We start from the raw sequence: 134,516 nt of genomic DNA on the forward strand, positions 1-134,516 counted from the left end.
TCTTCTGTAATAATATTTGAGTAATCTATTTCCGTTAGTTTGTTTCAGGCTGTTTTGTGGCATAACCTATGGTTGAAGGTCATTGTCAGAATATCGTTGCTTTGTGTGACACATGTATGGCAAAATAATATTATATTGATGTTTTAGAGTTGTACTTACTTGCTATAATATAGCAGTAATGACCAAGAGAACAAAATACTAAACAAAAATCAAAACGAGCTGTGTTTGGGCTGGCAGGTCCTCTATCTGCACACAAACTTCCACTAGAATGTTGATGTGTTAAGAAATTGTTGGAAATACTAATGTGAGGTTGGAATATTTGCAGATGTGAATGACATTGTGAAGAAAGCTATTTTAAATGTTTCTACACTATGGGCTAGGCTAGAGTGACTGGAGATCGGTTGACTAAAGTTAAAATAAAGTTACCTAAAGTTAAAGTTTTGTTTAGTTGTATGAATTTGTGCAGATTCAAGCGATAGACCGAACCAGTAACCCAGTTTGAACTTACAGAGCAGGACTATGGTATTTAGACAAATTTGAAGTAGATTGGGATTTGTAAACTAGTGGCCTTGTCAACAATATGCTTTGAATGTGGCGGCTCCTGTAAACACAACAGGAGACACTATTGTCCCATATATCCCTGATACAACGTAATGTGCTACAGTTGTTTTATGGCAAAAATTTTCTGCGATTGACACCGACATTTTGACCTTTAGGCTAGGGTTAAAACTTGCACGGAGGTAGCAGGGTTAAAACTTGCACGGAGGTAGCAGGTTACAACGCAAGAGGTGGTTACATGAGACAGCGACGTAGCAGCAGAAGGATTACGTTTACATGTAGAATCATATCAAATTACATAGTGAATCAATTCAAAGAGCAAATAACCTAACGGAATACCTAGATAAGAATCGCAGAGAGCGCTGGGAGGAAACTGCCCAAAGCATCGATTTTACTCATTCCAGTTGTTTGGCATGGAAGAAATTCAACCGTCTTTCTGGACGCACCTATGCTCCCAAGCGGTGTCCTGTCTCAGCAAACGCCATCGAGACACAAGTGCTTCGTAATGGAAGATGTAAACAGATTGACGCAACATCGTCCAGAACAGTCAATCGTGAGATCAAGCAGCTTTGGGCGGCACACAACTCTGATATTGGGCGGCACACAACTCTACACATATCACGGAGCTGTGTAATGCAATAAAATTCATCAAAACTGGTAAATCTCAGGGACCGGATAAGATAACCCCTGAGTTTCTCAAGCATTGCCCTACCAATCTATTAGAATGGCTAGCTAAGTTCTATACAGCTTCCTTTCAGCGATTGAAACTCCCTAAAATGTGGCGTAAAGCTTTAGTGATGGCTATTCTCAAACCAAAAAAGCCTGCCGATGACACCGAAAACTATAGACCAATATCTCTCCTTTGTGTTCCATTTAAACTTCTAGAACGACTGCTTCTTTCACGTCTTGAACCTATCATTGAACCTCAACTACTGAAGGAGCAAGTTGGTTCTCGTCATGGACAATCTACTGTTGATCAAGTTGTGAAACTGACTGACGACATTGAAGATGCTTTCGAACATCGAGAGAAAGCTGGCCTGGTACTGGTTGACCTAACTGCAGCCTATGATACGACATGGCATCGTGGTCTGACTCTCAAGCTTTTTCGTTTTATCCCTAGCCGCCACACGATTCGATTCATTTGGAGATGATCTCTACAGTAATAGACGCTTTACACTTTATAACTTACCAGCGATGGACAAAGTAGTCGACCTCGCTCTTTGAAAAACGGCGTGCCCCAAGGATCAAGCTTGGCACCACTGCTATTCAATATCTACATCAGCGACCTACCCTGCACCAAGTCAAAGCAATATGGTTATGCCGACGATTTAGCCCTACTAGCCATTAATAGAATCTGGTGCAATTAGGTAGAGCACTCACTGGAGTCAGATATGAAAAGAATTTCGGAATACTTGAATACGTGGAGACTGCAACTCATTGCTACAAAAACTACCGTCAGTACTTTTCATCTCAATAATCACCAAGTAAACAAGCAATGGGAGGTCGAAGTCAATAGTTGTCAGTTACCGTTCAAGAGTCAACCAACTTATCTCGGGGTGAAACTGGATAGGCAACTGACTTACAAGCAGCACATCCAAGGCTTGCGTGCAAAAGTAACTGCACGCAATGGACTTTTGAGGTGCTTGGCCGGAACTATACATGGGGGGGCAAAACCATCTACCTTTCGCATAAGTGGCCTGGCGCTCGCCTACAGTGCCGCGAAACACGCAGCTCCGGCGTGGTGTCGCAGCAAGGCATACCAAAAAATTAGACGCTTGCCTGAACGAGACAATACGCATTGTTATTGGATGCTTAAAACCAACACCACAGCAATACCTACCAGTGCTGTCAGGTATCCTACCCGATAATGTACGCAGAGAAACGCTGGTGTCTTCATCAGTAAATAAAGCCTTTGCTGATCCGAATCACATACTACACGATCGCGTATCCACTCTCAATGTCCCAATCATACAACGCTTACTATCTCGGCGCTCTTTTGCAAGGCATGCTGCAAAACTCCAGCTCGCTAATTTCAGCACGTCAGATGCCTGGTTCGAGGAATTGAGCACTGCACCAAAAATAAAATCCCGCTTTGTTCTATTTGATATCTCTCCTGTCTCTTCACTTCCATTTGGTTCTGAGCTTCAGATACGGGAGTGGGTGACACTGAACCGATTGAGAACGAGAGTTGGCCGCTTCAATGCTTGCTTGACACGCTGGGGCATGAGGGACTCTGCTGCGTATCAGTGCAGTGCGACGGAGCAAACAGCCAACCACATCATCTTTGGGTGTCCCATCTATTCCCCTTCCAATGGAATAACAGTCATCCGCACACTTGACTATGTGACGAAAATTTTGGTCCAAGTCCTTCCTTTCGGCTGACCACAAACTTTCTGCTTCGTACGAACGACGACGACGAGCAAAGATGTAGGTTGGTTCCTTTGTCTTTGTGCTTGTTACGTCATTACCGAACAATGCTGAATCATCAAATTGTTACGCATCGCAGTACATAAACTGCGATGCATCAGAAAATCCACTTGGTCGTTTTAGGTAGCTTCATGTAACTTTTTATTTGTAATAGACGAGTAATAAAAATCACACGTAAGGTTGACTACAGGAACAATACAATTGTCAGGAAGTTTCAGCCGAAAAGCGCAACATTTGACTGAATGCCTGCCAGCTGTTAAAAAATGGAAATGCATCAAATAAGCCACTTGGTCGTTTTAGTCATAGTGTTAAACTCAGTTAAAGTAACAATTTTTATATGTACAAAGCACAAGCAACATATAAAAAGCGTTTCCATTTCAAAAGCTACAAATTAAAACAGATAGGTTTATTTCTAACCAGCAGCGGATCTAGGGGACTACTTGGTCACATGTCATCCTCCCTAAAAAAAACGAAAAAAATAAGCAAATTTTATCCGTTTTTGCAAATTTAATCGGCGGCAAAGATATCATAGATAGGCTTACGTGTGTTCTCAGAAGTGGACAACTGGACATGCTATAGCGAAAGGAAAGGATTTTTTTACTCTCAAACAGCCTTTCAAAATTTTACTGAAAATACCATACCCGTATTTTAAAACATACACCTTTACTAAAAAAAGTTATTTAAATTCTTTTGTGGTGATGTTAAAGTGGTTTGAAACTTAGTTTTAATTCTAAACCAAAAATTGGTTAGGGAGCATGGCTAATAGACGTAAACTAGGTGGTGCCTATTGAGTCCAGTGGCAGCTGGTGAGTCCTAGAAATGGGGGTGCTGCGGACGGACGAAGCCCGACCGCGTGTCCGCCGAAGGCGAATACAACAGCGGGGAGTCTCCCTCAAAAAAATTACATTTGATTTGGTGCATTCTGAGCGTATTTTAGCTCTAAATTGTGATAAAAGTTTAGGTAAAACTTGGCTTATTTAACAGTTTTGCAAATGTGTAAGAATTTGAAGGGGGCGATTAGCAAACATAAGCGAATACACGTTCTAAATGATACAAGAGAAAATACATTTTTTTTATTACGTAGCCTACTCGCCAAAAAATTCTTCAGTCACTTTACATTTTGGCAGAGGTGGGCAGTAACTAGTTACAAAAGTAACTAGTTACTGTAACTAGTTACTTTTTGAGTAACTGTAACGGTAACTTCGTTACTATTTTCCAAAAGTAACGAAACGCGGTAACTAGTTCCTATTTTAGCACTTTTTCAACAGTTACAGTTACAAGTTACTTTTGTATTGAAATTTATGTTTCTAATTGCCGTCCATTACTCTGCACATGTTTGTGTCATGCTTTATGCGTGTTTGCTGCGCGTTGCTCAATAATGCATTCTTCTCGCAGCTGTATCGGAGCAGCACTGTTCATGCGCGGCGCTCTTGTTTTGTGATCTTATGGAGCAGAATTGCCATATTGGCAAATTCATCGCCAAAATCCAGAAATCTGGCGATTTTTTAAGACGTTTGGCTTCATATTTATGGTTTGGCGATTTGGCTTTTTTTTAGCGCTTTTTGAGAACTGATTTGGTTAAATTAATTGCTTTTGGTGATTGATCAGTATGTGACTTTCTATGCAATGTTTACCAAAAGTGTTTGGCGACACTTGATAGCTCAGTTCATGCTTGTCGTATAGCTGCCAGAGGTGTACAGGAGTCGTATTTTTGGAGTATTTAGGACCCGGAGTCTCGGTGTTACGTTCACTGTTCGCAACCTTATTACATCATTGTTTTCTCGATTCAAAATTGGAAGTCGATGTCTAAGTAACTTCGAGTCATAGCAGAGAAAACAAATTATTTCCTTTGTTTCGAGCATTTAAAGAGAATATAGTTTCGGGAGAGAGTTTTTTTTTTTGTACCAATATATTTAAACTTTTTGAAAGCAACTATAACTAACTGACTATAAGCATCAAGAAACACGCAACGATTATAAGCAATAGTGTGGAAAACAGACAGACGGAAAACAAACTACATTAGGAAAAGGCAACTGCGTAACTAGAAAAGAATTTGCACCACGGGGTGCGTGATACATCTAATAAATGTTGAGGAGAATGGATGCGCCTCCCGCAAATAATTGTTTGTTTAAATTTGGATTACAGGGTTTATGTTGAGATTTATGAGTAACTGAAAGTAACTAGTAACTGTAACTAGTAACTGTAACTAGTAACTGTAACTAGTAACTGTAACTAGTAACTGTAACTAGTAACTGTAACTAGTAACTGTAACTAGTAACTGTAACTAGTAACTGTAACTAGTAACTGTAACTAGTAACTGTAACTAGTAACTGTAACTAGTAACTGTAACTAGTAACTGTAACTAGTAACTGTAACTAGTAACTGTAACTAGTAACTGTAACTAGTAACTGTAACTAGTAACTGTAACTAGTAACTGTAACTAGTAACTGTAACTAGTAACTGTAACTAGTAACTGTAACTAGTAACTGTAACTAGTAACTGTAACTAGTAACTGTAACTAGTAACTGTAACTAGTAACTGTAACTAGTAACTGTAACTAGTAACTGTAACTAGTAACTGTAACTAGTAACTGTAACTAGTAACTGTAACTAGTAACTGTAACTAGTAACTGTAACTAGTAACTGTAACTAGTAACTGTAACTAGTAACTGTAACTAGTAACTGTAACTAGTAACTGTAACTAGTAACTGTAACTAGTAACTGTAACTAGTAACTGTAACTAGTAACTGTAACTAGTAACTGTAACTAGTAACTGTAACTAGTAACTGTAACTAGTAACTGTAACTAGTAACTGTAACTAGTAACTGTAACTAGTAACTGTAACTAGTAACTGTAACTAGTAACTGTAACTAGTAACTGTAACTAGTAACTGTAACTAGTAACTGTAACTAGTAACTGTAACTAGTAACTGTAACTAGTAACTGTAACTAGTAACTGTAACTAGTAACTGTAACTAGTAACTGTAACTAGTAACTGTAACTAGTAACTGTAACTAGTAACTGTAACTAGTAACTGTAACTAGTAACTGTAACTAGTAACTGTAACTAGTAACTGTAACTAGTAACTGTAACTAGTAACTGTAACTAGTAACTGTAACTAGTAACTGTAACTAGTAACTGTAACTAGTAACTGTAACTAGTAACTGTAACTAGTAACTGTAACTAGTAACTGTAACTAGTAACTGTAACTAGTAACTGTAACTAGTAACTGTAACTAGTAACTGTAACTAGTAACTGTAACTAGTAACTGTAACTAGTAACTGTAACTAGTAACTGTAACTAGTAACTGTAACTAGTAACTGTAACTAGTAACTGTAACTAGTAACTGTAACTAGTAACTGTAACTAGTAACTGTAACTAGTAACTGTAACTAGTAACTGTAACTAGTAACTGTAACTAGTAACTGTAACTAGTAACTGTAACTAGTAACTGTAACTAGTAACTGTAACTAGTAACTGTAACTAGTAACTGTAACTAGTAACTGTAACTAGTAACTGTAACTAGTAACTGTAACTAGTAACTGTAACTAGTAACTGTAACTAGTAACTGTAACTAGTAACTGTAACTAGTAACTGTAACTAGTAACTGTAACTAGTAACTGTAACTAGTAACTGTAACTAGTAACTGTAACTAGTAACTGTAACTAGTAACTGTAACTAGTAACTGTAACTAGTAACTGTAACTAGTAACTGTAACTAGTAACTGTAACTAGTAACTGTAACTAGTAACTGTAACTAGTAACTGTAACTAGTAACTGTAACTAGTAACTGTAACTAGTAACTGTAACTAGTAACTGTAACTAGTAACTGTAACTAGTAACTGTAACTAGTAACTGTAACTAGTAACTGTAACTAGTAACTGTAACTAGTAACTGTAACTAGTAACTGTAACTAGTAACTGTAACTAGTAACTGTAACTAGTAACTGTAACTAGTAACTGTAACTAGTAACTGTAACTAGTAACTGTAACTAGTAACTGTAACTAGTAACTGTAACTAGTAACTGTAACTAGTAACTGTAACTAGTAACTGTAACTAGTAACTGTAACTAGTAACTGTAACTAGTAACTGTAACTAGTAACTGTAACTAGTAACTGTAACTAGTAACTGTAACTAGTAACTGTAACTAGTAACTGTAACTAGTAACTGTAACTAGTAACTGTAACTAGTAACTGTAACTAGTAACTGTAACTAGTAACTGTAACTAGTAACTGTAACTAGTAACTGTAACTAGGAACTGTAACTAGGAACTGTAACTAGGAACTGTAACTAGGAACTGTAACTAGGAACTGTAACTAGTAACTGTAACTAGTAACTGTAACTAGTAACTGTAACTAGTAACTGTAACTAGGAACTGTAACTAGGAACTGTAACTAGGAACTGTAACTAGGAACTGTAACTAGGAACTGTAACTAGTAACTGTAACTAGTAACTGTAACTAGTAACTGTAACTAGTAACTGTAACTAGTAACTGTAACTAGTAACTGTAACTAGTAACTGTAACTAGTAACTGTAACTAGTAACTGTAACTAGTAACTGTAACTAGTAACTGTAACTAGTAACTGTAACTAGTAACTGTAACTAGTAACTGTAACTAGTAACTGTAACTAGTAACTGTAACTAGTAACTGTAACTAGTAACTGTAACTAGTAACTGTAACTAGTAACTGTAACTAGTAACTGTAACTAGTAACTGTAACTAGTAACTGTAACTAGTAACTGTAACTAGTAACTGTAACTAGTAACTGTAACTAGTAACTGTAACTAGTAACTGTAACTAGTAACTGTAACTAGTAACTGTAACTAGTAACTGTAACTAGTAACTGTAACTAGTAACTGTAACTAGTAACTGTAACTAGTAACTGTAACTAGTAACTGTAACTAGTAACTGTAACTAGTAACTGTAACTAGTAACTGTAACTAGTAACTGTAACTAGTAACTGTAACTAGTAACTGTAACTAGTAACTGTAACTAGTAACTGTAACTAGTAACTGTAACTAGTAACTGTAACTAGTTACATTTTTGAAATCGGTAACTGTAACGGTAACTCAGTTACTATTTTGGCCAAGTAACTGTAACTGTAACTCAGTTACTTTTGAAAGTAACTTTGCCCACCTCTGCATTTTGGATGTAGATTTATAACATATTAAATTCAAGCAGTTTTTTTCCAAGATGGGAAGTAGACCTATCCTAAAAAGTATCAGTTTTTTTAGTGCCTCCTTATTTGCGTTCTTCTGTGACTAAGACTGCCGTAATACTAATCAGCGAAAATGTAAACTAGTAATTGGTTTATTGCGTAACACTTAACAATGCGTAATTCCACAACGTCAAGGCGGATTCACACTGGTGTCGCTATTGCGCCGTAAGCGGCCTTTGGTTTAATAAAACCTCCGGTATTAATATCACAGACTATTAATGAATCTTTCAAACAACACAAATCAGTAGACACCATCGGCGAAGGCATACTAATTGCTATACCAAAACCCAAGAAACCAAAAGGACCACCAGCTAATCTTCGACCCATTGTGCTCCTCAATAGCATCAGAAAAATCCTCTCCATCATCATTTTGCATCGGATTAGAGACAAAATTGACAGCTTCACTGGACCCTTCCAAAGCGGTTTCAAACGTGGCAGAAGCTGTGCTGACATCGTCTGGGCACAACGTATGCTCGTTTCAGTGGTAATGGCTAGAAAATGGGACTTCCACAAAATGGGAATAGATATGTCCAAAGCCTTTGACACCATCAAACGCAAAAAAATCCTTCAAATTTTAGACCAAGCTGGCTGTGATGAAGATGAACTGCGACTAACCCGCACCCTGCTAGCTGGCACGAAACTGTATGTGCGCATTAACAACGAAATGTCCGCAAACTTTGAGACTACCATCGGTTCCCCTCAAGGAGACAGCCTCTCCCCAATACTCTTCACCTGCTACCTATCTGCAGCATTGAGCTCAGTGCGAGAGCAGTCCTCCAGACCAAACCCCCCTATATCTGACACATGCATGCCTTTGGAAATGGAGTATGCAGACGATGTTGAGTTTCTGGATGAGGAAAGACAGCCACTTGATATGCTACAATCTATTGCTACAAAGAACCTGAAAAACTACAATCTTTTCATGAATGAGACTAAAACTGAATTCACCCGCATATTTCTTGCAGACACAAATGAAACTGATACTGATAGCCTACCGATTCGAGGAAACGAAAAATGGCGTACACACAAACTTTTGGGATCATTATTGTGCAGCACTGCCGATGTCAAATCCCGCTGCAATTTAGGCAATGTCGCTTTCAGATCACACTGGAAACTATGGAGCAAGAGATCGAGAATCCCATTACAGTTGCGACTAAGATTGTACAACGCGTACTGCATCCCAATTATGATCTACAACTGTAATAGCTGGTCTGTTACCAAAGCAAGTCTTGAAAGATTGGATGCCTGTCATCGAAGACATTTACGTGTCATAACTGGTCATACTTGGCCAAACAGTCTTATCTCGAACAAAAATCTCTACAAAATATGCAACAGTGAACCATTGTCTTGCAAGATCTCCACCATGAGATGGAACATGTTTGGACACATTCTGAGACTTCACCAGGACTCACCTCCTCAGAAAGCCCTTGAATTTGCAATAATTGGCAGCAAAAAGTACCAAGGCCGAACCGGACGTCACCGTACCAATTTATTACAACTGCTTAGATCTGACATCAGAAAAGCTGGCTTGGGATCCCTGCTCAGCACACCACATCTCCATCGATTGCAAAACATCGCAAAGGACAAAACAGAATGGAGATCCTATCAACCTTGTTGAAAGACTGATCGAAGCCAGCGGATGCCACACGATTTGGCTACACTGGCGGCGGAGACAGTTACAATAATAATAAGCGGCCTTTGACTTTACCACGATGGACGACAAATTGGGATGGACGACAAATGGCTCCTCGTGCCCCATGGAATTTTGAGCGATGTGTTATTATCGGTTATGACCTGAAGTAACCTTGGATTGCAAATCTTTGATATGTAACGTAGTTCTGGACCATTCTGTAAGATGCGAACCTCGTGCATTCTGTTGTTTTCTCAATCACCAATTATCGTTTGTCATGATGTCACAAGGATGTTTACCAATGGAACTCTGATTGCGAAATCGTTGTTATGTAAGAGTCCTCTGCCCTACGTGACCTTCTTTAGACTTCTTTAAGCTTCTGCTTGTTGACATTTATTGCAACTTGACAGAACAATGTGACATTACGTAACTTTCTCGATGTTACTAGACCGAAACAACTTTCTATAAATAGTGGTGTAGTTTGCGTAATGATTATTATTGAGTTGATTATGTGATTATGAGAGTTGTATTATTATGAGTTGATTATGAGAGTTGTGTTATGAGTTGTGGATTGGTAGTTGGTGCAGAAATTATTGTTAATTGAGAGTTGAAGTAATCGAATACAAGTAGATGAGAATTGGTGCTGATATAAATTGTGTTCGAAATTAGAGTTATTTGAGAAGCCGTTCGTTAAAGTCTTTCAAGAAGTTAGATTATCATTTCGCTAGCAGAACCATTCGACATTTAATTGACTGCTTTTCGGTTTGACCCATTAAACTACGTCATTGAACCTTTCCAAGTCTTTTTCCTAGTAAGAGATAGAAAGAAATCGTGACAATGAGAAACGAAATTTGTCAACAAAGAGCCTCCACCCGGACGGCACAGCTGCAAGAGGCAATTGACAAGTTCAGACGCCCCACCATTCTGCAGCTCAACATAGAAGGCTACACAACAAGCAAGACCAAAGTTGTGGAGCAGCTTGCCCATACCAACCGGGCACTCGTCATCTTCCTACAGGAGACCCACTGCACTTCTGCAGATAGGCTAGCTATTCCCAACTACACGCTAGCCGGGTCTACCTTAAGCGGAAACCACAGCATTGCCACGTTTGTGCATGAGAGCCTGAAGTGGACGTTTGTCGACCAATCTCCAACTGATGCCGAAATTGAGTGGGTGTGCATATGTTTCTCAGACTACAACATCATCAACATCTACAAGCCCCCACCCTCGCGAATGTTGCCATCATCCCTTCCAACGTTCCCCTCTCCCAGTCTCTACGCTGGCGACTTCAACTGCCAGCACATCGACTGGGGCTACAACAACACAAGCAGCGACGGAGAATTGCTGGCTGACTGGGCCTCTACAAACCATCTTGCCCTCCTATTCAATCCAAAGAAACCAGCCAGTTTCCACTCCGGCTGCTGAGGAACAGGGACAAACCCTGACTTGGCCTTCGCGAATGTCGACAGCTCTCTTCCAGACAGACGTGTGCTTGAGAAGTTCCCGCGGTCCCAACACCGGCCATCCCTCATCATCGCCCCAAAACTTGTGGTTCCTGTCCCGAGTTCACCGTTTTTTTTTTGTTTTTTTTGTCGTATCCAGGCTTACACCCGGTGGTTGAAGATTTAGATTAAGTGGACGGGAAGGCAAGGAAGCCAATCTTCGTGTCCACCTTCAGGCATGTCTTCGAGTGTCCTGCCAAAGACACAGCCGCATGCTCTTGAGTGGTGTCGAACCGGCGCCCTTTCGATTGCCGTTCCAGTGTTCTCACCACTCGGCTATGCAGCCGACAGTTCACCGGTGAAGCGATGGAACTTCAAAAAAGCCGATTGGAATCAATACAGCCTCTTGACCAATGAGTCTACTGCAAAGTTACCACCACCTGAAACATGCAACGCAGACGAGGCATACCAGGACTTCTGCAATGCTATAATAATTGCGGCGAAGGCCACAATACCACGTGGCCATCGAACCAGCTATACACCATGCTGGGACTCTGAGTGTGAAGCTCTCTATCGCTCCTACCTAAACGCCACCCCGGGTACTGCTTCTAACACCGCCGCCACCACTACTTGAGCGGCTGGACGCAAAGAAGCTTGAGCAATGGAATGAAGCCGTCCAAACCATCGACTTCTCACACTCAAGCCGCAAAGCATGGAGCATCATCAACAACTTCACTGGGCGCTCAGCAAACTCCCCTCGTCAGTGCCCCGTTTCTGCAAATGCCATCGCTTCCCAGCTAGTGCAGAACGGGGTCTACAAGACAAAGGACCGCGAGATATCCGCCTTGTCGCCAAGGAAGTGTCTGCCCTGTGGCGAGTGGTAACACCACAAGAAGAAACAATCTCTGGAGATTTCACCCCAGAGGAATTCGCCACCGCCCTCCGCCTAGTGAAACCACACAAGTTTCCAGGGCCGGATAAGATCTGCCCTGAGCTTGTACTCCATGCTGGCCTTGCCCTCAAGTCCTGGTTACGTAGATTCTTCTCTTCCTGCCTGCACCACCTCACAATTCCAAAAATCTGGAGAAGAGCTCTAGTAGTTGCAATCCCTAAGCCTCACAAGCCACCAGAGGACCCAAGGAGTTATCGTCCGATATCCCTCCTCTGCGCTCCTTTCAAAATCCTCGAAAGACTGATCTATGCCCGCGTCAACCCAATCATCGACCCGCTCCTTCCAAAAGAGCAAGCTGGGTTTCGGCGCGGAAAATCCACTGTAGATCAGGTCACACTGTTGACCCAAGACATCGAGGACTGCTTTGAGGCAAAAAAGAAGGCCGGCGCTGTTTTTCTAGATCTCACAGATGCCAACGATACTGTATGGCATCGCGGCCTTACTTACAAGCTGCTTCGCCTGCTTCCTGACCGACATATGGTCCATATGATTATGGAACTTGTCAGGAATCGAAGCTTCACCCTCACCACCGGCAATCCACGGCGAAGCAGACTGAGACGCCTGAAAAACGGCGTCCCACAGGGATCGGTCCTGGCTCCACTTCTTTTCAACATCTACACCCACGACCTGCCAACCACGGTCTCCGCAAAATACGCTTATGCGGACGATCTGGCAATTCTCCACTCCACAAAGTCGTGGGAAAATCTAGAAGACACCTTGAGCCAGGACATGCAAACCATCTCAGCTTATCTCCAGAACTGGCGACTGAAACTCAGCGAAACCAAAATTGTGGCGGCAGCTTTCCACCTACACAATCGGGAAGCTGATCGTGAGCTACATGTCCACAACAACGGAAAACCTCTGTCCTTCTGCCCCGAGCCAAGGTATCTTGGGGTAACACTGGACAGATCGCTCACATACCGCCACCATTTGGTGTCACTGCGCAAGAAACTGACATCCGGCGCTGCACTACTGAAGCGCCTGGCAGGCTCTAGCTGGGGGGCGAAGGCTGACACTTTGCGAATAGCAGCGTTAGCCCTTGTCTACTCTTCTGCAGAGTACTGTGCACCTGTCTGGTGCCGCAGTGCTCACTGCCACAACATCGACACTGCCATAAACAGCGCCCAGCGCACAGTGACCGGATGCCTGCGTCCCACACCATTGGACAATGGACAATCTCCCCATTCTCGCTGGCATCCAACCTGCTGAGCTTCGTCGCGAAGAAGCCACTCTGTCCCTCGGTCGACGAGCACTGGAGCCTAACTATCTTCTCCACCACAAGATCTCTGCCTTCCCAAACGAGCACCCGCACCGACTGAAATCAAGACACCCATTCGTGCCAGCCGCTCGGCTTCTGATCAACGAAGCTGATGAACAAGACATCTCTGCGGCTACTTGGGCTGACCATAAATGGAATTCTGAATGGAGGTCAAGCACCACCAGACTCCATTCATTCATCCCCGACGCCGACACACGCCCCATCGGCCTGACACTACAGAGACAGGCATGGGTGCGCCTCAACCGTCTCCGTACGGGCATCGGGCTTTTCCGCTCAACCACGCATCAATGGGGAATGGCTTCTTCTTCCTCCTGTGAATGTGGTGCCGAGGAACAGACCGCAGACCACATCATCAATGACTGTACCATCTTCAAGCCACCTAACGGAGTGGAAGGTCTGCGCGTCATGGATGATGAAGCTAAAGACCAGCTGCTCTCTAGCAGCTTTCCAGTGTAGTCCGGGAACATCGTGAATCTGAGGTGGTAAAAGGATAAACCCTCGGCCCCAGAAGCTCAGACGACAACGACGACATTTCCACGACGCCAGATAGTCCGGCAGCCCGTGACGTATTTGTAACATCATAAGGTACAAAAGGTTTGTGTGTTTTATCAACCTTGCCCCACTGTGGGATGTTCAGAAACCCACATCCGAGGTTTCACTCCTGGGGCGTTTGGGGGCTACGGCCCGATGAAAAACCCATTTTGGGGGTCAAAAAACATCTTAAGGTACAAGAACAAAACCCACGCCAGGTTTTATGCCTTCACTTGTAGACTTTGGAACAAGTCGATCTGGGTGCCCCAGGTGGGGCATTCCCGCATAAGGGGCCCCCAAAGTTGGGGCAAAATACGTAAAAATAACATCATAAGGTACAAAAACGGAACTTCTTTCATAAGTTGGGGCATGTTCCACTGAGTTCGAAACAACTTTTTTTATGGCCCCAAGGTGGGGCTTAACCTCATTTTGGGGGTATAACCCCTAAAATTCACAAAATTAACATCATAAGGTACATGGATGAAACCAAGTGTAGGTAATAGTACTTCACTTACGGATTTCAGAACATTAAAATTTGGTCACCCCAGGTGGGGCATTCCCGAATAAAGAGCCCCCAAAGTTGGGGCAAAATACGTAAAAGTAACATCATAAGGTACAAAGATGGAACTTGTATCATCAGTTGGGGCATGTTCCACTGAGTTTGAAACAACTTTTTTTATGGCCCCAAGGTGGGGCTTAACCTCATTTTGGGGGTATAACCCCTAAAATTCACAAAATTAACATCATAAGGTACATGGATGAAACCAAGTGTAGGTGATAGTACCTCACTTACGGATTTCAGAACATTTAAATTTGGTGGCCCTAGCTGGAGCATTCCCGAATAAGGAGCCCCCAAAGTTGGGGCAAAATACGTAAAAATAACATCATAAGGTACAACGATGGAACTTGTATCATCAGTTGGGGCGCGTTCCACCGAGTTCGCAACAACTTTTCTTATGGCTCCAAAGTGGGGCTTAACCTCATTTTAGAATATACGACCCCCAAATTCAAGGTTGTAGCCTATTTGGATAAAACCAAGTGTTTGCAAAACGTCAAATTTTTTTTTGCTTTAGCTGAGGATTTTTCCTAGCACAAAGACTGATACCGGGTGCGTAAGTCATAATTCCATAATAAGCAACTGCGCTATAATTTAATATTTCACCGGTTGAAGACTGTAGTGTACAATAGCATACAATGTGATAATGATTCGGCGGTCACTGGCAGCTGATGTTGGAAATCTTCAACCATATAGAAAGCGGAAACGGATGACAGAGCTCGTTTTTTTTGGCTCTTGAGGATGAAAAGATAATTCAAACGCACAAGACTTTGCAAAACTTTTCTACGATTGATTCATTGCGGATGGTGTCCCTTGCCTTGGGTATTCCAAGGACTCCTATGTGGGTCGGATGGAATGCAAAAGTTTTCGAAGATAACTTCTCAAGACGGAAGATCTCATACTTTCCGCAGATCAACCAGTCTCCCACCAGTCTGCAAGTGATTGCTGAAACAATGAGAAGATCTTTGCAGATAGCAGATGAATGCCAGCAAGAGTACATGTGTTTTACATACGATCTGGCCATTGCAAAACATGCCCTCACCATTCAAGAGCAAGAAAGTCCAAAATGAGACCGTTTGTTCATACTACTGGGTGGTTTCCACATTTGCATGGCGTTGCTGTGGGTAAGTACTTGGATGGTTCAGGTGGTGCATACATCCTAACAGAAGCTGGTATTCTTGCCGAAGGATCCCTTAACGGATTTCTGCGTGGTAATCATTACAATAGGTGCAAACGAATACACGTTCTTTTTGGAACAGCATTAGAAATCTTGCATTTTAATCAATTCTTGTTACAATGCCCTGCTCCTGAAAATCTGGACGAAGAACTACGTCGTTTATGTATTCGTCCATCCCAGTCAACGATTGGCTTTTTGAATGACGATGTTAAAGACTTTTTGAGTGTCTACCAAGAATTTTCAAGGAAAACCAAAACAGGAGAAAATGGCAAGACTGCCCAGTACTGGTATGGATACTTAAAACTTGTGAAGACGTACCTCCTCTTTGCTCGGAGTATTCATTCTGCAAATCATCAGTTGTTTGTACACTGAATAGGAGAGATGTCAAGCGTATTCTTCATTTTCAACCAACCAAATTATGCAAGATGGATTTTGCGACTGCAGGATAACATGCTAAAAATGGAAGAAACTCACCCTGGAATAAGTGATCTGTTTGAACAAGGCATCTTGTCCGTAAAAAAAACTGAAAAAAACTTCTATGGATGTGCTGTTGATCAAACTTTGGAGCAAACAATCAATGCAGAATCCGCCAATCGACTCACTGGGATTACGTCTTTTGGTGCCAGGCAGAGATTGGCACTTACCCACTTTATGCGCCGATCGATCCTTCACCACTTCTATGAAGATCTGGGGATGACATCAGCAGAGGAAGCATCATTTGACCTTTGTCCTTCAAGCATCGATACAGATCGCAGACATTTGGATAAACTAATGCAAAAAATAGGCAGTACAGCTAATCTATTTAGTGCAAGCTTCGATGTATTCTTTCTATTCCATATTAGCACAGGAAAAGCAGTCGCTCCTGCCACTTCAAATTTTCTTTTGAATGTTTTTCAAAAAGGAACTGAGGATAGAAACAAATTTATAAGTCAATGCCACTAGGACGCTGGCACCTTCAACAAGCCAATACGTAGAAACAAAATCTGCAACTTTGCTTCTGAAGCTGCCGCTTCTATGTTTAGCAGTAGATTACAAGGTAGACATGGAATTGATGCTGTCTTACCCCCTCACACCAGTACCACTGTCTTTGTGCCATATGGATGCAACGATGAAATCAACCCAAAAGTCAATGCTTTTGAAGGCCCTTGAAAAGAAAATTGAAAGTACAGATCCGCCTTTTGTTGACTGTACGTTGATCGATGGTATGTTTCTTCTTCACACTCTTAGAGATTTTCCGATGACGTTCGGAGGTGTTGCAAAGACGACTTTGAAGAAATTGTGCAGAAACAGTGGGAAAACAATACACGTTGTTTTCGATAGAACTGTATCGCCGTCCATCAAAGATGCCGAGCGAGATCGCCGAGCAATTCATGGCTTCCGCGATCAGCAATACGTCATCGAAGGAGAAGCCATGAAACGACCTGTTAATTTTGCAGCCGCAATGAGGAATGACAACTTCAAGCAAGCATTGGTGCATTTTCTTGTTAATTCTTGGAAATCAGATGAGTATTCCAGCTTCCTCGACTTAAAGGTTCTTTATGCTACACTTGATGAAAAATGTTATGTTTATCGAAAAGATGGCGAAAAAATGTTGTGTGGTGAAGAGGAGTCCTTGTTATGCTACCACGAAGAAGCAGATACGCGCCTAATGTACCACATCGTCACCGCATGCCAAGATGTGAAAAATGTGGTAATCCGCTCTAATGACACGGATGTTCTGATTATACTGTTGGGAAATTTGTTGTTTGTACAAAAAGACGTAAATACATGGATGAAAGTTGGTGTACAGGCAAACAACACTCTGAGATATATTGATGTATCAAAGCTTGGCAGTACTTTATCTCCAGACATGCTTCGGTCGCTTCCCGGTTTTCATTGCTTTATAGGCTTTGATTATACAGCTGCTTTTTCGGGTAAAGGGAAGACTTGACCCATTAATATAATGGAGAAAACTGTGCATGCTCAACATGCCTTTGCTGCTTTGGGATATTCGAAAAAGATTGATGAAAACATTGAAAAAAGCATTGAAAAATTTGTGTGCCAGATGTATGGATGTAAAAGTGGTCATTGCGTTAATGAATTACGATTTAAAAAATTCATTGAGACATACAAACCGTAAGGTTCCAATCCATTGCGACAACTGAAAGGTTCAGATGGAAGCAACTTTCCCCGTGCAAAACTGTGCTCTATCAGAAAATACTCAGAGCGAATTACATTTGTGGCATTTGGAATCATGCTGCCGAAAAAGGAAGCTTTTTCCTGACACCAGTTGAAAGCGGCTGGCATTTGGAAGATGGTAAATTCACTCCAGTTTGGTTTCATGGAGATCCAGTTCCGTCCACGCTGGACAATGTTCTGCAAAGTGAGAAGGCTTTGGACCAAGACGGAACAGAATCAGATGATGAAACAACACAAACGGATGAATGTGACTTTCTGACGACAAACCTGCAGACCTATGAATAGACGTTTTTGCCTTTCTCCACCTCAAGCATAGCCTAAATAAACTGTAGGCTATAGCTTAAATAAGCAACTTTTTACCTTTATTCTTGTAAACATGGGGATAGAGTATGATTTGAACTTGTATTAATTTTACGGTTTCCACCAGAACTCACGAAACCACATGAAACAAAGTGTTAGGATTGATCTTTTCACATGGCTGCAAACCGGGGCCAATGTGCATAGCCTACTCGAGAGAGATTATGCAGGAGGCATGGTAAAGTTTCTTTCGCACGCCGATCCAGGTTTCGATATTTTGTAGCGAGCAATTTTTCCATTCCTTTCAGCACAAATCACATGTTATTCGAAAAGTTCTCTCAGTTGTTTAAATGAGACCACATAGTGTGATTTGTTTCTGTTCTGTTTCAGTGTATCAGGGGCGGATTAGAAAATTGAACTAGCCCAGGAATTTAAAAATAATAACGGTCCACTTCTATCAAAATAGATTTAGCATAAAAATGCTCGTTTCACAAACAATTTATTTCATTTCAGAAAAAGTCTTTCACCGGTAATACGATGTAGGCTATAAAATTATACATTGTACGTATTTGTATAGCAAGCTTCGATTTGTAACTTGAATCATTGTCAGTGTTATTCAAACAAAGAATAAGAATATAGCGCTACGACTATTATATTTCAAATAAAATTTTCTTTTGTACGTTAAGCATTAAGCAGGGCAGTGACCCTCTGACTGCAAACCGGAATCGTTCTCGAATTCCCAGTGGGCTAATGATTAGCCGCCAATCCACCCCTGCGTACAATATCTATTTTCATAGTGATAAATTTTAACCTAACAAGCAAATGTTATGCTGTGTGGATATTATATCTTACATGCTTTGTTAATTTTCCAACATATTTGCAGACGTTTTGAAATATATACGAGAGACACTTGGTTTTATACTTTATGATGTTAATTTTGTGTATTTTAGGGATTATACCCCCAAAATGAGGTTAAGACCCACCTTGGGGCCATAAAAAAAGTTGTTTCGAACTCAGTGGAACATGCCCCAACTGATGATACAAGTTCCATCTTTGTACCTTATGATGTTTTTTTTACGTATTTTGCCCCAACTTTGGGGGCTCCTTATTCGGAAATGCCCCACCTGGGGCGACCAAATTTTAATGTTCTGAAATCCGTAAGTGAGGTACTATTACCTACACTTGGTTTCATCCATGTACCTTATGATGTTAATTTTGTGAATTTTAGGGGTTATACCCCCAAAATGACGTTAAGCCCCACCTTTGGGCCGAAAAAAAAGTTCTTTCGAACTCAGTGGAACATGCTCTAATTGATGAAAGAAGTTCCATCTTTGTACCTTATGATGTTATTTTTACGTATTTTGCCCCAACTTTGGGGGCCCCTTATTCGGGAATGCCCCATCTGGGGCACCCAGATCGACTTGTTCCAAAGTCTACAAGTGAAGGCATAAAATCTGGCGTGGGTTTTGTTCTTGTACCTTAAGATGTTTTTTGACCCCCAAAATGGGTTTTTCATCGGGCCGTAGCCCCCAAACGCCCCAGGAGTGAAATCTCGGATGTGGGTTTCTGAACATCTCACAGTGGGGCAAGGTTGATAAAACATTCAAACCTTTTGTACCTTATGATGTTACAAATACGTCACGGGCTGCCGGACTAAGACACTCATCCACTTTTCACACAGCCTGTTTTTTCCTCACTCGCCTTTCTGCTGGTGTGCTGTTTTGAAACAGCACATCGATTTGCTTTTCGTTTCTATTGGCAACTCAAAAAAACACGCGGCTCTACGACATCACAATCGAGTGTTTCTTTAGTTGTAACCTTGCGCATAATATTTCACAGCACGCAGAATTTCCAAATATCATTTACACTTATAACAGTCAGCAATTCTGTGAACAGGGAACATAAAAATACATTTTTGGCAGAAGAAGCGCTAAAATATTTGAGAAACTTTTTGTGAAAACTTTCATGAGAGTGCTGCAGCACCACAGCACACACTAGCGAGCCACCCTTGCTATTGACTGCTATAGATTGAAACAATTAAGTAAGCGTAAAAGAGCACAATTGGCGAACAAAGGTAAGCTTATTCATTAGTATGTAGGCTACATTTCTTCACGGATAAAATTCAAAAGCCAGCTGGGTATTGGTAATCATCCATAGCATCTTTTCACAAATTGGGACTAGGTGAGCAAATTTTCGAAAAAGGGCACTTTTAGCGCGAGAGTTATGTTGAAAAGGGCATTTTTTTTTCAGAGCTTAAAACATGCAAGGGAACGTTCAAATATTACGTAACGCTTTTTTTCCGAATTTTTGACCCCCCCCTCCCCCATGTAACGTCAACGTAACGCTTTTTTCAATCCCCCCCTCCCCCATGTAACGCTTTTTCACTACGAATTCAGCACAAAAAACTACCATTCCGTACTCGAAAGCGTTACGTAACGTTTTGCTTGAACCCCCTCTCCCCGATGTGACGCTAACGTAACGCTTTGCATAAACCCCCCCCCTCCCCCTCGAAGGCGTTACGTAATATTTGAACGTTCCCTAAGCTTAAAAATGTAGATTTCTCAGGCAAATTGTGAGTGAAAAGGCATATTATAACTAGACTAAACTTTTGAGACCCATATAATTGATTCCTATATTCATCCACCCGCCCACAATATTTTGTAAATAATAATGTAATAAAATTTAATCTATAGCAACATTTAGTTGCAGAGGTCTCCTGTACTAAAGTAAAAAGAAACATAATTATAGTAATAGCCGATATGAAACACAACTGCTAAGCTACTATATAATGAGTTGAATCTTTGCAGAATAAGATGATTCTAAAGAGCTGGTATTTTATTTTGATGAAAATCAGGAAACAAACCTCGGTAATTCAAACATTTAGAATCTCACACAAAATTTGAGGTAGGCTACTCACAACACAAATTGGTATAATTTATTTGCTTGAATGGAACATTAAGGATATTATAAGTAAGGTCAAAGGTAGGCTCATAAGTTCTAAATGTAGCCATAGCCACCTGGAGATGCGGCCTGATTTGTCACATTTTGGAGATTTTGATTACAGCTACTGGTAGCGTTTGACTAACATATTCCGAGATTTTTTTACTTTTTGCTGTCTCCTAATGATATAAAAGCTTTTTGATGCCTTGGGGAAGCAGTAGCAAATGAGAAAAAGTAACTTGGAAAACGCCGAGTCAGACTGTTATTAAAAAATTAACAGTCTGACTAAAATCTTCGAAATCTAATTTTTATTGTTTTTTAACATCTGAGGATGTTACAACCTATTGTGTCATTTGGGGAAAACAGTACAGAAAGCGTAAAAATATAATTTTTAGAACTAACTGCAGATAGTGCACACCGTTTCGACCTTCCGGTCTCATCAGTGCAGTAGTTACACTGGAATAATGGCCATGGAGATATATATACCTCCATGTGACATTTTCCCATTTGCGGTACCTTATCAGTAACCAAAAATAGTACTACTGCCAACCTTGCCAAAGTGCTCAAACTGCAAGCAGTGAGCTTTGCGCAATGCATAGCAAGGTGCCTCCAGTAAAGTGCTCAATTGGCGTAAACCAAGAGCGTCAATAACTGCAGACAGTGCACACCGTTTCCACCTCCCGGTCTCATCAGTGCAGTAGTTAGTGTTAAACTGTTTTATTTGCATCAACAGCGCACGGGTACAAATAATTGACACGGCGAGAGAGCACAAACAAACATAGCCAGGTCAAAGACTTTCAGAAACCGGCCTGCCACACCCCGCAGCGGCGGGGAGCGGCGTGATTTATGGGGTGACGATGCACCCGGAGGGTTAAGTCCACCAGCTTAGGTCGCGAGGGCCAGGCTGGGGAGTCGAGGTACCTGTGGAGGGAGAGTGTGGATCGAAAAACTATATGGCCCGTCCGCAAATTTAGAATGGCGGAGCGGGCCAGGGAGACAGGCTCTTTCTGCATAGCCCAGAAAGAAGCCCTGCGACGAACCGGGCGACCCGTCGTGTGTGGACGCTGGAACCGGCAGTAATTGACCGCCGGGCAGCGCCCACGTCTCCTTCACGCGTCCTCGCGCAGGTACTTTGACTCTTATACCCGGTCTGCCAGTAGGCAGAGCGGATAAAATTGGGGTCTCCCACGAGGAAGAGAGTCGAACCATTTAAGGATAATTTGGCTCTCGTGGCAGACGAATATTTAATAAAAATGTGGAGCAGAGGCTCGATGAATCAATATACTGTAATCAAAAAATATATATATATACAGTATATATATATATAGGTGGGAGTGTAATTAATACTCACTGGAGAAGAGTAAGCTTTCATTCGGCGAGCACGGATGTGCACTGGCCAGACGTTGAGGCAGGTTCGCCCAGCTGGGTCGGGGAGGCTAGCGATCGAAACCAGAGGCACTGATAGACTGCATTACCGGTAAAAATAGAAAATTGGGGTAGAAGTTTTGAGGCTGCATCGAGTTGATCAGGGGATCGTGTTGATCAATGCATTGAAAGCGGAGCGATGTTGATCCGAGCGGGCAAGAACAGCGTTACAAGGCGAAAGCAGCGTAAGGCAGTTCGAAACAATTGATTGATTAGTACATAGAGAATCTAGTGATGATTGAAATTGCTTAATTGCTATTAAACCAGTCTCAAGTCACAATGTACATGAGGTATTTTATTTCCTTCCTTTTTACTTTAGAATGGTTGTTTTTGAAGAGACTGGAGTATCATATAAAAGAAATGGCGCAGGTTTATAGAAATAAGGTGATGACATAAGGTGATCAATTTTAAGCCAATATTGTTATAAGGTTATAACGTCTAAACGGTTTGCTGTCTTGCGCGCCCGGATACTTACTGCAACGTTATTAGGGAATAAGTTTCTGATCGCTGATGTCGTCTTTTCTATGACGTAGCCCCTCCACAAGTGAGCCCGGCGTTCCAAGCTTTCCAGACGCGGAAGGATCCTTTGATTGAGAGGGAAGCCACTTTTCTAGCCACCTCTGCTACCCCACGAGTAGGAACGCCCAAGGCCGTCAGAGCTCGAGAGCTCATCGGGGCATAGCTCCCGAGGGAGCCTACGACGAACTCAAGTCTTCCTTTATGTTGACACATAACTCGCCGTACTTGTCGTGTTTCCTGTCGGCGGCTTTTCGAAGAGAATCCGCGCCGTTGTCGAACGGACATGTGACGTCACATACGACCGTGACACCGTCAGGGCGTTGCAGGACGATGTCAGGACGCAGATCGGCACCGCCCGCTTCCACGTGCTGTGGAACCGTACTATCTATGGAAAGCCCGGGTTGCCATTCGGCAGGCACGTGCCCCACGATCTCCTTTAATACCGAATTGTGTCGTTCCGTGATGACAGTCATCACGGTAGGGCAGTGATTCAGTATGTGGGGGAGAGTCTCTTCCGCTTTCCCACACGCATGACACATGGAAGGTAGGTAACGGCGGCCATGGCTTGGTTTTGATTCAAGTGGCATTAGATTCAATCTAGCTTTGTACGCAAATACTCGGTCCGCGTGATCCAGGAGCTCCGGGCGCCGGGTCCAGGAATTTGAAAATCCGGACAGGCAGTGGGCACTGACCGTCTTGCCTTGGTCAGGTTTGGATTCCCACTGTCTCCTCCACCACAAGTCATTGTGTTGATGGAGGGTCGGCACCACTTTTTTCCTTATAGGAGGGGTGATTGTGGAGCTCCCCGCGGCCAACTCAAGGCCGCCATCCGGGCGGGCGGACCAACGTACGTTCAGGCGACGGGTGGCCGCCGGGACACGGCCCCACAGGCTCTCGCCTGTAGGGCACGGTCTAGGACGGGCGCCGTCAGGAGGGGGGTCACTATTCAGATAACTGGCCAGGTGGTCAGTCGTGGGATCTGGAGTGCCGAATCTCAGACAGGCATGACGCCTAAGCTGCCCGAGAGCGACGGCAGAGACAATGCTGTCAGGTGACGTCAGCATCTTGAAAGCATGAGCTAGCGAAAGCGTGTCACTTTCGCGACACAAGTTCGTGATGCCCAAACCTCCCAATGCAGGCTTACAGTAAAAGAACGCGCTGCAGGCCCACTTGGGAAGACGCCACGCCACCTTCAAACACCGCAAAACCAGTCGGTCAAGCTTCAGAAGCTCATACTGTCTAAAGCGCCGCACTCGCAGATGGTATGACGCGGACGGGAGAATGATGGAAGTGAGTGCCAGAAGTTTCTGGCTTGGGGTAAGAAAGGATTTCATCAATAAGGAAATGTGCTTCTCCAGAGTGGAGATGAAGGGTTGGGTTAGGGATGCGTCCGAGGCGTAACCGGTTCGAGCGCCGAGGTATTTATACGTCTCGCCTTTGGGGATGACTCGAATTTTCTCCCCGGCAAGGGAGAAAGGTTTCGGGTCGACCCGCAGACGGGACGCCGACACTTTCCCATAGGAAAGGGTGCCACACTTGCGTGGGTTGAACCGTAGCCCGGACCAGGAAGAGAAAGGTTCAGAAGCAGATAGAAGAGAGATCATCTGCTCGTGATCGGAAGAAACGAGACAGATGTCGTCCGCATAAGCCATACAACGTACTTTGATGTCGTCTTCTTTGGTAGGAAGGTTGTAGCCGCAATCCGTTTTGTCACGGACGCCCCTGAGGAGCACCTCGATGACCAAATTGAATAGCAGCCCAGACAACGGGCAGCCCTGACGGACTCCCCGCCCCACAGGGATACGGTCGGTTTCACCATTGCCGCAGCGGACGGTGCAGGTGTTGTCGACCTATATGTCGGAGATGCACTCAATAAGGTCTGTGGGGGCGTCGAAATGACGCAGGACCTCGGCTATGCATTCGTGCCGGACACTCCCAAAGGCGTTTCGAATGTCCAGAAACGCAACTGACACAGGCCTTTTGCGTGACTGTGCATCCGAGAGGATGGTGTCGAGCATGAACACATGCTCATAGACGCCCTCTGTGGGCATGAATCCCTTTTGCTCTCGGCTGATAACATTCCCCTCCACCGCCCATCGCTGCAGGCGTCGAGCCAATACGGCGGCGTAGATTTTATAAATGTTTCGGCAGATGGAGATGGGCCGCCAGTTGCTGACGTCGTGCAGGTCACCCTCAGGGTCTTTACATATGAGTGTGATCCTGCTGGTTCTCCACTGGTCCGGTACACGACGGTTGATCCGGCAGGTCTCGAAAAGGCTGGCCAAGAGTCCCCCTCTTGGATCCAGGGTCTTCCAGAAACCGTAGGACAATCCGTCAGAACCAGGGGTGGAACCGACATCAAGCGACTGGAGGACCGCCTCCACCTCCCGGGCCGTAATGGGACCTTCACCGTCATCGACGGGGAAGAGGTTCACACTATCATGCTCGTAACGGTGGGAGTTCATCCACTCGGGCATCTGCGAGCAACTCCCAGCTTCAGGAGCGGTCATGTCGCGTCGAAATCTCTCCTCAATTTCTTGAGGTGGGATTTCGCAACGACGGTCACTGTTTTTTCCTTCAACGATCCGGCGGACTGTTCCCTTCGCGTCCCGTGAGAAGGCGGCTCGCAACCCCACGCCCCTACAATATCGGGCTCCGTTCCCGCGCGAACCCCCGCCGTCCGACCGAGGAGAACCCCCGTTCGAACGACGGCGAGCCGCGCGAGCCCGGGCGCCACGATTGAAGCGTGGTTTGCGAGGACGTGTCCTCTTGGGCGGCGAAGTGCCAGCGGTCCACTCTTCCAATTCAATGCAGAACTGGTCGAAATTTATGCCACCCGCTAAAGTAAGGTTCACTAAACTGCAAAGAGCCCGCCTGGAGCTTTTCGTCTTACTTTCCCTGACTGGTTCAACAGGGTCTTGGATAGATCGTTGAATGTTGGGTGAGATGGACATCCCTGGGGTAGTCTGTGGGAGTCCGGAGTCAATCGTGGCTTGGTTGCATGTCATGGTGTCACTTCGGGGTTGAGTCAAGGTTTGGGAAGAGATAGTTGGCAGGAATTTAGAGTGGGTGGTTTGGGTAGGTGGGATAAAAGGTCGGGCTTCGGCAGACAGCGTCGAGGTACAAGGTTGTATAGGACAGATGGGAGCAGGATTAAAGGGTAAGGAGGAGTGAGATGAATAGCGCTGAAGAGAATTAGGAGAAAAGGTTTGCATGGGCGGCTTGGAGGAGCTGATGGGGTCCCCAGCTTCAGCTCCGGTGGTAGCCGTCCGAGGCAGAGAAGAAGAAGGGCGCGAAGCCGGCTTGGATAAACCGAGCGAGTCCACTGCCACGGCTCCGGTGGAGGTCGGCTTGCGCAGAGGTACATGTAGAAAATGGTTTGGTTTAAGTTTTCAGTAGTGACGTCACAATTGACTTTTTAGTCAATTGTTCTCAAAGCATTTTTTAACCTCCTAGCTCATCAAACTTATTTGCAGTACCGTAATTAACTGATATTCAAAGCCTAATTTTAATTGCATTTAGTAACGTTGAGTCTATGTAAAAAAAAAATAATTATCAAATTTTAAGTAGTAACCTCTGATTCAACCCTCTTGTAATCCGCCAGTAGTTCTTTGTTTTTGTAATCCGTTACTTTCAATTTCTAAACTTTGAGCTGTCGCTGTAAATTCCGAAACATCTTAAACTTAACCAACTTTTTATATATTATATTTATACATTTTCTACTGAATATGTCACGCCATTTAAGTCGCACAGGTTCAAAGACTTTTCAAGATAACCTGGCCGGTGTTGATTTTACCTCCCCGTCTGCTGAGTCCACTAGTTTAGGCTGGCCGACGAGGAAGCAGGTTCCTGTGAGTGGGCACTCAGTCCCACTCAACCCAGATGGTGAAGCCTCACCGGTAGACTCTATTGCTTTCACGAACTCGTTGCTTCGTCGTGGCGACGAGTGTCCGATCCGTGATCCCACACCACACAGTGGCTTACCTGTCGCATGCCACGAGTCAGCTCCACTATATCTGAGGTCGAATAGACTGCAGTCCGTCTGCCCTATTCGCCTCACCCTCCCCAATCTATTCCCCCTTCTCTGTCCTTTCTCCACTTGCAGGAGGGCATCTCGACCTTACCGAGATGTGCAGGCGTATCAGGACCATATGCGAGCATTCCATGGTTCGCGCGCCGAGTTCCTGATCACCTGTAGCAGGTGCTGCCGTGTTCTCCCTCGAGCTTACAAGCTGGATGGGACCTTAGAGCACTGGCGATCCTGCCCCAAGGGCCTTCAATTGCCAACCTGCCTTCCCTGGCCGAGCAATGACCCGACGCCGTCGGAGAGTCAAACCAGGCCCCCTATGATGACCAAGCCTGGGCCTTCCTACGCCTCTGTTGTTAGGCATGGAAGGCGCCCGCCCTCGACTGCAGGCGCATCGGTCGAGGGGTCATCCCTTCCTTCCTCTTCCTCTGTCATCCGCTCTCAAGTCTTCTGGCGCCAAGACCTGGAAAGCACTTCCACTTTGCCCCCCCCACCTGACTTTATACCAGAACTTTTCCGTACTGTTCTATCCCATTCAGGCAAGACTTCGCTCAGCCCAGCTGATGCTGACAGCTTGCCTGATCTAGATGTGCTGTTTCTTCCTCGCCTGTCTTCGGCCGGACCTGGGTCGGAAAGTGGGGACTCTTCCGACTCGTCCGACTCGTCGAACAGCAAATCTCTTTCCTCTTCCTCCACTTCCTCGCCTGATAGCCCAACCACGAACGGTTACGGCCCTACTGTCAGTGCGAATCCTTTTCTATATGCACCTCTACGCAAGCCGACCTCCACCGGAGCCGTGGCAGTGGACTCGCTCGGTTTATCCAAGCCGGCTTCGCGCCCATCTTCTCTGCCTCGGACGGCTACCACCGGAGCTGAAGCTGGGGACTCAATCAGCTCTTCCAAGCCGTCCATGCAGACCTCTTCTTCCAAGTCTCTCCAACACTACCCATCTCACTCCTCCTTATCTTTTAATCCTGTTTCCATCTGCCCTATACAATCCTGTACCTCGACGCTGTCTGCCGAAGCCCGACCCTTTACCCCACCTACCCAAACCACCCACAATGAATTCCATTCCACTATCTCTTCCCAAACCTTGACTCGACCCCGAAGCGACACCATGGCATGCAACCAAGCCATGCATGACCCCGGACTCCCACAGACTACCCCAGGGATGTCCATCACACCCAACACTCAACGATCCATCCAAGACCCTGTTGAACCGGTCAGGGATAGTAAGACGAAGAGCTCCAGGCGGGCTCTTTGCAGTTTAGTGAACCTTACTTTAGCGGGTGGCATAAATTTCGACCAGTTCTGCATTGAATTGGAAGAGTGGACCGCTGGCACTTCGCCACCCAAGAGGACACGTCCTCGCAAACCACGCTTCAATCGTGGCGCCCGGGCTCGCGCGGCTCGCCGTCGTTCGAACGGGGGTTCTCCTCGGTCGGACGGCGGGGGTTCGCGCGGGAACGGAGCCCGATATCGTAGGGGAGTGGAGTTGCTAGCCGCCTTCTCGCGGGATGCGAAGGGAACGGTCCGTCGGATCGTTGAAGGAAAAAACTGCGACCTTCACTGCGAAATTCCACCTCAAGAAATTGAGGAGAGATTTCGACGTGACATGGCCGCTCCTAAAGCTGGGAGTTGCTCGCAGATGCCTGAGTGGATGGACGCCCACCGTTACGAGTGTGGCAATGTAAACCTCTCCCTCATCGATGACGGTGAAGGTCCCATTACGGCCCGGGAGGTGGAGGCGGTCCTCCAGTCGCTTGATGTCGGTTCCGCCCCTGGTTCTGACGGATTGTCCTACGGTTTCTGGAAGACCCTGTACCCAAGAGGGGGACTCTTGGCCAGCCTTTTCGAGACCTGCCGGATCAACCGTCGTGTACCGGACCAGTGGAGAACCAGCAGGATCACACTCATATGCAAAGACCCTGAGGGAGATCTGCACGACGTCAGCAACTGGCGGCCCATCTCCATCTGCCGAAACATATATAAGATTTACGCCGCCGTATTGGCCCGACGCCTGCAGCGATGGGCGGTGGAGGGGAATGTTATCAGCCGAGAGCAAAAGGGATTCATGCCCACGGAGGGCGTCTACGAGCATGTGTTCATGCTCGACACCATCCTCTCGGATGCACAGTCACGCAAAAGGCCTGTGTCGGTTGCGTTTCTGGACATTCGAAACGACTTTGGCAGTGTCCGGCACGAATGCATAGCCGAGGTCCTGCGTCATTTCGACGCCCCCACAGACCTTATTGAGTGCATCTCCGACATATACGTCGCTAACACCTGCACCGTCCGCTGTGGCAATGGTGAAACCGACCGTATCCCTGTGGGGCGGGGAGTCCGTCAGGGCTGCCCGTTGTCTGGGCTGCTATTCAATTTGGTCATCGAGGTGCTCCTCAGGGGCGTCCGTGACAAAACGGATTGCGGCTACAACCTTCCTGCTAAAGAAGACGTCAAAGTACGTTGTATGGCATATGCGGACGACATCTGTCTCGTTTCTTCCGATCGCGAGCAGATGATCTTCCTCTTATCTACTACTGATCCCTTCTCTTCCTGGTCCGGGCTACGGTTCAACCCACGCAAGTGTGGCACCTTATCCTATAGGAAGGCGTCGGCGTCTCGTCTGCGGCGTCCCGTCCGCGTCATACCATCTGCGAGTGCGGCGCTTCAGACAGTATGAGCTTCTGAAGCTCGATCGACTGGTATTGCAGTGTTTGAAGGTGGCGTGGCGTCTTCCCAGGTGGGCGTGCAGCGCTTTCTTTTACTGTAAGCCTGCATTGGGGGGCTTTGGTGTGTTGAATCTGTGTCGCGAAAGCGACACGCTTTTGATAGCCCAGGCCTTCAAGATGCTGACGTCTCCTGACGACCGTGTCTCTGCCATCGCTTTCGGGTAGCTTAGGCGTTGTGCCAGTCTGAGGTTCGGCACTCCAGATCCTACCCCGTGCCAGCTAGCCAGTTACTTGAATAAGGACCCCCCACCTGAAGGTGCCCGTTCTCGACCGTGCCCAACAGGCGAAAGCTTGTGGGGCCGCGTCCCGGCGGCTACCCGTCGTCTAAATGTACGTTGGTCCGCACGCCCGGATGGCGGTCTCGAGTTGACCGCGGGGAGCTCCAAAATCACCCCTCCCCTAAGAAAAAAAGTGGTTCCGACCCTCCACCAACACAATGACTTGTGGTGGAGGAGACAGTGGGAATCCAAACCTGACCAAGGCAAGACGGTCAGTGCCCACTGTCTGTCCGGATTTTCGAATTCTTGGACTCGGCGACCGGAGCTCCTGGATCACGCGAACCGTGCATTTGCTTATAAAGCCCGCCTAAACCTACTTCCCTTGAAATCAAAACCAAGCCATGGCCACCCATATAAACCTGCCATATGTCGCGCGTGTGGGAAAGCGGAAGAGACTCTCCCTCATATATTGAATCACTGCCCTACCGTGATGCCTGTTGTCACGGAACGACACAATTCGGTATTGTGGGAGATCGTGAAGCATGTACCTGCCGAATGGCAACCCTTGCTTACCATAGATAGTACGGTTCCACAACACGTGGAAGCGGGCGGTGCTGATCTGCGCCCTGACATTGTCCTGCAACGCCCTGACGGTGTCACGGTTGTATGTGACGTCACTTGCCCGTTCGATTACGGCGCGGATTCCCTTCGAAAAGCCGCCGACAGGAAACACGACAAGTACGGCGAGTTATGTGTAAACATATTGGAAGACAGGAAGCGCCCTTGCAGGGACGTCCTGTCACTTCCGTTCGTCGTAGGCTCCCTCGGGAGCTATGCTCCGTTGAGCTCTCGGGCTTTGGCGGCCTTGGGTGTTCCTGCTCGTGGGGTAGCAGAGGTGGCTAGAAAAGTGGCCTCCCTCTCAATCGAAGGTTCCCTCCGTGTCTGGAAAGCTTGGAACGCCGGGCTCACTCGTGGAGGGGCTACGTCATAGAAAAGACGATTCCAGCGATCAGAAGCTTAATTCCCCAACAGCAGAAGCTCTGCAGTAAGCATCCGAGCGCGCAAGACAGCAAACCTCAAAACCCGCCAGTAATTGTGTGACGTCATAGTATGTTAAATCCATTGTTTCATTATCAATTTACCTGTAAACAATTGTCGTTTCATCAGCATGCTGCAGCTCAATGAAGAATACAATCATCATCAATAAAATACAATAGCAATATATGAATTAAGTATATATTGCATATCGTGAATGGACTCATATCATCATCAATGACGTAATATCATTAACAACACTGGATCTGTATTTTCATATTTCAATATTTTAGATTATCACACACTACCTTCTCCCGATATGCTGCTCTTTCCCGCTCGGATCAACCTCGCGTTGCTTTTAACTCATCGATAATCATGATTTCCCGATCAACTCGATGCAACCTCCAAAGTTTCATACCACGATTATATATTTTTCCTGGTAACGTAGCCTAGTCATATCTACGCTTCGATCGCTAGTCCCCCCGACCCATCTGGGCGAACCTGCCTCAACGTCTGGCCAGTGCACATCCGTGCTCGTTGGTTCAACGTCAACACTTTTTCGGTAGGTAAAGCATACAATATATTCCCACTTACCATCTTTTTTTTTACACCAATTAATTGAGCCTTTGCTCCAGATTTTAAATAATTTTCGTCTCCCACGAGTATTCAAATCGTCCTTGTAGCTAAGCTTCTCTTCCTCGTGGGAGACCCCAAAGTTTATCCGCTCTGCCTACGGGCAGACCGGGTATAGGAGTCAAACGTACCTGTGTTACGGTCACGTGATGGAGACGTGGGCGCTGCCTGGCTTTATAAAACTTCTGTCGCCCGGCCCGTCGTGAGCTGACCTTTTTGCGTTTGCAGAAAGCAAATCCCGTCTCCCTGGCCCGTTCCGCCATTCTAACTTTTGCGGACGAGTCGCACAAAAATCTCGATCCACACTTTCCTTCCACAGGTACCTAGACTCCCCAGCCTGGCCCCCGCGACCTAAGCTGGTGGATTTCCCTTCCGGGTGCATCGCCACCCCATAATCACGCCGCTCCCCGCCTCCACGGGGCGTGGCAGGCCGGTTCTTTAAAGTTTCTGACCTGGCTATGTTTATTGTGTTCTTCTCGCCGTGTCAATTATTTTGTACTCGTGCGTCGTTGATCAAAATAAAACAGTTCATCATTAGGGCCGTAACAGTCCGTGGTCGGGCTATCGGGCAAAGAATTGGAGGAAGAGGAAAAAGGTTCACTGCTCGACGAGTGATATATATACCTCCATGTGACATTTTCCCATTTGTGGTACCTTATCAGTAACCAAAAATGGTACTACTGCCAACCTTGCCAAAGTGCTCAAACTGCAAGCAGTGAGCTTTGCGCAATGCATAGCAAGGTGCCTCCAGTAAAGTGCTCAATTGGCGTAAACGTTTTTATGATAATTTTTAGAACTATGTATTTAAACATTCGCCAAAAGTTAGCAAAATCTGGAAATTTCTGCAAAATGTGACAAATCAGGCCGTATCTTTAGCTAGCTATGATGTAGCCTATACTAAAGCTTTCCATTTAGCTCAGTGGTTCTCAACCTGAGGGTAAATTACCCCCGGTGGGTAATTTTCCTATTTTTGGGGTGGAACGAGACCTGATTTGGAAACAATGAAGCAAGTGAAGGTTGTGAAGTTTATGAAAGCAAAAGAATTGAACAGCCGTCTTTTCAAGGAACTGTGCAAGAAGATGGGAAAAAGATACGAAGCATTACTGTACCACACAGAAGTACGATGGCTGTCTCGTGGCAAGGTGATAACCAGCCTGGTCGAACTTGGTGAGGCTGTCCATGTTTTTCTGATAGAAAAGAAGTCCAACTTGGCTGAATATTTCCCTAACCAACAGTGGATTTCCCAGCAGTGCTACCTGGCTGATATCTTTGGTGAATTGAACAAAGACAATCTTTTAAATCAAGACAAGAATGTAACTGTGATCGACACCAAAGTAGCCGTAGCTGCCTTTATCGCGAAGGTTAAATTGTGGAACAACCGAGTTGGAAGAGGCACAGTAGTGCAGGTTCAGACGCTTGACATGTAGCCTACTTCGAAGGCAATGGACTTAAGTTGACAGCGGCGTTGAAGGAGGACATAGCTGACCACTTAATAAGCCAGCAAGCCAAGAAGATGGACATTGGCGAACTACTTTTCGAATTTGGTCACGGCTAGTCTCTAATGTTGCGCTGAGCCCTTCACATGTGATGACAGCCAGGTGGATGATGGCGAATTTCCCGCCAAAGAAGAATTTATCACTCTCCGAATGAACAAAGCGTTGAAACTTGATTTCAAGGGGAAAGGCTTGGGTTGGAACCCTTCTGGTTTGGCAGACTTCAGGACGCACCAACATTAGCGACACTGCATTAAATATCCTGACATCTTTTTCAAGAACGTATCACTGTGAACAAAGGTTTTCAACTGTCTTGGAAATGAAGGCAAAGAAGCGCAATCGCCTGGATGTCGAAAGCGACACAAGAATCGCCCTCGGTACCACAAAGCCCAGGATCACAAAGCTGGCGCCTGAAGTCCAGGTCCAACATTCGCATTGAATGTTTATCACGCATTGTCATCTTGTATTCAGCATTGTATTGCATTTTGATTGTCATAGTTAGTCCTTTGAAATACATAGCAATAAACAATTTGTTTTTGAAAATTGATCTTGGGCGTAATTGGCTCACTTCAGGGCGGAAATTAGGGTAACAGCCAAAAAAAGGTTAAAAACCACTGAATTTAGCTGTTCATTCTTTAACTTGGATCTAATTTAAACAAAAATTAAGTCTTAAAAATTGCCCACCTAGTGTCAAACTAGGGGGGCAAAGAAGGGGCTAGGGGGGCAAGCAAGAGGACTAGGTGGGCAAGTGCCCACCTAGTTTATATGTGAAAAGATGCTATGCCTTATGAGTTTTTTTTTTACTTTTTTCTCTGTATCCTACTAATGCAGTTATTAATAAAATCGTTAGGGGAAAAATGTCTAGTTATTTGGACAAATCAATTTTTACCATAAGATTTTAACATTTTACCATCAGTTTAGGAACTTTCTATAGTGTTGTATTTTAAAGTAGCCTACATTAACATTTTCTTAGAATGTAAAATATAGCATTACCAATTTTGGAAGGTTTTGTATTTGGTATTGCAATTTGGGCTAAATGTTAAACTTCGATTCAGTATCTGCAGAAAGTAAATGGAAAAGAATGCAGATGGTAAGGTAAGCAGATGTTAGCTTGTTTCAGATTTTCATTGAAATAGTCTAGCTAGATTACTTTATCAGTACAATTTTGAAAGGTACTATAGTAACTGGTGCGGTGGGATAGCGCAGCGGTTAAGGCGCTCGCTTTCCAATTATGCAGGCCTGGTTCTACTCCCGGTTTACGCTGGTTGTTGACAAACACCGCTCACCTCTACCCAGGGTGTAATAAATTGGGTGGGCGTAGTTGCTGAAGTAAAAGTGGCCGAGAGAAAGGAACTGGCCACCCTACTCTCGTTAGTGCCGAAGGCTTAGTACAGTGGTTTTCAACCTTTTTGGTGGAACGAAACCCAATGAAACATTTCACAAGCTCGAGGAACCCCTGTTCCATAATTTAATTGCCTTATGCAAAAAAACATCGTTTAATTAATAAAATAAAATTAAAATACTCATGTTCAGATTTATTTATGTACAATAAAAATACAAACTGTAAAAAATTATACATTTATTCTCATAAAAATTCAATGAGAAACTTGAGCCTGGTGTTTCTTGCACAAGTCTTTAATATTGGGTCGTGTGTTAACAGACACACACTAAGTTCATCTTCCACAGACAGCAATTGTGCTCGTCTCTTGTGCTTGATGGTTGTCAGAGCTGAAAATCCAAACTCACAAAAGTAGGAGGTTGAAAACAGCATAAGAAGTCGCAGCGCTTTCTGAGCAATTGTAGGATATTCCTTTTCAACCAACAAGCAGAATGCATTCATATAATAATAAAATAGACTCTCGTATTTGAATGTAAACTTGCGGAACCCTTACACTTACTGGCGGAACCTTAGGGCTCCGCGGAACCCTGGCTGAAAACCACTGGCTTAATTAGTATAATGAGAACTTTATCTTCTCATCCCCCGATGCTTGGATCAAGTGTGAGACTCACCTCTATACCTACTATAATAGTAATGAGTAATGGGTAGTAATGGGTAGTACCAAATTTAAGTCATAAGTAGAGTAGACAACCGGAAACAGACATTGCAGTCGGCTGCAGCGTGGGTCAGGTGTATGTCGGAAGGCGTACACCGATGCATAGCGCTCAAGTCCGCTTTCCCGCAATGCAGGATAAAGATAATCAAACAAACAAACAAACAATTAATAACCTTCCAGATACTAGTTGTTGTAACCTTATGAGGTTTCTGTCTTAGCATCGGAAACCTATTACGTTTAATATTTGCGGAATGGCCCGTTTCGGTGAGTCCGATTCGGTGAGTCCGATCTCTTAAGGGGGGATTTTTTCAATTTTTTTTCTTAATTATCGGGTACCGTAGCCTAATTATCATTGCCGTTTTAGGGTTAGGGGTTTGGGGTTAGGGTTAGGTGTTAGAGGTTAGGAACTCACCGAATCGGACTCACCGAATAGTAGCAGACCCTAATATTTGATGTAATATTACAATAAAATCATAGTCAATGTTTTTTCAGCATCACCGTAACGTAACTGGGCATTTTTCACAAAATATTTTTAGAAATAACTGCATTAGTGGAATATGGACAAAAACCTAAACTATGATTTTATTGTAATATTACATCAAATGTTAAAAGTAATTTTGTTCTAAGATGGAAGTTTGATGCAAGAAAGATTCAATGTGATGATCTATTTACGGTAATTGGGACACAGACAGGTCTATGAATGTAAATTAAAGTTCAGTCAGCCTTGTTTGCCTAAGTTGAACGTGTTGACGTTGTTGCCTGTGTTTTCGTACACTGCTAAGTTGATGACTGTGGAATTATTAGACCAGAGGTCGGAAACCCATTGCTCGCGAACCACATTTGGCTCTTCGTGACAGCATCTGGCTCACAGAAAGTTTTATCTTAACTTTACATTACAATTTAAAGCTGAAAATACGTTCAGAATGCACTAAATTAATGCTCTTTTTCAAAATTTTCTGCAGAAGGTCTCTCAAACCCCCCTTCCCGCTGTCTTTCTCATCTTCAGAAAGCACATGGCCCCACTTTTAAAAACTCATCATCTGCCACTACATGTTGATTGTATTAACACTTTGCTTCTCAAAGGGAGGCCAGATTTGGCCCCCCCCTCATATTTCCTTTAATTATTTGAAGCACAGTAACGCCATGCACTTGGTTTTTCTTGACTTTTCCTAAAATTGCCAGGCGGATCTGATGATATTAAATTTAATGCTAAAAGTTGTGTAGTTTTCTTGTAAATTCAAGATTTTGGTGAATTTTTGCTATTTCTAGCTCACTTCCAGCAAAGCGTGAAATGGATTACATTGCGATGACATGCCATAAGCTCATAATTGCTTCGTGCATCGATATGCGCGAGCAGAGAGAAGCATCCTCTTGCTTTCCTTTGTTTGGTTTGACCTCAATAATACAAAGCGCGTTATTTCTTATGCTACAAAGAAAAGCCAGTGATCGTAAAGCTGTTAATTAGAAACAATAATAGCAAACGTTTTTTGCGTTATCAGCTCTACAAAAAAGAATAGCAATCCACGATCAAAATAGTAGGCTATGGAGGCCACAAACTATTCAAAACAGTTGTTTCAAGCAGATAATATTCATTGACGAATAAAAAACGTTACAATAAGAAATCTTCTCTTGGATAAAGACACGAAAACCTGGTTTCGAAATAAACGTTCTATGGAAATGCTCTCATTGACAAAACTTGCTATTGAGGAAATGTATCACTGCAAATGCTTTTGGGAGAAGCCGGAGAAATAGCGTTTTTGCAAACAGTAATTGTGAGATACACTCAAAATTATGAGATAGGCTCCATTTACACGTATCAGCTAACTCGATGGCGTCCCTTCAATGCTTTATGTCGCCTACTTGTTGTTATGTCCTGTATTTTTGTTTCACAGTGCACTGTGTTTTGTTCCAAAGAGCGCAAAATAAAGATGATAATGCCTCATCTACATTACAAAATATTTTGTAATGTAGGCCTACAAACAAAATGTACAATGTACACAATGTACATTACAAAATATTTTGTACTGTAGACGAGGCATAAAGTTAGGCGTCACATAAGACAAACAACAAATCAGCTTTCTTCATCATTGATTCAACATCTGAATACGTTGCGCCAATGTATAAGAGGCCGGCTATTGTGAAGACCCGCCATTTATAAGCGATCCGATTATACCAAATGTGGGACAAACTAGTGGATCAAAGAATGAATAAACAATGCTGAGAAAACTAAATCTAAGTGACGAACAATACCGATGTCTTCATTTATCTTGGAAAAATGCTGCCTAAACTTATCAACAAAAAATACCGTAAATAACGGCAAGGATCCCGAAAGCAGAATTTGCTCGACTTTGGCATGAATTTAGTCAGACATCTACAGTAATAATTCCACACATACAATAACGGGCTCTCAACTGCTGTAAGATACATAATAATCAACCTGGTTCTGGGCGATTTGTGTAACAGTTTAGGGGAAGACACTACTTGAAATGATGCACCACACAAAAGATTTTCAATGAAGACTGAGTCTAAAAACCGATGTGGATTGTGCTGCACAATAACTTCAAGTTTAGGACAGAAGAGGCACAAAATATCACGATAAAAATAAAGACCTTGTGGGAAATTTTCGAGAATCATAACACGATGCAAATACCATAAACGCTTAGTTTGCATGCTGCTCTAAGCTGGCCGGCAACTACAAAGGTAGACAATAGCCTACAGGCAGTTTATAATTCGATAACAGCGCAATAAACATTATAAATACGTAAACCGACAATTTTCTTTTACAAACGTTTTACGTCTAATAGTAAATTTTCCCCCAACAATTTTTTGTGAAGCACTTGCAAACCACGGTTTTGTAAAATAATTCATCATTATTATTTTTTACTTCTCGGATATTGTAAAACGTCATCAGCAAAATCACAAAAAAAATTTCATTACTTCAATGTAGTAGGCCTAAGAATTTTTTATAAAATTGTAGCCACGTTGTTTCAACAAAGAAGCCATTTTTTAGCAATATAAAGTTATGGAAAATAATTTGCAATCCTGAAAATGGTTGGAAAGAATCTAGGAAATCTTCTCACAATCTGGCACAAAATGATTATGTTTATTGTATCTCTGTAAAATTTTTTACGACAAACTTTGAAGCTTTGTTATAATCATTTTTATCTTTGAAGTCAAAAGTTATTTTTTTTTTGGCCAGAAACATAATCACTGCCTTGCTGATGTTGTCGCTTTTACGCGTATTTTTAGTGCTTCAAACAATAAGGACCCAGTCAGCAATCCAGTCCTTTTACATTGATTCAACATTTGTAAACGTTAAATTTATGTAGATTTGCTGACTGTGAGTTATTTCACATTTCCTTTGTTTACGCATGTTCCTCAATTCGCTGTTGCATTATTACGACGCTGGCGGACTAAAAATGTATTTTCAAATTGATTGACACAATCTTCAATAAAAAGTGAGCTTCCAACTTAGCTTTGTTGATGTAAATGCTGTATTTTTTGTGGATGTAATTTATGAGTCATGTTTATAAACACCCGTAAGCGAAATGACTTATGATGTGGCCTGCATGATATTTGTGATGCGACTTGACACAAATCCACAATTTCAAAAGCACCTAATTTGAACTTAGAAATTTCAGATAATTTCAACAACATGTTCAATTGTCTTCTCTCTACTAAAAATATTCATACTACGAACTCAATTGTAGACCTAAAATACACAAACGAAGATGTAAACAGCTATTCAAGCAGGCTAAGCTGTTACATGAAAAATTTGGTTCCATAAAACTAGAAGCTAGCCATGAGTTTCGGAATGCATTAGTTTAGGATAAAAATGTAAGACAACAAACGCAGTTTTGATTTTTTTTCAAATTCGTGTAACAATGTTACTCTGATTGTAACTATTTTAGAATCAGTGAGTAGCTTACAATAAGATTTGCTCGCAAGTCGTAAATTCTAATCAATGCAATGATTCGGCACACCGCACACACACTTCGTGCGTTCCATCGAGCTCTTTGTTATTTAGAAGTTTGCATGAAATCGGATTAGCACGGTAATTAAATAGCGGCAAGTTAAATCAAAATTGTCGTTTTTGGGTACCTTTGCAAAAATTGAAATATCAAGTTTAACATATAAAATTTTAAAATAATGACTTTTCAAACTTATAGACAAATGATTTGCTTTCACACCAGTGCAACTTCTGTTGAAATAGCATCAGCGGATAACACGTAACAGCTGATTGAATTTGATCCAAAAACGGCCCCCCCTTGAGCAGTTAACTTCCAAAAAAACGTTGAAAAGCAAAGGGTTAAGTCGTCGTCGTCGTGTGAGCTTCTGGGGCCGAGGGTCTATCCTTTTACCACCCCAGATTCACGATGTTCCCGGACTACACTGTAAGGCTACTATAGAGCAGCCACTCTTTGGCTTCATCATAAGTGCTAAAGCATTATTATGGTTTTTACGGAAATACATTTTCAAAACTGTAGCTTTCATGGCTCTCTTACCTAAAAAGTTTCCCGACCTTTGATTAGATCAGTGGTTCTCAAAGTGGGATCCGCTTCCTTCAGGGGTCCACGAAGCACTTTCAAACAACTTTGTGAGTTTTCTTAGAGAAACTTGCTTGCAATATCCGCCTTTTTTCGCTCTCTTTACTACGGCACATTGAGCGGTGGACAGCCTTTTTTGCTGTTATGGCATAATAACGATTGGAATCTGCTTTTTAATTTTTTTTGCGTAGGTGTTGTTTATATGACATATGAAGTGTAAACAAACAAATTCTACATAAATATTTTTTTTGGGAAAATTCATGTTCCTCAAAGGGACAAGCCACGCCACGTTTCCATTCTTGGAGATGGAATTTACCATAGCGTTCTTAACCTGCAGAATCTTTAAAAGTTGTTTTATCAGCAACCTGTTTGGAACTAATGTTAGCAATCTTCCTTCGGAAAACAACTTTGTTCAAATTGCGATGACTTTTAGGTTGAAATGGCGCAGCCTTTTCCTGCAAAGACGGCACTAAAACTGCTGGTTCCATTTCCAACAACTTACGAAAGTGAAACACCATTTTCACCACTACTCGCTATCAAAACGAAAGCTCAAAACAGGTTGAATGTAATGCATAATATCAAGATTATGTTGCACCAAACGGAACCTAACACAGAACTGATAACACCCAAGCAGGTGCACCCATTTCATTGGCGTGTGAATTTTTAATTGCATGTAGGTAACAAATAAATTATTTACAGTTTTTGCGCTAACTTGCCTTAAGTTATTGGAGGACCGTGAGTCGTTGAAAAAATTGCAAGGGGACCATTCAACAATTTTTTTGGAAAAAATTTGAAATTTGAATTTGAGAACCACTATATTAAACTATGCGCTACCTCAGAGATTGTGAGTAATGTTGCATTTTTGAAAGTACATTTGCACAGACAAAATTTTATTTGCTGCCGCAAAATGTTTTATTTTCCTACGGCTATATTGTGAAGGCTAAAGATTGAACTCACAACCAGGGTTGTAACCACTCTGCTTGCAACCTTATCAATTAGGCGGCCAGTTGTGCCAAATTGCTTCTAAACAGGGCATTAACAGGGGGTCTAGGTGGTACTTTTGGATATCCGGGCCCGGAATATTTAGAGGGCCCGGATTTAAAAGGTTTTCCTCGACTTCAAACATTACCAAGATCTTAATATAATCAGATCTAAAGGAATTGCCATCAGAGTCTAAAACAGCCACTTCAGCCATCAGATGGTAAAGTACCAGGCCCCCTTCCACGTACCGAGCCCACTTCAGCTCTGGTGGTAAAATAGCCACTTCAGCCACCAAACAGTAAAATAAGAGTTTAGCCTAGTATAATTATTTCCCTAATCACGAATATTTAGTGAAATAACCCGAAACACAAATTTCAAATTAAACAAGCTAATGTTTGTTTAAACTCCAAAGCAGAAATGGCACAGGTAAGAAGCTTGCTATCCTTATTTCTTCACTAAAAGTTAGACCAAAACCGCTTTTCAGATTGCAGCGATCAGTAAATGTTTGACCTACGCCCAAAAACCTTTCCCAAATCAAATTGAAAACTTTCTGACTGTTTACACTAACTTTTCTGTAAATTCTCTTCTGGTGAGCCTAGAATGACCAGTGAAACATCAATGGAATCGGAAAGTAATGCTCTAGTGCAATGTGACAAACAAAAGTTTAAAAAAGCAACGGCTAGATAAAAATAATAAGTTTTGCGGTTCGGGAAATGCTAAGATTGCGCAAGATTTGTTAAACGACCATGCTTTTGGCATATCGGGTTTGATCCGGTCATGGAAAAGGTAAGGAAGTGTAATGAAGAGTAGCCTTTGCCTAGGATGCAGATATAATTCAGATATATACATTGGAGAATGTAAACATTTATTAAACATTGCTAGTGTGGAGGTGTTCAGAGCTGGAGGCAAATTTACAAATGTCTGAATATTGTAAGCTGGTGTAAATTCGTTAGCAAGAGAGGGAGGCGAGTGGTTAGCTTTTTTAAATTTGGCATGGCAAACCTGGCTTCACATGTATGGTTGTTTAAGCCTGATAGAATTAGTTAGTTAGAGTTAATTTGATAGAGTTTTAGTGACCCAAAGGGAATCAAGATATTTGAAGACTTTGTCAAATCATTTTAATCCTACCTTAATACGAGCTGTTTTCGCACGCGAAAAGCACGTCACGGGCTATCTTAGCCCCGTGCTAATTAATCGCTAATAACGGGAGCTATGAAAATCACAGAGCCAAAATATTTCACAAGATAATAGTCATGTGTATTGTGCGTATAGAAATTAAATTTTTACCCAACAAATTTATTGAAATAATTTGTTTGAGATGAAAAAACGTCACAACGTCGCTTTTTATTTTAATTTTTCAAAAATAGCTTCAAAATTGAAATTTTTGAATTATAACATAAAATAATGCTAAACTAAACAAAATTTACTTTTGCTCATAAATATAAGACATTTTTGGGCATTTTTACATTTCAAAGTAATTGCACTAACATTTATATTGCAATAACATTAACATATGTAAAACTACCATTGCACGAAAATGTCTAGCCACCGGAGACGAAATGCTTATTGTGAAGGGCAGGAAGGTAGAAAAATGACCAGTTTAGGTTTAGAAAATTCGCTAAGAATAAAAACTGAAAGTCAAGAAATTTCACTTTTCTACCATATTACCTTCTGTGAAATATTTCACTACTAGAGTGGGGCGTCTTCATAAAACCCCGTGTCGCTACAGATAGGGTTAATTCTTCCGTGTTGTTTTCGTGTTTCTTCTGCTGTGTTGTTGATTTTAATTTGTTTAATAGAATTCTTATTTAGACTGTTGCGTTGTGTAAAGGCATTGATGAGTAAGGTCATCACTGTTATTGTGTTCCCAAGTCTTTAGAATGTTTGGATTAATATTTCTTCACTAAATAAATAAGAATTAGGAAAATTGCGGATCCCGCAATAATTTATATTGTCCTATGGACCAACATCGTTTTCGGGATCCATTACAACAAAAAGGTTTCGTGTTTTTTTTTGTTTTGTTTAACCTGTTAAGTGCGTATGACGACAATTGTCGTTCGAGACAATCGCTCTTGCTGTGCGTAAGACGACAACTGTCGTTTTCGTGATCGCAGCTATTCATGGCACTTTTAATTTCGTTTTCCTCTATTCGCTTTGTCTGGAAGGCGCAATTATGACGTGTGAAGAAACATAGATGCATTGTTTACACTACAATAATGATTGCAGCCTGACGGAAATCATTAATCCCTAAATCACTCTATTGCAATATTAGGTAGCTTCTGCAGTCTGCACTCACCTACAATATAACCAAAATTGCAAGAATAAAAAGATTTCATCCTAAATGTTTTTTTTTTCTGAAATAGCTTCCTTTCGGTGTATAAAATTCGAACCACATCATGCGCGTTCAGTCGGTGTGAAGTCATTTTTGATGTAATGTTGCAAGCAGTTTCAGAAGTATTTTGTTGTGTTCAAAAACATATTTTGTAACATATAGTCAACAAAACAAAAGGGTTTCGTGTTGCTGCTAATGTTAGAACAAGCGTCAGAAAATGATACAGTTTGAATATTTCCAAACTAAACTTACGTGTACTTCGTTTAGTGTCCTATAAATGCTTAGAAATTATTCTGTTCTGTGAACTGATGTATTTTTTCTTCATAATAAACAACTAGTTGAATAATTTCACAATGGTGAAAGGTATAATTACTTGATCGAGTAATGTGATTACACTAGAAAACAATAATCCAGCCGGAGACTTCTCCGCAATAGTCGATGAAAAGGTAAAGCAATAGACACAAAAGGAAATTGAACAAAAGCGTATTGTGCTGCGTCATGGGGGTTCCCCAATATCCTAGCAAGCAATAATGCGACGAAAAATACTGCGAGTGATCACATTAAATACGCACAGTAAGGAGAGTTCCGAAAAATTAATTACGCACTTAACGGGTTAATGAAACTATCTGAAAATAATCAGTAGGCATGCAGAAGCTAGCCTTGTCAAATGTAAGTAAATTTATTCCAAAATAAACATGCAATTTGAAAGATTTGTTGTATTAACAAATTTCCCCAACTGCGCAATTACGTATTATGGATTTCTCCATAAACGGCACAATCTTTGCTCTAAATCACGATGTTCATAGGCATGTTTAAAGTTGCTGGAGTTTTCGGCTGAAATTAATTTTCTGTAAAGTAGACGCAAGTAGCTAGAAGTGATCACCACCAAAAAATATATATATCCAGAATTAATGAGTGGGTGAAGAAAAGTGGTATGTAGAAAAATCTTAATGCTTTTGAGAATATAATATATATTTTGTAGTATTAATAGTTTTCATTGTTTTAATATATATATATAAATGCTATTCCACTTAATTTTCTACTTTGAACGACATGATTGTGTCATCCTCATTTTAACAGCACATCAATAAAAGTTTGTACACAACCTTTATATTCATAACATTGTCGACGAAAGGGGCCCAAAAATAAATCGGTACGGGCCCAAGAAATCCTGTCAACGGCCCTGCTTTTAAAATACTGTAGAGCATTTGTGTAAGAAATGTCGCCAGTCCACTCATTTAGAAAACCACAGTTCTCTTCCGGCTGCAGCACTACACCTTTATTTCAGCATAATTAGGAAAAGTTTGACCAGGACGTTATGAATGTGGCGGTTTTTATTTATTTGTAATGCAGTCAAGCAGTAACGACAATTGATCTATCCTACAAACTCATCTCATCCTTTTTCAATTTTTTTGATCTCGTTTTCTTGGCTTGTGCAATATTTCATGTCGTCATGCCAGGCCTCACAATTAAAAAGGTTATCAAACTAAAGGTTTTACTTTGACCTCAAAAGGTGCCAAGGTGGAGCAAAAACAAAAGGTATAGGGGTGATTGAGGCTTTTATGGTATTGAAAAGGTGAACTAAATGTGGCTTCCCTTTAATTTATGTTGCAGTAATTAGTGCTCAGGAAGTTATCATGACAAAAAAACTTGTGCGCTTAGCAGGCTAGGCCTATCTAGCGCACATTTTACAGAACTTTCATGAAGATCATTTGTCAACGCCTGAACAACTAGGTCCAGCTGTAAAAATTTCTTTTCGACAAGGCTTTGTTCTTCAACATTGTCTGGCGTCGAGGTTTTATCCTTTTACCTTTTTGACAGTGGCGGATCCTGCAACTATTATAAGAGGAGGCGATGCCAACAATATACAAGTATATTGGTCTGCAATTGATCTTGAAAATACACCGTGAATGAAGTTACTTTTCTGTGCTTTAGGGGAGGCGATTGCTCAAATTCAGAGGCGCCGGAAGTGGGAGGCAGAAGGGGTGGATGCTCCCCTGCCTTCAAATTTTCTCTGAATGGGGGGGCAATGGTGCCCTTTTGTGCTCATGTAAGCTACTGCACATTTTGCAATATAACAATTTCTGCAACTCGCTTTTAGCTTAAATGTTTCATTTCTTCCTCAAAATAATATTTACGACACAAAATTCTATAACCATTATAACATATATATCACAATAAGTTACATCATTATGACATAGCACGATGCCCTTTTGTGCCATTGTTTTTTGTATACCGGTATGTAGTTCTTATATAGCCTAGTCATTACTCGATAATGAGCTATTGTGTTGGTCACAAACATAATTTATTGAAATTCTACCACTCCAATGCTTCTTTAAAGACGATTTGGTCACAACTATGTTTGATGTTACTACCAGCTGTGAAAATCAAATGCCAATGATTCGAGGCACCACTAACTACCACAATGCTGCACACAGTTTCAGCGCCACGAGGCGAGGAAAACGTAGCTTCGTACCACATTGACAAACAACAGTTCAAACAACCGAATGTTTGCGACTATTCACAAACAGGTGATAGACTAGACACCATTGACAAAGAAGCTGCTGCAAATTAGTTCATTCGAGCAACCGACGCACATAAAATGTAGCCTACTTCGGATTGGTTTGATATTTGTCTATATACAGTATACAAACTATCCCGATGACACATTTTATACAGTAGGCTACATTGCAGCAGATTGTGACGCTATGAACGTGAAATTTATCTTTCTTTTCTTCTTGTTTAGGCTATTTTAATATAGTTCATTCATTTATTTTCATTTGTCTCACATTTCGATTTATATGGCTAACAGGGGGAAAGCGATTAACGAACTACCCAGCATTATCCTTATATCTTATCTTTTAAACTAAAAAAAATCGGCTTTTCATAAACAAAAGTGCGCTTTTTCGTAATCCTGCTCCCCAGTCAAAAATCGTTCCGTCACCTCTGCTCCAATTGTCTACCCTCTCCTTGGATCCGCCACTGCCTGACATTCACTCTGGACTCACCACTAGAATGTTGACATGAGACTAAGAATTCAAACCGCAGCTGCTTGTCTACACTTTCACTGCCACGCTTTTTTGATGCATTTTTTTAAATTTAGCTTGAGCAAGGCTTTGATTTTGAACTGCTGTATTTTGAGAACGGTAACTGCTAGAAAAAAATCAAAACATGAAAGTTGTTAAATGAAAAAATAACGCTATAAAACGCATGAGGATTTTGTATGACGTCTTAAATTTGTTTCTTTCACTAAATCTTGAAATAATTCTATAAATTGCTGCTTACATTTCTTTTGCAAAATGTTTCTCGGCAGTCGATTTGTTGCAAGAATTTTTCTTCGTCGTATGAGCTGTTCTTCCGGACTATATGTTTGGGCATGATGTCATCAGCCACTCGACAGTCTCGTCATCCAGGCCAGGGCCTTCAGTCCAAGCGTTCCATGTGGTGGTTGATAGATTGGGCAGTCATGGACGACATGGTCTACTGTCTGGTCTGTGACGCCACACTCGCATCCCGGTGAGGGAGCCAGGCCCAATCTGCACATGTTTGAACGAAAGCGACCGACGCCGGTTCGTAGGCGGTTAAACCGGACCCACACAAGTCTTGCGAGGGACATTCCCGGAGGGTGGGGATCGACGTCGGGTAGGAAATCACGGAGTCGGGAGGTGTTGTTTTGCCACTCCATGTTCCATGTATAGTTCGTCCAGTGTGCCGCACTTATTCCAAGATCTTCAACGTTGTTCAGAAGCTGTCGTGCGGCGGGCACAAATGGGCGTCTTGATTTTAGTCGCTGCTGTTCTCCAGGTAGGCGCTGGAATGTACTGTGGAGGAGGTGGTCGGGGTCCAGTGCGCAACGAGCAAGGGAAATCATGGCTCCTTTACGGCAAAGCTCAGCCGGTTGGATGCCTGCAAGGATGGGAAGGCAGTCCGCTGGAGTGGGACGCAGGCATCCAGTCACAGTGCGTAGTGCGTCATTGATGACGGTCTCAATGTGGCGGGTGTGAGAGCTGCGGCACCACACTGGTGCGCAGTACTCAGCGGTAGAATGGACGAGGGCCAAGGTAGCTGTGCGAAAGGTTTTTGCATCAGCTCCCCAGCCGGAACCCGCCAGCCGTCTCAAAAGTGCAACGCGCGCAGATAGTTTTTTTGCGCAGTGACTCCAGGTGTCGTCGGTACGTGAGTGACCTGTCCAGGGTTACGCCGAGGTAGGTGGGTTCGGCGCAGTAGGGCAGGTGTTCGTCATCGGTGGTAATGTTGATCTCACGTTTTGCTTCCTTGTTGTTTAGATGGAAGGGCGCCGACACTGTCTTTGCCTTGCTGAGCTGTAGCTTCCATTTCTGGAGATATGTTGATATAGTTGACATGTCCTGACTTAGGTTCCTCTCCATTGACTGCCAATCTCCAACTGGATGCAGGAGAGCCAGATCGTCTGCGTAAGCATACTTCCTGGAGATGGTGTCAGGCAGGTCATAGATGTAAGTGTTAAAGAGGAGGGGAGCCAGGACAGAGCCCTGTGGGACGCTGTTCCTGAGTCGACGTAGTCTACTTCGTCGGCCGCTACCGCTGGAAAGGGTAAAGCTGCGGTTTTGCACAAGTTCCATAATCATATGGACCATGTGCCTGTCAGGAAGGAGACGGAGTAGTTTGAAGGTAAGGCCGCTGTGCCATACAGTGTCGTAGGCAGCCGTGAGATCGACAAACACGGCGCCAACCTTCTTTTTTGTTGAGAAGCTGTCCTCGATGTCTTGGGTCATCAGAGTGACCTGGTCTACGGTTGATCTTCCATGGCAAAAGCCGGCTTGTTCCCGAGGGAGCTGAAAGTCTATTATCGGTTCGACACAGGCGTAGATAAGTCTCTCGAGTATCTTGAAGGGGATACAGAGCAGAGAGATGGGGCGGTAGCTCTTCGGATCCCCTGGGGGCTTCTTCGGCTTTGGGACTGCAACCACTAAAGCTCTTCTCCAGATTCTTGGGATGCGCAGGTGACGCAAGCAGCAGGAAAGGAAGTCTTTTAACCAGGACCTCATATAGGGGGCAGCTTGGAGTATTAGTTTCTAGCATAGGTGGTCAAGGCCCGGGGATTTGCCTGGCTTTAGGTGCTGGAGGGCGGAGGCAAATTCTTCTGGTGTAAACTTACCAGAGATGTTGCCCTCGACAGGTGTTGGGACCTTCCAGAGGTCCGTCATTTCCTTGAGGACGGACTTGTCTGATTCACGGTCTCTCGTTCTGTGCACTCCATTTTTCACAAGTTGTGAGGCGATGGCATTTGCTGAAATGGGGCATTGGCGACGAGAGACACGTGATCTGCCAATAAGGTTGTTGAGTGTACTCTATGCTGTGCGGCTGGAGTGCGTGAAGTCGATTGAGTCTATGGCTTCTGTCCAGCGCTCCTTCCTCTTTGAATCCAATCTTGCCAGCAGGGCTGTTGCTGAGTTGGTGGTGGCGGTGCCCTGGGGAGAATGGAGGAAGTCGCTGTAGAGCCTGTCGCACTCCACATCCTAGAAAAGTATGTAGTTTTTCCGTCGACCTCGCGGGATGGAGTCTTTTGCCGCAGATATGATAGCATCACAGAAGTCCTGGTAGGCTTCATCCACTTTGATGGTGTGTGGGGATGGGAGGTACTGCGTAGCTTCGTTTGTGAGGAAGCTGTAGTATTTCCAATCAGCCTTTCTGAAGTTCCATCGCTTGACAGGCTTGCTCGGAATAGGTGTGGCAAGCAAGGGGGGCGTTATTAGCGAGGGTCGGTGTTGAGACCTTGGGAACTTCTCTAGCACACGCCTGTCCGGCTGGCGATCATCGGGGTCATCACTTGCGAAAGCCAGGTCTGGGTTCGTGCCAGTGTTCCAACGACCGGAGGGGAAGCTCGGTGCGCCCTTAGGATCGTATAAGAGGGCGAGGTTGTTGTTGGTTGCCTAAGCGGCCAGACATTCTCCGTCGTTATTGATGGAGTTGTAGCCCCAGTCAGTGTGGTGGCAGTTAAAATCGCCAGCGTAGAGGCTGGGGTGGGGAACACTGGGATGGCTGTTGATGTTATCCGCGAAGGTGAGGGCTTGTAGACATTGACGATGTTGTAGCCTGCTACATCTACACAAAGCCACTCGATCTCCGATTGGGCTTGGGATTGGTCAACCAAGGGCCAGCTCAGCTGGTCATGGACAAACGTGGCGAGGCCGTGTTTCCTGCTGCAAGTTGCGCCTGCGAGTGTGAAGTTGGTTAGTACCAACTTATCCACAGATGTGCAGTGAGTCTCCTGGAGGAGGATAATGAGGGCTTGATGCTTGGTGGCCAGGTGCTCGATGATGAGCTTGCTGGCCGTGATGCCCTCGGTGTTCAGCTGCAGTATGGTGGGTCGTCGGTACTTTTCGACAGTGCGAGCACTGCCGTTTCCTGAAAAGAGCATTTCCCTACCCACCCTGCGCTGAACAGTCTCATTAGCTCTTGTTTGACAAGCTTCGTTTCGCATACGTATTTTATATAATTTCGTATGTTACTGACGGGGGGACCACGTGAAGGTGCTTGTCTTCCTCCCCTGTTGCAAGAATTGACAGCGATAGACACGTGTTTCGCCCATGAGGCTGTTTTTTTTGTCTTCGCGCAACGCTCAGAGTTCAAGATGGATACCACTACATCTTTCAGGTTTACAATTTTCCATATGAAATGGATTTGTTCCCTGTCTCATCATTAGTGCGTCCGCTCCGGGAGCCGTCCACACACCCAAACACTCAGCAGGCACACCATACTTACATGGAAGATACCTACCAGGGAAGCGAGGGACTTACTACGACCGAAGGGACCCATCGCGGAAAATGGCGATCTGTGGATGCAAAAGTTTGATTATTTGCTGCCTCAAGCTGATCTTCCTGTCTCGACTTTCCTCTTGCTGATCTTGGAGCAGTCTAGAAGATGGCGGGTAAAGCTGAAGAACTAACGCATTTTGGTAGGGAGTTGATTTTAATTTTATTTGAGTTTGTTTGTGTTTCTTCTTGTTGCCCGCTTGAAGAAGGGCACCTGCTTGTGGAAAACGGCCACTGCAGTCTGACATCTAATTTGGCGGAGATGCCAGAGAGGAGTGGCCAGAGGGAGGGTAGCTTTTGCTGACCCTAGAGTTTTATTGCAATAAGCCGCTGCAATCCAGTCATCCCAGGGCGAATGGGACAACGGAGAAGGACGGTTAAAGATTCCCCGCTGCAATCACTATTCCGGCATCGGGCCGTTTCAGATGAGTGAGATGGACGGGTTAAGGATGGGTTGTTACGCCCTTGGCTGTCTAGGCTTCTTCAAAGATGTTCTACGACCGTACTGTGCTAGTGAAACCCACCGCTGCAATCAGTCGTCCCTACCACCGAGGACGGTTGAAAAGAGAGTCTCGACTGGTTCTTCTTTCTTCTGACCGTAGGAGGAGGTTTGGAAGGAGTGGAAATGTCAGATGACAAAGGAATGTTATGCTTTTGTGTTATATCGCTCGCTCTAGCGAGAAAAGCAAAGTTCAGATAGTCACTTTTGGTAGCATCGTCTCCAACGCCACCAAAGCATAATATCGTTCAAAGGTTTAAAATACTTGTGAGGCGGGGGGGGGGGGGGGGTATTTGTCGTATCCAGGTTTGCACCCGGTGGTTGAAGATTTAAATTAAGTGGACGGGAAGGCAAGGAAGCCAATCTTCGTGTCCACCTTCAGGCATGCCTTTAAGTTTCCTGCCAGAGACACAGGCTCTTGAGCGTTGTCAAACCGGGCGCCCTTTCGATTGCCGTCTCATGGCTCTCACCACTCGGCCATGTTGTTGCTGTCCAGGGAACGCACAGCATCTGTTTCCAACACCATAGTTCAAGCGCGCGTGCTTTCATACTCCATCGCGTAATCAATAAGGTGATGCTTAGTTTTTAAGTTTTTCTATTTAAACAAATATTTACAAACGCTTTTTCCTGTCAGACAGGATTGTTCAGATTTCATGTCAGGTGGTGGAGAGCCTGGTGAATACAGCTTCGTCCAATTCTGCTATGCATTTGGTGCCTTGTAAATGGGGCATACAACTTACAAGAACGACAGGGTTAGCACTTTGTTTCTCCGTGCCGCCCTCGCAGGCCGATAAAGTAGCGAAACCCCACTTTTACCTATTGAAATGGAAGCGGCTGACTCCTGTTCGAATTCTATTGAGCTTGACCCATTTCGGCCGGGGCAGGTCCATAGCCTACCAGAGAGGCGCGCCACCAGATTAAGTATAAAACCATGGAGTTTGGTATCGGTGATGCACCATGCTATGTTCCAAGTATCTTCCATTTAACGTGTTGCACTGGTGGTATAATCACTGAATAATTTAAGGGCAACTTGTTCAAAGGGGTCTTGACTTTAAACACCGGGAGGTTTCCTGAGGTGCAGAATTTTGAGTAGAGCAAGTGGTCAGGATCTTCTGTCCGGTGAACCAATGGCTCCCTGTTGGCGAAGCTCAGCCGGTTGGATGCCTGCAGGGGTTAGGTACTCTGTTGGAGTAGGGCACAGGCATCCAGTCACAGTAGGGGAGATCTTTGACCAGTGGGACGCTTTACCAGTGGGACACTACCATTTTCTTGAAGCGTAGTGAACGTAAATGACTGACATTTTGCGTGTGGAAGCGAGATACTGGTCAGTGTTGTTTGACGTAGTTTGATGGCACAAGTTTTTGTAGTTCAATCGTGACATCAAAGAGACTTTTTTCACTTGCTGATGTAAACAGGAGTGTTCAGATTTTTAGGTTAAGTTAATCTTTATAACTTGCACTTCCATTTATGTGAAAACTGCAAAGTTCTTTTTTAAGTTTTAGACTGAGAGACAAAAATATTTCAAAATGAGGTTCACGCACAAGTGGGACATTTTTTTTTCAAGGACCTGTGGGACAGTATAAATATGTGCAACATATATAGCACAGTATGATGGTGCTTGACAAATCTTTTTTTTTTCATAAAAGTCATTGGACACTTAAACAACTCCATTGCGTATTCTGTTTTGTTTTCAGTAGTGTTTGTTTTGCAAGTTTGAGAAATTGTGAAGAAAGGGGCGTTCTTCCCGGTTATCAGCGTAAGGCTAAGCACTCACTAGTACAGCGAGCAGTTGCGATTCACAATTTCTCAAACTTGCAAAACAAACACTACTGAAAACAAAACGGACTTACCATTTTAAAGGCTTTGGTGTTATGACCTAACTACCAATTGCAATGACAAGGAAGGTGTTTATTCAACAGTCAATCAATGAAAGAACATGCAATGTAGGAGATTAAAGACATCATTGATTCGGCCGCATGGAAGGTATGATTAACACAAGATACAGACACAACACACTTTAGTAGGCCTATATTGGCATGTGGTTCACAAGAAATGGCTTGGTTTATAGAGCAAAATAACCATTTGACAGACAAAATTACTAAACAATAGACCTACATATAGTTCAGGCACGAAGCTTCTTCCACAGCCGAAACTTAGAAACATACCAAAAACTCCCCAACACCTATAATATTTTTGTTTCTCGGCAGCTGATTTGTAGCAAGAATTGACAGCGATAGACACCATTAATATTAATATTGTTGATATAATATAATATATAATATATATATATCACCAATATATATCACCTATAATATTGTTGATATAACATAAAACATAAAAGAAACATAACATAAAAGAAACATAACATAAAATGTTGATAATCATTTTGGCACTGTGCATTGATTAATAAAATCTCATGGCTTCCAACAGTGCTCCACCGGGGCACTGTAGGAGACCTCATGGTGGGGCACTGTTGGAACAACGGGCCTACAAGATAAAATGGCGTCAGTTTTTTTTACTGACTGCCTACGATCTGAAACTTTATTACTGAAACCTAGCCTAGTGACTGACCAAGCATGAAAAACTTGTGAAGCATCCCTGAAGCCACCGTAAAAACTGTAACAAAAAAAGTTACAAAGTCCTGACGCAATGACTTGTTTCTGCCTAACTTAGTTTCAGCAGCTTCTACCGTCCACGTGACCATGGTAATACACGGTTCAGTGAATAATTTGTCACGGATTGCAAAAAACAATTGGAGGGGCACTGTAGGCACCCGGGGCACTGTTGGGCACTCTCCCCTGCACATACAATTAAACACACGGTTTATTTGTTTCTGCAATCTGCATGACCTAACACCAGCGCAGATCCAACAAAGTGCTGACAGACTTTTAGAAGCATATTCCCAGGATTTGGAAGACGGATTGAAAGATGAACTGCCTCAGTTTTCAGAATTCGTAAAGCACATTGCTATTGATTGCTCCTGTCCAGAACTCAACTATTTCACTTTAATTAAAGAAAACAATATTGACACCACGTTTCCTAACATTGACAATTTGTTGCGCATTTATCTATGTATGATGCTAACTATACTGGAGAGAGGTCATTTTCAAAGTTAAAGTTGATTATATACTATCTGCGAAACCTAATGGGGCAAGAGCGGCTGCACAATTTAACTCTTTTGAATATTGAAAATGACCTTCTGAATTCAATGAACTCATCTGAAACAATTGCTAAATTTGAAAGAGATCAAAATGCGTCGAAAAGACCTTTGAATGATATTGTTGAAGTTTTATATTTCTCCTTGGAAATAAAACATTACATTAGACTTTTGTTATTTTTGTTGTTGTAGTTGTACAATGTAGATCAAATCTATAAAATATTCAATTATTTCCAAATTATTATTATCTGTACCGTACATCAAATCAATCTGCTACAGGCCCCGCATTTGGTAATCCGGCACTGGAGTTGACACAGTGGTGCTCGGCAGTCGTGCGAATCATCTCTTCTTAAATAAAATCAAGAAGAAACATAAAAAAGAACTAAAAAGAGAAAAGCAGTTGGTATTCAACCAACTTACAGCGATTAACATTTACAAGTTAAAAATCTTCAACGACTTCACCGGGCTTGTGTAGTGTAGCGCACATTACGTCTTCGATTATGCCAGAAAGTAAATAGATAATGACAATCGCGAAGGCGTAAAGAGATTCGTGCCATCAATGATTAACCAAAAAGCAGCTTGGTATCTCGCCCAACCTTTGCGTTTGAATTGAAATGTGATATGGCTGTGCCATTGTGTTGTACAATTGGTAGCTTCTTTTTCTTAGGTTTAGTTGTATGAATTATTGGAGTACAAAAAAGTAGATAAAGCTGGCACACAAGAGTTATTACAAGTTTCTGAGGGTCTTCTGGTCATTTGGTTCGAAATAAAAAAAAGAATGCAAGTATGATCTATTAAATTACAAAGGGATTGGGTATCAAAAAAACAAGTTTTCCATATAATTTAGAAGTTTTCCAAACAATTAAAAGTATTATCAGCAATAAATTTTACTTCGTTAGTGGTCAGCATCTGAGGCTTAGGGTCTATGCTAGTCGTTTTAACTTGAAAGTTGTAAGGGCCGTAAGTCCTTTAATTTCTAAACCAATTAGTATCTTTAAAAACTAGGAGTATGTTTACTTTTTATTTTTGTCGAAGTCACAGGTCATATTGAACCCGTGCAGCCAATGCAAGAAGTCTAAACCTACGTACCTTTCTAAAATATTTTTAGACAGTTCAAAGCTTTGCAATACCTTTTTTTTAAAGTGATTTTTGATTTTGTGTATTTTTTCCAAATTGTTTGCCTTTTATCTGGATGTTTCCTTTGTTACTTTGAGAAGCCCTAGTTAAACGTTACAAGCTTTCAAATTGTGAAACGGTTATTCACCAATGTCATCTTTGATATAGCAATAGCTAACCTCCAGTTACGGTACTCTGTTCCATTTGTGAAACAAAAACTCTATATGCCTTCATTTTAGTTAAATGTCAGCTTACGTGGGTAGCAATGTAATAAAAACTCTACAAATAGCTAACTGACTTATTCAGGATCGTTCAAGTACAATCTGCTTTTGCAAAGGATGAAATGCTGTTTCTGTACATTTCTTAAGTTTTTTAGGACTTTGCATATAATTGATAGGATGCATGTGATTAGTTCTATTGCAAAATTGTAGGCTGTGTAAGTGTAGGATATCTACACTTGATTCTTCAACACAGTGCAAACTGAAAATGAATTCATGAAATCAGTGGCGTAGCTAGGGAATGTGCCGCCCGGGGCGGATTCAGATTTTGCCACCCTTTCAAGAAAAAGCATGTGAAAATGAAATTTTTTTAATTGACTTAAAGTGGAATTATTGTATGTTTTGAAGCAGTAGCGTAGCCAGTAATTTTGAAAGGGGGGGGGTTTTAAGGGCCGGCGGGCGAAGCCCGACGGCGTCCTCGCCAAAGACGACACCCAGCGGCGGGGGGGTCTGGGGGGCCTCCCCCAGAAAATTTTGAAAAATTAGTTTGGATTTGGTGCATTCTGAGAGCATTTTCAACAAAAATGTGGGTATAAATATTCCTGTAAAATGGTGCTGTCCGGTGGCATAGCAAAAAGATAAGAAATCGATCATGTTTTCTTGGAAATTTTTCGTTAACTTAATAAAGCTAAGTTTCTATGTTTTCTTGTTGCTAATTCCTGGCTGAGATATTTGAAAGTTTGGTATTGGCAAAACTCGCTCTTTTAATGGAGTTTCGTTTAAAATTAGGCAAACTTTGTTTTGGAGACATAGAGACTGAAAGCATCATTCTCAATATCGTGACGTCACATGCGTGCCAAAGGGGGGTTGTAACCCCCTAACCCCTCCTCCCCCTTGGCTACGCCACTGTTTTGAACGTTGCCATTCTGTTTGCTTTTATTTTCCGTGTAATTTTGCATTATCAACAAAAAAAAAAAAAACTTCCTGTCTGAAAGTGCCGCCCCCCAGACGTGCCGCCCGGGGCGGTCCGCCCCCCCCTAGCTACGCCACTGCATGAAATGCTATAAAGAATCAAATGCCAATGCTGCAATTAACATCTTTACACAGGTTCTAGCTTCTTGCAAAGTGAATTTATTAATATGAATCATTGTCTTTTAACAAACAAAAAATGGTGTATTTCGTTAACTTTATTGGGCTTAACTTGTATCTATTGCGTGCTGGTGGTGTTGGAGAACACAGAGGGAATACACAATTTAACCATCTTCAGCAAAGGTACAGGATACTGCTTGTTTGTCAATGACATGCTTTTGAACATTTTGTGTTTTTAACGACTTGGCTTGGTTTTCAATCTTTATCCTCGGACTGACAGAGCCTTGATTAGTTACTCCTGGTAGTTTCGCATACTTGTAGAATGTAGAGCAGTGGTTCCCAACCTCTTTGTTGTCACGGACCCCTTTAGACAAATTGTTAATTCTGCGGACCCCTACCTAAATTTTGCCTGAAATTCAATTAACATACTATTGACTATTGTAATAATTATGCTACTCAACGACTGTACTGTGTCATATTGCATTGCCGCTATGAATCCTGCGGCAAATATCAGGTTTAACAGTTGCTCAAATAAGGAAATGAATGAATTGTTCAAGAAATGTCAGCAGCATTTGAATATTAAGGTGACCCAAACTGCCATGCCGAAACTTTTTCAACGTAAGCAAATTTAATGAGAGGGCTGTTGTTGCCTTTCCTGAACTAAACGACTGAACTGTGGTTGAGTTTTTGACAATGCAACACGCATGTCATCTTCAACGTCCACTGTCCAGGCGATTTCGATGTTGTTTTTATTGTAGCCTAACAAGAGCTGAGAATCCTGCCTCGCAAAGGTAAGTGGTTATGAATGGTAACAAAACAATAATGGCTTGCTTTGCCAAGAATGGGTAGGTTTGCAGTTGTGAGCATCAAAATTCTTCCACAGTTTTTGAATGAAATTCAATGCGTAATAACTCTTTTAATCTCAAATCAATTAGGTCATCTTTACTGAGATCGTCATCGCTAATGTTGTTCAAGTCAAAAAGAAAAGAATTTCGAATCCATGTTTCAACTTCGTTCGGCAGGTGTTCTAAATTAAAATAACGTCGAAATGAGATTAATAGGGTATCCAAGTTTGCGCAAAATTTTTCTCTCATGGAGATCAAAAAAGTATATTCTCTTTGAGTTTTATCCATCAAGAAAAGATCTTCTAACATTGGAAAGTTAGCGTGATTACCTGCTTCCAATCTGCGTTTTCAAACCGGCAACTTGGCTAAAAACGCTTTCAGTTTTTCAGCTGCATTAATTATTGTCACACCTGGTCCTTGAATGCCACGATTAACATTGTTAATATGACCGAAAATATTGGCTAAGTAGGCCATGACGTATAGAACACTTTTACTCTCAAACAATTTTGAGAGGGGACTTCCTTTTGCTTTCAAAAGAGTTGATACCTCATTTTTTAGCTGCTGCAGTCGTTTTAAAACTTCTCCTCTAGATAACCAACGTAGCCTACGTCAAACGTACATCAACGTACCTCAGAATGATGCAAAGTAGCCTACTTCGTAATCTGACCCTACTTCTTGACAGAGCGCTTTAAAAGTACGGTGTTTTTGACACATTTGCATTTAAACAAAGAAATGAAAGTAAAAAGATAGCTTTTTTTTCCAAAATTTATCAAGGTAATCACGGACCCACAAATGCTTTCTCACGGACCCCCAAGGGGTCCGCAAACCCCGGTTGGGAACCACTGATGTAGAGGCTCTTGACGCGGGGTCGGTTACCGAGATTGGCAGAGTGAAACTTTCCGATTGGGCTAACAGGCAAATAATTTTCGATATTTCATTTGACAGAAAAACCCAACTCCACAAAAGTCTCTGACGAAATAGGATTGAAGGTTGGGGAGAAAACGGCCAAACCAACAACAGCTGGAGATACGTCACAATATGATAGAGCACCAGGTAACTTATGTTGCTTAACAAGTCACCTAAACGAACGCCCGATTCTATCTTCGTCTTTTTACTGCAGTGATTTAGAGCAAGAAAATTTAGTTTCATGGTTTATGCAATTGATAACTAAATCCGCTTAGCAACATGTTTTTAAAACGTAGTAAATGGAAGTCCAAAGTAAACAAGCGATTTTAATTCAAAAATGTAATAAATTTAAGTTTTGATACAATATTTAACTGTATTAAGATACAATATTAAAATACAAGTGTTAACTGTTGCACAACGATCCATTTGACCTTGCAAACAGCAAGCTGCCCTGTTCACATTCAACTTGGACAGAAGCGCTAGAACAAGGGTCTTAAACTCAAACTGCTCTGAGGGTCAAATGAATACTTATAAATTAACACGAGGGTGGTGCAGTAGCCTAGACAATAAGAAGTATAAACAAAATCACACATTGAAAACGCAATAAAAGAGGTAGAAATACAGTAGAACGCACCAACAACGAAAGATGGCAATAGACCAAACGAAAATACTAGTGAGAACAAAGAGACAAAAAAACACTCTGAACGAAAAGAGCAAACGAAAATGAAAAACAAAAAATAAACGCAACGACTTAGACCTGCAGAGCAAAAATCTTGCAACTGACTTTCAAAAAGGTGCGGAAAAAATTAAATCCTAAAAGAACTGAGTGCAGCAAATTGCGATATTGGCACAAAAAGTGAATAGGCAATGTCATTGTGATGTAACAATAAGCTTATAAGATTTTCGTAAAAAGTCTTGTGAGGATTGATGGGCAATTTCAGACTTTTTGAGCAATTTTAGAGTAAATGTTACATTTTTGAATTTATAAAAAAATATGTGGTTCTCAAACAGTTACTGTGATTGTTAAAAATGCATCGTGGGCGCGTGTTGACTGTTGCGCTAAATAACGTTCTTTAAAGATTCGTCGAATTTTCTACACGTTGAATCAAGGATTTAGCAAAGGCAAAAAGATTAAAGAGTTATGATTTATATCAAGTCTGGCTCCACCAAACGAAAGCACTACAGCCTTGCAGTGATTGATGTTGGGGCAACAATTTTTGGTATAGTTTCTGAGGCAGGATATCGCCCAGTTTTTGTTGGAGGACGCTTTTGTCACGTGACAGATTGACAGCATGATCTGCATAAACGATAATTCATATCGTCAGACTAATAAAATAATGGCGTAACTCACTTTTTGACGAAATTGAGATATTAGTGTTTTTTAGGTCCCTAAAATATAGCGCATCTGTCACATAAATTTCTAAGGCCTACGTTAACGAGAAAGTGGTGTTTTTGTAAAAATGTCAAATGGCCTAACTCAAACGCATGACTTAGGCCATTTTACAAATCTCTTTAATCGTTGGCTGAAAGTAAAGCTTTCCACCAACAGAGCAGATATTCAGCAGACGACGATATAAATTGTACAGAAATTGAGTTTCCACTTCATCACAAGTCTAGACCAGGGGTGTGCAACGTACGGCCCGCGGGCCAAATGTGGCCCGCGAAGAAAAATTGTGCGGCCCGCGAAGATGTGGCAATTTTGAATTGTGTGCGGCCCGCGAAACGTGTTTATAACTTAGTTTAGTCTGGTACGTGCGAACAATTCATTATAGAGTGGATTATTGTACATTTCGCATCTTCTGTTAACCATTTTAGAAATCTCCCACCGGCCACCGCTCATCCGATTGTATTTAATTATTTGGAACGTCAGCAGATCAGAGGCACAGAATTGCACAGAGAATAGCTCAAACTATGAAACCGTATTCTGACAGTAATTTTGTGAAGCAGTGTCTTATCGATGTCGCAGAAGAAATGTGCTCTAAAATGAAGAGTGCGTTCGAGAAAATGGTGGACGATAGCGAGGCGTAGGCTATCGATGATCTTGCTTGTGATATTAGTGACACTCTCACTCTCAATAAGGATATAAGGTGAAGAACTTTGTTTCATGGAGCTTTGCGATCGATGAAAGTAGGCTACGGACCAGAAGGACACAGCACAGTTGGCCATATTTGAAAAGGAGTGGACAAAGACTTGAACGAAACGGAAGAGCTTCTGTCATTACAGTCAATGAAGGGTACGACAGCTTACTGGTGCTGACATTTTTACTGAATTGATGCTTTTGACAATTTCGAACTGGACTTGTCCAGCTTATGCGGAATCGCAACTGATGGTGCTCGATCCATGTCCGGAACTGGCATTGGATTCATAGGTCTCTTGAAGTCTACCTTGAGAAAGAGAAAAGTCGATGATGACATAGCAATTTTTCATTGTATCATTCACCAGCAAAACCTGTGCGCAAAATCCTTGAAGTTCAAACACGTCTTAAGTCCGGTTGTTAAGGCAGTAATTTCATTCGAGCACGAGGGCTCAACCATCGTCAGTTTCAAAAGTTTCTGGATAATCTCAACACGACACATAAAGATCTACTTTACTTTTCCGAGGTGCGTTGGTTAAGCAAGGGCTGCATGTTGCAACGATTTTACGAACTGCGGAAAGAAGTCGTAAATTTTTTATTTTACCGAAAACATCTCAACCAAGATGACTTTCCACATTTGAAAAAAACATGACTTCAAAAATTGCTCTTTTTGGCTAAACGTATTTGTGCGAACAGATTTTTTCTAAAATGGGCGTCATAAAATATCCCCATTGATCCGTTCTGACAGGCGAACACCTGGAAAATGGACTTCGAATTGCGAGCACTTCCATTAAAGTAAATTTGGAAAAAGTCGTCCGGAAAAGAAACCAGCTGCAAATTTCTCACTGAACTCGTAGTCGGTGTGACAATAAATTTGATTAGCAGTTTTCTTTAGAAATTTATGTGCTTAACTTATTATTTCTGCAAGGAGATAACCTCTAATAATGCCATAAGATTAACATGAATAACAAAAAAAACTACTTTTTTGTGCCTGCAACTACTAGAAAACATATGTTAAATAAACGTGTGGCCCGCGGTTTCACCCAGATATTTATATATGGCCCTCCTGTAATAAAGGTTGCACACCCCTGGTCTAGACGATTAATTTAGCACAAAATAATTATGTTTTTTTTTATTCCATGTATCGTAATCTTGGCCATTTTCAAGTAACTACCCTACTTAAATCAATCTGTTTTCTTTCTGTTCCTTTGAAAAGCTTCATTTTTCTAGCACTCTGGTTGTGCGACTTATTACCTCACACTGTGATACAGGTCAGATCTTCTCAATGCACCGTTTCTCAGAGTCTTCTTGCACCCAAGGCAGGTTTTTGAAGAAAGCCATTGTTGGATACTTAATTAATTCTCAGCTTAATATCACACTTAGTAACTTTATAAGCTCGTTGCTGGTTCATCGCCATCATTCTTGAGTTTCACTGACATGGGAGGAGAATATAGGAAAACATAGATTTAAATACGTTTGATTTGACTTTTAAGTGTAGGTAAATGTGCTAAAATAAAAAAGAGGAAAATCACTTTTTGTCGAAATTTCCCATTGACTTGCTTACTGTAGATTCCCATTAGGACTACATGTAGTGTCCATTACTGTACATGCCCATGACTGCAGAAAAATCACAACATACAAAAAAAAGAAATTCTTGTATCGTGGAATCACCATAATCCAATTTCATCGACAATACAAAGAGCTTGCTGAATCATTAGGAATATGATCATTGAGCACAGCCTATTTTAGTGAAGAATTTCATAATGAGAACTTCTCCGTCTTCATCGTCGGCTCCATCGTGTCCGAGTATTGGTTTGTCTTCAAATTGAATTTGGCTTTGGATGGTGATGTCGTATGTGGCTTTGGAGGCCAAGTCTATGATGGAAAAAGACGTGGGCAAAAGGCACTGGGAGACGATCATCATAGATCTACCGCCAATGTGTGAAACCAGGCTGGAGGCTTCCAACTCTACCAAGCCTGCCCCCATTACCAGTGATATCATCGCCATTGGGCTTTGTTTGGTCCAAGTCCACATTGAGACAAAGGCCATTCGCTTGTATGGTTGTTTAAGGTGGTCGTAACTACGCGAGGGCTACGCACACACTCTTGGCCAGCTCCATGTCCACTGCGGTCCAATAAGATCAAAACGTGCAGCTTCAGGGGAACTGGTTGCAACTGGCTGCCGGGTGCTCTGTTCATACCACGTAGGGATCAGTGCGACGTGTGTGTTTCATTTAAACACGGGAACATTACCAAGGAACAATACGATAACCAGATCAAGTTGAAGAATGAAGCTAGAGATGAGAAGATGAAAGACAAAGAATCCGCTAGCACAATAAAATCCGTATGGACAATGGATTTACAGGCTGTACTTCTGTGTCCCAAAACTAAGGCAAGAAGTATGTACTATAAAACCAAGCTGCAGGTACACAATTTTACACTATTCAATCTTGAATCAAAAGATGCTTATTGCTCTATTTGGAATGAAACAGAAGGTGATTTACGCAGTGCAGTATTCGCTTTCTTGCAGTTTAGTCATTTCGAACGGGTAATTTCTGGAAGCCCCGGTCTGGAGGAGATAGTTATTTGGAGTGATGGATGTGGATATTAAAATAGAAACTTTAATGTCTCTAGTGCCTACTGTGCCCTTGAATGGAAGCATGGCATCGCTATTACTCAGAAGTACCTCGTGGCTGGTCACACTCAAATGGAGTGCGATAGCATGCACAGTACTATCGAGCGAAAATTGGTAAACGACATTTTTACGACGAGAGATTATCCAGAATGCCAGGATCAGACCGCATCCCAACAATGTACAGAGGATGCAACACAGTGATTTTATGAAAATCGATGGATAATGCTTGTTGAGTATCAGGCCTGGAAAGAAAGCTGGAGATCCCACGGTTCATGATCTCAGAGGCCTAAATCATGAAAACAGTGGAAAAGTATTGTACAAGGTCCCATTATGTGAGGCTGCATAGTGGGAGGATCTGCCACAGCGGTCACAACCAACCTTAGGTGACACTACATCGATTTATATTTTTTCAAGCCATCTTCCAATCAAATTGAGGAAATATAATGATCTCTAATCTATGAAATATGTTATCCAACAGGGTGCCACTCCTTTTTTGATAATTTGCCTCATCACTGATAATAATGTAGCCTATTCAGCTTGTCTTGCCAACTCTGAACTGTTTTTGGGAGAAATATGTAGTCTAGCATGAAATATAACTCCTATCGTTAGATTGGAGTTGCTATTAGGGATTTTCTTGTTCTTTATAGTCATATTATTACTGTTATTGTGTCACCGTTAAAAAATTCATATTGATAAACTCAAAATATCAAATGGCCTAAGTCATGACTGTGCATTCGGAAAATAGCCTAAGTCATCCCAGCACATTATGGGATGCAAAATGAAGCAAATCAAAGTATACATGCTCTTTGTACTTGTGTCGACATGCTAATTTCGTTTAACTGTACAATAAATATGATAAAAACAACCGTGTAGACACTTTTTTTCGATTATCTCAAAACAAGAAAAAATGAGTTACGCCATTATTTTATTAGTCTGACGATATTATTTATCAGCTTCGATATTGCTTATAGCCTACGTCTCAGTCGCCGATCCAAGGGAAGAATTGTTTAAACTAAAAAAATTTGAAATTTTTCAACATTAAAAAATTTTGAGAAAAAAATGTAGTTTTTCTGTATTTTTGCAAAATGTTCTCGCTTTGCTTCTTTTCAAAAATTGCTCGCTTCGCTTCTTATCCCAACAAAGATCGATTTCTTTGTATTCCAGTCAACTTAATCTGGATCTTCACTAATGGAAACGATAAACACCATTCAGTCCTCATGATAAATCAGTAGAACCACGACACTGCTTAACTTCATATAGTTGGCTTGAGGCCAATTGTATGGTCTCGAAGCTAGGAGCCTCAAGCATGAATGCATACGAGTATGTTAGCCGAACATCAGCGATTTCCAGAAAAACTATTCCTACCTAGTTTAAAATTAGACCAATGTTTCACGGTTAAATCTAGCGCATATTTGCCAAGCCATGTGGCATCAATGCATCATTGCAATGATCCTTGAACGCTTAAACTAAATATATTGAAAAACTTAGTTGAAACGTATAAAGAAATTACAGGTTTATAAATTATTGTTGCCTTGAACACTTAAAAACATTTTGCAAGTTGTAAGTACACCCATGAGAAGTAGTCTACTGCGGCTTTCGTTACGTACTCGCTGAAATGTGGACAAGCTATCAGAATTTTGATTTCCAATCAGTTCTATAGCTCTATCTACAATACATGTTGATTTTGTTTTTGGCACTTGGCTGATTAAAAGCTGCTTCAGGTCTGTACGTGCAGCTTTGTAAGTTTTGAGCAGGATTTTGAGAAAATATTGGTTGATGTTTCAACTGTGTGGTTAAAATTAGTTGCCATCTTGAGTTGGAATTTGAAAAAAAATCATCTCTGTTTAACGTACTTTCATCTAAGAAAAGCATTGGATGTAACGCCTTTCGTTACTCATTAACTTTCTGTCGTAAACTTAGAAGAACATTTACGATCACAACAGGCGGCGCAGAGACTAAAGTGTTAGTAGCCTAGATATGCTACTCTGGAAACCAACTGAATTTAGCTTCCAGTTTAACCATTCAAGTGCCCTAACATGACAACGTTGTTCAAAAACATTGCAAGGAGAAGATACTCGTAAGAATATCACTGAGCTGATCGCATAAAATACGTTTTTCTCAAAACGTAGTGAGAACATTGTAAGTGCATGGGCAATTGAGCATGTACAAATTGTACATACATCGAAACAGTGTAAATGAGGCTAGTGCTGATGGACAAGTTAACTAAACAATGATGTTCAATGGTGAAGTCATCTGGAACGACGCTCCAGTAAATAATGTACGGGTTACCTGTGGCAACAGGGCCAATCTTCATTGTGAAAGGCTCATAAAGCTGCTGACACTCCGCACAGTTGGTTTACCTTGGAATTAAAGTCAAGTCTTGGCTCGTGCTGAAGACTGCCAAGCAAACAAATTGTGTTTAGGTTACATTGGCTCTAGATATTGTTAGGCTACCTTGTTAAAATACCGGCACCTTTAAAAGATGAAATTCTCTTTTTGTTTTTGTCGAGATTTGGTTGTCCAGGTGCTGCCCGGTGTTGCAGTATACATTTTGCGGCAAGCTACTTTCGATGATGTTTATCAGCAAACGTTTCAGCGCCTACAATTGGTGAGGCAGCAGCTAACAGAGCTCAGATTGCCCCTGTCTACAGAAACCTGTTGTTTGCTGGGCAACGTTGGGATTACTTGTAAATGGTTGCCGATGTTTGAAAAACGTAGACTGCAGTTCCATTGACATCATGAATTTAACTCACTGAGCGAAAGTATAAAATGTCGCATCACATCGGTTGATTGGTTTGTTATATTTTCCATCAACTAATTTTTAATTCAGTAAGAAAGATTTCCATCCAGCGAATAACCGCTTGTTGAGCTGAATTCCCCAGTAAGTATAATTCCAAGTGCAATAATAAGATCCAACGTCTACAAACGTTGGATCAATAAAAAATGGCCAATTTGCTACTGGCTCAACCACCGGTCAAAAGCCTGGATTTGGCAAAGCGTGGCTTCATGATTTCAAGCTATTACAAAAAGCACAATTAATTGGGAATGCTCATTCCCTACTTTGTCGTTTGAAATCCCATTTTTTTGTCAACCAAACGATTGAGATACTTTTAAGTTTTACCACCTTCGGCATGATGCTGGTGAACTTGAGTAATATGAAGCAGTCCCTTGATGTTTGTGAATGTTGATTATGACAAAACACTGATAACACAAAACATTACATTTGCGTAAAGCGACGGAAAAGTGTTTTATTGAGGTAGGCCCCAAACAAAACCTAGGCGCGAAAAAACCTTCTCACTTTCGTCTGTTTGCCCAACAATAAAAGAAGCTTTGTTTTGAAATCGCTTTTATCCATAACATAATACCTACTTGAATCTGGAATGCTTAGGCTACTCAATGCGTTGGTACTGTCATTAACCTTGTTAAGCAGGTTCTTTTTCTTGCTGTAGGTTCAGAATTTGAATCGCGCTTCATTTCATTTCGCGATCGATAGGTACTTTGTTTTCATCACAGCCACAACACAAAGTCATAGCCTACTTCGTACAAACAAGACAAAAACAAAAGCACACACGTCGATGACCTGCCGAGCGTTTGCTGTTCATTGTTATCCAGAAGCGAAATACTTTTTCAAATAAAATGTGTTGAAGGAATTAAGCGGCTTTTCCTCTATTTGGTAAGTGAACATCCTGTTGAAGAATATTCAAGATGAAGCTACCTTAATTGATAACACTTCAATGATAACAAACTACAACACGCATTTTAGCAGAACAATTTGACTTTTCTTCAACATCAGTTAAAAACTAACGCTAATTTATAGTCAGAAAGTGTTTCAGGTATTTGCTCACTTTAGTGACGATGCGCTAAGAAATTATTGTGTGACACTCCTGCAAACTTTGAACGACGCACCTGAGCGTCGTAACGCACAGTTTGAAAACAACCACTCAATATTATAGCCTACAAGGCATAGCTGTGTTAGCACTAGAATATGTTGAAATTGATAGAAGAGACATATTTTAGTTTCATTATTAGATGTTAAGACGGTTTTTACAACAACAAAAAATATATTACAAAGCTATGAAATCTTTTTCAATAACAGAAACTATGCTGTGTATATTTCAAATAGCTTATAAGTATTCTCTGTTATAAAGATTTTGTAATTGTACAAACACAAGTACGTTGGAAATTACCACATTAGTTAGAACGACGTAAAACTTTTTTTACTTTTATTTTTGATTTCAGCAGAAAACAGAAAAGTTTTAGTTTATGACCAAATTTGAAAAGTTACCAGAATTGGCTAAATTTGTCATATCCAGCTTTCAAGGATGGTGCGATGATAAATGGTGCAATGTAGTAAACCTAGAAACTAAGGCTGTTCATGGGCTGGGCCATGGGCTGTTTGAAACAAAAATATTTTGAAAACATTTCGAAATATTTCGTTTCGAAGCGAAACTTCTTGTCTTAATTTCTTTTTGTTTCTAAAACATTTCTGAGTGAAACATTTCGTTTCGTTTCATTTCGAAATTCAAACTATTTCATTTTCCGTTTGAAACAAAACGAAATATACAAGAATTTGGGAACTTAAAAAAGTGCCAAAACTTATACTTCAAAGTAAATTTGCATAGTCTGCTTGTTCTGTATTTTTCTGCTTGGTGAAGAAAGGACTTTGGCTGTCGACCTCTGTTCTTGTTGCTACACTTTTGTTTGCAAAAAAGGATGTTTAAAATTTCCTCTTGACTTCTAAAGCAATGGCCTGCTAGCTGTAAGATGTTTCGTTTTCGTTTCAATTTAAAATTATTTATCTTGAATCTTGATTTTTTTTTTTTTTGCGCAATAATCAAAAAATTTTCAAAAGGATTTCGTTTCGACTTGAAAAAGTTCGTTTCGAACAGCCCTACTAGAAACCCTGGTACCAATAAATTGACGTAGTCTATGCAGTGCATGGAGTGATGGTTTCAGCTTTGGTTTCTGGTGAAATGCAGTATATGAGCATTCTCAACTGCTGTTTACCAAAACAAAGATAGATCCTTTGTTAAAAAATGACAGTTTAACTCACTTTAAACGAGGGCATGGCCTAAGTCCCTTGGCTAACACTTATAAGAAAAAAACAAATTTATTTTTTTACAAATTTGGCCTGATATTTGAATTCACAAAATTGAATCTTCTTTCTGAAAAACAAATCAAAAGCTTCCACAGTAAACAAACCGTCTACATCATCTACCAATAGTTTTCGTGTTTTATGTAACAGAGAAATCAGCTTCCACTGGAAGTCATGATGAAGTGAAAAGAAAAGTGGTTGAAGCAACAACCGGGCCGAATTTGAAAACTACAACGAAATCACAAGATAATATGAAGACAGGTAAGCTGGTGACGGTGCAACTTGTTAGTAGCCTAGCCTTCGTTCCAAAGCAGCTCTCTCGTGTATAATTTAGAGCTAAATGAAATTTTGTATTTGTATGATTGGGAAAAGAAAAATGCAAACCCAATTAAAAGTTTAACCCTATCTGTAGCGACACGGAGTTTTATGAGGACGACTCACACTAGTAGTGCAATATTTTACAGAAGGAAATATGCTAGAAATGTAAAATTTCTTGACTTTTAGTTTTTATTCTTTACAAATTTTCTAAACCTACACTGGTCATTTTCCTACCTTCCTGCCCTTCACAATAAGCATTTCGTCTCAGGTGGCTAGACATTTTCGTGCAATGCTAGTCATATATAATATTATAATTATGTTAATGTTGGTGCAATATAAATGTTAGTGCAATTACTTTGAAATGTAAAAACGCCTAAAAATGCCTTAGGCCTATATTTTTAAGCAAAAGTATTTGTTGTTTGGTTTAGCATTACTCTATGTTCTAATTCAAAAATTTTATTTTTGAAGTTATTTTCGGAAAATAAGAATAAAACCGACTTTCTGAAGTTTTTTTTTATCTCAAACACTTCATTTCAATAAATTTGTTGGGTAAAAATTTAATTTCCATACACAATACATATGGCTATTATCTTGTAAAATATTTTGGTTCTGTGATTTTCATTGCTCCAGTTATTAGCGATTAATTTGCACGGGGCTAAGATAACCCGTGACGTACTTTCCGCGTACGAAAACAGCTCGTATTAAGATAGGGGTAAACGCTTTTTTACATTCTAACCGAAGCGCTTCTTCAGATGGTTGTGTAGAAGAGGGATTGTTTTGAGATCTCTACGATGTCAAAATAATTAAATCAACTTGACTAGTGATATCATTATTATCCAATAATGATGACGTCACACACAATAAAAGGAAAGATAATTTGAAGTTGGGAAACGTTCAGAGAGAGTTCTAGATCCTTCGACACCGGTCTAGCTTTTCACTGAAAATCTTGTAAGCTATTGTTGTAACCCCCTTGTATAAGGCAGTCTATTAATTAAGATTATTATACAATTTAATGAAAGTATTAAGCTTGGAAAAATAGTCAATTGGTGATGACATGATACTATGTCTCGTATTAATGCAAAAACACCCAGAAAGCTATCGCCAGCGTGGCAGAGTGGTGAGAACGTCTGCGCAACGTTTGTATAAGGCGTCGGTACCGCACCGCTTCAAAGCACGCGCCTGTGTTTTATACAAAATGGGCGCAGTTGGCTCGATGATTACGAGTTGGATGCTTCATGTTGTCTTGCATCTGTCATCGCAGTGCATGGTGTGCTGTTGTAATAGACTCTAAATAAAACATGGTTGCAATGCTTTAGATTAGAAGACCTAGCATTTTCTCTGCACTGACACACAACATCCTTGTCTCACAATAAAGTTTTCAGATGAAGTGGTGGTAGTTACCAATTGATGACAAACGATATTTTTCTTTATCCGGTGGAGATTTATTTGAAAGTTCAACTTTGGTCTGTTTTGTATTAGGAACACTCAGTGATAAGGCAATTTGACAAGTTGTTATGTCTTGTCGTTCATTTTTCTTGAATTCATAATTATTAGGCAGTGCATCATATGAATCCGTAATTGGGCCTCTCTCTTGAACCAGCTTGCTGGGCGTGCAGTTGTTCTCTTGCGTTATATTGCCTTTTTCATTATTTTTGCATTACAACAATACACCTACAACATAAAGTGACTTCAATGAGTTTAACATTTTATTACACAAAGAAATACAACAGAATTAAAACTAAACTCAAACGTTTTCGATACGTACTTATGTCCTCATCAGGAATTATTTTGTATCTGCAATACACATAAAAATGAGAATTAGATAAACCTGACTTTGCACTATATTGTAACTGCACACTCTGGACTGAAACAGCACAAACTCAACAGATGATACAAGAATGATTACCAGTAAATAACACGGTGGGAAACAGATCATATGAGGATTATAATACAGGCATGTGCACCAATCAGAACACACCGTTTTTAGCACTAGTTACAACGTTCATATGATGAAAGTGAAAGTGAAAGCAACGACAAAAAGGTTGATGTATTGCTTCACTGACGTTTCGCGCACCATGACAATGCGCATCCTCAGAGAGAATAACATACAAATTAAATTTACAAAGTTATATACTGCAGTGCGGTTGAAGGCAAGAAAAAATGAAAGACACATTATTTTAAAGGTTGGCCAAAAGATGTGTGAGCGGTTACTTTCCACGTTAAATTACATAAAAACGAAATTTCTAGCCTGCTATAGTGCTAATAGCCAGTGCCACCTTCACAATTAAGTCGCAAGAGTACACTTAATTTGGCGAGCCATTCAAGGAAGCAATTATTATTAAAAGTGACAAGAGACAAACTAGGTGCAAGGGGCAGCTTTTAAATAATTGGTTTTATTTTCTACCTTATTTAAATTACTGTAGACTTACTTCAAAATTTCAAGTAGCCTAATTGAGGATTACTTAAGTAACAAGTAAAGGTTTTCAAGCCAGCCCTTTTCAATCCAGCCCTACTCTCCTATCAAAGCTTTATCAACTCAGAACAAATTTATTCAATAGAATTTTTTCTTACAGATTTATCTACTACCATTAAACCAACATCCCACACTGAATATCGATCATCTAGCATAGCATCAACTGAAGGTAAAGTCAAGGCTGAAAATTGCTAATATTGCAGATTTACCACATACAAAGTTAATTCTCATGTAATTCATGACGTAGACCTACACTATTCACTAATTGTGCCAAATTAAATGAAAGTGATTTGGCTTTGTTGCTTGCCGAAAAAAAGATTCTACATATTATTTCATAAAGATGGTTGTTCTTTTTTTTGAATCTTTATCCCGGAGTGGAAAAAGCCTCTGGTAGGTTATTCCTGACAGTTTCGTATACTTGTAAAGGCTTTAAATCAATGACGCAGTACCGGTTACCGAAATTAGTAAAGCTTCTGATAATAGTTGAAGTGTTGGTTGTCTGTGAATTATTCTACCCACAAAGTGGAGCTGAGTGGAGAGCAGTCTTGAAATGTGTTGCTCAAGCGCACCCCGAGAATCGAACCAACGCCGCTTGATGTTGATTCAGACGCGTCACCACTGAGCTAACGGGACGGTCTAATCGTTGGTTGCATCGATTTAAGGTTTGCCTGAAGGTGGACACGAAGATTGGCTTCCTTGCCTTCCCGTCCATTTAATCTAAACCTTCAACCACCGGGTGTATGCCTGGATACGACAAACAAAAAAATGTTTGCACATTTCTAGAAACCCATAATTGCGATGAGATCCACGAATTATCATGTGACGAGCCTTATTATAGCCGAATAATACGTGTACGGGAACAATGCAAGAATGTGACAAAACAAGAATATCATAAACTGGATTTGTATCGTATCAAGTTCACCGACAAGTTCAAACTGATTATGTGTGAAACACCGAAAGTAAGTGATAAATATTTTTGAAAAAAAATAGTTATTGAATGTGATTGTCATAAAATAATATTCACTATCTGAATTATTGTCAGGGCTGCCATGCCGTTCTGGTTTAGTCCTTAATTTATACAACAACGTCCCAATAAATATTACTGTCCTTACTTTTAAGAAATGTCCTTATTTTCGACTTGCGTTCTTATCATATTTTATTAGGGTTGGGCAAACAACATCACTTTTTTTACAAGGAGTGTTTTTTATGGCCATTTTTCACGCTGATCACGAATCCGTTGAAATTTTTGACTTAGGATGATGTCTTAGGTTGGTAAAATGCAAAAATTCAAAATGGCCGCCAAATTCACGCATTTTTCACATAAAATTTGATAATTATGTTTTATTAGGTCATGTAATATGTCATTTGTTATGTTTTCAGGGTCACTGATATCGAATATAAGGTCAAAACAGTGATACATAATGGCTTTATACAGTTATAGCTAAAACTGTGTATTTTTTATTGAAAAATACTTACTTTTTAATTTCAGAACCATTTTTGAGTTGATTATATCTTTTGTTTTTGATGTTGTACGTTTTTCGTGTCGTTACAGATAATCAACAGTGATGTCTGAAACTAGTTATATACTTAATACACGAAGTGACTCTGTGAAAAAAACGTTGTATGGGATAGTTTACCATGAGGAACCTGAAATAAAGACGTTGAGTAAATTACCCGATGAAAAATACATCCTCGGTCGCATGTTAAATGTAATCACAACAAAGAAAGGACAGAAACAACTGACACTAGTGGATAGCAGCAAAATAGTTGCAACTGAACTTTGCAAAGATTGGGTGAAAAAGAACGTATACCCAGAGCATGAAAGAGTGGTATCCAAAAAAATCAAAAATGACTATGAACTACTGAGAAATTTGTGCAAGCAAGATAACAATACAAGGTACAAGAAAACGGATGCGTGGATTAGTAAAGTAATGAGTTTTAATGAGAGAATGATTAAAAATGCATACGATGTTCGAACAAAAAACAGCGACTATCAAGCGAAATTAGAGAAGCAGTTTGGAGTAAAAATGACTCCAGAAGATGAAGAATTCTACTGTGATAACTGCTTTAGAAGTTATAAAGCTATTTGTCTATCTACTGTTTCAAGTTTCTGGCGAAAACAAAAGCACCGACAAGATACACGCCAATTATCAGCTGAGAAGAATAGAGAAGAAATGAAATCTTCTACAATGCGAGAAATGGAGGGTAGAAAGTTGCAGTATGAGGAATCATTGTCTCTGGCTGATGGCGATAGTCAATCAATCATGATCAGCGGTGAGCAGAAACAAGATGTGGGTTTTTCAATGGATAATCTGAACTTTCGTACGTCTTCATCTTCTTCCATCACTACCCGTAGTAAGAAATCGTCTAGTTTACCTGATACTCTGGACAGTGCCAATGACGTCTACAGTGATCGTTTCCCAAAAGTCAAGGTCAGAGAAAGTCGCAATAAACTCAACGAAAAAATAGTGCGATGTACAGTGCAATGTTTCTCGGATTATAAAGTGAGTGCTGCGGATTTAGCCGGTATAATAGTACAAACTGGGTACAATTATACCGGCTAAACTGGTAGCGGCACCTAGTGAATGGAATAATTTCTCGGCAACAAGACTTCAACAATCGGAAAAACTTCACTCTGCCAATCTCGGTAACCGGCCCTGCGTCAAGTGCCTCTACAAGTATGCGAACAAGTACCAGGAATAACCTATCAAGGCTTTGTCAGAGGATAAAGATTCAAAACCAAACCAAACCAAACTGCTAACTTGATATTTGAATACTTGAGTCGCCGTCAGTCAATATTAGATTTCTTCGACGCTATTGTTAATCCTAATGCCAACAAACTAGTACTCGCAGTTTCCACGTACATCCAAAACGATTGATTCTTGTGTTGTGCTGAAGTTTACCGAATGCTTAGTGACGAGCTGATTATGCCTCTGATGGGACTGCTTGGTATTGATAAACGTGAAGATGAAACGGGTAGTGAGAGAACTTGGGAAGGTGTCAGGTCGTTTTTCGATAAGAAAATACCAGAAATTAGAGCCAAGCAAGAGGAGTGCATAAACGCGGAGAGGGGTCAAGTCCGATTGTATGGTGCTGTACTGAATGAAGTTCTAGATGCAATGGACAGACAGTTGTCCGAGATGAACTTTTTTGCAGGTCAAAGTAGTGACGACGTCAAATTGAAACATGCACCATTGACAAATTTAGGATGCGAATCCGAATTCGCCAAACTTGATAACCGTATAACTTTCAGTTCTCATAGATTCGTCGTTTACAGATCTCAGTGAAGATGAGAAGTTGAAGAAGTGGAAATGGGCGAGGTGCTCAGAAGAAGTTACCCAGGCGAAAAAGCTTGAACAAGACTTTATTGTTAAGTTAAAAACAAGTCAACAACTTGCGCTTCTGAAGAAGCAAGAAGCGAAGAAGAAGAAAATGTCCAAAGTGCTACTGGTACTTGAAGAGTGTAAGAAGCATGGAGGTCCGGCGACTCCAAATACCCTTGACTCTCTTAATAGACTTAATGAATCCCAACTGCTCAAGGAAATTGGTTACCTTAGATCGACAGTGGCGCCCGATATACGCCAAAAGCGTAGAGTTAAATGTGCCGACGGTATAAAAACATTCACGTTTGAGAAGTTTAGTGTAGACGAACTGAAAACATCCATCAGAAATGCTATCAAGCCAGAAGACAATGTTTCTGTTGATGTCGATATCCTGCTGAAAAATATATATCCTTTGAAATTCAAAGGACTCTTGTACAAACAAAGTTGTTGACATGCTGGTATCCAGATGTTGAAGTGAAAATTAAAGTAGCTTATGGAAATTTATATCTTAATTTTTTCCTTTGAAATTATGGTTCTGCTCACATTTTTGTGCAGATTTTATCGCAATGTGTATCTGGAACGATCCAGTTGACCTGTACGAGTTTAAAAGCATGATTATCGATATCAGTGACCCTGAAAACAGAAGATATGACATATTACATGACCTAGTAAGATATAATTATCAAATTTTAGCTGAAAAATGTGTAAATTTGGCGGCCATTTTGAATTTTTGCATTTTACCAACCTAAAACATCATCATAGATCAAAAATTTCAACGGATTTGTGATCAGCGTCAAAAATGGCCATAAAAAACACTCCTTTTAATGGGACAACAGAGAAAAAGTCTATGTGTGCCCAACCCTAATTTTATATTCAGCACTACCATCGGCGTTGCAAATCATATTTTTTCCTGTAATCTTTTTGATCTCATTATATCGATTGTTGACTTGATGTAACCTCGTTTGTTGATATCAATTCATTGTGTAAGCCGAAATGCACAAACTAATCTCAAAGAACAAGAAAAAGCTAGAAACGTAGCCGTAGGAGAGTAAAACATTTTGAGGGCGCAAACAAATCTTGCCCAAATTTTGTCTGTGCAAATATACTTTCAAAAATGCAACATTACTCACAATCTCTGAGGTGGTGCATAGTCTAATACAAGGGTGCAGAACCTTTTTAGGTAAGAGAGCTATGAAAGCTACATTTTTGGAAATCTGTTTTCGTAAGAACGATATAACGCTTTAACACCTAGTACAACTAACATGTAGTGGCAGGTGATGAGTTTGCAAAAGTGTTTTCTCAAGATGAAATCATAGTAAATGTTTTTTCAATACCACCGTTATGTTAATTGCCTTCGCCTTCGTATGTCTAAATTCTATGAAATCTGAGACAAGACTTCTAACACCAAATCCGCTTATTTTCATTCTATACACAACATGAATTGCTGTATATCTAGATTTCGAGTATTAAACTCTCTTCAGTAGGCTACAGCTTGAGTAGCGAATGAATAAACACTACAATGAACCAGTATATATAATGCGAAAACAACACGTAGGCAACAATGACGAAACAAATGCTTCATCATCAATGTCTACCTGGCAGGAGATTTGATAGTAGCGAAACGATAAATAGTTTTATGTTAATAATTTTGTTATTTTTGTTATGTTAATAACTGGACATTTTCCACCAAATATTTTTACAAGTAGCTGCATTAGTAGAGTATGGACAAAAATCAAAAAACCTAAGCAGATTTCCGATGCTAAAACAGAAACCTCATAAAGTTATCAGTACCCAACAGGCTTTCAAAACTGTACTTGTACCGATGAAAAAATGTAGGCTACTAGTGGGCTTTCAAAATTGTAGGCTACCGATAAAGAAATGTATGCTAGTACTCTAATAAATATCTGAAGTAAACTTACATCTGCTTACCAACTGTATACTTTTCCATTTACTTTCTGCAGATACTGAATCGAAGCTTAACATTTAGCCCAAATTGCAATACCAAACCTTCCAAAGTTGATGATGCTATATTTTACATTCCAAGAAAATGTTAATGTACTTCAAAATACAACTCTATACAAAGTTCCTAAACTGATGGTAAAATGTCAAAAACTCATGGAAAAATAGATTTGTCCAAATAACTAGACATTTTCCTCAAATGATTTTATTAATAACTGGATTAGTAGGATATACAGAAAAAGTTAAAAAAAACTCATAAGGTTACCAATACCCTGCAGGCTTTTGAATGCTACTCGTGAAGAAATGTAGCCTACATGCTAGTAAATGAGCTTACTTTTATTCGCCAATTTGAAGCGAAACTTATTATTCTGCCCAAATAGCAATACCACATGCAGTATAGTTTCCAAAATCGATGATAATTACTACATTTTACATTTATTAGAAAATACTAATGTATCTCATAAATTATAACAATTATATAAAGTTTGTAAACTGGTGAGACGTCGAAACATCATGGTAAGATTGATTTGTCCAAATAACTGGAACTTTTGCACAAATTTGCGACGTTTTTTTCCGCTAAGGAGCGACCGCCCCCCATCTCCTACAGCTATAGCTAGAAACTGTTTTCTAGTATAAAATAATATGGTCAATGACTTGACATGTGCTGACGTTTAAGCCGAAAAATGTCGTTTTCTCATCCTTATGTTCAAGTGCAAATCGATGGTAGCGCTGTTTATTGCTATTACATGTATTGGGTATGGGAACGTTCAAATATTACGTAACGCCTTCGAGGGGGAGGGGGGGTTCATGCAAAGCGTTACGTTAGCGTCACATCGGGGGGGAGGGGGTTCAAGCAAAACGTTACGTAACGCTTTGGAGTACGAAATGGTAGTTTTTTGTGCTGAATTTGTAGTGAAAAAGCGTTACATGGGGGAGGGGGGGATTGAAAAAAGCGTTACGTTGGCGTTACATGGGGGAAGGGGGGGGTCAAAAATTCGGAAAAAAAGCGTTACGTAATATTTGAACGTTCCCTATTTGATATTTTTATCAATATTTGGAGTAATGCGATTTAAATATTTTATTGTTAATGATACCTTTTTTTCTTTGGCCAAAATGTACTGTAGGCCTACGATTTTTTATCGCAACAAGAGCAAAAGGAGAACTGCTCCTACTTTTCCAAAACGCTGGCAGCTAAAGTGTTAAGAAGTGTTTCAAACGAAATATATTAAATAATCCTCTTGCACTTTTTTGTGATGTAAATCTTGCAATGAATCAAATTATTGAACCGCACAATCGACGTAAAAGGAGGATTTCATAGCTATTGACTAATGTAGTGTAGGCCAAGAATCCTAACCGAAAAAAGAGAACTACCATCAGCAGCCTGTTAGGAAGCAGTGGCGCGGGAAGTATTTTTCTCTAGGGGGGGCTGAAGCTGTCGTAGTGTTGTGAGCTTCTGGGGGGCTTCGCCCCCCAGACCCCCCTTACATGGGGGGACATTTACAACTGGGCATTCGGTCTCCTCCTGTGCAAAAAAAAACGACGCTAAAACACACACATTGCAAATTGTAACAAATGAAGAACGGCAAACAGCAAAGCAGCTGTTCAGGAAATTAAAAATGAAAACGAACAAATTAGAAAGTTATATGAAAACGACAGTTTGTAGAAATGAGCTCTCACGCGCTTCCGAAGATTGATTTTCGCTCAGGTGTTTTCTCTATAAACTGTGTCATAAGTTCTTTGACATCAACAGTGTCCAAAATGTTTTGGTGGACAAGCATCAACGCAAGATGAGTAGGCCTACCGTAAGTCGTTTTTGTGTCATTGAGCTTCTCAACCACGTTTTCAGGCGTCTTAGAGCAGAAAAAGAACGTTGTGATGATGCAACCGAAACCGAGAGGCAAAAGCAGAGCTCCACGAATTTTCGCGTTTCTTTGAAAAGATTTAGTGTTTGAGGGTTTAGTTGCAATAGTATCTCAGCAACCTTTTGAACGGAGTTTGCGGTTTTTCCACTTACAACATCGCTGAGCAAAGTAGGCAAAGTTCCGTTTTTAGGCTATCTTTTCTGATGGCATTGGGTAAGCTGATCTCAGTATCAGATCTTTCCTCACCGTTTGCATAGATCAAAAAGACCTTCTCTCTGTTGGCTGCTGTAAGCAGATCCGCCTGGTCGAATCTTCGATCAAACTCAGCTTGAACCAAATCAAGGGCTTCGATGTATTGCCGTTTCTACGCTCCTTCTCCCGCAGACGACAAAGCATCCGATTCCTCTGTGTTTCGAAATCTTGCTGGAGTTTTTCTCACTCGGGGATCCTTTGGCGTCTTTAGGTTATTGACAGACGCAAAGACGTTCGCTGCTTCCATAAGCTTGGAAACGGATTCATCTTTTCTGAGATTTTTGATCCGTTCGCGGAGAGTGGTGATTGATTCCAAAGCTGAAGAAGCAAAGATCTTTGGAGCTGTCTTGCAACGGCTTCTGCTGGCTGAAAAACTTCCCCGCTGCAGGTAATCGCAAAATAAAGCCGCGTCGTGCGTGCTTGTTTTACCAAGCCGAATATGTTTGCACGAGCGTTTCCTCTCATTGCACTACGCAGCGTTTCTTAACCGGGGGTGCTAGCACCCCTTGGGGGTGCTGGAATAGATTGTAGGGGGTGCTAAATGCATGCAGTATAATATTAAAAAATGCCATTTTAATTTTCTGTATTTTTTTGTTATTCTGCCAGTATCAGCAGTTGTCATATCAATGATTGCTGTTTCGAAGTAGCCTACATGATTTGCTGTCATTGTAGTCATCTCCCAGTCAAATACTCAAATTGATCCTGAGTAGATTGTGCGAACTTATCTGGTGGGTGTTTTGTTGTAATATTGTTGCTCACCTCTCGCTTCTAGAAACCACCATGGCAAAGTATCCAGAGTGGATACAGCAGCCTTCTTGGCAGACATGAGTGATCATAGGCTATTAGACTAAAGGAGGAGCTATGATTGACATGCAGGTGAATCAGAGTTGTGGGACAAACTTTCGTCCTTCCGCTTGCTGATTTCTGGTGTGACCAGTTGACAGCACATCCTGCATTGGCACGAGCAGCAATGGAATTGATCGTCCCATTTCCGACTAACTACCTGTGTGAAAAGGCGTTCTCCACCATGCTCCAAATGAAAACAATTGGCCGGAGCCGCCTTCAACATGGGTTGCTCCACGATATGAGAGTGGCTTTGACAAACACGAAGCCTCGAATAGAGAAATTGGTCACACATAAGCAACAACAGAAATCACATTGATACATGTGTAACTAGATACCCAGCTGGGTAACTTAAATATGCTTAAGTTTGTCCATGTTCTTTTACTATTCTCGGGTTTTCCTATTTCTTTTATCACCAATGACGACAGTAGTTTTAAAGAATAAACAAAATGATCAATTTGTACTTCGCTTTCCTTTCAATAGTGCAGGCCAAAGTTTAATGGCGGCGTCGAAATTTTGACATGCTATTTGATTACTGGCGGTATATTTTGTATATTTTGTCGCCTAACAAACGGTGCTGTTGTTTTAAGAGAGTTGATTACTTACATATGGTTATAATTGAATTTCTGTTGGTGAATGAAAGCCAAATACCAAATCCTGATTCAACTTCGTTAAAACAACTGCTCAGTTTGTTAAACAACAAGAGACTTCATCACAAAATATATCTCCAGCGATCTGAAGGCATGTTAAAATTTCGGCCTGTACTGAACTTTTGGTCGGTACTGTAGTAGTCTTATGTCAATAATAGTTAGGGGGTGCTAGACTGGTCAGGCCTGTTTACAGGGGTGCTAAAGTCAGAAAAGGTTAAGAAACGCTGCACTACGGTATCTTCTGTCATGTCGGTCAGACTTGACAAAGCAATATCATGTATTATTGTAATGTTCAGAAGTAGCCTACGCATGAAATGTAAATATTGCAGAATGATGTCGAATAAACGATGTACCGCCGTGTTAGTAGGGAAGGTGGCTAGCACCGCCACTGAGAGGTATAGCTCCCTGTGATTGACGACTCTTTATTGCAAATGATGAGCGCGACACGTAACAGGAACTCGATTCATCGTAGCAATTAGTGTTCGAAAAAATTTCTGAAATTATGTTATGTAGGCCTACCTTAAATTGTCAGAATTTTCTAGGGGGGGCTGAAGCAATTATTAAAAATTCCAGGGGGGGCTGAATTTTCTCTAGGGGGGGCTGCAGCCCCTTGAGCACCCCTACTTCCCGCGCCCTTGTTAGGAAGTGCCACCTCTCAAAATAAGTACATTTTATTTTCCAGGCAGCAAGTAGTACAATGCAAGATGTTTTGCTTGGTCTCGACGATACCTACTTAAAAAAGTATCCAATTCCAGAGAGGAGTCCTTGCAGACAGTATGGAAACGAGTGTTTTGTTCGGTAAGCAATAGCAAGTATAAATCGATCAGTAGCGTTAACCAAGGTAAGATCCAAAGTGGAATTTTGGACCCAGGCCCTCGTGATGATTTTAGGGGCTCGTAATCAAGGTCATTGAGAAGGTAATGAGATCCTCGTGTCCCAAATTAAGGAAACTGTGTCTAGCCTAAAAAAAATACATCGCAAGAATACGCTGCGGTTTCCCCAAGTTTGCAACAGACAAAATAAAATTTTTCTCACCCTCTCTCTCTCTCAGAAAGGTCGGGCCCCTAAAATTAATCATTTCGGGCTCGGATCCAAAAGCACTCCCTGGTATTTCTTGTTTACGCTACTGGTCGTAACTTTTCCGATGGGCTAGGAAGCTTATAGAAACCACTTCATATTCGTTGGAAAGAGTGCGCTTTTCACAGAAGTGTCATAATTGGAGGCCATCTCAATGGTACCGGACCCGAGTTATTCTTTTGCCAGACCTGATGACGGATATTTGCTACAAAAACTAGATTTTTTGTTGATTTGCCGGATGCTGCTTCGTTGAAAATTACTAAACTGTACTTTTATCTCAGTGCTTACTGCTAAAATGTAATCACGATTGTCGAATTTATTAGATGTAGGCTAGAATACTGTGCAAAGATAAAAATATAGTTGTCGGCTTTAAAATTATATGAAACTTACCAGTGGAGTAAATTTTGTCATAAACTCAAGTCTTGTGGCATAATTACATCTAAATGGCTACAATGAGGTCACAAAGACTCATTCAGAAACGAAGCAAGACAACTTCAAACTCACAATCCCTCTAAATCGTGACAATAACAAAGAAACAAATAAATTGAGAGTGTATGAACCTGTTTTCGTTTCAGTCTTTCAAAAGAACAAATACGCTTTCGAGTGGACAACTATACGTCATTTCTTGTAGCACGTCATCCCTTGGAAAGGCTGGTATCCGCTTATATTGACAAGTTTGAAAAAAACAACCCCTACTATCCATTCGTTGTGGGACAACCAATTGCGAGGAGACAAGCTCATTTATATCTACATGGAGTTGGTACTTAGTAAGTTTGTAAAGTGTTAACCTTCAACCCTATGTTGGTTGTATGTAGGCACTTGAAACTGAATTAGCGTGGTGTTGTTTCATCAACTAAACAGATCTTCTTCCTTGGTTTGAGACATAGATTTGAAACTTTATGGTAGACTGTGGCAAGTCAAGTAAGGGAAGTTATCCGGTGTAGTAAAAAATAAATTGGTGGTGCAAACAATTGTAACATGCGGTATACTCGTGTACAGAAGGTTGGTTTAATGACAAAACATAGCGATTACTTTATTTCCCACATAACAATTTAATAGTTGAGGCGTTTGATGTTTGCTTTAAAAAAGTATCAACATCAAATCTTGTGGTATTTGTTTCCAAACCTTGAGAGTTGAAATACCAAAGAAGGCACCTTGTGGGAGCAATAAAATTTTTATTATCAATTTGGTGTGGTATTAAAAGTATAAAACTTTAAAATGTCCCAGAAAAAAACATCTTTGACAAAAAAACTGATGTCATGTGTGAAAAACGGAGAAGAGAGTGGCGATGACATGTAAGCTACAATACATTTATGCCTAAGACGAATTAGTCAATTCAACAAAGTAAATAAACGGTTAAATAAAAAACTTCTAATGCAGCTAAATCTAATGAAAGACCAAACTAAAGACCGAGAAACTGTGATTGTATTGAGCTGCTTCGTGCAACCGATGAGCAGGGCATGGAATGGGATTAAATAGGAGATGGTATAGAAGGCAGGTTTTACTTATGGGCCAGTTCGAGAAGACAGAGTTTCAGTAGTGATAAAATTTTGAAAAGTCATCAGCAAGCTCTTAATAATAGATCATAACAAAGTTAAGTACAAGAGAAGCCACGGAGGTTGGAAAACCCTCGCCAGAAAGTGGCACTCACTCCAACTCAAAATAGCATTTACAACGCACGCTGCAGTATAACTTGGTAAAGCGCTGAGAGCAATGGATGGTTGCCGTAACTACAGCGCGATATAGGCCTACAACACACACATTAATATACAGTGGGTAAACTACTCGGTGAGTCGGTGGTGACACCAAATGTGTTCATTAGTTGAGGTTATATTAAAAACTTCCCAAATAATTTTCTGAGAACCAATTTCTTGCTCAATAACTCCAAATAAGGAAATGAGGGTACGTTTGAGCATCAACACGGATTGATGTGGCAAAGAAAATTATCTGATTTATTGTCTGCACCCGGCACAAAGTGTAGATATAAACTTCACTTTGTCAAAATTTTGACTGACACCGTTTATGATTTCGAAAGCTGCTTTTGCATTTTTTGTATGTCCACCATTGTGGTCTGCATATCACCAAGTTCAGTTACCACCTAATTTACAGGACTTTATTTGAATAAGATATTGAAAAAGCCGCCTTTATGGCGACGAAAGATTTATTAATAAACTATAGCCTACTAGTTTCCGAACCTGAATCAATGTAAAAATGGCAGCTTTGCTGTCTGGGAGGCTGTGGGCTAAGTAGTTTTACAGAAAAGTTTGATGTCTTAGAGTCGTAGGCCTAATATGTCACACGATTATTATTTTTTCGTTTTATTTTTCAAGCCAAAGTTTGGTGAAGATGACATTGGATGCCGTCAAAGCTTTGAAAACATTTCAAAACTTATCACCTTCTTCACAAGAGGAAGTTCTTGACTACATTCACGTGTTGAAGACTGGACATATATATTTCCCACAGTTTGTTAGGCAAGTAATAATAATAATAATAATGTTATGGATTTATTTATTGTCGCACTTCAACAGCTAAGGTCTTTTAGCGACAGGGCTCATTTTCAATTTAATATCAGGTTTACAATGTCATTACATTATTACCCGACTCATTCTCAGTGCGTTATTCAAGAAAGAACACAATCGGTACCGTTTTTAAAGTCTTCGGTTTGACCCGACCTGGAATCGATCTCAGATCTACCAGCACCAGAGCCGAAGGCGAAACCACTCGGCCACTGATCTGTTTGTTAGGCAAGTATTTGGATTTGCACTAGGCATTGAATTATATGCCCAACAGTAGCGTTATGCTACCGCCCCTTAACAAAGCAAATTGTAGGGCAAGGGTAAAGAAAAACAGACTGGTACCTTTAAAACATTGCGGCGTATTGCAAAATCTATTAGCCTACTCATTCAAAACACAGGCAAACAGTCGACCAAAGCAATTGGTAAATTTTTGTCTGAACTTTCATAAGCAAATGGTGTATAACGCTGAAACTAAGCAACCATTGGTACATAAGTAATACTTTTGGTTGTGAAGACTTTCCACAAACAGTCCATCGCACCCCACGAAATCCGACAGGATAAAAGTGAGGGCAACTTTGTATCTAGAAGTGCATGGTTGCCCCGCTGAGAAAGCAGGGCGAAAGCTTTTTGCAAAGATTAATCTCAAGACAATGCACTGAAGCATAGTTAAAACTGCAACCATTCAATTCGCCAGTTTGCTACCGGTTTTCTCTAGTAGTTATGCTGAGTCAGCAAAACGTATTAACCGCCGACAGAGGGCGTACGTGCCGAGTTTAAAACAACGGAAGCTGGCGAACTAGGTATATTTATTAACTATGACTGAAGCCAGTGTGTGATGTTTGAAGCGTTAGTGTTGCAATAAATATATAAGATTCAATGGTTTGCCACTGGAGGTGCGGTTTTCATACAACATCTGACTACCACAAAAAAAGGTTTTGTGCAGCACTCCATATGGTGCAAACAACCACACAGGGCAACTTCACACCAAACTTGATGCATTTACAAATATGCAATAAAATGTTCTCAGCTGATTATGGTCACAATATTATGCCGATCATACTTTGACCACGTTACTCCAATAATTAAGTCGCTTTATAGGCTCCCTGTATTTTATCGTGTAGAGGCTACTCTTTAAAATTGTTAGGTTAGTTTTTCTAGTGACTTAGGTTTGATAAGTTTAGACAAGTCACTGAGTTTTCAATCAGTGACTTATCAAGAAAGAAAGTTTTAAGACGGCAAACGTCGTTCAACATACATCATAATGACATCATAATGGTATTAAAACATATTTTAGGGAGGCAAGGCTACCTTCCTGCGTTCAATAAAGGTAGCCTAATAACATATTTTACCTGTTTAGGCATGTGATTGCAGTATACAAAAGTGGGAAAGCCGGAAGTTTGGACTTACATTGGAAGCCACAAGTGATGCTTTGTCACCCTTGTACTTTCAACTATGCTTACATCATAAAGTTCGATGACTTTTCCAAAGAAGCAAACCGTATGATCGATTATGTGATAGAACATTCAAAGTCAGACGTTTCGTCCACAGAAGATATTCATATCAAAAGTAGAAAAACTGCAGTTGGTCGTAATTCAGTGGCCGAAAAATATTACAAACAAATACCTGAAACAGACGTTCAAATTTTAAGGGAATTATATCAAAAAGACTTTTTATTTTACAACTACGACCCCTACCTTTATCATGGATATTGATGTTACATTTTTGACAAATGTAACCTATATTTAGTTTTATGCATGTAACTTATTATAGATTTGTCCTTCAGTTTTTTGCCTGGATGTCAGAAAGAATGTTTATAGAATATAAAAGGTTGCATTGTAAATTTTTATCAAAGTTTTTTTAATTTTATTTGTAAATGTTGGAGGTCAGCATAACAAAGATGGGCAAGATCACCAGTTTTGGCGATGTTGAAGATCACCAAGAATACGTAATCTTCAAGATCAAGATCACTTTTTGTGTACTTGATAAAATGAAGTTTTGATCAATAATGTTGCAAAAAAAATTACTATAAGCAAACTGATTAAAGGTGGTTGCTTTTAACTACTCGATCGCTGGCCAAAGAACTGTAATAGTTAGTGACTATTGTTATTAGGCCTATCATTAGTTTGTGTACAATCGCAACGTCACACCCAACAACGAGAGTAAATACAGCACTGAAACAGTCACAAAATTTGCAATTAGTTTTACTCTTTTTATTTTAGAAACACCTATAACTGCATTGTTTTTCACCAAATTTATGTCTGGTTCGTACGAGAAGTTTTTATTCGTGTTACTAAGTATTTTCTACTTTCACTTGATTATACAGTAGGCTATAAATGTTCAATGTATCATTTACCCATCTGGCAACCTTGAAACTGTTTTCTGCAGTTGTAAAATGTTTAGAGGTCTGCTGTGAGATAAACCGCTCCAAACAAAAGCTTTACAAAAAAGCAGCATGAGCTATGTTTTCATAATTAATATATTTGTTTATATTCAGACCCTAAACAATTATTGGTCTGGTTAATTTACTGCAATAACCTCTTTACGTGACCAAAGTCGTCTACGGAGTCCGGTTTTTTTAGCACTGCCATTCTAAACTTTTTGGGCCAAAGAAAGCAAGCAGTTGTTTTAGAATTTACAAAATAAAATTGTGAACGCAATTGAATCAATTTTTATCATACATCGACATTAAGTACCGATACCATAACGGATGTTGACTTATTTAGACAAACATGGAAAACTTTTATAATTTTGAAATAGCAACACTGACCAAATTAGATTGGAACTTCAAATCGACTTTTCTTGGACACATATGGTTTTAACAGCGGCTTAATGTTGGTCTCGGCCATTAATTGCTTTGTACAGTAAGCTAACTTACGAGTTCTAAAAAAATGCCTCTGTCCAGTAAGTAGGCTAAACTTCAATTTCAAAGTGATTTTGATCTTATTGTTCTTCAAAATCACCAAAGTAAAAGTGATCTTCAAGATCACTTGCATTCTTTAAGATCATGCCCATTGCTGAGTATAGTTAACTCTTCACGGATAGGAATCGGGCCTAGCGATACGTTTTGTTTTTATTTAAATCATTGCTGTTACCGCTGTATAGAAAGCATGAAACAAGGTTGGTTAGAAAAGTTATAAATTATCTCGTATGATTATTGTGGTAACAATTATTGTACCTGAAGGTTGGTGGCCTAAAAAGATTGACTTCTTTTTGTTAACGTTGATTAATTTCTACGTTCTCTTCCATGGTACGAAAAACGTAAAGAGTGCAATTTACTCATGCTATTTATTTACGAAGTATACAAATGCATATCGTACTACAAAGTCTGGCTGTGTTAGACTCAAGACGATCCCATGGACCATCTTGAGTCTGATGCAAATAAATATATATGCAAGTAATAAAATTGGTGTACCGTTGTTCTAGCAGAGTGGAATAGAACTTGAAAAACCAAATTTATAGCAATGCCAACCGTTCGGCCAGCGGGAGATCTCCCAAAGATAGACTACCGCTGCACCACGTACAACTGGAGCTTCTCTCCACTTTGGTCGTCATCAAGGTTCTCACTTGAATATTTTTTACTACCGTACCGGTACCCGCAAGATCTGCACTGGTGGCAGCTCTGGCCGGGGTCGCGCCAGCCTGTAACACCTTCCGCCGTGTCCTCTTACTCTCGATCTCACGCGACGTTTTGGTCCGACGCTCGAGCGCCATCTATTTTCAGGGCCGATCGATTCGGCAGGTGGGTTGTTACACACTCCTTGGCGGTTTCCGACTTCCATGGCCACCGTCCTGCTGTCTGGATCGACCGACACCTTTCGTGGGCTCTAATGAGCGTCGCATCGGGCGCCTTAGCGCCGCGTTCGGTTCATCCAGCATCGCCAGTCCTGCTTACCAAGAGCAGCCCAGACGGCGTCCTTTGATTCGTTTCCGGTCGGTTCTAAGCGAGCAACCGCCGGTTCTTAATAAAAGTTTGATAATAAGTCGTTGCAGTCTTAAGTATCTCTAGTTCATCGCTTGTTAGTTGTAGCTGGAATAGTTTATGGGGAAGACAGGGCAAGCAGGGACTGTTTGAAACTTCACAATTTTATTATTGGAGACAGTGTCCAGAGGTTATTCCAAGGTAAAGATGTGGGCTTCCTAAACCAATGTAACCTTTAAACTTCCACCCTAATTTTTTCTTTTAAATGTTTTTTGTTTCAGACCAATTCAATTTATGACTTAAAAATCATTTAATCAGCTTTGCTGTGATCTTTTGTATGATTTTCTGTTTTAAATACCTATCTTAAATTATAATCTTTGGCGCTTCCTCAGTGCTTTTTTCAAACAAATTAGTAATGCAGCTTATCAGAAATTATTAAAACAGATGAATATGTCATTAAGAACCGCTACGTTAAAAAGCATGCATGGCGCCATGTGGGACCTTCCAGCTAGTCAGGGGATCTTCGAAGCAGTGTATCACTTTATTGCTAAGGGAACGTTCAAATATTACGTAACGCCTTCGAGGGGGAGGGGGGGTTATGCAAAGCGTTACGTTGGCGTCACATCGGGGGGAAGGGGGTTCAAGCAAAACGTTACGTAACGCTTTCGAGTACGGAATGGTAGTTTTTTGTGATAAATTCGTAGTGAAAAAGCGTTACATGGGGGAGGGGGGGATTGAAAAAAGCGTTACGTTGGCGTTACATGGGGGAGGGGGGGTCAAAAATTCGGAAAAAAAGCGTTACGTAATATTTGAACGTTCCCTAACTAAAATATTATGATAAAAATCTTCTGATACTCAGACTGATTCGATGCTACCAGAAGCGATTTTATGTTTAAAGTGCTTCTTGCATGGTAGTTAAACTTCAATATGTACAGTAGGTAGGAGAGAGTGGGTCAGCTGAGCACCTTTTTGCTCAAGTCGCTTTTGCAAAAAAAAAACGTTTTATTTTGGAAAATTCCAAAAGAGTGGACCTGAAGCACTGATGAATTAGCTACATTTTAGGTTGTTTGATCATCTGATGATTTTTTTTATACAAGGTGTTTTAATAAATTTTACACCATTGATAGTCTTGTAACTTTGCCAATTATCGTTTATAGGCTACGATCTCAAATTTTAACTGTAGCCTACAGATACAACATAAAATTTTCTCTTAATTTTCAGCGGTTTTTCTTTTTAGATGTAGAAATTCCATACAATATCGCAGAAAAAGCATTTTGTGTACCGTACTTGAGTAGCCTATGTTAGAACACAGTCGAATAAGACTGTGCACGCAGCGTGCATTTGCACAACTATTTGGAAGAAAAGGGCTCCACAGTCCAAGTAAGATTTACACACAGCGGTTGGTCTCACGGTTAGTTTAGTCTCCCTCGTTAGCTCAGTGGTTACGCGCCCGGCTCAAGATCACTCTGCGCTGGTTCGACTCTGGGGGTTTGCCCTTGAACAACGCATTTTAGGACTGCTCTCCATCCAGCGGCACCTAGTGAATGGAATAATTTCCTGGCAACATCACTTTAACAATCGGAAAACTTCACTCTGCCCATCTCCAGTGCTGTGTTAGAGGAAGGTGGGGCAAGCAGGGACAAAAATATTTAAATAGCCATATTTTAGGAAATTCAATAAATCCCAATTGTTTTTTATACACAGGCCTGCAACAACTCATAGATGTTCCAAATCAAACTTTATCAGAAAATTCTGAGCAATGGCTGAGTTATTGCAATTTTTTATTTTTTGAAAATTGTCCCTCTTTGCCCCCCCATCCAGGGCAAAGAGGGACAGTTTCTTTTTTACCTTGAGGTTTAAATTTTTGAATATTGAGGGCTCAAAACCAAGAAATTTGTTAGAATAGATCAAAATCAAATCCTACAAATATAAGTTGTTTAATGATTATAATAAGCTAAACCCATGGTCTAGGCTTAGGCTACAAGCATTGAAATCACCATCCAACTGCAACCAAGACATTAAACAATCACTTCACTGCTTCAGTACATTTATTTATTTATAGGCCTAAGTATAGCCACAGGCAAGATTGACTTTGGGTCTATATTAAAACAGTAATGGTAATATACATACACCTCAACTGTCCCTGCTTGCCCCATTCTACATGTCCCTCTTTGCCCCAGGCTAGTCCATTAGGAAAAATTAACTTAGCTTGCTTTGTCTCAAACCCGTGACCTAACAAAACATATCATCACAAACTTCAAATATTACAGTAATAACTGGCCATTGTCATTTGAAACATTTCGCCCCGCAACACTTCATAAAACTCAAAAAGTTTTGTTTCAGCTTTTTAAAATTTTGGTGCAAAACCGACTATCAACAACCGCTGTCACCTCAAATCATTTTTTGTAAATCAATTTACATCCGACACCAGTCATTCAAACAGAGTTTCCGATGAAAACTTTTTATTTTAATTTTGTATTTTAGGAGAAATTTGAATGTCCCTCTTTGCCCCACCTTCCCCTAAACCCTTTGTAGGCTCCGGAGTCAGAATAATTTTGGGCCTTCTATTGTCCAGCAGCCCTATAGTGTTGTTTATACTTTCACTGCACCTATATGGAAATGTGGTTCACTTCAATAGACTTTCCCACCAGTTTAAAAAACAACACAAGTGTAAGTAAACACTAACACAGGTCTATCATTTCTTAGTTACACCTTTGCTCGGATTGAAAGCTAAAAGTGTTAACAATTTCCAATAAACAAATTCTGCCAATGGAGGATGCGGTAACAACGCGATAATACCACCACACCACACGGAATTTTGACTGTTTGAACTTTGCCGTGCGGTAGGCCTACCACGCAGATAAAATCTGGGGATTACACCAAAACTGTAGAAATTATTACTTTTCATTCAGATTTGGTCATCTGGTAACAATATATTCATTATCGAAGTTTCACCACAAAAGTAAATGACCAAAATAATTAAAACAGTTGTGAAAAAACACTTTGTGTCAATTGGGCCTTGAATTCACATATTCAATTGCATCCTACCTGTTATATGTTAAATACATTTCTGCAGATCATGTTACTAACGTTATCGCATTTTAACTTTCTTTCAAGATAGTAATGGTGTTTTTAGAGATGTTTCAGTGTAGTAAGGGCCCAAATTTGAGATGTTTTAGTATAATAAGACCTAAATCATCTTTTTAATGGACAAATACACGCAGCGAACTTTAGCATCTCAAAAAAAACTTTACTAAAACGCAAAAGTCTATTATTTGTGGGCCCTTTTGAGATGGTGGGGCCCGGGCCCCCCTTGGCCCTCCCCTTAACACAGCACTGCTAATCTCGGTAACCGGTCCTGCGTTAAGATCCTCTACAAGTATGCGAAACTACCAGGAATAAACTATCAAGGCTTTGTCAGTCCGAGGATACAGATTCAAAACCAACCAACCAACCGGTTGAAAGTCTATGCTGCTCATATCTTCGCGTCCAACCAGACACTGCCTCCAATTAAGCCCCAACAGCAATGGGGCGTGAGTGATACAAGAAGAGTCAACAAACTAACCGGCCTCTATCCTCCTGTCCATACATCAGAGGTGTACAGGAGCCATGGTCTCAGTTTTCGGTCGCAGTCTGAAATTCTTGGCAAAAACAGGAGTCGGAGTTTGATTTTTTGCCAGTTCATGAAAAAACATCCAAATATTTCCGCTTTGCTTGGCGCAGTTCTTACTTTTGTGTAGTCAACTTCTATGATTTCATTTTCCAAGCAGTATTTTTTTCATTTAAAAATATGGTTTTCATTTTTATGACTGGGGACAGGAAAATGTGATGCGTAAAAGGCGACACAAAATCTGGATTGATTTATGTTTTGTGTTTGGGGTCGGATTTGAGATCGTCGAGTCAACATTCCCAAAATACAGTATTTCAGCAGGGAATTTGGAGCCTCATACTTCGGACTCGAGAAAACCTGACACTTCGTACACCTCTGCCATGCATGGCCTAACAACCACATCATAACCAGGAGTCGGAGGGATTTTGAAGTGTCCAGAGTCGCTAAAAAAGGCCGACTCAAGCTTAGTGCAAAACGATAAACAATAAAAGTTTTATTTGTAATCTTTTTTTAAATATTGCTTCTTGTTCTCCGTATTGCGCTCTAAAACTTGACCAGAAACTAAAAATGTTTGTTCTTGTTAATTCCTGTGAAAGCCACAGTTTTAATTTTGATCACAGCATAAGTAAAAATAAATTTAAAAACATCAAAAAGCAGAGAAATAAAAAAAATCTGGCAACATTAGAGCCGAGTTGGCCAGTTATAAATCGAGGAGTCGAAGTCGTGTATTTTCGCCCGACTCCAGAGCTCTGATCGAAAAAACGTCTTCCATTTAATACTCTTGACTTGAGAGTGCAATTAAGCTGAAGTGATGAAAATTGAATGAGGCTGTTCACCAGGCATTTAGTTAAACAACATGATGCGTTCTACTGGCGCATATTAAACTAAACTATCACAAGATGTATAAAGTGACAATCTGCTTTTATTCCGACGTTTCGTCAATCAGACACGACTGACTTCTTCAGGGGCCTAGACCAGGTAGTGACTACCTGTCTAGCATGGCAAAACACAGGACCATGTTTACTTAGCTTAACTTGCACCAGCAAAACGCATCATGTTATTGAAGTGAGTTATCCAACTCTACAGTCCATAAACAATGAACCAAAGTATCATTTTTTTATAAAACAAAAAACATTCTAAATTCACACAACTGTCACACTTTAAAATAAAATCAAGCTTTGACGTGTCAACAGTCCTTTTAACTGCAAGGTATCGTCGTTCCTTTTTTGAAGATATCAGTATCCAGTACAAACGCTAGGTCTCATCCACTGAAGAAAGAACAAACGGATGATGATGATGGTTAATAACTAGTCACCTAATAATGCGTGACTGTAACGACGTCAAGACAACACGAAACTCAATAAATGACTCCACTGCTGGTCAGGTTTTTCTGTATGTACTCCACATCAACACCGGATACCATCGAAGTGTTACGAGGGATGTGTCGCATAGCGATTCTCTAGAAGAGTAAAGCGAGTCATGAGCAAGCATCCACTTGTCGTGGCTTGGAGGTAAAGTGGCAGGGCATATTGGGACAGCGAGGCAATTGAAATTTTGAATATCCAAAACTAAAACATTGCCAGGCGCTGGCATTTTGTGGAAATGATATAACCGAGCTCGTGAAGTCCAACTAAAATTAAGTGATTTCGTGTTACGTGCTGGCTGTGAAATTTGATCAAAGATTTGGGATCACTCCGACTTAAGGTAAGTCCCTTTTTTCCGTCTAAGAGTGCGCTATCTTTGCAGTAAAGAAATATCTAACCAAACGCTTTGAAGTTGCATAGGAATTGTTTGACAAGAGGAGGAGGGCTAATGCCAGATGACGGGATCAAGAAAGATTAACTTTATGAGCCAAGATGCGGATAATCTGAACACGAGGCAGCACAAGCTTGTGCTTCACTATGTTCCATGGTTGTTATAGGTAAAACCCCTAAGAACAGCACGGCGGAGTCCAGCGTTAGGGAAGCTAGCCGATATGAACAATTAGGACAATTTACAGACGCTGACGCAGGGCTCTGCAGCAGTATAGGCTACCTCTTACTCGATGCGTTTTCATTATTTCAAAACCAAAGGAATCGGGAGCTCTCCAATATGTCACCATCACAGTCAGTGCCAATACATAAAAGCGTAGTAAACTGCTATAGCAAGAAAATATGATTTGCGTCTCCTAGAACACCTCCACTCCTCCAGTGAAAAAATATATCATCAACAATGTAGGTTAAAAAAAACTCATATAATGATTTTCTGAAAATATTGATAAAAAAATCTAACCTGCTCAGAGGTTCCCTCCTCCAATTCATCGTTTGATGAGTCCTCAGAAGATACAAACTTTGTGTAGATAAAAATGAGCATAACCCCCATGAGTGCGGATACAGTGACGCGGATGATAGTGCCGGTGGGGAAAGGAAGAGGAGGATTAAAGACATACACCTGGATAGGAAGACACCACGAATAAGGCTTTCATGATCATAACAATAAGCTCACAAAGCACTCATTTAGGCCTCTTAAGCTCCAGGGAGCCACAGCCGCCAAGAAGCTGTTAAATGGCCTGCAAAACTACCACGCTGGCAGGCCATGTTTGGTCGCCGGCTTCTACGAGCAACATTTCTTCACTCCTTTGGTACTATTTCAAACTTTTTTTCTCCACTTGAGTTTGTAGGCTACTTGAAACTTTTTTCTCTTCACCCGCATTTACAACTTTTTTTCATAAACAAGGCACAGTCTCTCACACGCACAGTCGCACACGAGAAATATTGCTTCGTAAAAGTTTCGCAACAAGGCTGAGCAAGTGAGCATCGCCCTATGCTCTGGAAGACTAGCTCTACATCTACTTGGGAAGCAGTGCATTTAGACACAACTGCAAATATGTTTCAGGGCCTTATTCTTACCTGAATGAATGCAAACACACGATATTAATTAACGGTCTAACGGATTTTAAAAACACGCATTCTCAGTATATTTTTGGCTCCCGAGGGTGAGAATTTGGCCCCTGGAAAGGAAGCTCATGGTAGGCCATGCTTGGTCGCTGATAAAACAAAGGAGCTTAAAGGTCTGCAGTTATGTTACTGCATCATGCGAAACAGGTTGTAGCTTAGACCTGCACAATTCCCAGCACGTTTCACTTTTGTTACGGTAAAGTTTTCCATTATAGTTCTACGATCGAATAACTTGCTGTTCCACGGTAAGCTACTGCACCGTATTTATCGACGTTTGGCAACTGACACATTTTAAATCAACTTTTTATCTTTCACACAAAGCATACGTGAGTGTTAATACTTTCATTTAGGTTACCCACGCTAGAGGTATTATGATAATTCATGTAAATATTAATGACCCTTTTACCCGTAGCATTTTCAACATGTTTTTTAGCATTAAATGAACCAAGGTTAAAACTAAAAGAAATGCTGACGTTTACACAAAACACCACCGTAGCTGCAAAACAATCAAGTATCCTAGACGCAAAATGGTTGGAATGCTTATAGTTAATCTGAGAAGAAACTGCAGAGCCCAAAGCACAGACATCAAACTCATGTTTCCAACGTTTTCAAAACCTTAACTGTTTCAATTACCTCTGGTGACTGGAACAGTTTAATTTCCGACTAACTCGCAAACTCACCTGAAATTCGTCTTGTAATTTGCAAAAGGAGGACCCACTAACCAAAGAAACTCGAAAATGAAAAAGTCCCGACCCCTAAAACAATCAATATGTTGGTAACAAAACAAACACTTGGTGCCGAGTCCTGTTTTATAACTTTTTGATGCCTGTTTGGGGCCTAATACAAGTTGATTGAAGGAATCTTTATCCTCGGACTGAGAAAGTTTTAATTGGAAGGTTAATCCTAGCAGTTTCGTATACTTGTAGACGCAGAGACGGTCATCAAGATTGACAAAATGAAGCTGGTGCTAGTTTGTTGCATCATAGTTAGTTTGTTGCATCATAGTTAGTTTGTTGCATCATAGCTAGTTTGTTGCATCATAGTTAGTTTGTTGCATCATAGCTAGTTTGTTGCATCATAGTTAGTTTGTTGCATCATAGTTAGTTTGTTGTAAACGGGTGAATGCTGGACCTTAGATGCACTGTAGGTGTGCAGATGATTGAACAGGGTTTGTCGAGAGGCATGTTGATATGGTGAGAGTACCACTCTACCAGGAGTACCGGACATCGGAACAACAAGTGTTCGACAGATTTTTCCTCCTCCCCCCGGAGTGCAGGGGTCCCACTCAAGATTTTTTTTTATGATTTTATGCCAAAAAAAATCAACAATTTTATGATTTTACTGTACATCAGAGATCGATGTTTTGTTATGTTTAATTTTTTTCTTTTTACATTTTAAGTATAAGAAGCAATTACGGAAAAACATTCACTGCAAGTCATCACGCCAAATAGAGCGAGAGCCAGGTCGATTTATTTGACTGTCTGGGTCAGTAAGGTTTGACAAGTGTTTCTAGACTGAAATTTTGTGTAGATTTCAAAAATAAACCTCTTACTTGCACTAGCCTGACCGTTTTTGTTATATTAAGCATATTCCGAGATGATACCTGTCAATATCGCTATATCTGACTAAGGGTGCACCATTTGCCCCCGACCTTTAGCAAAAAGCCTGAACTTTTTTTTGCTTATGAGGTTATCTTAGAAAACAACTTTTGCAAAGTTTCATTTTGATTGGACAAAGTTTAACCCCCCCACCCGGCCATTTTCTAAGGAGACTAACGGCATTTTCTGCACATTATCGCCACTAGATGGAGCTGCTTACAAGATGCAACTGCATATTTACTTTGGAAACATACCCCTCTTGATTCTGCATAATTTAAAAAAAAATTATCTGAATTGGCCAATGGGAAGCAGAAATATGGGCAGTTTTGTACTCTCCCCTAGAGTGTGAAAACTTCAACCAAAGAACTGATGGCACAAAAAATGATCTTAGTTAAAAATGGCGGTGTGTGCACAAAAGGTTTGGCTCTGGATTTGGAAAACCTTGTTTCCCTGAACTCCCAGCAGACACATCCAGGGATCTCCAGGACTATATTGGAGAAGACTCTTGGTCATTTTTTAAAATCTTAAAATTGACTCAGCATTTTTAAGTGAACCTATCGAAAGCTGGGATGACAATGAGACTTACAAAATTGCAAAAACAATTGTGAATAACATCAGTGTGGTTAATGACACAGCAGAGCGAGGAGTCAAACTGGTCCAGGATTTTCATGGGACTGCTCTCAAGGAAGAACGATATCAAAACATTTTACAAGTAGTAGAGAATTCCCGAAAAAAATTACCAAACCAAAGAAATAGGAAAATAGATTCAGCGTCATGGTATCTCACAATCTAATTGCGAGTTTACTGTTTCATTACCTGTGTGACCTTCATGATGTGAAATTCGTGTAAGGTTATTGCTGTACAATATCTATCACAATTACAATAGATGTTGCACTGTTCTTTCTTTGTTTGTTTTCAATGATATACATCTCAATGAGTTGCATTTGTTGAAACTTTGCATATTTGAAGTCAAGTCCAAGCGGTTACGTTAGCTTAAACTTATGAAAAGCAAGTTTCTGCCACCTAGTGGATAGAATATTTAAAACTAGCAGCAAACATTAACTCACCACCCTTGAAAATGGGGGGTTAGACACCAGTTTTGCTTCAATTGGATGGACATTTAAGGAGATAATTGTTGTTATGTTTTGGCCACTAGAGGCAGTACTGCGCTAGGGGAGAGTACAAAACTGCCCATATTTCTGCTTCCCATTGGCCAATTCAGATAATTTTTTTTTTAAATTATGCAGAATCAAGAGGGGTATGTTTCCAAAGTAAATATGCAGTTGCATCTTGTAAGCAGCTCCATCTAGTGGCGATAATGTGAAGAAAATGCCGTTAGTCTCCTTAGAAAATGGCCGGGTGGGGGGGTTAAACTTTGTCCAATCAAAATGAAACTTTGCAAAAGCTTTTTTCTAAGATAACCTCCATAAGCAAAAAAAAGTTCAGGCTTTTTGCTAAAGGTCGGGGGCAAATGGTGCACCCTTAGTCGGATATAGCGATATTGACAGGTATCATCTTGGAAAATGCTTAATATGACAAAAACGGTCAGGCTAGTGCAAGTAAGAGGTTTATTTTTGAAATCTACACAAAATTTCAGTCTAGAAACACTTGTCAAACCTTACTGACCCAGACAGTCAAATAAATCGACCTGGCTCTCGGTCTAAAAGCAAACATACAGCTTGTGAGTAGAAGTAGAAAACATAATATAGGCTACTGTAAGCTTGTTATACTTTACATTATTTTAATATGGTCAAATTGTTTAGCTCAGTACAAAATTTTTGATTTTTACATGCTCAGTTCTCCACCACATCTAAATTTTATGATTTTTTATGGTTGTGTCTAAATTTTATGCCTATTTTATGATTTTTCCAAGTCAAGCAAAATTTATAAATTTTTATGATTTTATGCCGATTGAAAGTGTTGAGAGTGGTTAGGAGGGTGATTGTACTTCCCGCGAGATGAAACAACTGAAGTGCGCCTATCTAACCGAGAGATCGGGACGGACAGTTTACATGACCTGAAAGGCAACTAGAAGACATTGACTACAAAACAAGCGGTAAACTAAACACTAATCATCAGCTCTCACCATGAATCTTATTGTTAGCTGGCTCGCATTGAAGATAAATCCGCTGCGCCCCGAGGTCATGTGGTCTCGCAGCATAGTCATGTCCTGGCTGTTGGACGCAAATCTGGCACGGCACATCAAGTGGTCCGATCCATCGCTGCCTGAAGTTGGAATCAATGCAGAACACATTCAATGTGGGACTTCATACCGGTCTCGTTTGTACAGAAAGAGGCACAATGCTGACAGGGGGGAATATTCTCACGCAATGTTATCCCCAACACGGGAACATGCAGATGACTCCAGGGGGGTGATAAGCCACCATGCCGCTACCAGGATATTCCAACGTGCCTAATGCAAACCAGCAACAAAGCATAACGCGTATTCATAACTAACAGCTCAATAGAAAGTCGTAGTGTCGCGAGCTACGCTATTGCCAAAACATCAACCAACGACATGATGGTCTCTAGTGCAATGGTTCTTAATCGGGGGTTCGCGAAGCGATTTCAGGGGGTCCGTGAAAGTTTCCGAGTTTGCAGCATGATTGATTGCGAAACTTAAAACTGGTTGTGTTTCATTTATGTATTACAGTGATTCTTAAACTGTACGTCGCAATGCACTGGTGCGTTATTTGAAATTTTAAAGGACATCGCACAAAGGTTTGGTTTTCTAACTAAACAAAAAAATCATATAAATGAATTAAATCTTTTAATAAAGTAATGTTGGTTATGTTCAACTTAACTGAGACAACAGATTGTTGATCAATGCTTAACTTAGAAGTGCAAACGTTAGTCAGCAGTTCATCAGCACTCACAGTTCTGCCATGAATGTGATTATACAAATTATAAGATAACAAATGATAACAAATGAAAAAACGGAGAAGTTCTTTATATCGGTCGCAAAATTCTATTAATTTTTGATAAAATTTATAGAAAAACATTAAATCAGCATATAGATTAAGATTACTGATTTTGATCTTGTGAGTCAACATATAGCTCATAACATAACTTCGTCAATGTTATCAATCGTCATAAATTTGTCGCGAGTTCAGAAAATTCTTCTAAGGGGACGTTCAAATATTACGTAACGCCTTCGAGGGGGAGGGGGGGTTTATGCAAAGCGTTACGTTAGCGTCACATCGGGGGGGAGGGGGTTCAAGCAAAACGTTACGTAACGCTTTCGAGTAGGGAATGGTAGTTTTTTGTGCTGAATTTGTAGTGAAAAAGCGTTACATGGGGGAGGGGGGGATTGAAAAAAGCGTTACGTTGGCGTTACATGGGGGAGGGGGGGGTCAAAAATTCGGGAAAAAAACGTTACGTAATATTTGAACGTTCCCTAAGTGTGTCGCTTCAAAACTTATGAAATATTTAATTCCATTAGGAGAAGCGATATACCAAAGTTTGTTTTAAGGGGTTCGCGACCGCTTCAAAGGCACCAAAAGTGGTCCACCAAAACAAATAGGTTGAGAACTACTGGTCTACTGGTTTGAGTGCTCGTCTCTGCGTCGGGACATGGATTTGTTTCCCTATCGGGGCATACCAAAGACTTTTTAAGAATGGTACTAAGCTTCATTGCTGCTTGGCATCCAGCAGTGAAGTGCGTTTAGGTACTTCACTAACGTCGTTCGCATTAGCTAAAGACTCTGCTCTTGGAGTCGCGGGATAAGCGACCACGGAGAAATTCAAGCGCTTCAACGTTAGTCCTGGGAAGGAACCGAAACAAACATCAACAACATTAAGCCTCACAATAAATCGCTCCGTTGTCTTCTGCAACGAACACGGACGCATCTCTTCCATTCACTTCCTCAAGATACACAAGCTTCCCTGTGATGTTTCGATCTGCGGCCATGACGTCATCCCTGGTCATGACGTCATCGGCGTTGACGCCATAGCCTTCAGTGACGGAGAGGTTCATTTTATACAAGATGTTGTATTGTACTTTGTACACCTAGAATCATGTATAAGGATTAATGTGTTATAATATGGTTAAGGCAAGATTGCAATTGAGAGTTTAATAAACTGCATGACGGAAAGGTTTTGAAGCTCGATGAGAAGAGTGACGATGAGTGAGGCTAGTGATGTAACATCACTCATCTAATCGCAAGGTGGGAATGTGATGTGCTTTACCAAAGCATAAGTACTGTAGTGTATGTCCACAAGCATTGCAGGAAATAGAGCCCATATGAACTTTTATTTAGACATATCATTGTGTTTGTGGCAACATTGGAATTTGGTCAAGGCAAAGTTTATGTTGTGAGATCAAAGTTTTTCAAAATTCTAATCATAAGTTTTGCTTGTTGAATGTTTATCACGGTGTGTGTTGAAAATGTTTAATATTAGATACATACATGGGTTACAAGGTAGGCTATTAGGCCGACATTAAGTTGACAAATGATGATAGACTTTCTTTTATGACTAAGCTTACAGCCTACATGTTTTAGTTATTGCTTTGAAGGGAAATCTGAATCCAGCAAACAGTGGTTGTGTCATGTAGTATGCAATTATGCACTTGAAAAGCATAATTGCATTTTTAACTATGTAAAGATAACACATGGTAAGTTAAGATGCTTGGCATATAGGGCATATAGGACCAAACATGCTGTAAGAGGTGATCAGCCAGTAATGGATGTTCGGCAGTGGCTAAGCATCATACACCTATTAAGTATAAAACTGCTGAATTTCTTGACTCTATTTTGCAAACTACTTTTTTTTTAAAGTGTGAATCTGTTCCGCTGTGAAATACTTTTACACTGGTAATAAAATTTCAGACATAAAATTATTTCGGATACGGCTCTGCGATATCGATAAATTACCAGATCCGGATCTCAAAAAGAAAAAAACAGGATCGGATCAGAATCCAAACAATCTTAAATCTGTACACTTCTGAAAATAACTTTCTGACTGAAAGAACGATAACAAGTACTGGCTGGTAACCTCGCACGTCTTTCACCTTTTCTCTGCAGTCCGAATACTTCACTAAGGAGGAAAACTTTAAAGCTGACGTGCAAGTGCATTCTGATCGGTTGGTGGCTCCTCTGCAGAATGACTTTAATCTAGAAGACACAATAAGCATCACAAAGATAAGAGTTAAACTGACTGGTAAAGCGGCGGTCGATTACCTTTGTGGCAAGAATACGGTGCGATACTGATGAGCCCAGCTTCAGGGGCGAAACACGTGTCTATCGCTGTCAACTCTTGCTACAAATCGGCTGCCCAGAAACTTATAGTTTATTGGAGGTCTGAAAGGCTAGCGTGGAAGCTACACCGTTATGGTTAGCGAATGGCAATTGCTGCTCGCTGTACTAGTGAGTGATCAGCCTTGTGCTGATGGCCGGGAAGAAGGTCCCTTCTTCACAAGCATCACAAATGTTGGAAGTACAGAACGCAAAAAGCAAAGTCAACACTAAGAAATGTCGGTTGCAAATGCTTACAGACACAGTAGGAATCCAGACAAACATATCGAAACAAAAACGCCATTCCTGCGTCTATAAAAGCAGTTTTCATTAGATATTTCTGAGTGGTGCGCTGAATGAGAAGCGAATATGACCATTGACCAGGCTATGTCGAACCGCGGACAACATGGTATTGACGGATTTGTATGTTGTCATATTGCCGCGTAATGTCAAAGCAAAGTATGACTTGTCGTCTAGACTAGAACTAAATTGCTCTTTTCTTAGTGTGTCTCATGATAACCGGATGGCAGCAATCATCCGATCGTATCTTTTGAATCATCCGTCTCCGTTTCATTCAGTATGATGTAACAATAGTGACAGATGCAATCACCGCACTAGACGTGCACACCTTCACAACATGCCTTACCTCTTTTCCTCAGCGAAGGAATAAGAGAGGAACCGTGTAGAGTTGACAGTGGTTGGGTGGACGTTGTACAGATTGGACGACAATGGAATGGCGACAGCTAGCGACGACGGAGCACGATAGTTTTCCTACACACGAGCATAAGTAACCAGCTGGACATTGTAACGTCATAAAGTAATATTTCTGTGCATGTCGTAAATGTCAAACAGTTGTTTATATCGTGGTATGGATGGTGAGATCATGTTCAACGTATTCACTTCCTCCAACATTCCACAAAAACGGAATCCGCAAAATTTTGAAGCGATAAAACCAAACTATAGGAGCAGTTTTGCATAATTCTATATGAGTAATATCAAACCAAAGGTAGTCAACTGTTAGATGGTTACATGGCGACCAATCCTCACCAAGCTTCAAGTTTGACTGGAGGCCGACCTGCTGGTAATCAAAATTACTAGTATAAGCTGATATATTGATTTTTGAGTAATACTCAATAAATATATTCGTTCTGTATATTTTGTGTAATTTTAAGCTACTTTTGTGCCATTGTTTACAAACAATGGACTAAACTTTGACAATTGTGCTGAAAATTCAAAAAGCATCTGGAATTATAAAACAATCGGTTACATAAAACAATTTTACCGGCAAATCAAATAAAAGGCCGCGCGTTGCATTCGGTTCAGGTGATGTGTAATTTTCTACAGATAGCACAGGTCCGGTGCTCGGGCGTAGAAGCGGCGCGTAATCGAAACGTAGTCTCTGAGTGACGGGGCAACCGGCGACTATTATGACGGTGGTGGAGGTGAAGTAACAATTGTCGCGGTTGTCATGGAAAGTAACCGAGATTGAGGTGGCCACCTGCAGTAATAATGGAAAAACACAGTGACCACCAGGGCTGTGGAGTCAGACAAAAATTATACGACTCCTACTTCGAACACGCCAAATTTCTTCCGACACCACAGCCCTGGTGACAATCTAATTGCAAATCGAAGAACTAAAACACATGTTGAACAAAGGAAAAATGCCCAAAGTTACCTGAAGAAGAAATGAACTTGAAACCTGAACTTCAACTATTTGCGAGTGGGGACCCAGTCGATACCAGTTCGTCGACGTCTGAAATGCCCGAGGATTCCCAACGTTAACTGACATCCAACATTGTTGACGTGATTTCAAAACTGTTGAAGAAACGAAGCGAAATTTCAGACTGAAATTATCTCAGCACTGACTTCAGCATCGGGCACTTCGTTATCTATGTCAGACACGATACACTACGTCATTAGTCAGAGGTTTGAAACTTGATTAACCTGCGTTTTGATGGACGAGAACTCTGTGCACATAAACATCTTTGAACTGCAGAAGGTTGAAAGAAATAACTGGACCAGGGCTCATAGAAACCCTGCAAAGGAAGTCAGCGTGGTAGTCTCACCTACTTCACTGATCGTTATTATTATTTAAAGGCAAAATTGACGCTGTAAAACAGGGCAGATCCCAAAGGTGTGCGATTTCAACAAAGCATAATTATGTGGAGATGCATATTAATCCGGCCTTACAAATATATCGTAAAGTGATTTTTCTGTTTTGGGGGAGAGGGTGGCGATCGCTCAAATCACCCCTAAACCCGCCACTGCTGCGGAACGTCAAAAACGAGAAAATCAAACTGGTACTTAATGAAGAAATCGCATCATCAAATTCCACCTTTTTTAACAAACCACAACTTAACCTGCAATGCTGGCCGCGCAAGTCAGGGGTGTTTACGGTAGTGACGCTGGGTGGCGTTAAAGAACTGGTGTGATTGTTGATAAGAATGACCTCACCAATATGGTTGAACGTCACAACTGCTCGTGGCGTGTCCTGCAAGAAGATGTGCAACTCAGTTATTTGTGGTCTACACCAGGGGTGTGCAACCTTTATTACAGGAGGGCCATATATAAATATCTGGGTGAAACCGCGGGCCACACGTTTATTTAACATATGTTTTCTAGTAGTTGCAGGCACAAAAAAGTAGTTTTTTTTGTTATTCATGTTAATCTTATGGCATTATTAGAGGTTATCTCCTTGCAGAAATAATAAGTTAAGCACATAAATTTCTAAAGAAAACTGCTAATCAAATTTATTGTCACACCGACTACGAGTTCAGTGAGAAATTTGCAGCTGGTTTCTTTTCCGGACGACTTTTTCCAAATTTACTTTAATGGAAGTGCTCGCAATTCGAAGTCCATTTTCCAGGTGTTCGCCTGTCAGAACGGATCAATGGGGATATTTTATGACGCCCATTTTAGAAAAAATCTGTTCGCACAAATACGTTTAGCCAAAAAGAGCAATTTTTGAAGTCATGTTTTTTTCAAATGTGGAAAGTCATCTTGGTTGAGATGTTTTCGGTAAAATAAAAAATTTACGACTTCTTTCCGCAGTTCGTAAAATCGTTGCAACATGCAGCCCTTGCTTAACCAACGCACCTCGGAAAAGTAAAGTAGATCTTTATGTGTCGTGTTGAGATTATCCAGAAACTTTTGAAACTGACGATGGTTGAGCCCTCGTGCTCGAATGAAATTACTGCCTTAACAACCGGACTTAAGACGTGTTTGAACTTCAAGGATTTTGCGCACAGGTTTTGCTGGTGAATGATACAATGAAAAATTGCTATGTCATCATCGACTTTTCTCTTTCTCAAGGTAGACTTCAAGAGACCTATGAATCCAATGCCAGTTCCGGACATGGATCGAGCACCATCAGTTGCGATTCCGCATAAGCTGGACAAGTCCAGTTCGAAATTGTCAAAAGCATCAATTCAGTAAAAATGTCAGCACCAGTAAGCTGTCGTACCCTTCATTGACTGTAATGACAGAAGCTCTTCCGTTTCGTTCAAGTCTTTGTCCACTCCTTTTCAAATATGGCCAACTGTGCTGTGTCCTTCTGGTCCGTAGCCTACTTTCATCGATCGCAAAGCTCCATGAAACAAAGTTCTTCACCTTATATCCTTATTGAGAGTGAGAGTGTCACTAATATCACAAGCAAGATCATCGATAGCCTACGCCTCGCTATCGTCCACCATTTTCTCGAACGCACTCTTCATTTTAGAGCACATTTCTTCTGCGACATCGATAAGACACTGCTTCACAAAATTACTGTCAGAATACGGTTTCATAGTTTGAGCTATTCTCTGTGCAATTCTGTGCCTCTGATCTGCTGACGTTCCAAATAATTAAATACAATCGGATGAGCGGTGGCCGGTGGGAGATTTCTAAAATGGTTAACAGAAGATGCAAAATGTACAATAATCCACTCTATAATGAATTGTTCGCACGTACCAGACTAAACTAAGTTATAAACACGTTTCGCGGGCCGCACACAATTCAAAATTGCCACATCTTCGCGGGCCGCACAATTTTTCTTCGCGGGCCACATTTGGCCCGCGGGCCGTACGTTGCACACCCCTGGTCTACACGACTCCCTAGCTAGCTATCTGACAGGCAACGTTGCAATTTTGAAAACTTGGTCTTCATGTTCATTGGTCTGTCATGTAATATGTCTCACAATGTGATTAATCGATTAATCAACGTATGCAACTATTCAGTATTCACACTCAAGAAAAGGCGTCGTTAAAATGCTAGACTTTTGTGCTGAAACACAGGTTCAATTCCTTTGCCTGCCAGTCGTCGCTTCTTTCTCTTTTTTTTGGGGGGGGGGGGGGGGGGGTGGTGTGGAAAGTAAAGTAGATACGGAATGGAACAGGTCACAATATGTACCAGTCCTGTTTAATTATTCTTTTGTTTGAGACAGTCTTGTTCAAATTTCGGGGAAAGTGATGGAAAACCAGATGAGCGTAGCTTCGTCCAATACTGCTATGCCATGCATTCCATTTGGCGCCTTGTAAATAGAACATTCAAGAATGACATAAACAGCAGTTTGTTTTTTCCGCGACGCATTCGCAGGCCGATGACGGAGCCAAACCCCACTTGTGCATATTATTGGAAAGAAAGCGGCCGACTCCTGTTAAGCTTAACCCAAGTCGGCCGGGGCAGGTCCATACTAGGGGGGGGGGGGGTGCCACCGGGTGAGGTATGAGTACTTTGGTGTCGGCGGCACACCATGTTGCATTCTAGGTGTCTTCCATGTAATGTGCTGCGCTGGTGGTATGATTACTAAATTGTTGTAAGAATTCAATAATCTGTTGCAACGAAGACCTTCAATGCTTGTATTGGGCACAAGTTTACAATGATTCAAAGCATACCGATTTATATACACAGGCCTTGACAACGTGCGAACTGCAGATCTGACTGAAGACCAATGTAAGTTCGATTTTGAAATTTACGCCAAACTTACTTTATATCCCTTTGAAATGATAGTTTTGAGAATCCCAGTGGCCAAAGTATGATCACTAAATCTAAAATCACTGTTAAACTTCTAATGTTGCGTTGAAAAAATGACAAATCATTCCCAATTACCAGTGTTGCCAGACGTTTTTTAGATTTCCAGTACAAGTGCTAAAATCTAGTACATTATCTGTATGATAGCCTAACAATAGCACAAAGCAGCTCAAAATCACACAAAGACTATATTTATTAACGACTATGCTCAAGCTATTAACATATACAAGCGATTTTGGCTACTAACGGATCAGCCTTCAGTCAATTTTTAAGCTGAACGTTGTCATGGACTGTGTATAAAGGCCGCCATGATTCAGAATATCAGTCATTCAGTACCGTACACATCATCTTCATTCCAGCAAGATAACGCACAGACAACAACCTCCTTCATTAAAAAGCTTAAATATGAACAAAACTGAGATAAGGAATTTTTGCGTTATAAGGGAATTTTGTTTTACTCTAAAACATTTTTTCAAACATTACCAATCCACTCCACTTTGATTTGTTGCCAAAGTCGAGGGATGATTCTCACATTCAAGAACAAAATTATGCTGTTGATGTTGGAGTTTCTCCACCAAGCTTCTATACACCCCCAAGCAAGCACGATTGCAAAGCACAAATGGTCTTCCTGCGCGCCTTCAAGCAAATTTCACCAAGCTAACGAGATGGTAGGCTACAGTTCGACAAAGCATTCTACCAATGGGAAGCTTAGACACTGAACAGTCACACAACATACCACGTACGACATAATAATCTGCATCTGATCAATGCCAGCCTTTGACCACAGCACACGACCTTGTGACGTCATGATAGCAAAGCTCTTCGAAATTTCGAAGCCAACCATTTGAAGAGCAAACTCGCCATTTTCAAAGTCGCATATCCTATAAAAATAATAGACAAGCTGTTGTAGATCAGTTCTTTCAAAATTGCATTTTACATTTATCTATGTTGATCAATTTAACAAATCAGTAAGATATGCCAGCAAGCTTGCTTGGTTAATTTTTCGTGTCACCTTGATGCCTTTTGTAAAAGTATTTTTAGTTACAAATTTCGCCATTTGAGAACCCTGAGAATTTTCTTTGCAGTACCACTAGAAGTAACAGCAACAACTGGTTTAGTTTTTCTCACCATATCCCAACAATACATTGGTAAGTGAAATGAGAAAGGAAGGAAGCGAAAGACCTTCCTTATAAATAAATTCTTGACTAACTTTGAAAAAAAATTTCCTCCGTCGACTGACAGCCAAAGCTCCGATGCAACGCTGACGTAATAATGGTGGTTGGAGAGAAGTAATGTCCTGATTGGTTGAGCAGTCTTTCCGCTGATGACGAAACGTGGGTATCTAGCTGTTGCGAACGATGACGTTTCAAGTTCAGTACGCAGATGAACTTGAGAATAAGTAGACTGAAACCGAACGATAAACATGAGTGATAAAAAGTGGAAATATATAAAAAGAAAGCAACAAATTTGTAAAATACAGGTTGCTGTAAGTCATAAGATAAAAAATGACCAATCAAAAGTTCCTTCAATGGAAAATTTTCTTTGCGAAAAGATTTTTCGTTTTTGTTTTGAATGCGAAAAATCAATTAGTTTCGCTCAATATAATTTACACCAATGTTCAATTGGACCCACTTTTAAGATGGAAAACTTTCTAGTATAAAGCTAGTGAAAACACTCAGTTACCGACCATCAATGTTTACACAAATATTATTAATAAATAGATCAGTTACGCTTATTAAAGAACAACTTACGCTTGAATCAGTGTGAATAGAAATCACAGATCCTGTCTGTCGGTCATACGAGGCCGTGACGTCATCAAGTGATGTGGCGTTGAGCTTCGGATAGAGAGTCCATGATGTAAACGGGTCGATGGATCCAAATACAAACTGCACTTAAATATAACAAGTGACATCCTTCTTCGTGAAAACGTTCATCAAAGGGTCAATCAATGTAAAGAACTATGGGTTGGCAAAGCTTTCCAAACAACTACGTCAGGCAAATACGATTTTCCGACAATAAATTGTTGTGCTTCTGAATTTTTACCGAAAGGTTATTTAAACCAAGCATGGTTCTGATAACGCCCAACCGTTTATACCACAGCAATGAGCAAACAGAGTTGTCTTTTGTAGCCAGCTTACGCCCGGTGGTTAAAGACGGGAAGACAAGGAAGCCAATCTTTGTGTTCATTTTCTGAAAACAATGTCTGCATTGTCCTGAAGAAAGACTACGGATTGATGGAACAAAACAACCTATACATAGATTCACAATGATATTTTGCACTAACCTTCTCCCCAGACGATGATGAAGCCACAAGGAGAACAACATCACCTGGAAAACAAATCGATTGTTCTCAAACCCCAAGATATCATGATCTCAACTACAAGGTTTCACTTGCAACTGACACAATTCGAGTAAATAAAGTAGAAGGTTAAATGAGTCATCGAAAGATCTAATTTCACTGAGCAGCACCAAACTTTATCCAAAAATGATTTTTTTATCGCTTTAAACATATATACTTTTGACGCTGAATGCAAAACCGTCTATACATTTTTTCTAGCACATCATGCTTTTAAGATAAATAATAAATATATATTTACATCAAATGTAGTTATTACTCTCTAAAACCTCTACAACTTGTTTCAAATTAAAAAAAATAAATTGTTAAATTTCGCTCTGCTTGGCTTTTTGCTTGGCATTGGGCACTTTTGTAGTATTAACAGTTATTGGTATATTTACATTTTTTGTTCCTTATGTTTGACTTTGACTTATAAAAGATTGGGCAGTGCGGATTTGGCCATTACTTCAGTATACAAAGCGTATTGCAACTGCAGCATTTCAAAAACAAGCAAACATTTTACTTTTTTATCTAGGTGCCAGTTCCTGCGTCCTTTATTCCAATCTCACAAACTGGTTCGATTAACTATACAAAGACTGTTCCGGTACTAAAATTAAGATTCACTCAGGTCTGCTATAAGCATTGGTGATGCGGAGACATGAAACATCACGAGACGTCAGGAAAAAGTCGTCATCGTCGTGTGAGTCTCACATGTGAGATCGATCCTTTCCAAACACCACGTTGGCGACGCTTTGCCTGGACTGCACTGAGAGGTTAGTGGGGGGCATCTAGTTTTGGTCGCATCACCTTCTGGTTCGAATGGTGGACACTGGACATAGCACAAACCCAAGTTCCGACCAAACCTATCTTGTCAATCTGCACAAGCAAAATCTTCCTATTGTTCATGAGCAATCGACAAAAACTCATGCTGACTTTTTTCCAACCTTTGAACTATGGAAATCTCCGCAATCGCTAGAAAACGTAACATAACAAAACAATAAGAACAATTCATCACTGTAGTCACAGAAGCGTTTATTCACCTTTCGATAAGACATAATCCATGAGTGAACAAAATGGTGAGTGAGACAGCTTTGCTGTGGTCCAATCAATAAGGAAGCTGGAAAATAGGTCTTCGACCAGAGTGTAAGATACTGTCTATTCAGAAAGTTCACAGTTCAGTTCAGTTTATGACCATCAAACTATTTGATAGTGGTCGGTATCACATACTTGGCAATTCGAACATGATGTCTAAAGCTAAAGTTTAAGGATGAATAAAGTCGACATGGATGATCAGAAAACTCTAGAAAACAAACTACATCAAGGGTGTAAAAATGTGGTCGTTGGAGTCAACTGCAATTCGTATGAGTCACAGCATGACTTGTGTCTTAGCGATAACAAAAGAAAAAAAATGAAAAAAGTAGCTTAGTCTTCATATGACTTACCGCGTTTGAACTCGAGCCAGCAATGCTAATAAAATTTGAGACCATGATGCCATGTGACGTCACAAACAAGACGCGGTCAGAGGCGTACACGCCATCAATGAAGAAAAAGTTGTTGCAACGTGAGGAGTCGGTGAACGGGCAGGACCACAGATACCAAGAAGTTCGGCCACCGTAGCTATCGCATGAGGAAGCTATATCTGGTATTCAATACAAATAAAGACAATTCAAATCGACAAACAGCACATTACAGCTTCTACAACACAAGTTCTTTCAGAAAACATTTGCCAAAATTACATACGAGCAAAACGATTTGTGTATGCAAATTATGGGCGATATACAGCCAAATATTCCATAATATGAAACGCTATTGATGGATTGCTAGGCTATAGCATGCGTCATAAGCAGGGGTGCAAAGTCGGGCGAAAATTTGACGGCTCCTACTCTGCGACTTACAAGTGGCCGACTCAGACTTGTATTGCCAATTTTTTAAAGTTTTTGTATTTTTTTAAATTTAAATTCACTCAAGTTACGATTGAATCTAAAACGGCAACTTTTTTAAAAACTGGCCACTTTAATTCTCTGGTAAAGTTTTAAAGTGCAGTACAGACAAGAAAAAATGTTTTGAAAAAATATTGCAAACAAAAATTTTATTATTCATCGCTTTGCATCAAGCCCATGGCTTACTATACAGACGAAATCGGTTAATAGTATACTGCTTAAACGTATCAATCGTTTATTTGAATCGAAACCTGAAATCCCAAACCAAATCCAATCTGATGTTACGTAAAAACATTGGTTAAGCGCATACCGCTTAAAAGAATAAGTCGGATAAAAGCATCAGGATTTGCTTCTAGTTTGCATACTTCATTCATTTAATCGTATAATTATACCCGTTAGCGAAAAGAGATTGTCTCTTTTTTGTTTCGCATTATTGTCTGCAATGTTCAAAGGCGAAATGAAGCAATGTCTCTTTTTTGTTTCGCATTATTGTCTGCAATGTTCAAAGGCAGAATGAAGCAAAGGTGAGACAGACGCATGCGCTCAAAACAAAGACAAGTGTCTGTAATCCCAGACCATAATCTTATGTGTTAGACATCGCACTACAAAGAACCAATTTTCGCACAGCTGGGCTTCATTAAAACAGAAGAGCACACAAAAGGAATCATCACACCAAAGAAGTTTAAATGCTTTTGATGTCATCCGTCGGCGACTGGCCTTCAAAGGAATGGACATGGACAAATTATTTCGGCTTGAAAGGGAAGTGTTGGAAAGCATGTCCAAAAGTTTTTACCAGAAAACTTTGGAGAATTTTTTTTAAATTGCTGAAAAAAATTAGCCTACTTTTGTGAAATGCAGTGCATAATTTCATTTGTGCAGTTTCGTTCAGTTGAAGAACATTGCAAATTAATTATTTTACCAGACAATGCAAAAGACTTGAAAAAAAAACTTTGCGATTTCAAAACAATGAGTGTGAGCCGTATTTTTCTACCATACCACTATTTTCGTGAGCCACGTTCCATACTCAAAACTACGCAGCTGGTGCGAGCTAAAAATAGCCCGCTTGAATCAAAAACGTCAACGTCAAAGTTCGCGTTGTGACGTCACAGAGATCGGTGAGATTAAAAGAAGTCCGATTGCCGCAGTTTGCAGAAAAATGCTTTGATCATACCTGCTCAGCCAAGTCAGCAAAGCTGGTCTTTTTTACATTGTTTCAACGTCTGCAGATGATAAATCAATGTAAAAAGGACCAGTTTTGCTGGCTGAAACATACAGCATAGTGTTCTGTAACACAGAACTAGTAAACTCTTTAAAGTTTAACCAGAATTGTAAACAGTTGTAGGAAGCATCAGTTGTAATCATAGACACCTTAAATAGAAGGACTAGTATCTGCTATGCTCGGTATTTGGAACTCGGGTCCCAAATCCAAACTTGGGTCCTTCTAAAATGTGGTATAAATTATTCATAAAACTTTGCTTTTGATGTCTTTTACAGGGTTTTGGGGGGCAAGGATTCCATTTATCACACTTGTTTTGTTCTAAAATATCAATGAAAGGTCTTTTGAAGCTTATTAGTCGCAAAAATATTACAATTTTGGCAAAAATGGGTATTTTTTTTTTACTTAAGTCAATGGAACAAGAATTTGAATTAACATTCAGTAAGTTATACGCTTAAAACGTATAAGATTTAAAACTGCAAACTGGTTCGAGGTACATCAATGACATCAGCCTAGGCCCTAGGCTATATCAGAGCAGATGAGTAGCCTATATTCAATAAAGTTATTCGTCAGCTGTGAGCTAATTAATCTAATGCCATATTTTTTTTTAAAACAGTGTAACTGCATGTTACTGGCCTACTTAAATAGAAAGTTTCTCTCTCCTGTACAAGCAAGTCGCTTTTGTCCAGAGCAAATCCTTTCAAAAGAATACTGGACATCCGTCATGCAAGCTGCTTTAATTCTAGCCATTGGGCTATTGATATATGCTAAAATTTGGCATACGTGAATTCGACAGCAGTAAAAGTTCTACTTCTCAAACATGTAATGTACTGAATAAACAAAATGAACTGTTGAAAGTTTGTGTATCACCAGTCCACCCGGTTCAAATTTTGAAGAAATGGTGAATCAATATTGCATCATCGTAGAAATTATCAATTCCCGAAAATAAGATCAAATTTTGTGTTCTAAATATCCAACCAGAAAAACAATCTTGTGTTGGATAGAGCCATTATAAAGCAATGAGCTCTTCAGTGTCAGCAATATTCAGAAAATCATCGTCAATATGAATGATTGAATGTGGAGTAGAATCATTCAAAAGAGAAGAAGGTTCTTGGTTTCAGCAGCTGCCTTAATGTCTACATTATTAATAGCCTACAGAAATTACCGCCACTACGTTGTCTGGCTTAGCCAAAGAACTTTTCAAGCGCTTCATCAGCAACACACCAGGTAGGACATGACTGGAATTATACTCCCTCTGCTATAACTGTGCGGCCTGAATGTTGGTTCTTGTTGACACAACAAATGTATCTGCAGTTGTTTTCGTGTCTTTTCATTCAATTATGAACACCTGTCCAGTAGACCTCCCCAATCCCCTGACTTTCTTTTGTATTTATCTATATTGTGACTTTTCTGCATGGGTTTTCAATGCTGATTTCAAAAATATGCATACAATTTTTTTTCGATCAACGTCTGGGAAGTTATTCGCTGTTACTTAGCAACAACTTTTCATAAAAAGTACAAAAATCCCCTTTAAAACCCCTTTACTTTTAACCTAGTATGCTGATATCTAGATTATCTGAAAGCATTTCTTCTGCTGAAGAATTAACAAAAAAAAAATTATTAAAATTGGACAATCGGTACCAGAGCTATGATCGTTTAAATACCCAGATTATGCAGTCACGCATGACTGATTTTTGTTAATTTATTGCGAAATGATACTAGAAAAATGGTGAAAGTTGCTGTCAAGGGGTTTTTGGGGGTAAGGAGTTCAAAAAGTTTATTAAAAAGTGTCTCAGAGCAACAGAAAAAAAGTTATTAATAAATTGATACAAACAGTCACGCATGAATGATTTTGTCTCAGTCGCTTCATTCCTACAACGAGATGTATTCCTTAGGCACCACAAACGTTAAATGCCTTGAGTCATAAACAGTATAACGTGGAACCGATCATCTCAATGTAGCTAACATCTGGGTACCCATTGCACTTGATGTTAGAATACACGCTTCATTGCTCGGAAAGAGTTCTGATCAAGTGCAAGATGGCCACAGTCCGCAACAATTTCAATAGCATCTCTCACCCAGCATAATGTAGTCTATGTATCTAAATCATGTGGTAAAAAAATAGATTAAGTCAGCTGAACTTAACGATAACCTTCTGTAATGTATTTTAGGTTTCACTATTGATCAGTTAGTATTTCTACTTGTATCTTGTATGATTATAATAATAACGTATTGTATACAGTTCTACTGTCTAATATTCCATGCGTATTCATGTATCCATCATGGAGCTGAGGAAGAGTAAAATGAACAATGGTGGTTTGCTTGGTAATTTGCAGCCTTTAAAACATTTTAAGGAAGGACAATTTAGACCACCTACTGCAGATGTTCTTCAGAAATACATATATCATCTTCAATTAAATCCTCGTAACCACTAGAGTGGGAAACTCACAGCTTGGGATACAGCAGTATGTCTAGCAAAAGTATGGCAGCCTGCTTGCATTCCACTGATGACAAAACAAAATATTCAAAACAAAATTATTCGTTTGGTTGATGAATACAAGAAATACAAACATGCCAAAAAGGAATCTGCTGCCTTAATTAAATTTCGAGAAACACTGACAACACTATTTATGATATCTGCTAAGAATGCCGAAAATCTTATTAACAAAAACAAAACGTTGCTTCCAAAAGATAAGGCAGAAGGTATACAGTTTCTTAAATTACTTGAAACAAACCAACCAGCATCTCTTGGACCCCTTGATAAAAAGAGGTTGAAATGCTTCAAGAATTATGCATTGAAGAATCGAATAAAGGTAATAAAGTGTGATGTATGTTTGTTCCCAGTATGCTTAACAGCCCAATGATTTTTAAAGTAACACACCTGTTAATTTTTGATACGGATGCATAAACAAGACGTTTTTTACAGATAAATGCAGATTCTCAGCCATCTACCTCAGGACTTAATTTACTCTCCTCGTCATCTTCCCAATAAATTAAGTCGAATCTGCACTGAGGAACAAACATACATCATAATTTATTACCTTTATTCGATTCTTCAATGCATAATTCTTGAAGCATTTCAACCTCTTTCTATCAAGGGGTCCAAGAGATGCTGGTTGGTTTGTTTCAAGTAATTTAAGAAACTGCATACCTTCTGCCTTATCTTTTGGTAGCAACGATTTGTTTTTGTTAATAAGATTTTCGGCATTCTTAGCAGATATCATAAATAGTGTTGTCAGTGTTTCTCGAAATTTAATTAAGGCAGCAGATTCCTTTTTGGCATGTTTGTATTTCTTGTATTCATCAACCAAATGAATAATTTTGTTTTGAATATTTTGTTTTGTCATCAGTGGAATGCAAGCAGGCTGCCATACTTTTGCTAGACATACTGCTGTATCCCAAGCTGTGAGTTTCCCACTCTGGTGGTTGCGAGGATTTAATTGAAGATGATATATGTATTTCTGAAGAACATCTCCAGTAGTTGGTCTAAATTGTCCTTCCTTAAAATGTTTTAAAGGCTGCAAATTACCAAGCAAACCACCATTGTTCATTTTACTCTTCCTCAGCTCCATGATGGATAAATGAATACACATGGAATATTAGACAGAAGTGTATACAATACGTTATATAATCATACAAGATAGAAGTAGAAAATGCTAACTGATCAATAGTGAAACCTGAAATGCATTACAGAAGGTTATCGTTAAGTTCAGCTGACTTAATCTATTTTTTGCCACATGATTTAGATACATAGACTACATTATGCTGGGTGAGAGATGCTATTGAAATTGTGGCGGACTGTGACCATCTTACACTTGATCAGAGCTCCTTCCGAGCAATGAAGCGTGTATTCTAACATCTAGTGCAATGGGTACCCAGATGTTAGCTACATTGAGATGATCGATTCCACGTTATACTGTTTATGACTCAAGGCATTTAACGTTTGTGGTGCCTTAGGAATACATCTCGTTGTAGGAATGAAGCGACTGAGACAAAATCATTCATGCGTGACTGGATATCAATTTATTAATAACTTTTTTTCTGTTGCTCTGAGACACTTTTTAACATATTTTTGAACTCCTTACCCCCAAAAACCCCTTGACAGCAACTTTCACCATTTTTCTAGTATCATTAGGCAATAAATTAACAAAAATCAGTCATGCGTGACTGCGTAATCTGGGTACTTAAACGATCATAACTCTGGTACCAATTGTTCAATTTTAATAATTTTTTTTTTTAATTCTTCAGTAGAAGAAATGCTTTCAGATAATCTAGATATCAGCATACTAGGTTACAAGTAAAGGGGTTTTAAAGGGGATTTTTGTACTTTATATGAAAAGTTGTTGCCAAGAAACAGCAAATAACTTCCCAGACGTTGATCGAAAAAAATGTGTATGCATATTTTTGAAATCAGCATTGAAAACCCATGCAGAAAAGTCACAATATAGATGAAAACAAAAGAAAGTCCGGGGATTGGAGAGGTCTACTGTCCAAGCACAAGGGGACACCATGTCAAAATTTTTACAAAGCATTTTAAAACTAGTCTAGTCCTTTATCCACGGCTGATGACACTTATCCTGCATGTTCATAGCAGAATAGCTATCCTTGACATTTATCATGTAGAACCAGTCAGTGATGAGCTTCACAAAAAGGATAGTGCCATCACTACAAAATCGAGTAGCTTTTTCAAAGTGGAAAGGGAAGCCACAGTCTTTTCGTGAAAAATCTGTCAAACAAAAGGAACACTTTTTTTCCGCAAAGGCTTGGGGTAGGCCTACACAGCTAGTGTGTATGTGACCTTTGTTAAACGGATGCTGTTTTACGATCTTCATTGTAGAGTGCTTCAATATCACGCCAGGGTGCAATATGCATTTTCGCCTCTTTCATGAAAGAGAGTTCTTTATTGTGCTCAGTTGCAATTTGTGAAAAGCGTTGCAATTAGTTGCAATTCACATTTCTTTGTCATGCTTTCGACGGTTTCAAACTTCGTTACGCTGCTGACTAACTTCTTAATTCAACTGTTTTATCACAAACCATTTATTTGTGCTGCAATTCATTCGCAAACATTGCTTGCTCGTTAACTGCAATTGTTGTGGATATTTTCAATAGATTTAGCAACAGTTAGCCATAGTAGCCTACAGTAAGTCATAGTCATGTATGCGCAATTTGCGTAAATTACGCATACTAGTCTTAAGATTTTGGGACCCAAGTTTAAAAACCCGAGATTGCGAGTTACGAGTCCTTCTATTTAAGGTGTCTATGGTTGTAATGTGCGTTGCAGCCTAGTCAGCACAGACATCTTCCCAACAATTACGCCCATTCACAATAAACCTTTTTTTTATTAAATTGTTTAAACGAATCAATCGTATAATCGTATCAAAACGTCTAGCAAATAGGTGATTCGATTAACCGATTTCGTCTGAAGCCATGATCAAGCCTCTTCTTATTAACGACTCCGGACAGGCCAAAATTCTTCCGACTCCGCAGCCCTGGTCATAAGTCCGATTAGGTTATTGTATGCGGGTAGCCGGGTACTTAAGACTGACGTGACAGCAGTGTGTGATATTCCTACATTCCATTTGCCAGCAAGCGTCTGGACATCATCCAGAGTTATCAATTATCATGTTCTCAGCGCTGTCAAGTAAAATTGAACGCCCAACAAATATGCTGAAGTAACAATGACTCCAAACTACAAGCTATAGTGTTCAAGAGTGCATGAACTATAACTCACATGTGTTGGAAGCATCAGATACTACAAGTAATCCGCATCCACACTGACAAGGAGTTTTCAAAGTGAAGATGTTTGTGTGTGGCAATGAAAATGAGCTTTCAAAAACAACATCTGGTGGTTGTTGTGGCATTGAAAGTCCCCAATTATACTGAAGAAGAGGTTCTGGAAGTAAAAATTGTCATTTTAGCTGCGTTTTAATGCAGTACAAAATAGGTTCTCACATTGTTTCTCATGATTTTGACCATGAGAAATCCGAAAATGACAACAATTTTTGCTCTCAGATGATGGAATACCCTGCCTCAAAAAGCCTAAATATTTGCATCGTTGCCAAAATCACCCAATTTTGAAATGTTAACCCATGATCCTGACAGTGGAACTATTTCAACTGACACTATTCATCCAATGCCTTTCATAACTCACAAGGGAAAATCAAATTTTGGATATTTGGCATCATTTTGAGAACTATGGAGGGATTAGGAAGATTAAGAAGCATCACTTAGCATCATTGGTGGTAAAAATGAACTTTCTCTCAGACAATGGATTAGGCTATCTTTTTATCATTTAAAATTATGCATATCTTGGTCAAGCATGACTTTCTTGAAACCGCACAAGTTTGAAATAAATTCAAGATAAGCTGATTTCAAATAAGAAAGAAAGGCCGACAAAACTTAAAAAGTGAAGCGACTTTCAGTCTTTCATTGTTAAACATAAGCTCCAATGATAAACAGTAAACACCCACCATAACTTTCATGAACCACAATCATCCTATGATGAATTGCATCAGGCAACATGGGGTGAAAAGCAACCAGATGAAGAATCCACTTTAGCAAGTTACTGTGAACTTCACTTGGTTCTGGTGGGAGGTCAAAATTAGTCACAGGTTTAAATAAAACGCTGCTTGTCAGAGGAAATATCCATAGGCTCTGCAACAAATATTCTGAATATGAAGTCAAACATTATAAATACCATGAAAAATCATCTGCTTGGATACATCAATTACATCATATTCTACAGTATTGAAAGGCATCACACTTTCAAACTGTTGAATTTCAAGCATTCTTGCTAGGAATAAACTGTAATTTAAACACAAATTTATTGGAGTGATCATTGATCAAGACGCCTAAAACCTTCACTTGTTAAACATTATCATCGTATGATGTCTGGATTAAAAATTGTTAAGACAAACATGAGTTTTGCAGTATCTGGTCATGACAAATAACTATAAACATGAGATATGAAACATTGTTGTAACATTCAAGCTATATGATACCAGACCTCTAAGTTCCCACCAACCACTGCGCCAAGAAGTTGTTACATGGCCTTTGAAACTACCACGCTGGTAGGCCATGTTTGGTTGCCGGCTTTCACAAACCAACATGTACCCATTCACATTCGTACGTGAAACTTCTTCTCTTCATTAATAACCTTTTTTTCAAAAACAAGGTAAACTCTCTTTCTATTACGCGCCGACAAGAAATAGTGCTGATAAAACTATCACAAAAAGTTTGAACGTGGAGGGTGGAGCTATGAAAGCTTAAAAACTAGCTGGAGGTGGGTACACCTATTTGGGAAGAAGGGCATTCAAGTAGGGTATAACGGCAAATTTTTTCTCGACCTTGTTTGCGTTGTTCTTACCTGAGTGAACACAAAACACAACATTAAAACATGCATTTTTAAAACACTATTTTTTTTAACAGATTTTTTTATTTTGGCAGCTGGGCGCAAGAATTTGACCTTTGGAAAGGAGTTTTGGTAGGCTATGCTTGGTCACCGAAAAACTAAAAGAGCTTAGAGGCCTGGATACTATAAACTATAAAATGTGCTAACTTACACGATTACGTTCAATCTTGTATGTAAATTGTCGAAACCAGGTGGAGTTGTGGATTGTAACATTTAAGTACGGTTCAGTTCCATCCTCCCATTGTTGGTCATTTGTAAGAGGGAAATATAACTCTTTTCCATTAGGATCAACCAAAATACATTCCAATACCTGCCAAAACATTTAAAGCATTGGCACACTTAAAAACTCAATATTATATATAATACATTAATACACACTAATGTCTTCATGGCCTTTTTATACACTTAGTATTGTACTTTCTAGTGTAGAAAAAGAGCATGAAAGCTAAAAGATTGAGCTTGAGAAAAGCATTAGCTACCTTTAAATATGATTTAGTGGCAAAAATGGGACGCAATACATAAAAATAAAAGATGAAGTTTTCACCAAATACATTAAGCAAATGAAATAGGCCCACCTAACTTGAATGGCAGAAGCTATATGCACAGTGCACACGTTCGTCGTTCAGTTGGGCATGATGTTTGATATCAATATGTACTCAAGCATGCTGTAGGCCTATAATATGTCAGCCCCATGCATAATAAACATATGAAGGAGGCAGCAGCACCCAAAATGTACATTAGGTGTGGCAACCATGCTATATTTAAACCTGATTGTCCTGTTTTAGTATTAAGCGGGAATAACGCCTGCATTTTGCCGGTCAACCTTTTTCCAGAACCTCTACTATGTTTGGCATATATTGTTTTTTGTTGTGATGGTCAGAAATAAAAACAAAATGAACTTTGACAAATTAGTTTTTTAAACAATATTATACCGTATTGCTACTTTTTACAGGCACCAGACTAACTTGTTAACAACAAAAATGTAGGCTAGTGCATCAAAACAAAGTTCATGTGCAAGTTTGTTCGGCAAACGTGGCACATCCTCTCAAAACTTATCCAGAGACATTCTCTGATTTCAGTAAATTAAAAAAAACTAACTTTATTACTCATATTAAAAAAAAAACACACAAAAAATTGGACTGTAGTCTAGTTAAAAATTAAAAATTCACCACAAACTACTAACAATTGAGTTGCTTTGAATTACAATTTAGTTTTTAAAAAAGTGCTTCCGATCAGTATTGAACTGATATACTTTGGTATACTAACCTACAAAACATCGTTTTGAGCTGCCAGTTTAGTTGAAAAAAACTCTTAAATTTCAAAGAACTTTATACGTATACGCAATTTTTTATCATTGTTTTCTTTTTTATGTTTTAAAAAAAGGTGAAAGAAAAGTATATATATGTCATGTTCGACTGAACGTGTGCATATAGCCTCAAGAGGCTATATTCACAATACTGTATAAAGTGTACGGTACGCTATTTGGTAAGAATAGCCACTGTGAATATGAATACAGTATAATAGGGAAAAGGAATTGCTTGCAGACAAAATGTAAGTAAGACCCTTGCAAATAAAACTAGATAAATAGGCTATAGCAAGCAGATAAGTGCAAATATATTTAATATCACTATTAACTGTATTTAAGCCGCCTATAAACTGACTGACTGTGTTAGACCATGAAGTTATAAACTATGATTAGGCCTACTTCAATGTTTTTGGTTCGTCCTTTATTCTAGCAGTAAATGTTGTTGTGTTTGCATAGGTACTTTTTTTTCTTTTTTTATACTAGGCTACAGTAGGCTACTCTTGTAGGGTATGATACCGTATGTTTTGATATTTGAATAAAACCACAGGATTTCACTTGACTATCGCAGCAGTAAACAACTTTTTGTTTTAAGTTTTATTATCAGCCCGGTGTTCTGTTTCAAACTATATATAATTTGCTGATGCGTGACATTTTTCATATAAAAAACACCCGAAGCAGCTGACTCGATGACTAATATAGTCTTTTGCTGCTTCCTGTCTATTGTGGAGTCTAAATTGTTATGGTACCTACTATTTTATTTGCATTATTTATAATAGTACCATATACTATTCTCACAACAGATGAAATAAAAGGTTTCCCTCTCTCTGTCACTTTTGCTGTTAAAAATCTGAAAAGCAGGCTACCAGCACATGGTTTCATAAGGATTCGACTTCTGTATGTTTACAATATTTCGTGTGACTGTTTAGGCTACCCCTACTCACTTCATAAAAAATAAATTAAAATTAATTCTAGGATTTCAGCAGCAAAATCAACATGAAACAGCCTATTCAATTAAAATTTGCACTAACCTATGAAGCAAATCATTTGAAACAGAATCCTTACCGCATGGTCTTTTAAAAATACAACTCCAATGTCATCTTTGATATTATTGCTTCCAATGGCCGCTGAAGTATTTTGTATGTTACAAACCATTTGTGTGGTGAGATTTTCATCCTGGCATAATACAACAACAATACACCTGAAGCCAATCAACACAAAATATGATACGTTAACAGTCAATACAGCTTTGAACATTCCCCTTCACGTTTTTTACAAATTTCTCAACACATTTGCCAAGCCAGATAACTAGGTACAAAAATCTGAAAAGATTATTATCATCAATCATAACAAGACAACTATAAATCAGAGTTGCCAATATTCCGGAAGCATTTATTGTGAAATCGTTTGTATGAACTGCGAAAAGTTGAGTTGTTTTTATTGCTAAACATCACAGCAAAAAAATTCATGATAACATAGCCTAGACATGGAAAAAGATAAAAGTGACAAAATTCTAACGTTAAAAAGAGGGTACAATCAATCACTGATTTATTTTTTTATCAAAATATCACGACAAAATACAGTAGGCTACACTGATACATTACATAGAAGTGAGTGAGGAAGGAAACGAAAAGCCTTATGAGGTCACCAAGTCAGTTTCCACCCCGGCGGCTGTATTTTACAGAAAATATTACCAATGACAATTATACAGCAACCACTTAGAGAAAATAATGAAACCTTGAATCCTAAGGTTACAATCGCAATGTGGTGGTTAACACAAAGGCTACCAGCAAAAACATGAGAAAATTGTATATGAACATAACATAACAACAAAAACACAGACATCAAACAAAACACAAATTAGATCCCAAAAGCTGTCAGACATGTCAGATCAACACGGTCAGATCAATTTCACCGAAAACTGCACAACGGAGTTGCATTTAGCAAGAGTAACAGCCGACCAAGTACCTTTGGTATTGCTGTTTGAATGAAAAGGCATCAAAAAAACGTTTGAAGCATATATTCAATACAAGAACTAAGTATTTATTTTGAAAAACGTAACTTTGTTTTATTGCTATGAGATCAGTTAGTTTTTTTCTGTTACAATAATTTTTTTACAGTTTAAAGCGCTTTTGATCAATTTTAAGTAAATGGTTATCAAGTTCAATTTATGGCAGCTCTTCTTTTCAAAATCTCACTTTCGTCTGCAACCATGTGGCAAAGGGTAAACATTAGAACGTAACCATCGATTTAACAAAGAATAAAAGAGAAGGATAAGCTGTTTGGAGAAAAGAGCGTTGACGAAAATGAGACAATAAAATAAGATGCTAACATTTTAGAAAGAGAAGACTAAGCAGCATGGAAAAAAGCACACACATTCTACCATCCTGTAGCGCACTCAGCATGGAGCTAAGGGGGCTCAAGCCCCCCCCCAAACTCGCAACTAAAAATGAAGTTTTTGTATGTTTCCCAATTATACCTTTTGCTTACGGTTAGATATACATAAGACACCACAATACAACAGAGCTGAGCATTATAACAATATATTTTACATATTTACAAATAGTTTTAACATTCGAACGTTTTCGGCTTAACTTAAGCCCTCATCAAGAACCTGAAAATATTTATCAAAATGCAATAAATTTCAACTTGAAGGTAAAATTACATTAGGAAAAGGTAACTACTTAAATAACTACAAAAAATTTGTAGGCTACCACAGGGAACGTGATACATCAAATAAATGTTGAGCAGAATAGACGCGCCTCCAGCAAATAATTGTTTGTTTAAATTTGGGTTGTAGAGTTTGATTAACACTGTTTCCTGAATTTTGGTGTCAAATTGAGATTTGCCTTTGCGTAAAATTTTAAATGAGTCGGCAGAGAATTTTCGATCTGTACAAAAAGAACGCTCCATGGTATGGTCTTCGATGACACTTTTCTTTAACTCTATGAAGTTCAGATGCTCTCGTGGTCAAATGTCTGGTGGACATACCGATGTACCGTATGTCAATGCCGAATCACATGGACATGTAAAACTGTATACGACATTTGAGAAAGAGAGACGATGGCGTCTAGGACTTTAGTTTAAAATACGAACTAATTTTGAATGTTTTGTAAGTAGGAAAAACGTTCACATCAAATTTACTGTTTACAAATTTAGTGTTTTGTTTCAAACTGTTTTTGCGCTAGTTGTTGTTTTCGCACTTATTTGTGTTAGCCAACAGACAGCTAATAATATTTTGTCATGCATGACGAAAAAGTCCAGATCTATAGAAGACTGTGAGAGTGGACGTAGGGATGAGGATGCTGCTAGTAGCATGGGATTCACTAGGCCAACTTCTAATCTGATTGAGAGAACAAATCCTGATGTATCGGCAACCGGTGGGTTGTGGGCCGTGAGTGCCATTAAATAGTAATCAAAGGGATGGACATTGGCCTATTGTCGCAAATCACTCGACCGACATTTTTGAATTAGCCCCCCTAAATTTTTTTCTGGGTGCGCTACTGCTACCATCACTAAATTTTACTTGAAATTTACTTAAAAAAAATTCTAGCCCAAACATTTTTTTGCTACAAATTCAGTTCAGTTGTTTTTTTATTTCTGACCATCATATCAAAAACAATACACATCAACATAGCAAAAGTCGAGAAAAAGGTAGAAGCGACAAAACGCGAGCGTTAAAACGTGCTTGTGACCGAAGTAAGTTATTGAGTTAAAACAAATTTGGCACGGTCGCAACACCTTCAGAAAAATTTAAGATATAAAGGGAAAATAAGAAAATGTTACAAACAAAAAAAGTAAACAACGTATATTTAGGCTATAGCTTTATTAACCCACATAGCTTTAGCTGATATGTTTAAGATTTGTATGGACAGTTGCTATGAAGATCGGCCATGGTGCGTTATCATGAGTGTTGATGGTCGTGAGGGGAACACGTCGATGCGTTTAGCTCATAGCAAAGAAGACAAGGCAGGCAAAGAAAACCCAATAAAGAAATCCTACCACGGGCAAAGCCATTTCAACCACAACGCACCAGGCCTTGCACGACTCACAAAATAGATAGGCTATAACTTGACGACATGAAAACAACGACTAAAACAAACTGTAGCAAAAACAACATTATCATCTTGCAGAAATTTAATTATAGCCTACCCAGAAAAGTTATGTCTTGAAGATATCAAGCGTGCTTTGATATAAACTTGCGTTGATAAAGTGATAATGTTAGTCCCCAGTAAGCTAAACTTGTCACCTCCACACCGATCCAACGTTAGCCAACGTTGAATTAATGCAAAAATGACAGGCATCGCAAGCTGGGATGTAATAGTGGCATGTCACAGTAATATGAGAAATTTGGGTTACCGTATGTTTTCAACGTTAGTCTAAACCATAATAGAAGTAAAAAAAATCGAATTGGGCATATTACGTTAGAAAAGTAGATAAACAAACAGACAATAGCATGATGATCCAGTCCAAGATATTGATATAAAACAACTGGTTGGAGCACATGGCCACCGCTTCACCGAAAGATGGCGATTGATCAGAGAGGATGGAAAAAACTTCTGCAGACTCTGTAGAAGTGTAGAACTTCTGTGGACAAAAACCATAAGATCCAGAAAGCCAGTAGGAGTATTTTCAACTTTACTATTTTGCTAATAAATCTACACACATTGGCCTATCATTGCTGAGCAAAAAAATATTAGGCTAGTATGTTTAGTGTATGTAATACTTAGATAGGCTATAGGATTATTTCAAGGAAGATTTAGCTTGTTCATTTTTGATTTAAAGCCTTTTACAGTTTTACTGTACATTCATTTCTTATAGCAGTTGGACTTGGAAGCTTATTCCAAACTGTTGGCCCCATGTACCGTATTGATTGTTTGCAAGTGTTAATTCTGCAATAGCCTTTAACTTATAGGAATATAAGGAGAGTTAGGCCCTTCTTGTTGTTAGGCTACTTGATTGTTTACACATAGCCTAATTATATCACTGAATGTTGTGGGAAGTAGTTTTTTTGAATATTTAAACATGAAAGTTGCAATCTCTGTATTTTTCATGTGGTAACTTGATTTTAAATTATTGAGTTCTATTACACCTTTATTATGCTTTCTCTGCGGTCAATGTCAAATATCTACGAAGAAAGTTATTGCATGTACGTTGCAGATTTTGCAATGTAGTTTTGTTTTCATGACACCATGTTGACAGGGGCGCCGGAAGCGAGGAGCAGGGGGGCGGATGTGGATGCCCCCCTGTCCTCAATTTTTCTGCAGATAGAGGGGCAGGGGGGCAATGGTGCACTTTTAAAGTCATGTAAGCTACTGCACATTTTACAATATAACAATTTCTGCTATTCGGTTTTAGCCTAATTATAATCTTTCATTTTTGCCTCAAAATAATATTTATGGCACAAAATTTTGCAACACAGTACAGGCCTTAAAACTCGTTTTTTTATTCGCAGCCATCGTGGCCTACCAGGAGCTCCTTCTCGGCGGCCAAATCTGCGTGCTTGGAGGCCAAAATACAAAATAAAAATAACGATAGCACAAGTAAATAGAATTAAACTTGCAACAATGCTAAAATGATCACTTATAGCGTTGTTGAAGTCTGGGCCTGGGCGACGTCCTACAATAGAATCGTTGCACCACACAATGACTGCTTTATCGGGATTGTAATCCAGTAGCTACTGCGGGACCATCTAACGACACTCGCACAAGTGTCTCCAATGTGGCTGATTTTAAAAAAGTTCGCCACTCCCCTAGAATTCTCTTTAGCAACGAAAAACAACGTTCGACATGTGTTGACGATGACGGCAAGGTAATAAAATAAGTATTTCAATGATGTGAAGGACATTACTGAAAGAAGCATAATTTTTGCAAAATATGATCAAAAGATGTTTTCCCCTCGGATGTCAACTAGTTCTCCTCTTTAACAACGATTCAATGTCCGACAACATCGAATCGACATAAAAACGACAATATTGCCAGCCGATGTAAATTAGCACTTCGGATTAAGACTTTGTTAAAATAAACGTCGGGAATTACAAACATGACTTACAGCGATGGTGATCGCAGATCGGCAGATGGATATATTCCATCAATAAGAAATATTCCCGCACAATGCAACAGTGGCGATTATGACGCGCTGACCTAACTTTGAGTCACTCTTTGATACTACATATTTTCGACAGTTAATCCACGATCAATCTAGTGCGAAATTAAATAATTGGCTAGAAGAGACCGGCGGCCAAACTTGGCCGATTGCGGAGGTAGCACCGACGGTCATTCAAGCACTACTTAGCGGCCATGGCCGCAGACTGCTTTAAGGCTTGACAGTAGGTTACATCATTAGGCGATGACATAGCATCCCAGCCAGCAAGCCCATATGGGCCCCATATACTATTTTAATGGGCTTGTGGGCATGTGGGTTTTATGTGGGTTTTTTTGTTTTTGCCATATGCGCCCAATATGGGCTTTCTTGCAGAATGTGTTGCTAAATGACAAGGTGGAATATAAAACTTCCAATCTTCAAATGCGTGATCACTGATCATATAAATGCATTTTAAGAAATTTAGCCACATAAAATTATTGATCATGGGCTAAGCATGAAATATTGATGGGCTTCCCACTTTGTTTATGGGCAGACCATGGGCTGCCCACTTTGTTTATGAACAGACCATGGGCTGCCCACATTTTTTATGGGCAGAACATGGGCAGCCTACATTTTTTATGGGCAAATCATGGGCTACCCACATTTTTCATGGGCAGGCCATGGGCTGCCCACATTTTTTATGGGCAGACCATGGGCTACCCACATTTTTCATGGGCAGGCCATGGGCTGCCCACATTTTTTATGCGCAGACCATGGACTGCCCACATTTTTTATGGGCAGACCATGGGCTACCCACACAGTGGTTCAAAGGTTTGTGGGCAACCCATACTAATATGATATACACCTCGATCAGCATTTGTCTAGACTTTGAGATTTTTTAGTTGTCTCAAACGACTTTTGTTGATCTTTTAAACAAACACAAAATGAAATTGAACAAGCAAAATTACTGGAGGCACCTTGCTATGCATTGCGCAAAGCTCACTGCTTGCAGTTGGAGCACTTTGGCAAGGTTAGCAGTAGTACTATTTTTTGTGCTTACGTACCACAAATAGGAAAATGTTACATGAAGCTATATACCTACTCGTGCGTTGTTGATCAAAATAAAACAGTTCATCATCGTGTGCACTGTCTGCAGTTGACGCTCTTGGCTTACGCCGATTGAGCACTTTACTGGGGGCACCTTGCTATGCATTGCGCAAAGTTCAATGCTTGCAGTATGGCACTTTGTGATCTGTCTGCAGTTATATACCTGATATACATATGGGCAGCCTGTATTAGATTTATGGGTTACATATGGGCAGCCCATATTAGATTTGTGGGTTAAGTGTGAGCAACCCATAAATGAATATGGGCAGCCTATATGGGGGCAATGTGATGCCCGCGGACACAATGTGTATGGGCCCCATATGGGCATCTCACATGGGGCCCGTACATCAGCCCATATGGGTCCCCATGTGGGGCCCATATAGGCTTGCTGGCTGGGATGATGCCCTTTTTTGTATATACCGGACATTTGTAGGCTACCATTACTCAATACATAGTGAGCTGATAGATTGGCATTATTGCTATATCTTATTATAAAACTTGAAAAAAAAAGGTCTTTTAGTTAACAAAAGTGCCCTTTTTTGGTAATCTTCCCCCCCCCCCTCAGTCAAAAATCGTTTCGGCGCCCCTGGGTGTAGCCTATTGGACAAGTCATCTAGAATAAAATCCCATCCTCCATCAAAAAGAAAAGCATGTCTCTTTTAGCCTAGTTGTTTTCTCCTTTAGCTTAGTTGCTTTCATTTCAATGCAAAGTGCTTTTTTATTTTTATTTAATTGGAGTAACGTTTTGCTACTTTATATCAGTGGAAGAGTGTATCTATATCACTGGTGCATTTATTTATATCACTGGTGCATTTAAATTGTCATTTTGGGCTCAAACTTTGTAATGACAGGCAGTGGCGTACGCAGGATTTTCTCAAGGGGGGGGACCATTGAGAGTAGCGTAGCCAGGAATTTTGAAAGGGGGGGTTTTGACGACCGGCGGGCGAAGCCCGACGGCGTTTTCGTTTAAGACGACATCCACGGCGGGGGGTCTGGGGGCCTCCCCCAAAAAATTTTGAAAAATTACATTCAGTTTGGTGCATTCTGAGAGCATTTTCAAAAAAATTGTGGGTATGAATATTCCTGTAAAATGGTGGTGTCTGGTGGCATAGCAAAAGGATAAGATCATGTTTTCTTCGGCATTTTTCGGAAATAAAGCTAAGTCTCTATATTTTCTTGTTGCTAATTCCAGGCTGAGATATTTGAATGTTTGGTATTGGAAAAACTCGCTCTTTTAATGCAGTTTCGTTTAAAATTAGGCAAATTTTGTTTTAGAGACATAGGTTGATTGCTTTTTTTTGCGAGATTATTACAGTTTTATTATTTATCAATTTTCTCCTTGGTTGATCCAAAAAGTGATCTTATTCCGGTAAGTCACTAACTTTTATGCTTTAAGTTTAAAGTCAACCCAAAGTTTAGAAAATGTAACGTCATAGACGTCATACATCTTGATGAGTGTCAAACAAAATGCTTTGAGACAATGAAGTTACTTTATTTCTAATACATGTATATTCAAGTTTTGTGTAAAAAATAGCTGTTTAGACGTTAATCTAGATCGAACAAGCGATCTCAGCAGTTACATATGATTTAATTTCTTTTGTTTTCTACTGCTACTGTCTACTGCAATATAGCCTACCAAAAGTCCCACATTTTTGACATGTCTGATCTGTTGAAAAAAATAAAATCCAAAATAAATCACAATTTGATTCCGTAAGGGACTTGCAACTGCCATGGCTAGTGAAATTCTGCGTAGCTTTGTTCAGATTGAAAAATCATTTTTTACAAATGCACTTTCTGATTATTATCCAACCGTCTGTTATAGTTAAATATGCCTCATGATTTTGACTAGTCTGTTATAGTTGACAGAAAAATTATGAAATACTGTACTGAAACGCTGTGAAAACGTTTTTTCACGCTTGGAAAATACAGATGTCAAAACATAGTAGATATATCAAACGCAGAGGCGGTTACATGCGTATTGCGTAGCCTATGACATTGTGAGAATTAAGGCTAATAAAAATTAATGGAATAAATATACTGTGACGGCCACCGGGCGTAGCTCAAATGCAATAAATACTCAGCCAGTGTTAAATGATTTTTTATTCTGAATATTTTTTCTTCCTATCCACGAAGATTTCATCAGGAAAATGCACAATATCAAATGATAAGTTTAAAACAGTTAAAGTCAACATGTTTTTACGTTTATTAGACGTAAAAACAAGCTTCACTGAAAGTAAAAATAATCAATTAAAACGCCAACCCCAGCCAGCTAAATCTGCTGATTTTACATCGATTCAACGTTGTAGGGCGTTGAATCGATGTAAAAAATCCACAATCTTGCTTTCGGGGACGCAAGTCTTCCAATTTAAAGGCAATAAGTAACGCAATATCCTCAGAAATAAAAGAATGAGAAAATAATTTTACTACAAGTGAAACGTATTTTAATGTCTAATAAACGTAGGAACATGTTGACTTTAGTTGCATTATTTTGTCATGCTGCATTTTTTGCAGCTTAATACGTATATATAATATAATTGTTCGCTCATTCTGTGTTTTAAATTTTATCGTCATTATATTGCGCATGAAATCTTCGTGGATAGGATAAAGAAACATTAAGAATAAAAAATCATTTAAAGGGGTATTAAAGGAAAAACCTGACTTGGCGATTTTCCACGTTCTTTGTGTTTAACATGCTACCATAAAACGATTTTCAATAAAATTTTGCCCCATTGCGGTCTGACCACCATTGTGCGCGTGCTTTTGTCAGAGCTTTCAAAACGAGATTGGCCTGAGCAACGAAGCGTGCCACTGTAAAAAACGTCATAAAGTCTACGTCATAAAGTCTAGCAATCAACCGATCACGCAATAATTGTTACTGCGGGCGATTTGACTGTAGGCTATGTATGTATTTACATCAAAACAGCACATTTTAACATCAAAACAGCAGACAGTTTGCTCAAAACATCAGATTGGTAACGTGGCTTTTGTTATTGCTGGACTTTATGACGTTTTCTTGAGCTGTGTTTGCACGTTTTGGTCATTTTGAAAAAAATGAAAATAAATGAAACACTGGACTTTGGGCCTTGCCAGCGCCATTGAAAACAAATTTTTTTGGGTAATTGTTTTTGAAATGTATTCTTGAATGTTCAGTTTACTCATTTTAATGCTTAATTCCGGTTTGAAATTTTCCTTTAGTATGCCTTTAACACCAGTGGAGCATAATTGCAGTTTAACCGTATCTGTTACTTCCTTTTGGCGGCAAGAGTTACTGGCCGAGACCATTAGGTCTACGTCTCTCTTATTGCTAATTACTCCGTCGGCTTATATCAAATAACAACGGGAAAAAGTATGTCGTTGGTCAAAAGTTTTATCTATCACTTCAATCAATTTATTTCGCAAAACATATTCGTGATTGTGTATTTTAGGTAGAAAAGGTGATAAAGACTCGGTTTTTGACCTATTTTCGCCATTTCTTGGTCAAATTTCTCAGTTCACATTTTATTTTGAAAGTCCTCTTGCATTGAACACAGAATTTCATTAATTTTTTTTCCGTTTCTGTGCAAACAGAATTCCATGCATTTTTTGCCTTACAAAAGCAATTTGCGCAAATAACAAAGTACCTTCCTAATTATTGTCTGCCAGCAAAGAATGACTCGTATTGCGTCAGATACCGACTCCCTACCCAGACAGCAAAATCGACGTTGAATCAATGTAAAAATGACGGATTTTGCTGCCTGAGTACGGAATGGAATTTTAGCGCCGTCGAGTTATGACTGACAAACACGAAATGAAACCGCACGCTAATAGTAAACTGTCAATCAAGCTATTGAATATCAGCAAATTTCTTGCATTTCATAATGGCTGTGACAAAAGGTTTATTGTGAACTTCACAATTATCCGATACCAACATATCGGGATTAAAAGTTGGGTTAAGAAAAAAAGTAAAAGTCAAGAAATCTCAGGTTTCTGGCTTCACTGCTTCTATGTGAAATTGCTGAATTAGCAGAGGGCAAGACCATATAGTCTGGGAGCCTACGACAGAACATTTCACCCCATAAGGTACAAAAGGTTTGACTCCTTGAAGTTACTGGGGTCAACCATGTCACTCACAAAAAGTATGGAAGATTGACCGCACCGGGTGGATCTGGACCCTAAAGCCCCCTAAAAGCCCAAAAAGGTTTGACCCCTTGAAGTTACTGGGGTCAACCATGTCACTCACAAAAAGTATGGAAGATTGACCGCACCGGGTGGATCTGGACCCTAAAGCCCCCTAAAAGCCCTAAAAGGGGGTTAATTTCACCCCATAAGGTACATGGACCAAACTTGGTGAAAACGAAGTTCTATGTCAGGACATCACAAAAATATCAAATCTAACAATATTTTCGGGTGGAAAGGTGATGTAAGACCCCCCAAGGGGTTAATTTTGACCCCCCAGGGGGTTAATTTTACCCCATAAGGTACATGAACCAAAGTTGGTCAAAACGAAGTCTTATGTCAGGACATCACAAAAATATCAAATCTAACAATATTTTCGGGTGGAAAGGTGATGTAAGATGCCTTCAAAGTGACTTCCCTTAATGTGACCCCCTCGGAAGGTTTATTTCACCCCATAAAGTACATGGACCAAAGTTGGTCAAAATGAAGTCTTATGTCAGGACATCACAAAAATATCAAATCTAACAATATTTTCGGGTGGAAAGGTGATGTAAGATGCCTTCAAAGTGACTTCCCTTAATGTGAGCCCCTCGGAAGGTGTATTTCACCCCATTAAGTACATGGACCAAACTTGGTCAAAACGAAGTCTTATGTCAGGACATCACAAAAATATTAAATCTAACAATAGTCTTGGCTAGAAAGATGATGTAAGACTCCCCCAAAGTGACCCCCAGGGGATTAATTGCACCCCATGAGGTAGGCTACATGGACTAAAATAGGTTAAATCGAAGTCTTATTTCACGGCATAACAAAAATATCAAATCTAACAATATTTTCGGGTGGAAAGGTGATGTAAGATGTCATCAAAGTAACCCCCAGAGGGTTTATTTCACCATAGAGTACATGGACTAAACGTGGTCAAAACGAAGTCTTATAGGACATCACAAAGTATCAAATCTAACAATACTCTCAATTGGGAAGGTGATAAAAGACCTACCCAAAAGTGAATCTCCTCCTATAGTTTAATTTACTTCATCCCTTATTCGAACCAACCTTGGTGCAGTGCCGGTCTTAGGGTATTTCGGGCCCTGTGCGGAATATACTTTGCGGGCCCCAATGACAATGATCCAATTCAGTAGCGAAGCTAGATATTTTGAAAGGAGAGGGGGTGGTCTTACGGTCGCCGGGCGAAGCCTGACGGCGTCATCGCCGAAGACGACACACTGTGGCGGGGGTCTGGAGGTCCTCTCCCAGAAAATTTTGAAAAACTACTTTGAATTTGGGGCATTCTGAGAGCATGTTCAAAATTTGGGTATGAATAGTAGGCTACTGTAAAATGGTGCTGTCCGGTGGCATAACAAAAGGATAAGATCATGCTTTCCTCAGCATTTTTCGGAAATATAAATCTGTGTCTTTATGTTGATTTAGATGCAACCTATTTCGTCACCTAAAAAATTCTTACCCCAATTCCGTACCCTGAAATCGAAGTAACAAAATCAAATTTCGACCTAATTCGTCCCCTGAAAAGATCGAGAGAAATTTTGAAATGTTTGTTGCAACTCCGATCAGCGACTTCGGCTCTGTTGTTTTTTTTTCTCGATCTTTTCAGGGTACGAAATGTTCAGAGGACAAAATAGATGGCACCCGTTGAGTCTCTATGTTTTTCTTGTTGCTAATTCCTTTGTTGAATTCACATTGTTGAATTTTTCGATTGGAAATAACAAAATTACTGCATTTTCTGAGTAAATTGCGGGCCCCCTAATTTGCGGGCCCTGTGCGATCGCACGGTTTGCACACTCCAAAGACCGGCACTGCTTGGTGTAACGGAAGTGCTATGCCAGGACAGTAGGCTACGAAAGGATTAAATCTAAAAATATTTTTATATAGGTTTTGGTGAAATACATTCACAAGCTGTCCCATGATGCATGAAATGGAACTATAGCCTACTTTACAAAAAGTTTTTGTATAAATCATATTCAGTCAATCGAAAAAAGGCAACAGGACATGACAATACATGGCTTTGTAACACCAAAAACAGAAAGTACATACGAAGCATATAGGCTACAGTAGCCTAACCAGAAAATTGATCCAAGATCTTGATATGACCACTAAATGTGGACTTAATCGAACAACTGACTATCCAAATCAAAACGTTTCGAAATAAATCATTTGGAACGTTAATTCAGGCAGTAATGAACATTTTCCAGCTGCTACAATAAATAACCCAATAAACCCAATGTAGTAAATTTTTTGTTTAATGCCATTTGCTTCATGTCTCCAATCAGTTATTGTAACTGTTCATTCATAAATAGAGATTGTTTGTGTAAATTAATGTAAACGGTTGTTTCTTTATTCTTCATTGTCACTGCTGTCGCTTTCACTTTCTTCATTATATTCTTCAGATTCATACAATTCTCCTGTTAGCCTATATACAGAGATAAAGCAAGCTGTCTGCGATGTACCAGCTCCAAGCAATGTGGTTATCCGCACGTCTGACACTGACTGTCTTGTAATTGGCCTAGGTTGCTATGGAACTTTTGATCCTTCATTAAAGATATGGATAGAAGCTGGCTTGCAAAGCAATAACACGCAGTGGTACATCAACATCAACCAGCTGCATACCGCACTTGGAGTGACAATTTGCAAGTGTTTACCTGCATATCATGCCTTTACAGATTCTGATTACACCTCGTCATTTAACAGGAAAGGGAAAGTGCGGCCGCTGAAATTACTCAAAGGAAATCACGAAGCGCAGGCAGCTTTTAGCCAACTCAGACAAGACAAAGAAATTAGTGAAGACACTATCATCGCAATAGAGAACTTTGTGTGTAACATGTACAAAAACAAGAAAATTAATTATGTCAACGAAGTCCGTTTACAAATGTTTTTAGACGGCTACAAACCCAAAAAAGAAAATGAAAGGATATCATGCATACCAGAAGCTACTGTAGATAGTAGTACTCTACCACTTTGTTTACGAGTACTTCTCCAGAAGACAAGGCGCACACATCTCAGCACAAGATGGTGGTTATCTTCAACTAGAAGTGAACAAGCAGCAACGTCGCTGCTAGAGTATGGCTGGAAAGAAGAAGGAGGTTGTTATAAAGTGATGTGGTTTGAAGGTAAAAGTATAAAGCATCTTTAGATGTCTCTGCGTGGAATCTGATCTCATCCAGGAAAGTCAAGAAGAAGGTAAACAGCATTGGATGTCGCTTGGGTTACCCTTTATAAAGATAAAACTTTCTCCTGGTCTATCCGTCATTTACTTTCTTACTGTAAACATTAGCCAATAACTGGCTGTAAAGTTTTGTTTTAGGAACCTATAACCAATAGTTTCTGCAATCTTGAGAAAAATGCCTGGGTGCACTAAATAACAAATAAATGTTGAACTTTTTCCAGTTAATAGTAAGTTGCAATGTTGCATTATTCGAAGAAAAATAGACGTCTGTAAAAGATAATAAAATTACTATTGTATGTTACGCATATCTGTAGTGCATAATAGCAAATGTTTCGTACAGTCTTTATTTCTCTGTATATAACAGGAGAAATGTATGAATCTGAAGAATAAGATGAAGAAAGTGAAAGCGACAGCAGTGACAATGAAGAATAAAGAAACGACCGTTTACATTTACACAAACAATCTCTATTTATGAATGAACAGTTACAATAACTGATTGGAGACATGAAGCAAATGGCATTAAACAAAAATTTACTACATTGGGTTTATTGGGTTATTTATTGTAGCAGCTGGAAAATGTTCATTACTGCCTGAATTAACGTTCC

At 40.1% G+C, this 134,516-nt stretch overlaps 2 protein-coding genes across 3 annotated transcripts; one reads left to right on the forward strand and one right to left on the reverse strand.

The window, feature by feature from the left end:
- Positions 1–56,094: 56,094 nt before the first annotated feature.
- Positions 56,095–86,286, forward strand: LOC145777679 (carbohydrate sulfotransferase 9-like). The gene is made up of 9 exons (XM_082589116.1): positions 56,095–56,233; positions 57,841–57,948; positions 67,756–67,866; positions 70,497–70,565; positions 71,180–71,355; positions 79,968–80,083; positions 80,938–81,129; positions 82,693–82,833; positions 84,236–86,286. Exons 1-9 carry the CDS (start codon positions 56,101–56,103, stop codon positions 84,588–84,590), a joined length of 1,401 nt encoding a protein of 466 aa, XP_082445242.1. The 5' UTR covers positions 56,095–56,100; the 3' UTR covers positions 84,591–86,286.
- Positions 86,287–91,509: 5,223 nt separating this feature from the next.
- On the reverse strand, positions 91,510–121,461 carry LOC145777234 (uncharacterized). 2 transcript variants are annotated; one of them, XM_082588560.1, is made up of 21 exons: positions 120,453–121,461; positions 118,236–118,394; positions 117,144–117,327; positions 116,405–116,566; positions 108,960–109,156; positions 108,558–108,672; positions 107,467–107,510; positions 106,934–107,068; positions 106,393–106,586; positions 105,919–106,063; positions 102,536–102,666; positions 102,120–102,211; positions 101,851–101,990; positions 101,458–101,673; positions 100,822–100,946; positions 99,953–100,055; positions 98,749–98,950; positions 97,028–97,167; positions 94,024–94,098; positions 92,679–92,837; positions 91,510–91,866 (listed from the first exon to the last, which is right to left on the reverse strand). In XM_082588560.1, the coding sequence occupies exons 1-21, from the start codon at positions 120,642–120,644 to the stop codon at positions 91,765–91,767; spliced, it is 3,012 nt and encodes a 1,003-aa protein (XP_082444686.1). In that variant the 5' UTR covers positions 120,645–121,461; the 3' UTR covers positions 91,510–91,764. The 2 variants fall into 2 exon arrangements, with proteins under 2 accessions (XP_082444686.1, XP_082444687.1); XM_082588561.1 differs by lacking the exon at positions 101,458–101,673.
- Positions 121,462–134,516: the final 13,055 nt, after the last annotated feature.

The sequence above is a fragment of the Aplidium turbinatum genome, chromosome 9, assembly GCF_918807975.1.
Source record: "Aplidium turbinatum chromosome 9, kaAplTurb1.1, whole genome shotgun sequence".
Classification (NCBI taxonomy): domain Eukaryota; kingdom Metazoa; phylum Chordata; class Ascidiacea; order Aplousobranchia; family Polyclinidae; genus Aplidium; species Aplidium turbinatum.

What these genes read in the sequence shown, in the direction of transcription:
- LOC145777234 (XM_082588560.1), bottom strand. Translation starts at nt 120,644, where the DNA reads ATGTTCAAAGCTGTATTGACTGTTAACGTATCATATTTTGTGTTGATT. An exon ending in GGATTATGTCTTATCGAAAG is followed by an intron (nt 107,511 to 108,557) that starts GTGAATAAACGC and finishes TTTGTTTTCCAG; the next exon opens with GTGATGTTGTTCTCCTTGTG. An exon ending in CAAGTTCATTTCTTCTTCAG is followed by an intron (nt 101,674 to 101,850) that starts GTAACTTTGGGC and finishes TTATTACTGCAG; the next exon opens with GTGGCCACCTCAATCTCGGT.
- LOC145777679 (XM_082589116.1), top strand. Translation starts at nt 56,101, where the DNA reads ATGAATCATTGTCTTTTAACAAACAAAAAATGGTGTATTTCGTTAACT. An exon ending in ACAATATGATAGAGCACCAG is followed by an intron (nt 57,949 to 67,755) that starts GTAACTTATGTT and finishes TTTATGTAACAG; the next exon opens with AGAAATCAGCTTCCACTGGA. An exon ending in TATTTCCCACAGTTTGTTAG is followed by an intron (nt 82,834 to 84,235) that starts GCAAGTAATAAT and finishes TTACCTGTTTAG; the next exon opens with GCATGTGATTGCAGTATACA.